The sequence below is a fragment of the Dysidea avara genome, chromosome 15 (genome assembly GCF_963678975.1).
Source record: "Dysidea avara chromosome 15, odDysAvar1.4, whole genome shotgun sequence".
NCBI classification, from domain to species: Eukaryota; Metazoa; Porifera; class Demospongiae; order Dictyoceratida; family Dysideidae; genus Dysidea; species Dysidea avara.
Window position 1 is genome coordinate 5,745,513 of NC_089286.1, and position 144,179 is coordinate 5,889,691.

Here is a 144,179-nt window from a genome sequence, read left to right on the forward strand (position 1 = left end):
AATGCTGTATGTTTGCACAGTGTAGCTGATCTGAAATGTAACTAATCCCCTGGTTAGCAATGCAGTTGTGGTCAAGTGCTATATAGTTAAAATTTGCATGTAAGTACTATAGTTGCATGTACATGCTATAGGAATGAAATTCTTAAAAGGACACCATGCATGTAAACACTTGCCTATATCCATGCATATAGAAGTTGTAACGTGTATATTGTACACTATAGTTAGGGACCTGCATGCAAGAAGGCTAAAACCTGAGTAGCAGGGAGTCAGAAACATGTTACTAAAACTGATGAGAGGAAAAAATCCCAGACCAGGTGGTGGCTTGACCCACAGTCAGCTTGTAGTGTTGCTATAGGAAGCTGTATGGGATCCAGAATTTCATCTGCATCCAACCAGTACTTAGCAATATAGCTACTTGTGAAGTGTGCATATACTGAAGGAGTCAGTGGCAAAAAGGGACAAGTGCCATTTGAAATTTAGGTGACCACATGGTGGGTGTTAAACAGAAGTTTGGGACATAATTGAATTATTGTAATATTTGGTAAAAAATTATTTGAGACTACCATGAATTTTTAAATTTTGGTATTTAATTATTCATATGGCTAAAATAAGCCATTCCAATTTTTTAAAATTGAAAAATCTGAAGTGGCACATGTGACATGTCCCCCTTTTTCACTAACCCCTATAAGCTACACATGACAAGTAAACATACATATAATAACCCTGACAAGATAAAATCTAAAATTAATATCAATCAGGTTCCTTTTCTTTCTGTGTGATGTCAATACCAGTACCCTTAATTTTAGTCTTTGGTAGACTAACAGTTAACCCTAAGGACCTTGCTACTGACTGGTAAGTATTGTTAGCTACTTCTGCTGTCTCTTGAGTGCTGACAAGGGGAACCACATCATCAGCAAAATGGCTTTCAACTATATTGTCACTACTGGCTCCTCTGGTGTTTCTCCTAAACAATTGTTTGTCCGCACACTTGGATACCAACTTCTTCTATTTCCTACACTCTCTCCAGTCACCTTTCCACTGTATACAAGTTAGGTGCCATTGCACATCCCTGATGTAACCGGCCAGCAATTGCTTACATTAATCTCTTCCAACAGAGTCTGATTCTTACTTCCATGTCATCATGAAATGATCTAATGATATCCACTAGTACTTCTGGTGCACTTAACGTCCCCAAAACTACCCTTAAACCTTCTCGAGGCACTGAGTTGTAAGCCTTAAGTCTACAAAAATCAAAAAGTGCTTTGTATGATGTTCAATTGCTTTCTCCACAAGTTGCTTAACAGTGAATGTCATGTCAGTATATCCTCTTCCTCTTCTAAAACCACACTAGGATTCTGGTAACTATTCATCTGCTAATCTCCGTAACCTACTAACCCTTGCCACCACTTTTCCCACCACCTCTAACAAACCAACACCACGCCAATTATCACAGCTTGTTAGGTTATCCTTCTTGGGTATCGGAATGAGAAATGCATCAACCCACTTCTTTGGTACTTTCCTCTCATCCCAGGAACAATCCATTAACTCCTTCAACATCATTATAAAGTCCATATTATTGGTACCAACCTTCACCATTTCAGGGAGGATGTTATAGTTCCCAGGTGCCTTGCCATTTCTCACTAACTTCAGTGCAACAATCACTTCTTCTGTATTTGGTAGTTGGCCCTGCTCTTCCATAACTGGTCTCTGCCTGATAACCTCTAACTCACTCACATCACTGACTCCTCACGTTCAACACACCAGTAAAATTTCTTCTCCAACGCTCCTCTTGTTCCTTCATTGTTACGCATGGATTGCCACTTTCATCACAAACTGAAAACACTGAATCTACATGGAACACGTCCTCTCTGCATATCCCTTAGTCTAGCTTAACTTCTTGCTAGGTAAGATCATCTCTAATAGCATGCACTATAGCCAGCCACTTAACACGTGCATCATTTCTATCTTTCAATATGGCTAGATTGTAAAACATCTGCAGATTCCAAAAAAACAGTCAGGCTGCTTGCCTTTACAAGACCCTAATACCTCATCAACACTGAGACTCCACAAGAGTATGCAGGAAGCAATGCTAGTCATTTATCCTCCACTGAACCATCCACTGGCCATCTGTCACCTGCCTTGTCCATAACACATGTATGTCAAGTAACTCTTTGCATTGATCTCCAGCCTCTTCACAATTTATCAGTAACTTTGACACATCATGTCTAATTATATTGCTTGCTTCTTCAGCCAGGTTTTGGAATTTTCTATCCCAAAGTTGCATACAGAAAATGATGGTCAGTATTGCACTCTGCACCTCTCTTCACACTTACATCTAAACATCTAAACACATACTTTGACCCTTTTACTCCATAATAATGATAATCTATACCATAGGCGGTGGAGATGGGGAAGCCATGGTCCCCCCCCCCCCACTTTTATGGAACACTGTTTGCAAGAAAAGATCAAGATACTCTAATAGAACAGTCAGGATATGGATACTCTAATAGAGCAGTCACAATACTCAGAGAAGCAGTGTAGCTTTTTTTTTTTTGGTCTTCAACTTACAGCTGGCCTGACCCCTTCACTCTTTGGCCTGCTCTACTGCCCCTGATCTATACAGTGCCATTGTTTTGACTTGGGATCATCATGTTGCCAAGTTGTTTTATGAATTTTCTTTTTAATAAACCATGTACTGCAAATGGTCACTTCATTTAGTGCTAAAAATGATAAGAATTTTCTTCCTGCATCATTCACTTCACCATAACCCTCTCACACTACTCCACTGGTCAACATTCTGTTTTCTACACCCAACATATGCATTAAACCCTATGTAGCTAATGTCTTTGTATCTAATGTCTTTGAGCAGGCTGTAGGACCAGGTGTCCTACAGACCTTCAGCACTTGTGCTGTAAAGCTTTAAAAAAAAATAAAATAAAAAAAGTCCCCCAGCAAAAAATGTAAGTATCATTAGTTGGAAATTAAACCCATTCAGGATGATGACCTTGTCATAAAACTTTGTCTTCTTTCTGCTTGCAGCTCTTGTCTTGTAGGAGCATGACAAGAGATAACATGTAGTCTTGCATCACCAAAATTCAATGTAACAGATATAGGTTTAGCGGAGCTCCAAGCCTTCCACTGACTACCCACGCATCCAAAGCCCAATCAAGAAGTACAATAGCTACTCCTTCTCCTCTATAAAAAATTATCTTCATCAGAAGATCTCACTCTTCTAGATGCTAACAACCTAACACCACAGCATTCAGTTCCAACGTGGCACTGAAACTTCATTACCAAACCATTTAGTCCCTTGTAAACCCACCACTTTTGTCTTATCACTTTATCTGCTTAACTATCCTCCCCTCCTTCCATCTTGTCTACAGTCAACTGAACCTTCAGTGTCTACCATGGAACGAATGTTCTAACTCCTTAATTTCCAGAATCTTAACCGGTTCCTTTTTGCTGTATGTGCACTATATATGATGTAGCAAACTACTCTGAGCGGTGTGCAAATCCTCTGCAGGAGTACATGCATTGCATGAGATTGAGTGAAGCCATCTATTGACATCCTGTACTCAACAACAAATGATCCCACACTTGTATTTAAACGGAATTCCACATACTAGTAGTGAAACACTGCTCAGCTGGGGGTCACCGTGGGAAGGCACCAATTCACGTAGCCTGCAAAAAGACTGACCCTCCCCCCCCCCCCCCCCCCTCCCACACACACACACACACATGCACACAGACAAGTGTTCAATGGGTGTTCTATTAGATGAGATCAGCATTTCCCTTCTTGCTCTTTCCATCTTCATTGCCCATCATGCTTAGGGTGCTAATCTGTAGCTTATGCTTTGTAGCTAACATAATTTGTTTTGGAGGAGATGGAGGGAGCGGGAGAGGCCTTGAATATGACAGGCCCACCACATGCATTCATAGATGCTACTCGAACCTTCCCAAGATACAGGCACTTCGATACTAGTTACGTCATTCCAATTATCATAATTGTAAATCAGGTTTGGCTATTTCGTGCACGCGTTCAGGATTTTCGATAGTGGCACACAATTTAGGAAATTCCGATGTGGCTTGCCCCAACTCCAGTGTGGCGTGGGTATGTCAGTTAGTTTCAAGCAGAGCGATAATGATGAGAAAGCTGAAGTAGAGGCGCCTGTGGACAATGACAGTACGTGAAGGGTACATATTAGATCGTATATAGTGTAAACGCGTACTCATATTTAAACAATAAAAATGCTAGTTCTGATGCAGAATTGCTCTATTTATGTTCAAGTCACCAATGAAGATTGCAGCTTGTCTTAATCCAGGTGGGGAAGGTCAACCTTCCATTAAGACATCGCTAGGAATGAAGTAAGCAGACACCTGCCAATTAGCTCCTTTTCGTTTGACAATTATTATAAATACCATGGCATATTTTAAATGTTTTATCTCGGGCTAGATGGAATGCCCTTCCCACCACTCCCAGTACTGGCTGTCAAGTGCTGAACAGCTGGATAACACCAGCGACTGTAAGAACAAAGCCATTTGAGGGCATCGGTGTTAAACCTGCCCTCAGAGTAGGCTAGATCGATACTGGATGACGTACAGAAGAATGAAATATTGCCAGTTAATTGCAAGGTAGTTTGGGTCCCAGTCTGTGTGGTGCCTTAATTAAAGTACTTGCCTAGATTGTCTGGGGATCAAGTTGCACATGGTCTGAAATTTTTGAATTCAACTGTTTCGGTATGATTTTCAGAGGCTATTGGGCCTTCTTTCAGGTCCCCATAGAGAGTGCTACAGAGTAGAGAGTTCTAGTATAAGGAAAATTAGGAATTTTCAATTTGAAGGGATCATATAAACAATAAGTAGTGAAACAAGGGAGGTTGCCTGCACCTGCAGATATACTAGTGGACATTTAATCTCTATTTCAGTTTTATAGCTTGTCAGCCTTTTCTGAGAAGTAGGGATTAAACGTCCACTAGTATAGCTACAGATGTATATAGATAGCCTCCCATTTTTGTTTCCGTGATCCACACTCAAATAGACAATTCTTCTTGTATACCTTCTTTTCCTAACATGAATTTACAGATGATTTCTGTGAGTCTGTGTTGAAACCATTAAGCACTACCCACAAATCAACACCTATGTAATAGTGGAGAAGGAATGGGACATAAAGGAGGATGAAGGTAAGTCCATGATGCATGCATTGTAGCTGCTGTGGCAGGCAAAATGGGCCTAAACGACATTAAAGAGTGCAAGCCTGTAGCATTGAGTGACTTGAGGCATCAGTTAGTCAGTTAGTAGAAGATTCAGGTACAGAAATTCCAAAGGAGCTTCTTGGATTACTCTGGAGGCACGTTTGGGTTTGATTATACCTAACCAATACTGCCAAGCTGTCATGAAGGAAAAGAGGAGCTGAGGTTTAGGGTGATATTTTTTGGTAGGAAAGCCCAGACCTTCATGATGCCTATCACTAATACAGTGAAACTTGATGCCTTTATAATGTTCACTGTACCGATGTGACTTTCTTTATGTATCGCTGTTACTTTGATAATCCAACAATCTTATTCCTTGCTAATGTGACTTTGGTACCAATAATCATCAGATTATAGCATTTCTCTGTAGGAAGAAATCTTTGCTGACAGTTTCACTTCCAGGAGTACAGTACAAAGTGCGAGAGATTTTGTTTGCCAAAACCCTTGCTAGTTGTTTGTATAATATGTAATTGTTACGAAGTAGGTATCCTTAGTTGTGTCAATATGTTTACTGCCTGTGTTGTGTTCATCACAGAGTCCTCACTGGGGGTTTTCACAGTGGAGGATGTGGTTGAAGGAGTCGGGTTTGGTTGGTTCCAGTTTGCCATCACCATGTTTGCTGGAGCTACCTGGGTAAGGAGATCATGTGATAGTCATAAGTTTTTATATGCTGTGAGGACTCAGACCATCAGCATGAATTAAGACAGTTAATTATGGGAGAAAGGAGACATATCTTTCATCCTCTTTGGTTTGAGTCCTTCTCAGTATTGTCTGTTAGCTCAGCTGTCGAGTATTATATTGTGTGTATCACTCAGTATATATGGTGGGTGTTACTGTGTATCACTCAGTATATATGGTGGGTGTTACTGTGTGTACACGTACAGGTGGTTGAAGCCTGTGAGGTGATGATATTAGCCATTTTGTCATCAGCCGTCAAGTGTGAGTGGGACCTGGAGGACTTTGAAGAGGCAATGATTACCATGGTAACTGTGCAGTGTATTTGTTCCCCCTTCATATTGCAGTGTTGCATATATGTTTACTGTGTACACACAAACTTTACTGCTGTAAATTTGAATATTTGCTTTTCCTAATTATGTGGTCTGGTTTGTAGTATACATCGCAGATTGTGCATTAGATTTTTTTTGGAAATAGCCAATCAGACATGAGCATTTCATTCAAATCTCCTTCTCTTTGTCCCACATTTAATACATGGCTCTTTGTTGACTCACTTGTATAGTGACAGTCCAGTTTATAAGTATAGGAAAAATTTGGAAGTTTAGGAATCAAAGAAGAAAATAAAGTAGTGAAACAGGGGAATAGCAGCTAAAAGGCAGTGAAACAAGGGAGGTTGCCTATGCCTGCAGATATACTAGTGGACATTTAATCCCTAATTCAGCTATAACCATGACTGAATTTGGTATTAAATGTCCACTAGTATATCTGCAGGTATAGGCAATCTTCCTTGTTTCACTGCCTTTTAGCTATTCCCTTATTTCACTACTTTTTTTCTTTGATCCCTAATCCAACCTAAAACTCCTAATTTCCTTCTACTTGTTGTTTACTTTTTTAATTATGACAAATGAACCAGTGCATATCTTATTAAAGGAGAGAATGACACCACAGGAATACCATAAAAATAATTTTGCGTCAGAACTTGCATCCCAACAATCAATTTCGGAAAGGGAGGTGGCCACTGTGCTTTGTTTTCAGCTATGCTTTGCCCTTTACTCAGCGTTACAATTGAAGAACAATACAAGAAGCGTCTCTGCAGTCAATCCAGTTGCTATGAAAAATACGGGCGATAAGCATAATAGCCAACACAACCACAGGGAAGCCACAGCATGTCAGCTTATCTGATGTGTTTGATCTCACGTGTAGACTATGTAAAATGGTAGGAAACTTAGCTAGTGCTTCTTGTACGGTGGATGCTCTGGAAAGCTATTTTTGTGAAAATTTGGTATACTATCCTTTGAAATTGGTGAGCTATAAACACTCTGAATATTTAAAACTGACCTCAATACCGACAAATAGCCAATGCAATCACATTATGAGAGAAATTGTTTGTCTACCTTGATCTGTGTAGACATTACTGTGAAAATTTGTTACTTAATCTAATAAGACCACCTCGTTACAGTGACCATGTCAAGTGGGTCCTAAGGTGTAGTTCATGACTTCATTAACAAGACCACCTCAGCCTCATCCTGGCAAAGTGACACTGATTGTTGATTATATTTTACACTTGCTGTCTGTTTGTTGTAGGTAGTGTTCGTTGGTGTTCTACTTGGTGCTCCAGTATGGGGTGTGCTAGCAGACACATTTGGCAGAAAATGGGTAAGATCCTGATGTGTAGTACATGTACATATCATGTCATGAGAGTACAGCTAAAGTTGCCTTGATGTCAGTGTTATTGCACCACCAAACAGTGCACACTATGTTGTGATTAGAGGTGTACCGATAGGGAAATTTTGAACCGATCCGATATATACCGATATACTGAGTCTGAACACCGATACCGATCCGATATACCGATATAATAAAGTGTAGGTATCCATTTAGATTGGAGGAAACTAGGGAACTTTTAACATTTTATTTTCTTGCCATAAGTAAGCAGTTCAAAGTGCTAACAATCACTGACAATGCTTAATGTGGTGGTGTGGCCTCAATTAACAGTGAGGCACCCACAAAATATTTTAATGCATGCTCCCACCAAGAAGAGTCTACATTACTCTGTATTTCAATGGCATGTAAAGATGGCTGGTTGTTTCAAGCTGTTTATTCATCCCATGGTTGCTTTCTTATAGCTCTCCACTATGATCATTTGTTGTATGGGTGGTAAGTATTGTAACAACGAATGTTTGCCACACACGTATTTCTATGGCTTCTCATAGCGTAGTGCTTCTTTTCAAGTATATAGAAAACTACTACCGTATAGCGGAAAATATTGGCGGGAGAAATTTTTGGCGAATTGATCATTGGCAGAAATTGGCGAATAATATTTTGGCGAATGTATGACATTACTTTGCCTACGCAATTTTAATCTGACTGCGTAGGCGACGACGCTTACTACAGTTCAATGCCTCTCATTCGAATCGACGCGCTCTTATGCAAATAGCTAGCTCGAGAGCTAGCTGTAATTAAAACAGCATGCACTAGCTCGCTAAGTCACTGGGACGCGCGTGGCAAGCGAGGCGAGGGCACTGAGCTGAATCGCTTGAGCTGAATTGCCCATCTGCCTGAGCTATTAGTAGTCTAAAACCATACTGTATTCAATGGGATAGGAAGACTAACCACTCACCGCGCTGTAACAATATTCACCCACTAATGAACAGCGTCTACTACACTTTCAGTGTTTAGTAAAATGGCGAGTAAAATTTTGGCGAATCAATGCATGCTTGCCAAATTCGCCAAAATTTTCTCCCGCCAAAATTTTCCGCTATACGGTATTTCCCCAGCCATGTTAGCTGTATAACAGAGGGTATAATGTGGCAATACCATGGCAAAGACTTATCAGTTTTATATTGGTATATCGTATTGGTTTTGGTGGCTATATCGGGACCAATCTATATTGACAAAAATCTCCATATCAGCCACCAATACAATATGTATTGGTATATCGGTACACCCCTAGTTGTGATGTTATACTCTGACATTACAGGCGTACACGTTATGAGTACTGTGTTTTTGGTCCTTTTGTCCCACAAAATATAGCCTAATATGACTGAATTATTTAGTATTGAAACTTTATCTTCTTACTTTGTTGAATGGTGTAACCAAGAATTCATGTATGAACTTTTGGTGTGACATTTGTTGGAATTATAGTATTTGAGCCAAACTGTTTAACAATAAACCAGACATTATATAAAGCTGTTGTAATGCTGGAGACATCACTATGATGTCAAGCTACAAATGTTAATACTACTCTATAAATCATGTGATGGTCATGTGAGCACTAATTCATTGGAATATATACTGAATGTGTGCCAGTAGTCTCGTCCCCAGCCGCCCATGCATTTGATCATGTGAAGGTTGTCTGGTGATAATAGTTCAACTTCTTGGCCCAGGAAGTGTGCATTAATAAAGTATATACCTGAAAAACTAGCTTAGTAGTTGTCTAAAAGTCTTCTTCGCCGTTGATTATTGTTCTAAGTGGAATGCTAAGAAGGTTTTTGTACGTCAAGTTTTAATCAGCATTTATTAGATACTGCAGCGATTTTTTAAAGTAACACTCCTTTAGGCAGATGAAAAGTTTATTCGTTTGAATGTAAGCATGAATGACATTTGTAGCAATATTTCACCAGGGCCAAGAAAGTGGACCAAAGTCACCGGACGACCTTCGTGTGATCGGGCACGTGGGTGGCTGGGGACGAGACTAGTGTGGCAGTAGTTGAGGTAGTATAGTTATTTCAACACTGTAGTTAGCTATAGATAGACTCTGTTAATGGTGGGCACAAGACTAGGTAGCTATGTGATTGCTGGTGAATCACAGAAGCCTAATGTTTCATTCTGAACACATGCTACAATTATTTTGTAGATATTCTAATAATTTAGTGCACCTGGGACTTGTAATAGTAGATTCAACAATTGTTGCTGTGTCTCCAGTGCTACTAGAGTTAGAGTGTTATAGTCAATTTGAAGCTCAACTAATGAGTGCAGTCCGCTAAATATATCAGGCCTAGTTTTGTTGACTTTTTGTGTTCCTTCTCTGTAGGTGATGATGGCTGTTAACATTTACATATTTGCATTTGGATTATTGAGTGCATTTTCTCCAAATTATGGCTCCCTGTTGTTCTTACGAGGGATGGTTGGATTCGGTGTGGGAGGAGCTTTTGTAGGGTGAGCATGTCATGGTTGTTATGGTGACTTGAGTTTGGTTACAGGCCAACCTGCTGTGCTGAATTCCTACCATCACGTACCCGAGCAGCTGTAATGGTGCTGTTAGAGGTTTGTGTGTGTGTGTGTGTGTGTGTGTGTGTGTGTGTGTGTGTGTGTGTGTGTGTGTGTGTGTGTGTGTGTGTGTGTGTGTGTGTGTGTGTGTGTGTGTGTGTGTGTGTGTGTGTGTGTGTGTGTGTGTGTGTGTGTGTGCGCGTGTGTGTGTGTGTGTGTGTGCGCATGCGTGTATGTGCATGTGTGAGACAGCGTAGCCAAGTGACTAGAACATTAGCCCAGTAATTGAAAGGTTTCAGGTTTGATTTCCAGTTATGCCAATTTGATGTTGTTGTTCCTTGAGCAAAAAACTTTACTCACATTGCTCTAGTCTACCCAGCTGTTTAAATGGGGACCTGTTGGCCGGGTGCCAACTGGGGAAGCAGCCCACCCATCAATGTGTACCTGGTGTTTACTGGGAAAGCAAATGCCCAACTGATATTATCTCGCTTAGCGGTGTTGAGGTTGTTGTGAAACGGTTCCTCGACCTCTCTCTGTGAATCCTCCTACGGGTTACTAGTCCTACCCCAGGAGGATTTGCCTGCATAAGACTTAAGTGCACAGGTATCCCAGTGCTGGTTCGTTGTGTGGCAGTAGTTGTGTTTTGCACAGCTGCTGTAGGCTTGTAGGCTTTGCTTTGTGGGTGTGTGTGTGTGTGTGTGTGTGCGCATGTGTGAGTGTGTGGTCAGGCGACAATTTTTTTTTTGGGAGGGGGGTAGTGCTGAGGGGCAAGTGTGTGAGGGTATTCTATGACAGACAGACAGACTATTCCTTTGCAAGGTTATTGTTTAGTGTGATTGTTAACTGGTTAGTGAAGGTGTAGCCAAGTTGATTTTGTTGGTAACACAACTGGAGAATATATGTTATGTGTACATAATTGTAAAACTTCTTACAATGGAATAACTAAGAGTCATGCTTTCGAAATATGTACACATTGTGTGCAGTTTGTATAATTATACATGTATAAAGTGAGCTATAAAACTTCTGGCCCTCAGTGCTTTTAAAGTGGTGTGAGTTTCCAGCCAGTTTTTAGTATGGATGTTGTCATGACAATCTAAGGGGGGCAACAGAAGAGCTCCATCACTCTGTAGTACCTGAGTAGTGCACAGTTGGCCATTGTTGGGTACTTAGGCATGACCACGTCCACAGCAGCCAATATTTTGTTTTTATGAGTGCAGTGTGTTAGTAGTGTATGTCTGTAGTGTGTTTGACTGTTGTATTGTTGTATACAATTGTGCGGTATTCACATACTTTTAATACAGTTCTTCTGGGCATGTGGTTCCATGTTGGAGGCGGTACTAGCTCTGGTGATCATGACTAACGTGGACAATGATACTAACTGGAGATGGTTGCTAGGAGCATCAGCTGTTCCTGTTGGACTACTGAGCTTCATGTTTCCTGTAAGGATGACATCATATTCTATATGTATAGTAACACATTCATTAGATCAATAACTAGAGTAAAAAAACATCCTTAGTCGGGATACAATGACTTTGTGCGTTTAGTCCAAAATAGTTTGGCTCAACAATATTTACTGCTGACACAGAAAGCTTGCACTTATGAAATCTTACCAATATAACTCTTAAGGTACACATAACTCTGTGTACAAATTTATCGTATAAAGGTTACATACGCTGTGCATGTTCCAACAATCTTGGAACAAATGTTTTGTAGTGTATGCCAATATATAAGTACGTAGGTTAACAAACATTGATCTGAAGAATGAAATGACCTTGAAGGTGACATGTAAGTGATATAGAGGAAGGTCAAGAAATGTACATGGAGTGTATAGGATGATGCTAGGAATGCAATGAGTGAGATGAATCTCGCAAATCATTCTCTGACATTGTGTACATACGACTACGGATACTGGGGCATTATCTACAGTTAGTATTAATGATCTGACACCCTGAGAAATCTTCCACAATCCATTGAAAAAAGGGAATTCTCAGTTATCCAAGCACCTTTGTTTCTGTATTTAACCAAAAGTGTTTGGATAAGCGTATGAATTTGTTCAGGTAACTGAAGCCCATCGATTTATACACAAAGCTCTGCTCTAATAAAACATACATAGATTGCATACTAACGGTGAAACATTCTAATTGAACAATCAGTCAGTTTTGCTGTTTGGTTAACCATGGTGTTCAGGATCCATTGTTTCAAACTTTTAATGTTATTGATGTTCCAGCTTCATTGTGTCATCCTGTTCTTCCTGTTCTAGTTAATGTTGGAGTCCCCTCGGTACCTGTTGCAGAAGGGAGATGTTGTGAAGGCCACTAGAGTTCTTGCTCGTGTATCAGCGTGGGGCAAGCGAGAGTTACCCCCAGGAAGGCTTGTCACTCAGGATGAGAAGGAAAACATCTTGAAACGGGCAAAAGATAATCCAGCTATCAACACCAGTTACATAGTATCAGATGAGATCATTTGTTCAGAAGATAGTACCACTAAACCACAATCTTATGGCACAATTAGTAGTGAAAGTGGAACTGCTGAAGCTACATCAGAAACATCAGAACAATCTCCATTACTACATTCCAGAACAAAGGTGTATAACTCAAGTTCACTGTGATATTAAGATTTGCTTACTGCATCTGCTTGTTGCAGGAAAGAAAAGGAATATGTGAAAGAATTAGAGTATACTTCCAATGGGTTTCTCTACTATTCAGAGATGGGTGGTGGAAGACTACACTGTTGCTATGGTTCATGTGGTGAGTGTTGTGCACTCAGGTGATTAAGTAGTAGGATAATTTAAACATTTATTGCATAGTGCAAGAGACCACAAGTCACGTATGATTTCAAGTTGTATAGTTCCCACATTTTTAACGTTGTGTGCCATCAAGTACACAAATCCATATATGGGTGCTGGCCACCATCTTCTGAACTTCTTTGGGAGAAATAAATTGTGGGAAAGCATGGCATCTCGTAATGAACACAATGTAGGATGTAAAATAGGTTTGGATATTAGCATGACGTTGGGTGCTCTGCTACAGTACTTGTGTAATAAACCAAGTTCTATTGTCAACAGTAGAATTTATAGATCATTGTTATAATTGGTACCTTTTATGGCCAGTTATATTATCTCGGCTTGAGCTAACTTAATAAACATCAGAAACTGCTCCGTATTTAATTAAAGTGTTACTGCGCAACTTTGAGATGCTTATAACAAGCGGAGAGTAGAGATTGTTGAAATATCACTTCATAGCAGGAACTGATCAAGTGTCATGCAGTAGTTGTATCACTAGTCAGTATTTAGTCATGTAGTGCAAAACAGTTGGGAGTGACTGATGATCCCTCGTTAGTTTGGTTGTGTGCTCACATTTGGTTTTGTGTGCTTACATCTGTTTGTATTTGTGTTTAGTACAAGTACATAAAGTGAGAAGTGCTGTTATGTGAGTTTGTGATATCATTTATAACTGTATTGATGATTGTGGCTTATACACTAGTGTTGTTGAAGGTCACAATTTCACTAGCTTGTCAGCCACAGACAGTAAACTGGTGTTGCCGAGGTGTTCGGAGTGAGACCATCCTGCAATCTTGCGATCACATCCAGACATGTATTAGTTGTATATGCAGACAATACACTGTAAATTATACTGTGAGAGGTCCACTGATAATGCTGTGAAACCTGCTGTCTTATTTGTTCATTTTTGGGCCAACTCTAAACTAGTCTACATAATAATCCTCAATTGTGTCATATCTACCAGTATGTATGCAAAGCAACCACCACCTGCTTACTGTAAGGTCAACATTATATAGTGACCTTATTAAGCATTAGATAGGTCTCAAATAACTTTGGAGTTACCAGTGACCTAGGCACATTACATGTACTTTGTACATAAATGGGGATTTTCTAGTTTGACTGGTATTATACGGTACAGTGACTGAAATAGATAGAATTCACTTTTACGCTGGGTGGTTTACCACTTTAGGGCCACAGCAGAGATTTTATACTACGGAGCTATCCTATTAACTACTGAACTGTTTGAGAATGATGAACATTGTGGTGAGTATTAGACTGTATAGTTTTTGATTGTGGGTTTGGTGTAGGACTAACGGAGGATGATAATGACACATCATGTGATCGACTAACTGAGTCTGATTATGTTGACATTATATGGACCACTACAGCTGAGGTGCCAGGTAGGAGCTCCAATAACATGTCCTTCTTGGAGTACGCTACAAATTTATAAATTTAGAACATGGACACTTAGAATGTTAAGCTCTATGGAGATGCATAGAATTATATTTTCCTTAACATATGTATGTACAGTGGAACCTGTCTAAGTGGGTCAAAATTTTTTAGCCTTAATATACAAGTAGTTGCATTACAGTGGAACCTGTCAATGTGGACACTTGAAAATGAGTACAGGACACCTAAGACAGGGTCCATTGTATAATTGAGTCTTACAAGATTCATAATATGTTTTACAGGTCTACTACTAATAATGTTACTACTGTATCTGATGGGTAGGAAATATGCCATGGCATTGGAGTTGGTCTTTTGTGCTTGTTTCTTTGCTCTACTCTTCGTTTGTGCAGGAAAGTGAGTTATATGAGATGCAAATGGGTGTACAATAGCTGATAAAGTGTTTACTTACAGGACTGTTCTGACATTGTTCCTGTTTGCCATCAGAGCATTTGCCACTGGCTACTTTCAGGCTGTCTACTTGTATACCCCTGAGGTGTGGGTAGAGTGGTGTACTGTGTGTTCTAATCAACTTGTCGTGCGCCCCGTTCTGGTTTCATTCCATTCTGGCTTTTAGCACAACCTGTGTTTTAATGTATCATCAGTTAGTGACTTAATTGCTGTTTACTTTCCTAATAATACAAATGTGATACAGCTAGTGATTGTTCTAGTAGAGTGTATATTGTACATGTTGACTGCATTCTTATTGACCTTCTAGTACAGTGGAACCTGTGTTACGGTCACCTGGATTAAGCAGTCAACCTTTGCATAATGGCCGTCCCAAGTATTTTCCCATACAAATGTATGCATTGTGGTCTGCATGAAGTGGTCACCTGTCTAACGTATATAACAGCCAACCAAGAATTCGCCCATGAATCACTGTATACATAACTTCATCCTTCGTATAGCAGTCGCTACCTTTTATGGTGGCTTGTTAAGCCAATTGTTTGGCACCAGGCACTGTTTCATGTAATGCACAATTATCACACTTCCTGCCTTTCAATGAATGCTGTACAATCTATCAGGCTTCATTGCTTAAACGTATCCAATGGATCTTATTCGCAATGATGTCACGGCCATAAAATGGTGGCAATAGTTGTGGGACTTTAGTAAAATTTGTATGGACATCTATGGGAAGAACGATCATATCTCAGCTAAGGTGATATCGAGCTCTAACCCTCAGGTATGGCTATAAGACATTACAATAAATATGCAGAAACAATTTTCAGGTGGTTTTCAAACTAACGCTAGACTGTTGTTCATTCTGTTACCTTATAACCATACCTGCAGGTTAGAGTTCAATATCTTCTATCTTGGCTGAGATATCATCGTTCAAATATTTTCCTCCCATAGTTGTCCATACAAATTTTATGAAAGTCCCACAACTATTGTGGCCATTTTTATGCGTTTTATGTCATTGCGGATAAGGTCCACAGTTATAGCCAAAATTCATAACAAGCTCACCTTGCCTTTTCTGTACTAAAAATTACAGTTGACGCGAGCCTCTTAATAATAATTACTCATTTATAATGGTCATAGTCACTAAAATGCTGTTGACCACCTTATGCAGGTTTTCTCTAACAGCCACCCGTATATAAAGGCCAGATGTATTTGGTCCCAAGGTGACCATTATAGACAGGTTCCATTGTAGTATGGCCAGAGACCAAATCCAAATGGTCTTCTATATAAGCACCTTATAGACATTTCTTTTCTCATCTCCATATCAATAGGTTTATCCTACAATGATGAGAGGTTTTGGTATGTCATTGTGTTCATCAGTCAGTCGTATTGGTGCCATGATTGCTCCTTTCATACCTCAAGTGAGACACCATAATATGGTATGTGACATCTCACCTGATCCTTTTTATCCTGCAGACAATTCTTCCAGCTGATGAAAATGTTGCAATTGGTATCTATGTGTGTCTGTCAGTGGTTACCATGGTAGCTGCTGTTCTGTTACCAATAGAAACTAAAGGACGAGCAATGAGAGTGAGTTACTGTATTAACTGAATACAGTTCAGTAGACTAATATCACAAGATGAAAGAGGACATAACAATGTTTTTGTGTAAACTTTTCAGGATATGATAGGACGATGTGGTTTAGTTCATTATATTGGTATATAGCTAGTTAAACTTTGGTAATGTTTCATGTGATAACCAGCAGCTGTCATAATTCTTATTATACATGTTCATATGTACTTCCATGTAGGATACTGGGATGAGATGAACTGTACCCTCATGTGTTCAGATGGCAATTCAGCTTCGGTGGCAAGCAATAACCCTCAGTTTATTTTTGAATACATTGCTATAGTTGTGTGGTCACATACATTGACAGGTAGCTACTCCATGCTAAATGCAGAATATTTTTGTGACTTCTTGTAATGTATAGTGACAAGCAACAAGGGGGTGTCACGTAGGTACACACTGTAGGTAAATCTGCGACCGCGGTCAAGGTCTTGACCGGCCGAAATTTCGCTTTGACCTGGGACTAAGAGCCTTTTTCGACCTTTGACCGGTGACTTAGCGACGATATTTCAGCACTTTTCGATTGTGGGATGAAAGCTTTTACCCTTTTCAAAGTACTTGCTTAAGACAGGAATGATTCCGTAACACGGAATTAGTGCACAATAGTATACAGAGATGTTGCAAAACCACTAGCTACGCGGTGATTGTGGTGATTGTTTGCAGTGATTGTGGTGAAAACAGTGATTGATTGTAGTGAATGCTGTCACTGGGGTGATTGTAGTGAAGGTGGTGATTGCAGTGGATACGGTGATTGTAGTGACTGAGGTGATTGCAATCAGCGGCGGAGGAAGTAGTTGATATGAGGGGGGGCTGAGCTGACCCAGACTTATTTCTATAGTTTGGTAAGGTGAGACCAAAAAAAAAAAAAAAAAGGTCACAACCAACTGACAAGAGCTTTCCACCTCACCAGCTACCATTTCTAGCTGATAAACTACATAAAAATCCTTACATAGCTCACTACACACTGACTACTTTATTAGAGTGACTGCTCTATTAGAGTATCTCGATCTTTATCACGGTTTTCAGCCCCACTCCAAGAAAGATAATTTCGGTGTGATATCATTCTGAGGGGGGGCTAAGCCCCCCCTCAGCAGACCGAGGGGGGGTTTTAGCCCCGTAGCCCCCCCTTTCCGCCGCCTATGATTGCAATCACTATAATTATACAATCACTGCCTTCACTACAATCACCCCAGTGACAGCATTCACTACAATCGATCACTGTATTCACTACAATCACCGCAATCGCTATAATCACTACAATTGCCACAATCACTGTATTCACCACAATCACTGTATTCACCACAATCACTGTATTCACTACAATCACTAATCACCTCATTCACTGCGTAGCTAGTGGTTTCGCAACATCTCCGTATACTATTGTGCACTAATTCCGTGTTACGGAATCGTTCCTGTCTTTGGCCTTGACCGTTGAATTGGCACGATTTTGGTGGCTTTGACTTAGACTTTGGTCGCAGATCTACGTACAGTGGGTGCCTGTGTGTCACCCCCTTGAAGCAACTATTTCAGATGAGTGTCAGCATAGATAATAGACACCCTAATAGTCTATTATTAGGGTAATAGTCTAATAGACCACTGTGCATGCAGCCATATAATACGGTTCTACGTACAATATGCAGCTTCGCCCATTTCCTGGTATTTTCGAAAATGGCTGCCAAAGATACAAGTGGCAAGTTGAAAGAAGCTACTCTGAAAGGAGTTGTACCACTCGACAAGGAGTTGGGACGTGGCGCATACGGTAGAGTTTTTACAGTAAAGTATCGCGGACTGGTTTGCGCCGCCAAAGAGATTCACCCACTTCTTCTCAATGGGATCAGTGGATCAGACCTCCAGGCGGTGAAGGATAGTTTCATCGGAGAATGCCTTCGCTGTAATGATATTCGCCATCCGAACATTGTCCAGTTTATGGGCGTGTACTACCCTTCTGAGGAGCCCGACAGTCTCCCTGTGATGGTGATGGAATTGATGGATACCAGCCTCGCCTCTTTCGTGCAAAATAACCAGACAAATATCGCCACGAAAGAAAAATTTTCTATTTTGTATGACGTCTCACTTGGTCTAACTTACCTCCATGCCAGTGACCCACCTATTATCCATCGTGACCTCTCTTCGAATAACGTCATGCTAACAAGCAAGCTGGTAGCGAAGATCGGAGACCTGGGTGTGGCCAAGGCTATAAGAGCTGAGAGTAAGCAGACACGAAGCAAACTAACTACAGCTCCCGGAACTCTTCATTTTATGCCACCGGAATCATTGGATGATGTCGAACCTATTTATGGTACTCCTGTTGATGTGTTCTCTTTTGGTGGGATAGCCCTCCATGTATTCAGTGAGGAATGGCCTGCTCCACTTGGTCACAAGAAACGAGACCCTAACACAAGAAAGATGGTGTCATTAACAGAAGGTGAAAGACGACAGCCATATCTGGATAAGATGACAGGAAGTGCTGCATCACTTAAGGAGCTGGTGGAGAGGTGTTTGGATGATGATCCTGATGAGCGTCCTGCAATACAAGAGGTGTCTGAACTGATCGAGCCACTAATGGTAAGAAATTATGTGAACCATAATTGTGGGGCACATGGTAGAAATTGTTTGCGAAAATCCTAATAGAACATACATCAAAAATTGTAACCATAGTGTGAAAACAACTCTCTGGTTGTATTAGTGAGCATCAAATGAAAGGAAACAGCATAATATAGTAACCTGATTTCAGAAAACCTACCTTTTGGGCACCAAACAGAGGAGATCCGACGTGTTTACGTGAGCCATGAGGTACAGTGAACTTATTTGGGAAGGTATTGCTAAAATATACGGGCCAATCTGAAACATTTCTTACACTAAATCCAACAGTGTAATCAACTTGCACGGTCCATAGGAGACTTATTGAAGTGATTGAGAGCTCACTATATGAAATAGAGGACAAAAATCCATCGTAAAGACTTTTAAATGTCTCCTGGGAACCTTACAATCTACAACACTGGTTTAGACATTGTTTTCCAGCAATTCAAGGAATGTAAGCTATGCAATTACAGTGGAACATCAGTTATTCGGACTCCACTTATCCGGATTCTTGGTTAACCGAACTACGGAAATGACTGCTCTATTAGAGTAGTGACTGTTCTATTAGGGTAGTTGAAATACTGATATTTAAAAAAAAATCTTTATGCTATTTCAAGGTTATTTATAAGATTCAGACTTATGGACCACCCCTGGTCCCAAGGGGTTCGGATAACTAAGGTTCCACTGTAACATATTTTTGATAGTGCTTACTTCGTGTCAGCCTTCCTCTGGGCACCAAATAAGTTTCAAAGTAACACCAATATGAAATGGCTACAAGATAAACGGTATTTCATAGGGACACAAAATGGTGGAGTGTTGCCATGGCAATCTCCAGGCCACCCCTGAGAGCTCTAGATGGGCCACAATTGCACAAAACAGTGAAACACACACACACACACAGAGGTTTCGTACCTTTGCCATACACTCCAAGCCAATAACATAGTCTGAAGTCACGACTTGCCCCAGTGTCTTCTCAGTGCCTCTAGAGCAATGTGTGGGCTTTGACATGCATGAAGTCTGTCTACAGAAAGCAGACTAAGGCTATATTAGTGTGAAAATTTTTAGACAGAGATGAATGTACAATGTGCTCAAAAGTTAGGTTTTCCAATATCAGGTCACATTGACACAACTAAAATTTGTTGTTTTGTCTAAATTTTGTGGCTGAAATCTGGCTTTAGTGCACAATGCTTCATTAGTAGATATGCCAATCATTGTATTGTAACTTTGTAGTCCCTAATTAAGTTGTACAAATAAAATTCACCCCAAGTATTCATCTCTTTATTAGCTATCACTGTGTGTGTGGGTGTATAAGTTTCTGATTCATAAAATATGGGCAGCTTTTTGTGTGTGGGTCAAATAGAGTCTGCATGTGTGTGGACCTTTCCTGTCTAAACCAGTATGTCAGATGAGGGTGATACCAATCTTCAATCCCTGCAGATGCAGTTGCAGACAAGCAAAATACTTCACAGTGATTGACGCAGCAGCAAAGGGGTACCACCGATGTCCACTCAGTTGTATACAACCTTATTACTTTGTTTGGGAGGGTTAAGTACTTATGAGCCTCATATGTGTCATTCATAGCAGAACACAACCTTTGCATAGCAGGTGCATGTGAAGGCTAATCAGCTTTCCACAGAGTGGTGGATGATTTAGCAATGCATGATAAACACTGCAGGGTGGTGACGTGCGATATGTGATATATATATATATATATATATAATATATATCGATATATCATGATAAAAAATTTTCTATATCGTGATATGATATAGAATCATTATATCGTGATATAAGCCTAGGTATAGATTTTAGCTATAATTAGAGAAAAATGTACCCTAGATGTCATTGTACACTCTACTTTTTTATGATAAAAGAGCTTGCAATGGTGTATGCTAGTTATGTACCATATTGTATTGTACTTCTAGTACATCAGTGCCACAAGTGTCATCAGTGTAAGTACACAAGCTGAGTGATGAGTTTGTATATCGTGATATATATTGTATCGTGATATATATTGTATCGTGATATGTTGCATGCAATAATCGTGATAGGAAAGTGTCCTATATCACACACCACTACTGCAGGGACAGTCATGTTGCACGTGTTAAACAGTTTCTGCAACATTGTAAAGACTGCCTGATATCACTCAACCACACAGTCTGCCAGACAGCAGTCAGCTTTGCAGGCTTCAACTTGTCACATGATGGCTACCATGTTGACTCATCCATCACTGATGCCACCTTTCTTTCCAGCCACTCAGACCTTCACTCGTGTTGTTAATCAACTTTCATCCTGCACAGACATGATTGCTACACTGTTAGTACCTCTGCACCCTCTCTGTGTGCATGAACAAGCATTCACTAAGGCGAAAGAGCATCTTACAGAGATCCCTACATTGGCAAGGCTAACAAGGTGCCACTAGACATGTCATCTTACAATTACATCAAATAGGGACAGAACAATGGTCCATGGTGCAAGCAGGAATTTTCTCACACCAGCAGAGTCCAGGCATGCTGTTGTAGACCTAGACCTATTAGCTGTTGCATGGGCAATCATGACGTGTAACATGTTTCTGTGTGGTTTGCAGAATTTCCAAGTCATCACAGATCATAGCCCTTTGGTGCCTACTCGTAACAACCACCGCCTGGATGAAATCGATAAACCAAGATTGCAATGCCTATACTGACCCAACTAATGGCTTATAGTTTTATAGCAGTTTGGTGCACGGGCAGTACTAATGAAGCACCAGACGCACCATCATGCTAAGAGCCGACACAAGATGATGCAATCGCGGAATGTGAGGAGGACCATATTCCATTTCTGAGATGAGGGTCTGGCATTCAAGCAGCACAAAGTGTAAGACTCCAAAACTTATGATAACAGGCAAGCCAGGATGAAGAGTACCAGCAATTGAAAAGTCTTGTGATGAAAGGGGTTCCAAACCACAGAGGATATATATATATATATATATATATATATACTTGCCAGAGACTTGTAAATGTTATTGGCAGGCATGGCATCAGCTGACAATTGATGATAACCTTATTGTATGAGGTTTTCGCCCTACTACATAATTCCATCCCAGATGCGTTGGGAAACCTCAACTAGCTGCACGAGTCATACCAAGGTGCTGTATGCACCAAGCAACGTGCGCACCTCACAGTTTACTGGCCGTGCCAGGCCTGGACAATGACATTGACAACGTTGTATCACAATGTCAGGCTCATAATGACAGGCTCATAATGACAACACACACCAAAGAGCCACTGATTACAAAGCCACATCCATCCCATCCTATCAAAGAATTGGTAGTTGACTTTTGTTATCATGGAGACCAATGTTACCTTGTTATCATGGACTGCAACACAGATTGGCAAACTGCAGCTCCCATGGGCAAATCTGCTAACACCACTGACTTGATCACTGTATTAAAAGAATTGTTTGCATGCACCGCAGTTCCAGACATATTTTGGTCAGTTGGAGGACCACAATTTTCTTCCAATCAGCTTCAACAGTTTGCCACACAGTGAAAGTTCCATCACCATACATCATCTCCATGTTACCTACAAAGTAATGGGAAGCAGAAGCCATGGTGAAGTTCACGAAGAAAATTATCCGTGCCACATGGAATGGTAGATATTTAGATGGTGACAAGCTGTGCAGAGTCTGTTACAATATCGCAATATGCCTTCAGCACCAGATGGACTGTCACCCACATAGAAATTGTTTGAATGCCAAATCCAGAACACCCTTCTTGCCCACACCACTCCTAATACATGATCAGGCCAGAAAATTTGCAACAACAGACCACAAGGTATTACAACAGAACTGCTCATCCTCTACCGGACATACAACTATGATCTAAAGCAGCTCTACAGAATCCTAGAACAAATTTATGGGACACATATGCAATTGGACCATATCACCAGTCAAGACATCGTCAGGGAATGTCCTTATCAAAAATTCGACGCAGAATACCTTTATCATCACTACCCAGTCCTCATCAGTGGACTCGTCCACAATGTTCAAGCAGAATCAGGAGGAAACTTATTGAAGACCTTACCTGGCAGGGCCACTATTAAGCTTTTCCATACATGCCTCATGAAAAATTAATTGCATGATGTCGCAAGGGCATTTTGTCTCTACCACAGTCCACCACCCAAAGATGTCCTAATCTTAAAAGCTTGGTGGGGATGTATAAGAAATAGTTTACAGTGGATATAATAGCAGTAGTATAGTGATGCACCAATATTACCTCTTGCTGATACCAATACTAGTATCGGTATTGGCCTTATTTTGACGGTATCAGTTACAGCTATCAATGCCCGATACCAACCGATACTTTAAATGACATCATTTAATTACTTTTCAAGATGGTGGTGTACACAGCGCATTGAATGGGAGCTGATATCAAGTGATGAATTCTTTGAAAACAGCCAGTTATCATTATTAGTACAGTGGAAACAGCAGTAAGCCATGAAATAAGATTCATTAAAGCCATAGACTTTTGCTAGCTTTGCCACAAAAGTAAGCTGGTTTATTAACTATTATTAGTGAGAAATTCCTGTAAGGCAAAGTATCAGTATTGGATCGGTATCAACCATTTCCAGCCTCAAATGTATCAGTATTGGATTGGTAGTGAAAAAGTGGTATCGGTGCATCACTAGTAGTATGTAGTTAGCAGCAGGCATTATAATCACATGTAACAGACTTTGTATAGTGGTATATATTTATATTATTGTAAGGTAATCAACACGCACTTGTAAGTTTACACACGTGTCATGCTTTGGTGGCCAGTTGTTGTATGAAGAACCATTGAGTTGTTAGTAAACACGTCTGATAAGTACACTGTCATGGGGTTTGTCACAGCATAGATAATGTATGTCATATGGATTGGAAATGCCCGTATTATTTACATAGTGACATCATGGGACATCCTCATTTTGCTGTGCGTAAACTTTATGGCCTCAACAGGTGGAAGATTTCACTGTTCTTGTAACCAGCAAATTAGTGTTTGTTGTTTACAGCTGGGTTAGTTACCACCTAGGAGGCTGGACTGGGTAGGGACGCTGGAGAGTAGTAAACAATAGCGTAAGAAAATTCAGATTCAAAGGTGAAATATGGTGTTTCAAAACAGTTGTGCAAATTTCCTGAAAAAACAGAAAGTGCAGTGTTGTTTCCTTGCTGCTGTTTACACCACTTGTAGCAGGTAGAGTGTAGTTGGCTAGCTAGATATTCATTGCTTTGCTGTATATTTCCACTGTTTCGACTAAACTTCAAAAAACAGGTACTACTTTGTGCAATTGTTTAGCTCAAGCTGAGCAGTACTGTAGCATAAAATCTTTTTCAATGTATCACACATTTCTTTGGTTGTGTAAATGCGGTGATGAGAAGTTGGCTAATAGTACTACTGCTGAAATAATAGCTGGTGCGTACCTACCATTGTCACCTGTCACAAACAACATTTCTCCCAATGTCCACAGACACGCTGTGGTCTTGTTCAATACACAACGTAACACAATAAACAATGTAAAAGGAATATCCATGCCTTCAAACTGACCTTCAAACAAGCCAGAGAAAGCCAAACAGCCACTCTGTACATTTCCTAATGTATTGGTGCACTGTAACTAGGATAGCAAAATAATTTAACGGGCGTTTCCAATCCATTAGGAACGCATACATTATCTATGGTCACAGTGGCGTACAGGATAAGCTGTCAGGAGAACTATCTACCACAGCCACAGAGAGAAAACCATTAAGTATGAAGTGATGAAAGTACATAAATTACAGAAAGTGTGATAGTCCTCAGTCACATGCGACCACGTGTATGGTCCTACGGAAGAACCTGCGTGGGCATGGCAAGGGTGTGAATATAAAAGTAAAATAAAAAGAAGCTATATAAATTAACTAATACTAGTCACATCCAGCCACTCTTTATTATTCCTAGCCAAAAATATCCTCACAGAGGCTAGAATACTTTGGTAGGCAGCATCATCTAAACATTTCCTTACAGTAGATTTGGGGATAGTTATGGTAGGGTTGGAAAATTTGATGAAGTTCAAGTAGTTTTCAATGGAGGCTGGTTGGTAATGGCCAAGTGCTGAAATTTCAATAGTTTCATAATAACTGGAGATACTTAATCTGTCAAATTCTGCCAATAATTGTAAATATTCAACTTTCGATTGCTTTCTATTCCGTGCTGATTCCAGATGATGGGCAGAGTCTAGTGGACAGGTCAATTCCAACATAGCAACAGAATGGACTTGCGAATTGTACACAACAATATCAGGACGATATGGAGTTATCAGAATCGAAGTTGGAATGGTAGCTTGAGGAGCTTCACAGGCTCGGTGGTTATTCAAGTCAGCAAACACTTGAATAGATGGACAGTCAGCAAAAGCATTAGTAAGCATAATGGCTAGAGCAGAAAGCACCTGGTTATGACGATAGGTGTAGCGCTGCTGATTTAATGCAACAGGGCAACCATTCAAGATATGAGCTGTTGTGGGTCGGGAGGAATCGCATAATAAACACTTTGAATCACATTGTACTGACCACCTCCGCAGATTTATAGCAGTGGGGAGTGTATCAGAAGCGGCTCGTAAGAGAAATGATAGTTGGCCAGGATGAAACCCAGCCAGTAGCCTATTCCAAGTCTTGCAGGAGCTTTCCAATTCAGCAGAGCAACCAAACTTGGATTGGAGAGTGAGTGTCTGCAAGTGATTTTCACATTGAGATTTATTGTACTGTGTAAGCTGAGTTTTAGCTTTAAATACAAGGAACGAGCAGATGGTAAAACAGATAGCTGCTTCCGTGCATTGGCCAAGATGGAGTATTCATTGTCGTTAATCTGCAATGTAACATTTCCAAGGTGTAACTGTAGGCCTAACTCCTGGAGCCAAGGATCAGAAGTAACACTGACACAGGACAGTAGACTGAGCTTTGCCTCCCTGAATACATGAGTGATACTGGGACAACAAACTCCTGGATAGTATAGTATAACTCTAGAAGCACTACGGGGTAACCTAAGCCATTTCTTGAGGAAACGAGTGGCAATGGACTCTAACCTTGAAATAATCCAGCTAGAAACTGCATCTACACGCAAATGGAATCGCAGTAAAGAGATGATATAGTTCCTGTAAATCCAGAGTTTATATTCACCACGTATAGGAAGTAAGTCAGTTTCAGTTAGCAAATCAGTCAAACGATTAATCATTCTCTTACCTGCAGCCTTCTTGGTTGCACTTAGGGATACATCAATAAGCTTTTCCCAAAAATTTGGTTTGCCCCTCAGTGATTGATCATGTTGATCCCTTGGACAAAGGTATCCCTTGAAGTAAGAGTTTGGAGCCATCAAACAGAAATGAGATACATTTTGAGGGCTTGAAACATAGATCAATATCCGCAGTTCTAATATCCAATGAATGCAGAACAGATTTGTGAACATCATATCACTTGAGAGCAAGGTAACATCATCGGCATATCCCTTGAGAGAATGTTCCATTGAATTGACAAATTTTAGAGAAGGTTTCCAATTAGATTTAGTAGAGACAGGATCTCTATCAATGGGCACAAACTTCTTAGCCCTCTTAGAACAGGGTTTCCATTCAACTTCATGAAGAGAAACAACTTCTGAAATAAGGAATTTGTCTTGGCTGTCATAAACAATCTTGCAAGACTTGTCCAAAAAATATTCATCCACACGTGCCCTGTACCACCCAGGAGGTTCATCACCATATTCAGTCCACTTCACATATATGTAGGAGTCTAGAGGAGGGAGTGTCTCTGATCCCTCGATTGGAAGTTTAAAACAGTAGCCATATGGATGGTTTAATGATTCAGCTAGTTTGAGTAAAGGGTTACCATTTTTCTAACTGTACAAGTGGATCTCTGTGGTACTGTGGAGTAATGGTACCAGTTAAGATGAATTAAATTTTTTAGATTTTTTAAAATTTATATATTTAACCTCCGAGATATCGGCTACAGCCGTTCTTCCTTGCCCGGAGGGACACATTACAATACATAGATAATACACACAAAACTAAACAAAGCAAGGTATAACCAATACAAAGACAACCAAGGTAAGCAACTTACAACACACACACAAAAAAAATGCATATAGTTACACAATCATGTTAATGTTATCAAAGGAGTGAGTCACAGTGTCGCTTAAGGACATCTACGTACTCATAAAATGGAGAATTAATACAGTCAGTTACAGATGATGGTAATGCATTCCACCATTGAATAGTTTTATAACGAAAAAAACGTTGAGTAAAGCATAAGCGGAACATAGGTATATGTTCGCAAAATATACTGGTGTCCTTGTACTATAAGTAGTTCCAATTAGTGGTTCAAGTGGAATACATTAACTTGGTGGTACATTAAATACAGTGATTTAAACTGAATAAAATAAGCCAGTGGCAACCATTGCAATCTATGATAAAATTCAGACACATGATCATATTTCCTTAGGTCATAACACAACCTTTCTGCACGGTTCTGCATCCTCTGAAGTCTTTGCAGTAGAGTGCTTCCCAGTGATGGTCCCCAAACTGTTACACAGCAAGACAAATGAGACAATACCAGGGATTCCAATAACATCTTCATCAAGCTATTGTCAATAACATGTCAATGAAACCTAAGCAAACATATATAGTACGACATTTTACGGCACACGTTAGCAACGTGATGGGTCCAAGACATAGTAGAGTCAAAAATAAGTCCTAAATACTTCTGTTTCTCAGTAATTTGTAGAACAACACCACCAACAGATATAGGAGGATGTGTAAACTTTGTGGAACGATTGGAGGCTTTAAACCACATAACGGAAGATTTTTTAAAGTTAATTTCCATTTTACTCTAAAATCCATGCTGTATTAATGAGAGTTGAGAGCACATAGTATTTTGTACAGCAGCTGGGGTGGCACCAGTACAAATAATAGTTGTATCATCTGCATACTGTAAAAGTAGACCACTGACCAACTGTACTGGAAGGAAATTCATTTAAATTAAAAACAACAATGGTCCCAGGGAACTCCCCTGGGGCATGCCACCCTTCATAAGTCTTCACGATGAAAATGTAGCAGATGACTTAATTCTGTGATAACGTTTAGACAGATAATCTTTAAACCATTCCACTGCTGTACTGTGAACACCAAGTTCAGAAATTCTTTGTAGTTGCAGGCAGTGATCAAGTGACCTTCCTCAAGTCAATAAATGCAGCACAAACTACACTGCCTTTATCCAATGACGTAGCAATATGATTGACTGCCAATAACAAAATATCTTCAGTAGGCTTACCACAATGATAAGCACCCTGGTGTGGGTGCAACAAATTGTTCTGTTCAAGGTACTGGCCGAGTTGTGTAGAGACAATTTTCTCCAAAACTTAAGCGACCACAGGGACAACAGCAATAAGATGATAATTAGAGGGGTCATCAGGGGCACACAGGCGTAATGTGAGATCTCTTCCAAGCTGATGGCACAACTTTTTGCTGTAATGAATAATTGAGCAAACTAGTCAATGGTTCAGCAATCTTATTAGCAACTTCCTTTAAAAATCTAGAAGATAAATCATCCAGGCCAGTGGATTTTCTCACATCAAGAGATGGCAGGTGGGCAAAAACAGTAGAATTATCGATCTGGTTAAACATAAATTGATCACTAATATTCTCACTTGAAGAAGCCTCAGCAGGAAGATGCTGAGCACTAATTGCCACTGACTGAAAAAAGTCATTAATAACATCTAACAATATACTCTGTGGAAGCCCTGTCATATGAGATTTGTCATGACCAATAACACTATTCACACACTTCCACATATAAGCTGTAAGCTTTGGATTATCCCTAGCCCGAGACATAGCAGCCTAAGATAAGTGGTTTTAGCCTCACGTATTACAGAAGTGTTTTCCAGTTGATTCTAGTATTTTGTGTTTCCTTGCAGCGATGACCACTCTGTCCGGGGATCAGGCAGAGTGTGAACAATAGCGATCGCCTGAAATGCAGCAAAATTGTCCGCTCCTGTTCCCAGAAACCTTCAGTGGTGATGGATGATTTGATCACTGGGTGAATCATTTTGAAACTGTTTCTGTAATTAAAGGGACACTACGACCGCCGGCGTGCACATTGTATATAAACATACATGCGTAATGCATTCATGACATAATTATTTCCTGTAAGATGGTGACGAGGATGGAGATGTCACAATTGTGGTGTTCCGGCGGCGGCGGTGAATGGGGCCAAGGTATGGTATCAGGCGAGAGTAGCGCCGAAACTGATAGTGACCAGGAACAGGTATTTTTTGATTTATCTAACTATCGCTCATTGGTTCCACACTACAGAGCTGCAGCTGTAAGTCCACGTGCCAATGCACTGCACGATGCCCTTGCAAAGGGAAAGGAGTGTTTTGTACTGCTAGCTGCTCCTGTAAATTTAAAGCCGGTAAATGTAAGAATAAAGTAAGCCATAATAAAACAAAGTGGATATAGTACCGGCACCAGTTACGAACGTGAACGGCTATTTACCAGCACAAGTCCATCATTTACTGGACTATCAAACAAACCAGTTGTGTCTAGGTGAGCTAGAGTTGGTACGCGTCCAATATTCCCCGAGCATTCGACTTTAGGGCACGCGTCTAGTAGGTAGGTTTCCCCGAACATTCGACTTTAGGGCACGCGTCTAGTAGGTTGCCCCGAGCATCCAACTTTAGGGGACGCGAAAAGTAGTTCCTTAGCATTAGGGGTAGGTTAGGGTTCAGCTTTGGTTTCTTCTTCACTCTTGTTATATATAGAAGTCACTTCAGTCGGATGTTTATAAGGTAGAAACTAAAGGAGGAAAGTAGCTGCAGCACCGGTGGTATAATCGTTACGAATATTGCTTATGAGTACAGATGCCCGGGTTCAAGCCCTCGCTTAGACATCTTCTTTTTTTCCTTCGCTTTCTTAGGTTTTTTGTCTAAGTTTTTTTAAAATGCACGTGACTGCTGGCACTATATAATTTGCCATAATAAAATCAATAGCGGCATAAGTTACATAGCTATATCTACCCTTCAATAAGGCCACTGCTGAAAGTTCTGCAGTGGGACCGTCTGCTGCCCACATTGCTGCGATGAGCAAGTTAGAAACGCACAGGAGGGGAGTGCAGGTAAAGTTTTGGCTTCCTATAGAATTACCAATAATATAATATTTCATAATAGGACCTTGTACAATCACTCACTAGTGATGAAAAAGATGCCTTACTTATTGCTCTACTTAGGGAGAGGGGCAGTGTAGAGTTGGCTCAGTCACTACTGCATAGAGAGGAACAACGAGGGAGTAGCCCTGGTGATCCAGCACCACAGATACAGAATAACCCTTCCTGGTGCAAGCGTGGTTACTGCAGAGAGACGCCAACTGAGCAGGAGCATGTGTGCTGCAAGTGTAGGCCTTGCTTTACACAACAAGATGGCTTTTATGATATTGCATTGAATAGGTAAGTTTGATTTACCAACACTTCCTTATCAGCATATTATTTTACAGGCATGTGCTGGTTGTTGGCATCCTTGGACATTGTGACTTCTATGGTGATCAGAGGGATTTCTCAGAAAAGGCATACAGGAAAGCTGCATATTGGCAGGTCATCATGTATTGCCATGGTTACCTTGGCCAAGGAAACAGGAAGGTAGCACCAGCCTGTGCTGTTTGGAAGATCAGGGATCACTACCTTGCCCCAGATGGGGATTTTTAGAATGATAAGGCCAATATATACCTATTTGAAAAGTGTTGCCCATATCCATCACACAATCGATAATTGTTGCTTGGATCTAAACATTTGTCTTGATAAATCGTTTTATCATATCTATAAAAAGGATTCTATTTTACCAACCAACCAACCAACCCATTTTCAAAAGCAACAACTTTTCAAAAAGGCATAATGGTCTTTCACACAACGTAATTTTATTTAAATTTAGGTTTCTTATTCTGCACAATTGTGTATGTGTCGGGTGGGTCTGTATTTGCAATGGTGCGTTGTATGCATAAAGGGTGGTTGGTTTTTGCTCCACAGCAGGAATTCTTCATCCGAAAATCTGACGTTTAGGTTATCCAATCATCAATTATCTGTTGCAGTAATCGTGGCATGTATTCATACTGCTTCTTTTCAAGTACACGGACAACATCCCAGTTCTTTGTTTGTTGGCGAAATCGACGATGGTATTGGTACAAGCAGTCTTCATTCTGCTTTGGTAGGTGATTCAGGTGTGAATTATGGTCCGGGACTGCCAAAAAATTCTTGATTTGTATGCTTCATCCCTGAAGAATAAAAGTACTTTATTTATAAGATACTAATCACATACTGAAAAGCACAGCGCTTTGGAGAATAAGCAAGCAGTGTATTGTGGAAACTTTCCAGCATTCCTGTGTGTCTAAAGTGAATATACAATAAAAATATAATCACACTGCTAATCACTAAACACCTGAAATTGTCATAATATTTCAGGGACTTCATCCAATGTTGGTCAATGATAATTGATTGAATCAACCTGAAGTCAGCATTAGTTGACTTGAAATTCTCCAACTCTGCTCCTTGCTGATTTGTGCGTGGCTCTGTCAATGCACTGTGGTCGCACTCACCCTGATACCACTCATGTACGTCTTGTACATGATGCAGTACACCTCGCCCCTTGTGTCCTAAATGGAACATCCATTTATACACTATGGTAATTACCTTTAGTATTACCATCACAGGCACTGCAGCAATGCCAAAAATGATTAACTACATTAGGACTCCACAGGGCAATTTTGGACATCCCCTTCATTTTGCCAGCCTAATACAGTATTCAGTATACCGTGGCAAGTTTCATCGTACAATCAACACAGTCTATAATATAGGTACTGTACAATTTCAAAATTTGACACAACAGAAACCTAAACAAGTGTGATACATGCAAGACGAATATTACCTTCAGTAACACTCGTTTCGGTAATTTTGCCTTGTGCCAGATATCACCCCATGGAGTGGTGCACATTCGGATAATCAGTAGCTGCAATGCAAACATACAAGTAGCTATACGTGACTGAATTTTGGAAAATCAATAATTTGACACCTAAAATAACTAATGATCAAATAACATACTTTATATACATGATTATAAGCCATTCTCAATAACTTGAATTATGAGAAACTAGCCCTGCTATTATGAACAACCCACTAACATGAAAATTCTTAATTATTTCACATGCACCTATATGGTTGATTTTCCAAAATTCAGAGAGCGGAAATTATTTCTTCAAAACGTAAATAACCAATTGTACCATTTGTAGTTACAATAAATCTACAATATGCATGTGCAGCATTCTTACAAAACTACAAATAAGGCAAAAAATTACCCATCAGCGTAGTGACTGAAGTTGAAGAATCAGTCGTTACTTCAGCAACACTTAATTTACCCTCCAAGTACTTTAGGGTCCATGAGTGAGTATGTACAATATTTTGCACATTTGCCAGGTGAATCACAGCGACCATCTCCTGAGAGTACCACTCTCTTATCATGAAGTTCCTGGATGATGCAATTCTAAATACATGCAACAAAGAATGCATCTAAATTCACAGATAGGATGAACATCAATGCTATACCTGTGACTGTTCATAAAAATGCTTGATGGTGGGACAGAAACACAGTCGCTGGTACAAAAAGTAGGTTGTAGGTGATATAAAGCTAAGGTTGAAAATTCTGTACAGCTGCTGAATTTTATAGTAATTATTGCCACTAAGCAGAATTGAAGCAGCAAACACAAGATGGTTCTGGAACATTTCAGAGTTTCCAGCATTGCAAATGGTTGCTGAAGATGTCCATGAGAATGTGTGACCCATCTCACAGAGACACTTTACAGTTAAAGTACATCCAACTACCTGATGTGAGATTGAGCTACAGTACAACTGCGAGAACAAAATCTACATTTGTCTCCAACTAACTCCAGTAGCTTGGAAAGTGAGCAAACAACTTTCACCTCCTCACGACTCTCAACTGTAATGACAAGTATGTATCTTACATTTTATCTGGCACTAAATGGATATACCAAAAGATTCAGGTAATTCTGCAGCATCCTCTTGCAGATTGCATTCCTCATTCACAATATTGCTGGGAAAATCATCTCTATCCTCAGCCTCTTCATCATTACTAAGCAGCTAAGCTATTCACAGTAAGCAAGCGACCCAACACACCTTGATTCCAGCTCTAATTCTCTTTTCGCCTCAGTAAACGGTGACTGTGTCACATAAAGTTCGCTGCAGTTGCTAAACAATTGATCACCTAGTTCCTTGCTTTCTAATTGTTCAGCTAGCACAGCTGTGTGGTTATAGCTTGTGTTTAATTCAGTAGCTGACAATTTGCAACACTTGACAGTATACTATGAAGGTTGCAAATATACTTATACATACGTTTCTTCACCATCACTGCAACTTGGCTCAACTCCAACAGAGTTCCTACAATATGGGAATATGCACATGTATCTGCTGTTTACAATGGCTGCATACACACATTGATATGGGTCAAGCATGAGTTTACCTTATCATGTCTTCCACTGGCAAACGACGCCGTGCACCAATTCCAACTGGTGTAGAAGAAAGGGGTAAACCAACGCTTTCCAGGTTGGAACTTGCTATTGTGGCAGGGAAATCAAGAGAGGTTGAAGGAGAGCTAGGGATAATGCACGATACACGTGCCCAATATGCAAGACACGCTAGGGATATTTAAACAACTTACGGAATATGAACTCCAGGTGAGCGAAAAGGCGAGTGAGCAGAATGGCTGACTGAAGAATCATTAGGCGCGTCGTCAACAGTGCTGTTATGGAGATTCAGCAGATACTTCGCAAATTCGCTATCACTAGTAAAATGCAGTCTTGCTCTTGCGGTTCGCCAGTGGCAAAATACTTCCTTGGCCAAGTAAATCCTGGTGTTGGCACTTCCCCATCCTTCAAGATACTTTCTTGGTCTTCCGGTACGGTTGCGCAGCTGCGCCATTGCTAGAATAAAACGGTGTGAACACGTGAATATACGTATATTTTATGATTTCACAGGTTGTAAAACTTTTTAAAGGTTTCATGCGCACGCCGGTGGTCGTAGTGTCCCTTTAATTGATGGAGTGACATGGACAAATTGCTGTGGATGCACGTGTGTATGAAAGGGAAAGCTCACGTGGCCTACGAGTGTCTCGCTCACGAGACTTGACAACATTACCAAGCAGTGAGAGAAGCCCTGCGGGAACGTTTTGAGCCTTGTTGTAAAGCTGAGTTGTATAGGATTGACTTTCATAATTGTGAGAAAAGGGTGGAAGAAAGATATCTATTTTGCACGATGTGTCCCTCGGATTGAGCTACTTCCACAAGCGTAAACCACCAGTAATCCACCGTGATTTATCACCCAACAACGTCATAGATATTATACTGACAACGTGATGTTAACAGATAGGCTTGTAGCTAAGATCGGAGACTTGGGTGTGGCTAAAGTGATCAGTGCAGACAGTAGACAAACAAAAAGTATTATTATTATTATTATTATTGTTGTTATTATTATTATTAATGGACAAAAATTGCTTGGCAGTACAAGACTGTCAAGCTAGGCCGTAGGCCTTTGAGAGTGCCCATATCTTGTTGTTCTCCATAAATCATCAAGATTCTTCTTAAACAATGCCACGGTTGGTGCAGAAATAACATCTGCTGGAAGAGAATTCCACAAATTAACTAGCTACTCTGTTGGTGAAAAAATTATGCCTCACTAGCAGCCGAGATCGAAATTTAAATAGTTTACGGTGGTGACCTCTGGTGGTATCCGTATTACTCAAAGTGAAAAATGAGGTAGGGTTAATGTCATTGTAAGTAAGCTGACTACTGCTCCAGGAACTGTTGATTTTATGCCCACTGAGACAATGGAAGCAAATCCAGTCTATGGCACTGCTGTCGATGTATTCTCTTTTGGTGGGATAGTACTCCATGTGTTCAGTGAAGAATGGCCGACTCCAGTAGGTCCAAAGTGACGAGACCCAGTAACCAAGAAGCTTGTAGCTCTTAGTGAAACAGAGAGACGTCAGCAATACCTGGATAAAGTTACGGAAGGTGTGAATGTGCTGAAGCAACTGGTTGAGAGGTGTCTGGATGATGACTCAGATGAACGACCTGCAATGAACGAAATTTCAGAAATGATTGAACCACTAAAGGTACATAAACTTTTTAGAAATTTGGAAAGTATCATGAACCACGATAGTGGGTTCATAATAGGGATCGCAGTGGATTTTTTGAAAATCCTAATAGAGCAGTCACCTAAAACCAGCCTTAGAAAGCAGACTCGAGCATAAAACAACACTCAGAAGGCTTATTATCAAACACTGAACTCAGACAAATGGTGATATAGCAGTAAAAATGGTCTAGACGAAATTTAGAAACATTCAAAAATTGTGAATTTTACGCAAATTGTTCATATTATTTTGTTTCACTCGTGTACAGCCCAAGGCTTCCATTTCTTCACGATAAAAACTACACAGCCTTACTCACTGAGTCCTTCCGCGTGTCCATGACCCATTAATTAACCTGTACTCCACAGATCGCTAACCGGCCTCCACCTCGATAATTTATTTTATTTTATTTTGAAGATATAAAGAAAATAAGATTAGAACATACAAATAAAAAATTAAATCAAAAACTGAGTCTCTGATTGCACCAAGGCCACAGGAGCACTTTTGATGTAATGACCTTGTGAAGATCGCGCTCCTCTAATGCACTGGATTGCTGAACGCAGCAAACAAAATGACAATCTACATCTAATCCATCCCTAGTACTGTGGCATAAGGGTCATTCCATTTGTCAGACAATAAACTCGCCCGTCGCTTTTAAAATACACTGGCTTCATGGCCCATTCCCCCAGAAGCAGAGAACACTAGAGGGGTAAAAGAATTGTGTTCCACTTCACGGATTCGCAACTCATAAGCTCTCTTCTTTGTTATTTCGTGTTTCCTGTAACATGATTGAAGGGTGGTTCCACTGTTGGATGGTGCAAGTGGGTTAAAAACTCTGACGTCCGTATAACATTTTTCATAATGACCACCCCAAAATCCATTCATGGCAATGTCCAAGCGTGCGCCATCCTGAGCGTTGGCAGTCTAAGTTCTTCGCCATTGCCTGCTGTTCTGTATACGGAAGAAGCCGTACAAGAACAAACTTACAGGATCTTGTGTTCTCAGGGATGCGTATTGTTCAACTAGCCTTTATAACGTTAATCGATGGCAGATTGAAGTTGTGCAGCACTCTTTTACCTTACAGGATCGCCATGGTGAGCTGCCTGTCTTTGCTACGAGAAGCCTTTCTAGCGCGCATGCAAGGCATCCAGTTTATTCTTCTTCCTAGCCATCACAGTGAGTGCTTTCTTTGTCCATTATAGGTGGAAGATAAATGGTAGCGCTGATATCATGGCTGCTTTTCACATGCAAAAAAGGTTGGGTGGGGTGTTTATTACAACCCTACCATTTAAAAATATTTTGTGGTCTTTTATTATTATTATTTTTTTATTTATTAATGCTTTACAGCACAAGTGCTGAAGGTCTGTAGGACACCTGGTCCTACAGCCTGCTCAAAGACTTTAGCTACTTAAGGTGTGTTTGAAAAGTTGGAGAAAGGAGAAAAAATCCATGACTGGACCTAGGTAGCCTCGAACCTGCAGCCATCCGATTTACGCTCGAACGCTTATAGGAGTCTACCAGGTGGTCAGGATGTTTTCTCCGTGTTATTTTCATTTAATTATATCCATAGGAATTCCAGAGAGTAACTCATTATCTCTAAGTACCCCAAGTAGAACCAAATGGACACTAGTTTATTTATTAATGCTTTACAGCACAAGTGCTGAAGGTCTGTAGGACACCTGGTCCTACAGCCTGCTCAAAGACTTTAGCTACTTAAGGTGTGTTTGAAAAGTTGGTCTAACCACATATCATCAACAACCCTCCCATATGGTATTCATGTCATAGAGTGTGAAGCCTGACAGTCTTATATGGGAGGATTATGTGTTACTGTGCTTATGTCACTGTAACTAGCTACTGTGTACTTATTCTAGCACATTCTCCGATCAGCTAGTGACATTGACAGTTGCAAACATTTAGCTATGACTACATGCTAACCAGATTTTGCTGACCATACCTATGGTGTTCCACTTTACTGTTGCTAGCAGGCTATACCTAGGCTTTCCAGGGCTAGAGCCCAGTCTAAGTCCTGGCAATTGGAACTCAATATGCCAGTTTAAAATACTCCTGCATGCATGGGTAATGACTGCCAAATCCCTGGTAATCATGTAAGACTGGCTACGCCACTGGCCACTAGTAGTGACATTATGATTTGTACATGTAGACACTGGTATAGGAAGACTTTTCGGCCAAGCCTAGCCATCTCCTATTTAGCTTGATTAATACCAACTCACAAGGTTGCTGCTGTATTCAGCCCTGTTCATACGTGCATTTATACAAAGGTGTTGTAAAGTGTCATCGCTACAATAATAGCCCTACAGCTACAATGTAGCTATCTCTTCACTACCTATACTGCTAGACAACTCTACACCTATAATGCACGTGCTTGATGTATGCATCGTTATATCACGTGAAAATTTATCTTCTCTTTTGAAAAAAAATTGGACTCTACAGGAATTATAACACTAACAGTTACCATTCTTATAGTTTATATCATAGAGTTTCATTCTTGTCCTTCTGTTAGAATAAACACCCAAGACATCTTGTCAAGTTCTTCTTCAAGTCTCCTGTGCTGTCATCAACACTGTCTCCTGTATGATAGGTGCACAATCAGTAATTCTTCTGACAGGTAGGTAGCTCATATAGCAGTGTGTTTTCAGCAATGGCACCAAGTGTGACGATGATGGCTCAAACACTGAGTATAGACTAGGAATTAATGTATCCTGCCTTATATTTTGTGTGTGTACAAATCAGGATGAAAATACAGTCTTTATCATAGATTACAAAATTAATATTGCATTAACATATCTAATGAGTTAGCCTTTTAAACTAAGGAATCTCTGTTAGCTTACTACACTAATGTGTCAATTAACTTATAATCCGTAAATGGATTTGGAATAAAGTTCACAAACTAGACATATTAAAAATTTCGCTGGGATGGTAATGTAAACCACAAATCCCTATTTTCACTCTCTATAAATACAAAATTAATAATGCGTTAAGATATCTAGTTATTGAGTTAACCTTCTAAACTGAGGAATCTCTGTTAGCTTACTACACTAATGTGCCAATTAACTTATAATCCATAAATGGATTTGGAAAAAAGTACACAAACTAGACATATTAAAAATTAAAAGTTTTAAATAAGAAATAGGGATCGCTGAAAAAAAGCCACGAAAAAAGAAGGGATCGCTGGGGTGGTAATGTAAACCACAAATCCCTATTTTGACTCTTTATAAATAGAGGGTCAAATAGGGATTTGTGGTTTACATTACCACCCCAGCGATCCCTTCTTGTTTCGCGGCTTTTTTCAGCGATCCCTATTTCTTATTTTTAATATGTCTAGTACTTAAATGGTATGGGCATTTGGGTAACTTTAAATTAGAAGGGCACAGAAGCACCCCCCATGTATAGGAATTACTTTCTAATAGTACAGTCAATAACTCTAATAGTACAGTATTGTGTTGGAATTTGATCAGTTACTTACTACTCAGAAATACCACCTGGAGCCACCATTGAACTAACACCTTTGTAGCAATATAATTCCTGCATGAATGTACTCAAGGTACAATAATGAACATTTCATTTCATTATATTAAGCATGGTGATTTGGTTTCTTCACAGCAGAGTGATTACCTGTTGGCATGTTACCATTGTTATGCTGTGTAGCATACCTCATCAGTGGATGTCAAGCCATGTGTGAATACTGTTGCTCTATCTCCTGGTGCCCCTAATTCCAGACCACGTAAAGAGTGTGTTCCTCCTATTCAAGACCAAGAACAACCAAACGTTAGTTACCGTAAATCATACAAGTATAGTAATTTAAAAAGTAGTTAAAAACAACTTGATTTATAGCAGATGTATGTATGTTATGATATTAGTAACTGTAGCATTGTAGCGCTGGATAATCAGTACCTTATATAGTCTCTATTAGCTATAGCATGTCGTGTGTTTGCTCTGCAGTAAATGCGACCTGCAAAATTAATACACTTTTAAAATGTCAATGTCATGCTCACATGCATGGCCAGAATTTTACAAAGGCAGCAGTGCTGAGTTGCAGATTGTGAGAGTCTAGGAACAAAGCCTTCAGCCATTGGGAGACAATGTCTTGCCTACATAAATATTCTTTCCCTGATGAGAATGAAAAATCCTGAAATTCAATTCTCCACTACAAGAAAAGATTACAGTAATGCTTTATACTTGACTGCTCCTGACCATTAATCTTTCAAAAAAACTTTAAGAGGGTTCATGTCCCCTCTGTGTATCTTCTTGGAGAGATGAATGTTAGTTAAAGTGTTGTGCTGTACTGCAAGTTGCTGCTCACCACACACTAAATGGTTGGTACCTGCTAGAAATCCAAATTTCAAAGAAAATTCCCTTCCTATATATATACTCCCGCATGGTTTCATGAAAACAAATTGCCATGTATTTTTTAGAACTGTAATGATGTGACCGGGAATGCCAGCTAAAATTCATGTATTAAAACATTGACAGGGAATAAACGACCAAGAAAATACTTTTTTATGTGTGTTTGTGTTTTACAGTATTATAACAAATACCTCCTTAGCATGTAATAATAGCCACTAGATTTTCATACAAAAATTGTGTTTACCCATGCACAGGCTTCTCAGCTAGAGGTACACAAATTAGCCAATCAAGTTAAAGGAGCACATGTTACAAAGAATACTCAATCGGCACCACAACAGGTAAACTATGGTGTATACATGTAGTACATAACTATACACGATTTATAAATGGATATAATAAAATAAGGCAGACGAGGCTAGTTGAATGAGTGTGTAGTAAGAATAGAGCAGCACAAGTATATAATTATATAAAGTCAATTGAGTAGCATGTAAGTCAGCAACTATGCATTTTAACTTCTCCGGTAAAAAGTCCTGCATTACACATACCAGGAGCCAGGAGTTTTTCCTTCCAGATTTAGTATAGTAAGTCCCATATTTTCTTCATGAATGACCTGTGATAAGTATCACATACTATATACTAGACAGATGCAAACAGCATCGTGGGGCGAGCCTGAACATATTTAATGGGAGTATGCATAGCAGCAATAGTGGTCATATACAAATCTGATAACACAACGTAAAGCATAAGCAAGCAAACAAAATTATTATGTAGATAAATCAATGTTATTGTTGTGTGACTGATTCATTATTTTACATACTAATTCTGCCTTCTCTGCTGCAAGATTGTGTCTCTTTGCCGAGCATATCTTGTTCTGGAGTATTCTCTGTTTCTCCTTCGTCTTTCTTCAGCTTCTTCTGGTGTTTCTCGGTCCCTTCTCAATCTGTACAGCTGTCTCCTTCTTCTAAGCCGTTCTTCTGCATTCATTTAGCCAACCTTAGGTGGTTTTCATATTCACGCGCTGATACACGTGTTTCATACGCTGTAATCTATGTCGTATATTTCTCCATGACATGGTCGATGAGACGAACATATATGGAAGTGCTGTAATCTACTGCGTATATTTCTCCGTGACATGGTCGATGAGACGAACATATATGGAAGTGCTGTAATCTACGTCGTATATTTCTCCGTGACATGGCCGATGAGACGAACATATATGGAAGTGCTGTAATCTACATCGTATATTTCTCCGTGGCATGGTCGATGAGACGAACATATATGGAAGTGCTGTGATTTACGCCGTTTATTTCACGGTAAGTCCGTTTATTTCAGGGTCTCTTTCCGATTTCTTCTGTAGTTTTTTGGGCATGGTCGCTGAGACGAAAGTTACGTGGGCGACTCGCTAGTGTGGGGCTCGCTCAGGCTCGCCCCAATAAGATTAGCTGTGAAGTCATATGAATACCATAAAACAACAAATTTGGTTATAAAGAAAATTGGTGAATCATCACCAAACTGCCAATTTTAAAAGTTAATTGTCAATATCATTTTCATGCCTTGTATATTTAAGCACAAGAAGAATTGTACAGCATGCATGCTTCATCCTTCTGTCAGCTTATAACATGTACAATCTTGTGTGCAACAGTGCAGTGCCAACTTATCAGAGCCTTTCACCAAATTAAAATCTCACCAACTGCAAATTGTTGTAGCAAATTGCCAAATAGTGCTTTCACCAATTTCTGTTGTTATACGGTATATAATTTGTGAAAGAAATTGATTCATGCAAAATGTTTAGCTACATAAAATGTCAAATTTTGTACTGCATAAAATTTTGAGGCACAAGATTTCACTACTTTCATTGCTTTTATTGAAGCCAATTTGACAAATAAGGGTCTGTATTTAAATTTTAATACACAAAATCCTCAAATGTTTGCATTTTGAGATGTCTTTCAGTTGAGTTAGTTACTATAATTATGATATCTAACCAAAATTTTCCATAGGATGCACCTTCTCTGGTGGAGGCTTTGCAATCCCAACAATATCATCTAAAGTGGACAAAATGTGCGAACCTTCCAACCCCAATATTCGAAGCCTTCATAGCAGTGGATGGTAGCCATGTCTATGTGACTGGTACTTACTCACTTCAGGCCAATCAATGTCAGGTGTTTCATTATGACCTTACCACTGACCAATGGGATAGATTGCCTAATCCTGATCATCGCCGTGGAGTCCTCTGTATGGTAGGAGAGTATCTGGCAATCTTTGGTGGACGAGATGCCATCACTGAGAAAATACATAACAAGGTCTCCACCTACAACAAAGACGGTAACTGTTGGATTAGCTATTACCCAAATATGATGAAGAATCGTCATAAGCCTGGAGTAGTGACTTATGGAGATCAGTTGATTGCCATTGGAGGAAAGAGAGATGAGGCCACTATTGATGACAGTATTGAGGTGATGAACTTTAGACAAAATACATCTTGGGTAGAAGTCTCTGCTTGTCTACCCATTCCAATGTGGGCCATCAAACCAACAATTGCAGGAGAACACCTACTCATAGTGGGATATGGTCATGCTGATGGGCATGGCAGTGGATCACACCAAATACCAGTAGCTGCCATTACTTCAATGTCATCATCAGATCAAGTAGCCAGTCAGTGGGAGAAGCTGCCATCATGTTTACATTACTACACTACTACCGTGCCATACTCCAACCCTCCCCTGATCATTGGTGGTGATGTTAAAGGTGTTCCCACATCAGATATCAGTCTGTATGACACTTCAAAGAAGTCATGGATACTAGTTGACTCCCTTACCAGTGCTAGATCTAATGTTGGGGTAGCAACTATCAACAGTAACACTATAATTGTTATTGGAGGATATACTAAAGGAGGAAGTATTGTATCAGCCTTATCATCTTCTATGTCTACAGTGGAGATAGGACATATTGTACATAACTAACCATTAATGATACACTAATTTACACAGTATTATATTTATTGACAGATAATTGTTGGAATGACCCATAAAATGTCTCCTCATTGCATTATTTATCACATGATCCTGAAGTCATCTTTGCTATAAGTGCATACATATAAATGGGATTTATAGTTATGCTAGATCAAGTATATAGTGAGCCATGTTTATCTGTGAAGGTATGCACACTCAAGAGCATGAAGCATAGCTTATATCTGGCTATATAGTTACCAAGTCATGCACTACATAGGATAAAGCAATATTAACAATGCAGTGATGCTTCCCAAGTAATAGTTATATGGGCACAATGTGGATTTATAACCCAAAGGCCTAAATCTGTAGCGCATGAGCAAAACAAGGGCACCATTAAGGGCCCTGAGAGTTTACAAATTCCATATACTCCACATTGGACCTGTATAACTCTGTTTTACATTACACTCAGATTAGTTACCTCATCCATGGCTGTTTCTGCTATTTAGCATCAGCAAATCAGCTGGTTTTTTCATGATATTACTAGTGCCATGGCAACCATGCAATAGGTATGTGATGTGACACAAGTAAGTGTACTCATTGTTAATAATGCGTACTCATTGGATAAATCTAGATTTTCAGCATATGTTGTTATATTGTGCCTGAAGGTGTGTAGTATATTAGAAAACAAGGTGGAGTATATGAGATTTATTACCTACCCAAAACAGCCTAAATAGAATCTAAGTGATAACATGGTATGACAATATCACTTAATAAATTTAATGTTATAGCATGGGCTCTGGAGAAAGCGTAATGTCCATTGTATGACTTGAGTCACCACACAAATAGGTGAATATTCATCAATAAGTTGGAGTGTAATTGCACAATACCGAACAAACAAATTATGCTAACAGTGATAATTTCAATTACTCTGTAGCTATATCAATGTAAGAATTAAGGTACCCAATAAAGTGGTAGTTAATATACCGTATACAATTCCTTGTTGCAACCAAAAGCATTCCTCTATACTACTAATGAAAAATATCTCCCACACACATGCATCCACGACCCAATCCTGTTAACTTGTTGAAAAACGATAATAAGAAGCAATAGCTATAAACCTGAAGTTTTATTCACATCTCAGGTCAATATATAGCTTTGTAGTGACTGACATGACATCATATTGATTTCTGTATGTATGTATATGCTACGTATCACGTGTTCTGTACTTATAAATATATCTATGTTCGCCTTCGAATTTGTATATTTAGTTTGCTTATAGTGTTGTATGGTGTGTTGGTGTTGGTTGTTATATGTAGAGTATTTTATCAACACTGATTATCTATTCATTCTTGCTGTTGTTGCTACTACATTCTAAAATTGGTAACCATTACGTTCACAAATGGGATAAGGCATATTCAGTGTCAAAGTTGGTAAATTGGGTGTGTGTGGAACACCTCTTTTCACTAATATTACATATGAGGAACGATTGCACATGTATGGGTTTGATAATAGGCAGGTGAATGAAACATTGCTCCATGGTGTTTACAGTACCATCATGGCACTTGTTGGAATCAAATTTCCCTTCAAATTAATGATCTTGGTAAATTATACCTCCAGGTTTATGCTGATTCTTCATCATGTGATTTTCCACCATGCAAAGATTGTGAGATACACAATTGCAGTATGATGACCAGCTTCAGATTCTGGCATTATAGCTTCCATTGGCCATCTATGAGATTATAATGGAACATTTTGATTCCTATCAGGCACGTACAATGTCATATTATGCTTCACATGTATGGATGGTCACATGTTCAGTACGTAATAACAACACTAATGCATAATTTTCACAGTTTTGTAGGATTTTGCATTAGCTTTTAGCAATAACAATTTGAAAGTAAACATGTTCATAACTATTGATGAATGCTCTATTACAATGTGATGCAGATAGATGAGTGTTGTTGTATTAGAGGGCATTATCTGTTTGTGCCTCTATGCTGGCCAAGTCAAACCAAATCTCACAAGCTTTCAAAATATTCTTCCCATTACACAGTGAGTGGCACATGAAGCTAGCCTATGTACAACCAATCTACTTACTTTGACTGTTGGAGGTGTGGTGCAAAAATTACGGATATGATTTTCATTTTATTCTTATGTTACGTATACAAAACCATCAATGCACTACTGCAAATCAGCACCTTTTGCTGTCAGTGAAAAGAAATTTACACAAAGGAGGTCCTTGATGCATACATCGTAGCATGCTAAAGTTTTATTAGGTTAAGTAAACCCAAAGGCTGTGGCACAAGTTGCTGTCAGACCTTCAGTGTTCAGGTTCTAGGTCTAGTTTTCTATAGTTAGTGTCTGTATATCAGTCTTGTAGTCATTGTAAATTGTAAAGCACTATATCTAATAATAAAAAGAACCTAACTGTTGGGCTAAAGCGACATCTAATAGCAAAAATCAAGCCTTAGCCATTATTAATTGCATCAGGCAGGCAGCTAGTTATAGTCATGATCAGTGAGTAGAAAATTCCAGTAAATTAAAAATAACAATAAGTTGTAGCAACTTATATAGGAAGCATTTTGGGTTGAACCAAGAGTCCATAATAGAGAATTCTCTTGGTTGCATGCACTAAACTAAAAGGCACCTTTTGTGTTAATACTTTCCAAGCTGCCATGAAGGTACTGTGAGGTTGATTTCTAGTCAACATTTTTTTCATGGAAATGTGCACACCTTCATGATCCCTACTATGGTTGGGAGGAGGGGCCAGGCAATAAGCTGCAAGCTGGACATGGGGAGTCTGGAAGCATGCAAAACTAATAAATACACTTTAAGATCAATGTTTTGGCACTTGAATCATGTCATCAAATATAGCAGTGTCTTGCAGTTACACAGAACATTGCTATAATATGGTACTTATCATGATCGCTGTTCTGAAGTGTTGCCATGCAAGCAAACAGGCTGACGGATTGTCGGTTGATTTAGAAGGTGAATCGTAGAGTAATCCGAAACATGGTGGTAAGAAGGCAAATTGAGTACATAAAAAATGACTTGAGATGTCTAGCCAAATTATTGGGGAAGGGGAGAGCTCCTACACCTATATGTGATAGCATAACTGGAATGTTACTAACATCAGATTGGCCATCACTTGAAGCTCACAGAAAGAAGTCATGCTACGGTTTAAGTTTTAGAACAAGTTAATACACGTTCCTACTCAGTTTTTACCATTTGTTCCCCTAACTAGTAGCAGGGCTAATATTATGAAGCTGATGCAATTGTATGCTAAAACAAACTGTTACAGTTACTCTTTTTTTTACCAAGGACAATTTCCGACTGAATAATGTGGATGTGGACAGCTGCAGTTTAGATTTGGTCACTTTTAAGGATTGTCCGAGTTTAACTGCATGATTTAAATACTACATGATTTAAATACTTAATTACTAGACACTTATTTTTGTACATTAGCGTTTTCCCCTCAATTTCACTGGGCTTTGCTGATTACCAAATAAATAAACAAATGTGTTATCTACTGTATACTAGGCATACAAATTTAAGCACTCGCATACTGAGTTTTATTGTAGCTATGTAGCTAGAGTCTACATGTACTATTCAAATAAACATCACGGTGGGTTATGCGCCTATCAATGTCAAGCCCCACTCCCCCCTCCTGGGCATAGGTGGGGATTTGTGCTGATCTTTTGCTGGAATTCAGGTGGGGATTTGTAATTGTACATGATTTTTCATGAAAGTTTAAATAACAAGTTGTGTTTGAACTTATTGGCAAATTGTGGTGATTGCACAAGCAATTGTAAACTTGCGTCCACTACATGGATGCTACACAAAGTCTCCACGTTCCCCCAGGGTGGTGGGTGCATCTAACGTGGGCCGTGGAGCATTGCCGGTCAATAAAACATTTTGTCTAAGGGGTGAGTCTTTTGTACTATCTATTGTGCAAAACCCCACCTATGCCCGGGAGGGGTGGGGTGGGGCTTTTCATTGAGGTGCATTACTTGGCTGTCCGAAATTATTAGGATTGGCTCCAAATAAACGATTTTTTTTGTCGCGAAAATTACCTCTGATAACGTATATAGCTAGTGCTGGGCCCGCGTTAATAACGGTTAGCGACAAGGGTCCGGCTGGGACCCCACGGGACTAAGTCATTTATAAAGCGAGCTATAAAGCATCAGATCAGTGCAAGCTCGGTTACAAGCCAGTTGCTCAGTTAAGTGAAAATGGCTACGTTGAAAAATGTTACTCTTCCGGGAAGAGTGGTGCCGATTGAAGGAAAAGACTTGGGACGTGGTGCGTATGGTCGAACGTTCACGCTGAAACGTATCGTAACGATACCGAAATACGCCCAGGTTGAAGTTGCTAAAGAAATTCACCTACATCTTCTTGATGGGATCAGTGCAGTAGAATTTGAAGCGGTGAAAGAGAGTTTCATCCGAGAATGTTTTCGTTGTTATGAACATTGCCATCCAAATATCGTCGAGTTCAAGGGTGTATGCAATCTACCAGAAAAATCTAACAGTCTCCCACTCATGGTGATGGAAGTGATGGACACTAGTCTTGCTACCTTTGTGCAGAATAACCAGTCAAAAATTGCCATGAAAGATAAATTCTCTATTTTGTATGATGTTTCACTTGGCTTAACTTATCTCCATGCCAGTGATCCACCTATTATTCACTGTGGCCTTTCCTCAAACAACGTCTTACTTACAGACAAGCTGGTAGCAAAGATTGGTGACCTTGGTGTAGCAAAGGCATTGCGAGTCGACAATATACAGACAAGAAATAAATTGACCACTACTCCAGAAACACTATATTTTATGCCTCCCAAATTTTTGGATGATGTTGAGTCCATTTATGACACTCCCATAGACGTGTTCTCTTTTGCTGGAATAGCTCTGCATGTGTTCAGTGAAGAATGGCCAGCTCCACTTGCTCAGAATGAACAAGACCCCTTGCTAACTGAAGCTGAAAAGCGACAATCATACCTGGATAAGATGACTGGAGAGGCTGTAGTACTGAAAGAGTTGGTAGAGAGGTGCTTGAATAATGATCCAGAGAAACGCCCTCAAATCAAAGAAGTAGCTGAGACAATTGAGCCAATAATGGTTAGTTGTTAATTGGATGCCATGATGCCTATATTGTTACTCAAGGAATCATACATTGGCTAGGTTTGTTTGTATGTTCTATCTCTTATCTAGTTTAATACATCAGAGAGTGCATATGACTTAGCTGCAGTACTAGTAAGTAATAGCTACTTTAAGATATTTAGCTACTAAGCAAGTTGCTGTAGGAACTTTCACTCCCATTGCTCCAGCCCAGTTGTAAAACCAGGATACAGATGCCTTTTTATTTATCTCACCTGTATAAAATTTGTGCAGCATTTGTAAGAAATCTGCAGATGCTTAATTATGGTATGAAGTGTTTTCATAATTATAAGGAGAGCTAATTGGCATCATTTCCACAATCACCATGCTTACCCTTGCTACATGTCTTATGGATTTCCTTCAGACTATGGCAAAGATGATATTATAATATAGAATAGCAAGTCTGTACTTCCAATGGGATACCAACAAAACAATGCTTTTATTACAGGAGAATAGTCCCAAGATGACAAAGTCATTTACTGGACCTGAAGACCTGAATAATATGGTTGGAGGAGTTAAAATACTGAACAAGATGATAGAAAACTGTATAAATATTGATCAAGAGAAGCAGTCTCTTACACAAGAAGTGGCTGAGACAGTTGAACCAGTGATGGTGAGTAAATTACTTGTTACCATTATACATCATTACCATTTTACCGGTATTTGTATTTTTTTGTCCCAAACTGTTAGCTATAAGCAAAAATTAAGGAGTTTTCTGAAAGCAATGAAATATTCTATTACCTATAGCATTTTTGAAAAGTGCATTTTGGGTTACATCTCTAGTGATATCATGTGGAATTACCAAGCACTCTTACTATTTGACTGATTAGCTACTTGAGTTCTAAGTTTCACAAAGAGCTTTACTGTTACAACAATTTTAGCTGGTGTGTAATAATAACAATTCGTCCATATTCATGAAATATAACGTCATGGTATTAAATTTCTTTATATGTGACCGGATCTGCGAAAACCCGACATAATGGCGCAAGCCTAAATTTTCAGTATAAGCCATTGATTTGCAATCGGTAAAATATTTGCGTAATCGAAAAAAAAATTTGTAAAATTTTTTAACGCTTTGTTCTTTGTGAAGGAAGGGTCCTATGATAAAAACCTGGATATCATCTTTTTCGCCTACTCAAGAGGAGTTCAAATATCTTTGTTTTGTTGCAGTAGACTAAATGATACGTAAGTTATGGGTGTTTGTTTACGTCACGTCAAAACTATCGTACGCGATTGATTTTTCTTCACTGATTTCGTCTCTGTATGCAGTGTAGAAGCAAAAAAGTACCCAGTAATGGACTCCCCTATTCATGGCGAATACAATGGTGCAAGTTGCAACTCTGTACTGCATTGTATTTGTAAGTTACAGCCGTTTTTGTAAGCACATGTAATTTATTTTCCCAATACTTGCTGTACAAATTGATCTTTCTGTTGTTGCTGCTTTGTAGGGCTGTAACTCCAAAAGTTGTTGCCATATGAAGCTGAAACTTGGCCAGAGCATACACGTGGCTAAGTAAATTATAAATATTCAATAATAATGAATTTTAAAAATGCGCCATTATGTCGGGTTTTCGCAAATCCGGTCACATATATATATATGGCTCTTTTCTGTTATCTATGACTCCAAATGAAATCTTTAAACTAGAAACCTTGCAACCACTTATCAAATTAACACTCTATGTATCACTATTACATACTGTACTGCTAGATTGTAGCTAGCCATGCCTCAGTCTAAGAGTGCATAGAACCTGCTTTAGAAAATCAGAAGACTATCTATATATTCTGTTACATTTGGGACAACAGTCACTTGTTAAATATCCTTAGCACCTTAACTTCCTCAGGTGTAGGTGTTGGAGATAATTAATAAAATCTGGTGGCTTCTATTGGCTAGCAACTAATTGTGTACATTGTGACATCATTTACATGAAGCCATGTTGTTAATTTGTAGTGACTAGACTAATCCTGTACTTGTCTGAATTAATGAAAGTCTGAATCAATAATCATGACCAGCACTGCAGCTTATAAATTAATATGTGCATCCATTTTATGGAAAAAATTCTGTAAATTTTTAAACACTTTGTTCTTGACATAGCTAGCTACTCAAATAGCAAAAAACCTAGGTATCGTTTTATTTGTCTACTCATAAGGAAATCAAAAGTCTTTGTTTCCTTGCACTTCACCAGAGCACGCATTCATACACTTGGATATATATATACAGATCTGGTTACAAATGTCTAAGTTGCTAACCATAACATTTGGGTATTATATCCTGAATTTCTGTCCATTGGAGCAAAGCAGTGACTATAGACATTTCCACTATAAGCCTTAGGATTCTTTATGCATAACAGTTGTACAAAACAGATTCATCGCTTTGACATTAAATAAAACATTATATAAAAATCTCACTGTAGCTTTTTGGAGATGGACTTTCCAATGCTTGTGATGGTCTATAGCTATAGGCATAGAGCCAACTACTCTTTGAAAATATATAGCCTAATGAAGCTTATAATGCTCAAAAGTATTTTTCAAAGTCAAGACTGTGCTTGAGTGTAAACTGTTGAGTGTTTTTTAGTATTCATTGACTGTTCTGTAGAGAAGTGTCTGTTCTATTAGAGTATCTCAGTCTCTCTCTTTTTTTCTTTATTGAAAATTAGCCAAAATACAATAAATGAAAACACTACACATTACAATTGTAACGTGTATAATGTGTTCATTATTTGCTGTCTTCTTGGCATGCACATTTTAACTAAAACTCCTGAAAATTGCCTACATAATGCTTTATACTTCTGCTAGCCAATTATGCTAAAAATTGTGCCAGCATAATTGGTACAAGCCAATCTATGGCACATAATTGAAGATATCAGCTGAACAGTGAGACTATTTTACATGCTCGAGCTCTGTATATGCAACATTCAATTTCAAAGTTTTGATGGGCTGTGCACATTTATAAAGAGTTGTTTAGCTTGTAGCATCTGAACTGTTTTCTATCAGGGAAGCAAAAATCCACTTTTGTCATTTGCTTTGAATTCAGGATTAGTATTTCTGTGCTTTCTTGATTTAAATGCTATCATACAGTACAGTAGTACTATATGGATCATGAAGGTTTGGACTTCCCCATGTAAAAGGGTGACCAGAAACCAGCCTTCTTATGGCAGGATGTTAGAAAAATACTTATTAAAATTGGAAAATGTGGAATTTTACAAACTAATAGGGATCATTTTTAAAAGTGCTTAAACAAAGGGAGCATCGGTCGAAGTGCAAATTTAATTCCTACTTTAGCCCATATAACCAGAGTAGGAATCAGATTTGCACTTCAGATAATGATTCCCCCTTGTTTAAGCACTTTAATCTCTATCATTAAGTACGGTAGTACTTAATGGTAGGGATCGTCAAGGTTCACGATTTCCCGCCAAAAAATTATGCACCAAAAGCAGACTTGCAAAACCATCTCGACGATTCAGCAGCATTGTATTACAAAAGTGAAGCACGATTTCGCCTTCAAAATGGCACAAAATGCATCCTATGAGTTTCCACGAATTTTAAAAAAAATTCTATCTGATCGAATTTTCTAGTGACTGACTCCCTAACTGATGCCTTCAGCCAGGCCTAGCGGGAAGATGGCAACAGCTACAGTCCTACTTCTTGCATGAAAACGGCTCGCTTTGCCTATAGATTAAACCTTTCCTACACCGATAGAAATACAATCCTTGCGCTAGGGTCTTACCTTTCATCGTTCTTTAATGTCGCCATCGTCCTGGATTCACTACAGGTAGTGTTAATAACTCCACAAATGGCTTCAATGTACGGCGCCGTCCGTCTCAATAAGAGTGCTCGCTAAATAGAGTAATCATAATCTTCGCGGTAAAATATTCGAATACAAGTGGTTGAAAGTTCGAAGTTGATTTAGAGCAGGAAGAGCGAGCTGTTCACAATCGGGAAGCTTTGTACGTGTAAGTGAATATATTTAGCGACTTATATCTTTTGTTTCTGGCAAAGTTAACCGGAAAAATTAATATTGCTTGCGTTTGTAAACTGCTTGCGTTTGTAAACGCATTTCTTTGCTGTAAACAACGTATCTACCTCAAATATTTGAGCGATATTAGAAATAATTTGTAGCAAAATAGCGTTAGCTAAGGGTATTGTGGTTATTATTGCTTTGTGTGTTTTCTTTGAGGCAATATTGGGTGCGGCAATGCCTTCGAAGGAAGCGCGCGGAAGAGTAGAAAGAAGGAGAATAACAGGGCATACTATGAAGCTCATAGAGAGTCTATACTCTCAGAGAGAAAGGACAAGTACAGCAGTGAATGCCGATCACAGCGTCATGCTAATGAGTACTACAAAAATGTAACAGCATCGCGTGAGAAATCAGCTGAAGCCACCAAAACATCATTTAACAAAGATTTGGCAAAGTCTCGCATTGAGTCAGCGGAAAGGCAAAGGGAATACTACCATCAAGACTTGGAAAAGTCTCGCACTGAAGTTGCAAAAAAGAAAAGGGAACATTACCATCAAGACTTGGAAAAGTCTCATGTGGATTCTGCAGAGAGCACTAAAGAACATTACCGCAAGGATGTTGCCAAATCCCGTGCTGCTACTAGATCCTCAACCAGCAAGTACTACTTTTCTAATATTGAGAAACTGTGCAAAGAATCTAAACACAGGTAATGTTGTTTCACTTAATTCCTTAATTAATTTTATTTTCTCGTCACTTTTATGTATTCTTTCTGTTGCTATAGGTACTTGCTTAAGCCGCCAACTGAATCTCAAATGCATTCGTGTGTGGATAGCATGATCGAGGGTCTCTTGCAGCAGAAGGAAACATGCTCTGCAATTGTCAATAGGTTTACAGAACTGTTTTACTCCATTGTAGATGAAATGTCACTTACCACCAGGAAAAAGACTGCTTGTAGAATAGTATCCAGAAAGCTCATGCATGAAGCACTGTCAACTAGGAAAACCAGTGTTGGGGTACTTTTAAGAAGTCTGAGGAAAATTTCAGGTATCCAACTAGTCAGTGAAGATGATTTGGAAATACAATTACACTCTTCAGCTTCTGAGCCATACTACTATGAGACTGCCTACAAGTTCTCAGCTCCTGAAGAGGTTACAATTGTTGACCATGATAACATGATAACAGATGTCTTGTGACCAGGTCAAAGTCCCCTGATCCACAGGAGTGTCCTTTGTACAGCACTGTGATTCTGGTTGATGAGAGAGGGCGTTGTGTGTTAGCTGAAGAAGTTGGCACAGGTAGAACCAGTGATGACCGCCCTAAAAGCTGGAGGTGCAGTGAACTCTGTAAACAACTGACTGATGAAGAGATGGATGAAATCCTACAAATCAAGTTGGCATTTGAAAGGCCCTTAGAAGAAGCAAACCATGGACATTGAAGAAATAGTAACTTTAGTGTCCTGTGTAATAGAAACTGCATGCACATAAAAGATAAGATTCATGCAATGTTTGTAAAAAGTACACAAACAAGTGGAACAAAAAATTAGGAATTTTCAATATGAGTAGGGATCAAAGTAACAAAAAGTACTGAAACAAGAGAGATTATCTACCACCTGAAGTCATGCTAGTACACACGTAATCCCTACTTCAGTGCCATTATATCTTAAATCTTGGCAACTGAAGTAGCGATTACGTGTGTACTAGCATGACTTCAGGTGGTAGATAATCTCTCTTGTTTCAGTACTTTTGTTACTTTGATCCCTACTCATATTGAAAATTCCTAATTTTTTGTTCCACTTGTAATATAACAGCTTGTAAAATTCTTCATTATTCCTTACACAACGTATTTATATATTTATAAACTGTTACAAAAATATTTCGTCAAAGCTATTATTCAACGAAAATTAACATACAAAAAATTTTTGACGATGTAATATTAGAGAAGTTGAATGAATTTGATTAACTGCTTTCTGGCCACCTGGATCAAAGCTTAGCTGTTGACATTTCAAGAGTATATACGTCTTTGTCGCAGTACTTTAATAAAACAGGAATGGCCTCCCTCATCCCAGGGGAGAGCTGTCCTCATTTCGCTGCCAACAATAGCATTAGCAATGATGCCATGCATGCCATGATAGACAGCTACTGCAGGACACATTAAATGAAGTACATAGGAGGCGGAAAGGTGCTAGACTTAAGGGTCCCCAAAATTTATGTTGGTAGTAGTAAGTGTGTGAAGCACACCCAGCATGCGAATTCTAGGGGGGTCTGGGGGCATGCTCCCCCAGGAAAATTTTGAAAATTAGGTATCGGGAGATTTAATTTGGGGGCATTTTTGGTGGATTTAGCTGTCAATAAAATACTATCTATTTTAATACATACTTGGCTGTTGACTGCTCTATTGGGGTGAACTGCTCTATTAGAGTATCTTGATTGACCAGTTTCTGGAAACCTTGCAGGAGTTCACGTGATGACCATTGTGCACTGCAGGTTTAAGTTGGGGGTGCTCAGCACCCCCAGTAAAATAGTTGGGGGTGTTCCAGCACCCCCAGCGCCCCCTCCTCTGCCGCCTATGAAGTATATGTGCAAATATGCAAATTGCATGGAATGAGCTTCTAGCTACAGCAATTCCACTCTAGTCCATTGCTTGAATTTGTGACAGACAACTCTGAATCTGGGGCAAGATCTTAGGTGCAGCCTCCATGGAACGGAGATGCCACACTTACGTTTCACTACTGCTTGTCATTCTGCTTCTCCTATATACAAAAAGGACAGTACAATTTTAACAAATTAATAAAGCTACATAGTTAATTGTAAAATATTTTTGTCACTTGAGGACACAGGTGAAAAATTTTTAACATGAAAATTTAACCCGTGAAAATTTCTCACAGCTTATATTTATTAAAATGCAGTATATTATATTTGGTGTCATATAATTATTAAGACACTTCTGTAAAAAGATTATTATTGTCATGTACCGTGATTCACTTTAAATTTTCATGATAATGCATGTATGGCTGCTCTATTAGAGTATCTCGATCTTTCACAGCACTATAGTAGCTGCAGTGGTAAATAAGATTTAGCCACACTCTTAACTACAGCATTAGCTAAAGGTATTAAAAAGGTAGTTAATGCATGGAAACTGTCTATGTTTAGCTAGTTGTGCAAAGAAATGTGTGTAAGAAATTTTTTTCTGTACTTTTGCATACGAAAATTATTTTAGCTAAAAGTGAATTAAAATAATTATTTCTATGACAAGTTTTAAAGCCACATTTTGGTAAACAATTTATTAATAATGTGTGCTGATTATTGACTGATATGATGTATTGATATGCACTATACCCTTTGCGTTTACTTCAGAGTGACGGAAAAGGAAAGGTACATGGAACAGAGCAACCAAATATGTCCATGAAGAATCAAGATTTCAAGACACTAGCAAGCAGCAGTGATGAGCTGAACTCTGAACTGACATTTGATGACACAAAAGGAAATGAGAAATCATTTGCAACTAATGGAAATATCCCACTTACAGAATTTGAAATTCAGGGCTTTCCAATGTGGGTATTAAAACACAAAGACATTAAATTTCAGGTGGTATACAAAAACTACCCAAGCCAAAGAAGTGTAGGCTGTCAAATCACAGTACAGGCACAACCAAGAACAGGAGGTGTCATTACAGTACCAGTAAAAGACAACCAAGATGGCAGCTACACAGCATCTTTTGTAGCCAATCAAACTGGAGAGGTAAAGTTGTCGATAACTATTAATGACCAACATGTTAAAGGAAGCCCCTGTAGTGTTCAGGTACGGCAATACTTTGCATTATCAAAGCCTAGAAATATATATACCAATGATCTGAAACATCCATGGGGAATTGCATGCGGAAATGACGGTGTGTGGGCAGTAGCAGATCGCTTCTGTGGATGCGTATATATCCTTGATGGCCAAGATCAACTGATCACTAAAGTGGAGCCTACAACTGATGAGTGGGATAGGCCTAATGGCTTGGCATTTGATGCTAACAATGACTTGTACATAACTGATAATGGTAATCACAGAATAAGCAAGATCAATACCAATGGTGAATGCTTACTACAGTTTGGCAGATGTGGTCGTGGTAAAGGGGAGTTATCCTATCCAAGATCTATAACAGTACATGATGATAAAGTGTACATTACTGAGCAGGCTAACAACCGTGTGTCAGTGTTCAAGTGTGATGGTCAATTCAGCCAATTCATTGGCAATGAGGTTGGTCAGATGTTCAATCCTCATGGAATAGCAGTCACCAGCAACAATCAAGTACTTGTTGCTTGCTGGGGTCGTAACTGCATTTCCATCTTTACTCTTGATGGTAACTATGTGGGTGAGATTGGTGGTATGCAAGTGAGGGCTCCTTATGGTATTGCTGTAAATGTTCATGGTTACATTTTCATATCTGATGGAGCCAATCGTGTACTAATCTTCAATGTAGATGGTATGCTGGTACACTGCTTTGGGTCCTTAGGCTCTAATCCTGGTCAGTTTCGACATCCTCGTGGTATAACTTGTAGTCCTGACGGCACCATTTATGTTAGTGACAGTGACAACAAAAGGGTACAGATTTTATCTGATTATTAATCATCAGACATTCTTTTGTACTTTAGTATAGCGAAGAACTATAATTGTTTACTGGATTATAAATTGTGTCATAACTGTGTAACACTGTATGCAGCTGTTAGAATTATTACTGCAGCCTTCAGAGTTAAGATATATATGAGACTTATAGGAGTCAGGGAGCACAATGATGGGGTAAAGAAATAAGAATTATTACAATTTCTAAGTTGCAATTGAGGTATACTCTAATCATAGGCGGCGGAAAGGGGGGGGGGGGGGGCTAGGGGGCTAAAGCCCCCCTCGGTCTGCTGAGGGGGAATGATATCACACCGAAATTATCTTTCATGGAGTGGGGGTGAAAACCGTGATAAAGATCGAGATACTCTAATAGAGCAGTCACTCTAATAAAGTAGTCAGTGTGTAGCGAGCTATGTAAGGATTTTTATGTAGTTTATCAGCTAGAAATGGTAGCTGGTGAGGTGGAAAGTTCTTGTCAGTTGGTTGTGTCCTTTTTTTTTTTTTTTTTTTTTTTTTTTGGTCTCACCTTACCAAACTATAGAAATAAGTCTGGGTCAGCCCAGCCCCCCCTCATATCAACTACTTCCTCCGCCGCTGACTCTAATAGAGAAATCACCTACTCTAATACAACAGTCACATAATTCTTTACTCTGTGGTTATACCATTGGCATTTTGCCAACTAAAAACCTGCTTATCAACATTTTTGCTGCTTCAAACTCTTGCTAAACGTTATGACTGTAAAATTCAAGAATAAGTAAGAATTTGAGAATAATGTATACATTTATATAAGTGCTCTTATACTAAGTATGCACACACACATATTGTTTACATACACAAAACTTATTAAGCTTTCTTTTTATACAAAAGAGATTGCTTGATTTGGAGCCCTGTCACCATTTCTGGTAAAATTGTTTTTCAAAGCCTGCATGTGGATTGTCTCTCCTGAATCTATCAAGATACATATATCTGATCTAGAGAATTAGTGAGGCTCAGTACAACTTTGAGAATATTAAACACTGTTGCTCAAATTCATGTATAATTTAAAAGTTTGCTCAATAATATTATACCTAATATAAGCTTCCATGCATGTTCTGTTATAGAACAATTGTATCAAGAAATCATATTATTTGTATCTTCCTAAATATTATAAAATCTTCATTGCATGTTTGGGTCATGAACAAATCAGGGATGTAGGAAGCATGGGTGCTTTGGCACCCATAAATATTTCCAGTGGCGTAACTAATGGGTGTCAGCACACTGTACTATATATTACTGAAAAGATTGAGATATTCTAATAGAGCAGTCAATAACTCTAATAAAGCAGTCACAGTATTCATTCAGAGTAGTGTAGTCAACTACGTAGTTATATTGATTTTGATTATCAGCTATAGAATATGCAGCCATTGCTATCAGTGTCTACTGCGTATATGATGACAACATAATCAGTCTGTGTCTATTTCTATGCCACCACAGGACAAAGCAATCATTTTACACACCCTTTGTAGACTGTAGCCATGTTCTACCAATACAACAAGTCAGCAACTATCAAGCCTGGACTACTGAATGTGATTGGCCATGTGACCACATAAACAGTTGAGCTTTCTTAACTCTAATGTAGAGACATCCTATACCATTTGATTATGTTAAACTAACCCAGTGTGTGGGAGGATCAAAGTGCCATGCTGGGAGACAACTAACTTATCATTGTAGTGACAGTGTTGTCAGTTACATTAGTGATCACCCAAGTCAAGATAATGGCAACTACGACATTACCCTCGGACTGGGACATGCATAAGTACTTATACAATTAACACAGTGAAGATCTTCCATACTAACACAACCATAGTACCTTTCACAGTGTGTGTATACATGGCCAGTTGTTGCACACCTGAGTACAAATTATGAGATCACCGCCGAGCTATAGTTACACACAAAATTACTATGTACAATAGAGCTATATACTGTTTATCAGATTAGAATTTCATACATAATATGATAAAAAGATCATAAAAGAATTATACAGACAACTATATCCATTGCTATCCTGTTACATCTAACAAGTCACTATCATCTTCACAGTTCATTCTTTCATCTGTAATGAACACACTTAATGAAGCTACTCAGTGGTGACATAGTTGTTATTGTGAACTGCACACGTGTACATATACAATAAACTGTTTGGAAGGAAGGATTGAAGGAGGGAGGAGTATTCTAATTTTGCACACCTGAATTCCAAGGTGAAAATTTAATTTTGCAGTTGAACACAAAACCAAGAAACCAGTGAAGTGATACCGCCATGAGACTTATCCAATACAACACTGGCCTTCCTCTAAGTCTCTTGGCAAAGGGTAATACTTGGACAAATATTAAAGTATTAAGTAAAATATTGCTATCAGTGCTTTAGTCTTGTGTAAAACACATCACCAAATTTCGACAATATACCATAAGGCCACAAAAACTTTGTCAGTTTCTTATCCCCGCCTGTGTCACAATTTTCCTTACCACATCTGTAAATTTTGTACCATCAGTGGCTGATTGTAACTACTAAGCTACATGTTACATCAGTAACTAGGCTATAAACATTGCATTCTGTGTTATGTGAGCTACTAATAAAAATTTTGAATCTGACTGCCCATACTGCTATTTCTAGTATCGGTCGATGAGAAACTAATAATTTAGTTTGAGGCCTAAATTATGATTTGTGTGGGCTTCCAGTATATGTCTGAGAGCTGGCAATAAAAAAAAAAATTAAACAGCTAATACTGATACACAAGACCTACTGTTACAGAAGACCCTTGATTATTTATTTGAATAGGAGCACATAACCAGTGTGACGAGTGTGTTGTGCCTTGAGGCATTTGTTCTCCTCTGAGCTGAGTTATATACAAATGCTCTACCTACAAACACTACAGTGGACCATCAGTTATCCAAACCCCAAAGATAAAAGTGTTCAGATGAGTGAATTGTTTGGATAACTGAAGCCCATACATTTATACAAATACAACTAAAAACTAGGAATTTTAAACTAGAGTAGGGACTATCTGAAACATGCTGGATTGGAGTAGTGTGTAATGTCTAATTACTGTACAACAATACAAAGCAAATATCCCTACTGTGCTGTGAAGATTTTGTTATTGAAATGTACAGTAGGCGTAGGGATATTTGCTTCTTATTGTTTTACAGTAATTGGACAACACACACTACTCCAATCCAGCTTGTTTCAGTACTTTTCATTGGAGTGCTACATTGTCCCTACTCTAGTTTAATAACTTGTACTTGTTTGTGAGCCTTTTTTTGCAAATCCATTAGGGGTGTACCAATATACCGATACATATCGTATTGATGGCTGATATGAAGATTTTTGCCAATATCGGTTGGTGCAGATATAGTTACCAAAACTGATATAAAACTGAATGGTCTTTGCCATGTTTGAGCTATGTTATACTCTCTATTATACAGCAAACAAGAGAAACAACAGTTTTTCTAATTGAAACAAAGCACTACCCTACGAGAAGCCATAAAATGTGTAAGCAGTAACGTTCGTTGTTACAATACTACAACAAGCAATCATAGTAGTGAGCTATAAAAAGTAGCCATGGGATGAATTTGAACTAGAAAACAACCAGCTGTCTTTACATGAAGTAGCGCAGACCATCTTAGGCCAGGCAAAGTAGATTCCTTGTTTCTCATCAGCCACCTGCTTCTACCAAAACACTGCCATCTCAACTTTTATTATTACATTCTAGTATGACATGCCCCCTATTTCACACGTGATCTTAACACATGTGCTGCACTTCATGTTAATTATGGCGTTTGTTTGTCTCACCACTACCGTGGATGGGCAGCTTATAATACTACACCAGGATTAACTTTTTCTAGTCTATATGAAAAGCTACAGGCTGGATCTTTGGAGCAGTTTGCTGTAAAACTTCAACGGAGTCGTTTAGCTCACACACATGTGGGACCAGTGAAAGACAACCTATGTGCCGTGGACAATAAATTACCCATAGATGAAGTATGTCAGCAGTTTGGTTCATTCTGTAGACTCAGTGGAGAGAAAGAGGAGTTACCCCCAACCCTCAATCTGAAGCATGGTCACCTGCACTGCGGCATAACACTTTCCATGATGGAAGTCAACTAGGTACTGAAAGATCAAGTGAGTTACCACACCAAGGAACAAAAAGGATACAATGTTTAATGACATTTTGACTATGTTCAATCAAAAGAAGTGGAAGTAGAGTGATGGTGGTTCTACACATGGTAAGAAACTCATTGCTGATTTGCGTGATGTAATATGGTACATCAATGGATACCACTACTCAACACTTGAACAGTCATGTTCTATCCCCAAGCCATTTGACAAATTTGTGGGATACAACACCCCCTGAGAAAAGCAAGCATCGAAAATATGATATTATAGTTACGTGAGCCTTACAAAACATGTCCAAACATTGAGACAAAGTCAAATCAGTAGTTGGATGCAATAAGCACAGTGGAGAGAGCTGAGAGATAGCGTGTTCCGATTGACAACAATGTTGGATGACTATTGTGCATACTTGTGTGACAAATGTAAAAGCATGAAGTTAATACATGCTTCTAATGTTGTTCCTGACTCAGACTCTGGAGCTATTAATGTGCTTCCCATCATTGCTTCAGTGAGCTGCTGAATAGCTCCACTCAACAACGTCATTAAAGAGAAACCATGTTATGAGAGAACTGGTGTTAATGATTTCTGCACAATAGATGCAAAGAAGAAATACCAGTATGTACAATACCAGTATGTACAAGACTTAAAGAAGGGTCTTACTGTTCCCTGCATACTCTACACAGCAAGCTTAGGGTCTAATCTAGGAAACCAATTGTTCTTGTGGAAGATTCCACATGGCGTAACACTGGAGGCTGTGACACCTGAAAATGTTTGCATTAAACAACTGAAGAGTGTGAAATTGATGCACGGGTTGAAGAGGCTCTACAAATCAAAGATCCTGGCATTCTATTCATTCTGAGACACTTAAACCAAACAAACAAGACAAGTATGCGGTGTTTTGTGAACAATGTAAGGTATATTTGAATGAGTGCACTGGTGTACATGAGCACAGACATGATGCAGTAACCTACATAGCACAGGCAACCTCAGTTCGTGATTTGATTGAGCAAGTAGCAAAGAAGTGTCCAGAGGGTACACCTATTCTATCTGAGCAGTGCATGACCCACCTGCAATTCTTGCCTAAGATATCCACTAACAAAACAGCATTACAGTGTACAAAACAGTTTCCTGTCAAAATGATCCAGGACAGCTCCTCACAATTTTTGGAAGAATCCAGTGGAGAGGATGATGTCCATCCTCAACCTAGGCTTTCAGAGTATTGGCCTTATGAGGTCTGAAATGATTGAAGCTACATTGAAGAATTGTAACTTCCCAGAAAAGCAGGCATGCCATTCAAAGACAAAATTGTGAAGAGTCTTGAATCAACAAAATGCCTTCTCAGTGATGTGATTTCTCGACTTCAGCTAAAAAGAAAAAACTTCAAGGTGTTTAAAAGTAACTCTAGTGATGATATTGACAACTTCTGGGAGGTTCTACAGTTAGTTGACCCTCTGCTTATAAGAAAAGACACTAGAAAGAAAGACATTGAGGGCAAGCAAGGTTTAAAAGCCTCTTATGACCACTGTTGCCATTCAAGACACTATTTTTTTTTCAATTAAGAAGTGTGGGGAAGATCATTGTAAAATATGTAAACCTCCTCAGATTCCTAAGGAACAGTTCCAGAAGCTAAAACACTTTCCTGACCCAATGAATAGAGAAGAAAGTCACTACATTTCATTTGCGGAAACATCAGAAAAGACAGACCGTCTCTCACACAACAACCAAGAAGAAAATCTTTGCCTTTTACACCAAGTGTCCAGCACGTAAAGAACATTTCTGCAATGTGAGGAATGTGATCTCTGGCGATTGCTGTATTCAACTGTTAGCCCAAGACAAGCCAGAGTTTCAGTCACTGATTGATGATTTGTGGTGCTACACTGCAGGAACTTGATCTTCCAGATAAGTTTTCATGTATTCACGTAAGAGAGCACAATTGCTTAGACCCTGTTGAAAAACTCTACTACTCAGCTGGCTATGATCCAATCTGTATATATTATGCTGCTGAGGATCTTGAGCAATATGAGTTTTATCCAGAGTTCGGCTTGTGACAAACCACTGGTTAAGAAAAGATCATAATTTCAGTTTCCGTTTCTATTTTTATACTTATGTAGTGTACACTGTGTAAAAATAGTTAAATGGCTTGTATATCATGACATGATTCTAGTGGCATATGGTATAAAAACAAATTAAAAAAAATATTATTAACATGATGTCATTATGAATAATGACCACCTGTCCACATCAAAATTGAGGAAGTGGCTGATGAGAAACAAGGAATTTACCGTATAGCTGGAAACTTTCAAGGAATGAAACCTTTGCGAATTTCATGAGTGATGATAGCTTCGTGAAAATGTAATCATGAAATGTTTCAGTTTATACACATAGCTATTACCCGCTTTCTAGACTTTCGTGAATTAAAAAAAAACGTGAAAATTGTATTTTGTACAGTTTCGCGAAAGTTTCATCCCTTGAAAATTTCCCACTATAAGGTACTTTGCCTGACCTTAGTGGGAGCATGAATTAAAATATTTGTGGGTGCATTACTGTCTTGGTTGTTAATTGAGGCCACGCCACCACAGGAAACCAATGACTGTTAGCAATTTGAACTACTTTCTTAACTAGATAGGGCATAAATAGAAAAAAAGTAAAAAATGTTAGAGTTCCCTAATTTAGGTTCTTCGGCTACAATTTAGGTATATCATGTCAGTATTGGTGTTTAGATTCAGTATATCGGATTGTATCAGATTGGTTTAATTAATTATAATTATCTCTTCAAAGACTGAATTAATTTCAAGTATGGAGGAACGTTTAACTTTGTGTTATAAGGAAAGCAGTGGTCTCCTGTGAAATGAAGACGGATCATTAACTTAATGGTAATTTTTATACACTACAATAATATCATAACAGTTTTGTTCTACACAAAACAGTACTTGTGATATGAAGCGATGAATGGGCAATGTCACCCCCACTGAATGCCCACTTCTTTATTGCATATTCATGAGGTAATCATGTGATCTTTTGTATACAAATCGAATTACCATCACGTGCTGAGTCTAATGGCGTTTAGTTTAATGTGCTAGGATGAAGCACCATTGAGATATGGCCGATCAAAGCAGCAGGTGTAGAGTAATGGCAGATGATAACGAAAGAGCTACTTCTTGGCAGCCTAGCAGTGGAAACTCTCTTCAAACAAAGCGATAGTTGGTGTAATTTTGTCAGGAATTTCATGGTGAGTATCATGGTGTTAGCGAATTCTTTCTACTGTGTACAGATAAGTAGTTATAATGAATTATACCAGCTTATGTACTTGCACCAATATATTGGGCTTTGGTCCTCAAAGGGATAAATTATATAATTAAATTTTTCTATCATAAAACTCATGACCACTAATACCCTCACATACAGTATCACAATTTAGTTTTAATCATATTCATGAGTGAGGTATGCAGCAGCAATCATGAAATTAACAATACAGTGATATTCACAGAAGCATAAGGGCTATCCACCTACATTCCAGCTGCACCTACTATTGATACAGACAAGAGTCTGGCGGCTATGGCAGACTAATTCACTAACATGTACACGTAGGGTTGCAGCGTCCTAGTTGACAGTAGTCTACTTCATAAATATACTTAGCGCATATTATTCCATAAACAGTCCATTTCATGGTGGTAGGCGGGCATCTCGTCTACAACAGAGAACAGCTCACCGGATGAACTTCGAGAACACGTGTATTCCAATATGTTGGTGTAATAACATCATGTGCACCGGGAGATAGATGGCCGCTATGGTAAGTTAAGGGAGGATAAAAGTAAGACAATAGCACATATTGTGTGAGAGCTCTGTTGAAATACTCTAATAGAACAGTCATTTCTAATCTCAGATAAATGAGTAGTGTTGCACCGATATGCATATTTTCACATTTACCGATACCGATTTTTCACTCATCCCTGTAGCTGATATGCCAATATTTACTGATATTCTTCAATTCTATAGGTCAGGGGAGAAGGAACAAAAATCATCTAAAGTTCATGTCATCATTTGCAATAATTTAATTACTTACGTGGGTGGACAATTCTATAACGTTTTCTACCAGTGTGCCACTAACCCCTTTCATGGAAATGAAAGCCAAGTAGTTATAAAACACCTAGTCAGCTTCTCAAATGGAGTTTTGGTGGGATTCCAGACCCTTTGCAAATAGTGATTGGTTAATTGCGTGGGCGTCCAATACATATATATACAGCCTATTACAGCCACACTATTCACAGATAAACAAGCCAAAGTGGTTATAAACAGGTACAGCAAATAAATGTTTACCTCTTACCTTTGCATTCACTGCTTTCTTTTAATACTGTCACGTGTTTATTACTGTCGTTAATGATTGATTGTGGGTTTAGGTTATCAGCAAATAATTTCCTCTTTGTAGCCGATACCGTTACTTGCATATCGACTGTTACTGATTATTCAACCGGTTATCAGTGCAACACTATAAATGAGGGTATGGACAGATGGCTGTCAAGATAGCTGAGGGTCTACTGTACTAATAAAACAATCCAACAATATGAATAAATAAATTAGTACCAGTACTTGTCAATATGATACACTGATACAAGTGTGGGACCATGTTTAGTTATATTTCAAAAGGCTCAGTTTCACATATCATTGGTGGTGTATGGCCAGTTCTCTTTCTCAAACAGCTACAAATACAGTCATGTAGTATTTCTATACAAGAGCAAATTCATACAGCGTGGAAACACTTTCTAAACTTAAAGTGCTATGTACCGGTACAGTATTCCACACAGTAAATACAGCAATGTTGTATTTACACTACAGTAGCTTCACCAAGACAGACAAAGAGGACCAAAGAGAGCTTAATTATTAATCATTAATCAGGTAAGAACAAAAGAGTTTCATAAGTGATCATCAAAATACTCTAATAGAGCAGTCAAACTCTAATGTACAGTCATGGCAATTCCATGGTAACTTATTTGGCAATAGCTAATGGTACACTACAATACAGAACAGCTCAAACATACCAACAATTTCAGTTACATAGTGAGACCATATTAATAGAGCCACCTTTGGGACCAAAAGCATAGTTTCAATAGAGACAGCTTTACTAATGAGGTTATGAAGCACACTTTCGCTCTGTTTGAAACCAACTTGACATGGTCACTGTAATGAGGTGGTTGTCAATCATGGTTCCACCTGTTATAAAATATGAATCCCCCCCAGAAAACTGATTATTCCTGTCCTTTTATTTACACACGTACAGTTGCTTAACACCATGTCCCAATTTGCACAGTTTACTTTTGCACAGCTAGGTAAATGGGAACAAGTCAAGTTCCTCTCACAAAGAAACAACAAACAGATACAAATGGGTATCAAACACACACTACACCACACACATGCACACACGCACGCTCACATGCACGTGCATCCAACGCCCACCCACATACATATGTACGTCATACACTACACACTCACCATAATGAAATAATGACCTAATCTTTCTGACTGCACCGTAAACATCAGCAAAGCCATACAATGCTTTACTGGTGGGTATTTTATCATCCCAACTAACACCTCTATCTTGACCATTGACATAATAGTGTAGTTTACCATCCTCATGTATCGAACAGCCAACAGTGTCACCAACTTTCAGTTCTTCAACATTAAACTCAACTTTACGTTCTCTACCTTCATGATGGACAGTAGATGCTGATAATATCCAATAGTTACAACTCTTGTATAGGTCTAGTGCCCCCAGAGGTACTTTGATGTCATCAGGACATTCCAAAGTCATGCCGATTCTCTAATTACAAAAAAAAAGTTAACACTTACTACCATATATAGAAGCAATATTACTGCAATATCACACCATAGAATATAGTGGAGTCATAGTAAAAAGGATAAACAAATGTGGATGTCTTGGATGTTTGTCTATGGCATCATTTTTATTACTGTGCACACAATTACACACCTTGAAACTAAGACACCTCACTTTGACACTCAGGACACTTTTACATGCTCCTGATTGTCATACAGGCACAATGTGGAGTCTATGGATTTAGGTATGACACTGTAGTGCACGGACTCCACATTGTGCCTGTATAACTGCTTTAGACTATATTTTACATTACACTCAAATTAGTTACCACTTCATGGCTGTTTCTGCTGTAGCATCCGTAAAAGTGGACGGATCTTTCATGATGATACAAGCACTATGGCAACCATCTCATGCTCACATGACACAACTTAGTGCTACATTACACCACCACATGCTATGAACACATACTCATTGGATAAACTGCTGAAGGCGTGGAAAACAAGGTGGAGTATATGTAATAGTTGTAACATGGGCAAAAGGGCTTTGGCTGATATGTATGCCTGACTGCCCGAGGGCCACAGGACCAAGGGCATACATATCAGGCAAAGTCTAAATGCCCCTTGTTACAGCTAATAGCCTGTACAGAGCGATCAAACCAATACTAGTGCAGCCACTGGATATATTATATATGCAAACCTAAAATTTTCGATTATGGCTCAGCAGCTAGTATGTTCTGGTTACGTTCGGCTATGATGAACGGACATATCCTAAGGATAAAATGGAGAAATTCGGTTATGCGAGTTTAATGTTGTAATCAGTGCCATTGAATCATTTATGGAAAAATTACTGAGTTCACTAAAGGCCTACATAGGTAAGCTTGCTTGTAGAGTGGTTACTCCGTGCAAAGTGGTAGCTTCGTGATGGGGACATGTCTGTATTCAAATACGTGCTGAAACAATTGGTGACTAAGCTATGGCACTAGTTCTCACCTTAGCCCAACATTTTTCAACTCGTAGGATGGCAAGGATAATAAAACGCTCTCCGTCTAAGTGGTTTTCATGGTGAAATCCAAGTTGTGCATCCTAATCACATGAGTATTAATCGATCCCCACAATCGATTTCGGCCTCAACATCTATATAATCACTGCCCAGTTGTAGCCCGGCTACATTTCATAATTAGCCAAGCTAGCTGGGCTACATACGAAATGTAGCCTGGGCGGCTCCTTTGATCTGAGGTGTGAAAGTGGTAATTACATGAGATTTATAAACCCACCCAAAACAGACAGGACATCGAAATCAGGACACCTTACTAATGAGGACACCATGATAATCAGGACACCTTTCCATGATCCCATTTGTATTATTGTACACACATTTACACCTCTGAAATCAGGAGACCTTAATAATCAAGACACTTGTACATGGTCCCCTAAAATTAGGATACCTCGCTAATAAGGACACTATCACATTCTGTAGCCGTTACTCTAATCCATATACGTACGTACAGGAGATACAAACAATCACTATTAATAAGGCAGTAATAAAAGTACCATGAACGACATAGTATATAGACAGCAATGGAATTTACCAAATACGATCATCATAATAACAAGTACTCTCTGTACATTACATGAATAATACGTGTAATACTCCAGCAAAATTGCACAATTAAAACATGGCTTTATGTGGTATGTATTAAAAAAAATCACATATACTCAAAGGTTAAGCCAAATGGCCTATTGATGTCAGCCAAAAGCACCAAAAGTCTGGTGAGTGTGTCTGGGATATTTTGGGCATTTACCACAATACCTAGATTGACAATGTCACATAAACATACCACGATACAGTCCGATAAACTTGGTTGATAAATATTCACCCAGCACAATTAATTATGAGTATGCCCTTAACCGATCCTTCATGGTTTGGCATAAATTCAATAAAGAATACAGGCAGTCACAGCTTTAGGCCACTCCAGATAAATTCTCTGTTTCCCGTCCTGGACTCAAGCGTATTTGCATACGGGTGGGCGGTTCATTTCCATTATTCATTATAAGATTGGCAGCTTTTCAAGCCATTATTTGCCTTGCCCAACCATAAATAGCTACATAAAAGCATGCTTAAGCTTGTTCCTTCCTTTTGAGATTGCAAAAATAGCACAAACGTGAAGTTTGTGCAGACTTGATAGCACTGCTGACACGTGAGCTGACATGGTTTCAAATGAGCCTGTCAGTATGCAACAATAACCGGAAAATAATGGAATACGGAATAATGGAATATAATAGAGCTGACAGTAACTAGATGCGGGCAGTGGACGGGAAACAGAGAATTTATTTGGAGTGGCCTTATAGGTATGACAGGAATTTTGACAAGGGAAAATTTGACAAATCTACAGATGTGAGCATGTATACCGTAATTGTAAATTTTGGATAGAGGCATAAGCCTGTACATCCAATTATACACACTCGTCATACACAAAAATGTACTTATAACTGATTCGCCAAATTCTTCAACTTCTTTTGTCAAAATTTCTTATAAGGTATTGGAGTCTCCCAATATTTATTGACCACTTATACAACTGTTCTGCAATGCCATATCTTCATACTATAAGTTAGAATTTTTATTTACTAGTTAATTGTTCAGAGGGAAGCACCCTTGTACAGGCTACGCCTTTTGGTGCCACCCTGTCATTTTGACAAATTAGATAAATAATAATAATAATAAGTTCCATTATTCTTAAATTACAAATTTTCAGATGCTTGAATTACCAATAAATATAGAGCCAATATTAGAAGTGACAAACACAATACCTAACTACACTTGTTAGGAAACACTAAAGTAAGGTGGAATACATTGACATGTATGTTTTACTCTAATAATTTCACGCTTACCAACGAACCGGCCCAACCGCCCCCTATGTCCTCAATTTTCACTTCAAACAGTCCACCAATATTGATGGGGTACTCGGTGAACACCACCGCCTTGTTGTAACTGTCCTTGCGATGCGCTACCCTCCCCTCGTCCAGTAAATGAATATTGGCGCCGTGGCTCTTATGAAATGCGCCCACTTGCTTGCCGTCTAGGGCCATCAAAAATATTTACCATAACTTGCTCTCACTACAACTGGTTACACATGGAAACTTTTGTTTGAATAAAAACTCAAAACCACGATTGAAAGTACTATGAAACAAATGTAACTCACGTGTACCGTGTAATTATACACCTTTTGTTCAATAGTTGATGAGACCAGGGTACTTTAAATTTGTTCTTTCAATATTATCTAATGGCTATCTGTCAAAACTATTTCTGTCTAGCTAGAAATTTACTGTAGACAAAGCAAGCCAATGGTTTATGTTCTTGATCACATTTAAGCATGAACAACTATAACATGTTTCCCAGACTCACAAACACAATATAGCTTGTTGCCTTACCAAAATAAAATGCAATATAAACATACATACAATTCAATGTATAATGGGAAAGTAATTATAAATACTCTGGAAAAATTGTTATTATTTATATTATTTACATAATTCACTGGTGGTCGGTTAATTTATGTGGCCTCATAGACTTCCGTTTCCGGTTGTCATGACTCATCACCAGACAGCTAGCCAGCCGGCACTGTTGTTGATAGGAGAGCTGGGAGATACTGACAGTGGTATAGGGAGGAATGTCTGATACTGGCAGCCAGGCCTCGTCAATCCTATGCACAACATGAGAACATATTAACACAATGGAACATTTACAGAACTACTGAAAGCATATAGCTACTAGCACTGAGTGACACAGCAAGTATTATAGTTTCTTATCCGTCAAATTCAAAAAAAAAAATAAAAAAAAATTCAAGTATGCCAGTGGGTGTCATTTTGTAAATACTTGATAAGACCTCACATGACTTAGAATGCAACTACCTAGTTTTGTTTGTTCTAAACAATTTACTGCCTTTAAAATTTATTTGATAGCTTCACTGTTCACTCAGCAACCATCATACATTCATAAATATGGTAAGAACAACAGCAACACAGGAATCTAATATCAACTTTATGCATACTTCAGTTTATGGATCCCCTCATGATGAAATACCAATTATGTACATACAGGTGGAATCCATTCAATCCTATCCCCTTTGAGGTGTACAGGAGTAATAGTGTCCCCTCAATTTTCAAAGGCTAAAATAAAAGCACTGCAACCTATTGTAATACCTCTACTCATTAGCCAACTTACTTTAGTAAATTGTACTGTAGGCCATGCAATAGTGGAATACTATGTGAATCAGCATTGTGACTGAAGTGATTGAGACACTCTAATAGAGCAGTCACCTAACCACTCTAATAGAACATTCAGTGGAAACATAAGTTGAGTTCTGCTATGTAATTTATCTACATTAAATCTATGCACAATCTATTTCAAAGGTCTTCATTTATTGATGTATGTATCTACGTAGTATCTTAATGAATCCATCTTGTATTAGTTGTGCGTTCTGTATTTGATGCCATAAAAATAAAATAATAAAACCATGTACCACTAAATGTGCTCAGATCCAATCTCAAATTTCCTGTGTGGGCATGACCACCCCCAGACCCTCTAACACTGGCATGTCCCACGTGCTAGCATACTACAGTACGGTTAGTGATCAATCTAATTGACAGCCACCCCTAAATACTTTCGGGGTAGTGTACTCCACTCCTGAAAATGATACAGATACTAATTACACCTTCACAATGGCTTCTCACATAGAGCACTATAAACAAGTCAACATTTTAACAAGAAACATCGTTAAAATATTTCTTGCAAATGTCAACCTTATAGTGAAGGTGGGCACCAATAGTCCCATCTGAACGTCATCTGTTAGGTGAGACATGAACATTTGTTTCGACAGATAGTATCAGGTACCCATATAAACAGTTGAGACTCACACAGACACACACCACACATGTATGCACTCATGCATGCACCACACACACACACACGCACACTTACAGAGGTGGTTTCCATCTCACCAACACTTGACTTTGTCCTTTGCATAACCTTCTTCCTTGAATCTACAAGACACATTACATGTAATGACTGCTCTATTAGAGTGTTAAACTACTTGACATGTTTTTACAAAGTCAAAAAAATTATGTCGCTTTAAATACAAGCGCGATTACATGAAGGGTGAACAACACCCTCACGCAGTAGTTTATTCACCAAATTACTGCTAAACTACTTCACAACGAATCGTAAGACAAACCCAATTGGCGTACAGTATATGGAACTGTATTTAAATACTATTTAGCACATAAACTTAATTAGTTTCTCATCACATTATAGCAATGAAGGTGAGTTAATCGTGTATTTTGTACAGTAGCTCACATGACTCAGAATGCAACTTTCTTGGTCCACCCTAGCTTGTTACAAACTTAAAAGGGTAGTTGATTTCTGCTGTCAAAATTTACTGGTGCAGTAAGGAAAAAAACAGCAACATTGGTGGGGATAAGTGGTGCTACGCAAATTACTGAGCAAGGAACACAAGTTATACCAATAATTTTAATGGGATTACTACACAGCGTCACGTAAATAAGTATTCATTGTATTTCATGAATTACATGCATAAAAGTGAGTAAGTATACCAAAGCATGCATATATTTCATGAATTGCATACACATTTAATAAGCAAGATTACTGAATACAGAACCACACTGTACGTGGCATTTCATGAAATACACATAACAAACATGAATTACAAGTAAGGTCACTAAATACAGTACCATACCATAGCATGGATGTATTTCATGAACTACAATAACAAGCCTATTTCATGAACTACAAGTAAGGTCACTAAATACAGTACCATACCATAGCATGGATATATTTCATGAACTACAATAACAAGCCTATTTCATGATCTACAAGTAAGGTCACTAAATACAGTACCATACCATAGCATGGATATATTTCATGAACTACAATAACAAGCCTATTTCATGAACTACAAGTAAGGTCACTAAATACAGTACCATACCATAGCATGGATATATTTCATGAACTACAATAACAAGCCTATTTCATGAACTACAAGTAAGGTCACTAAATACAGTACCATACCATAGCATGGATATATTTCATGAACTACAATAACAAGCCTATTTCATGAACTACAAGTATAACCACAAATATAGTACCATACTGTGGCATGTAAGGTGATATGGTTACAGCTGGATCCCCTGCGTCCATAGTAACAATCATTAGAGGACAAATGAGCAGAGGCACTTTTGAATATTGTCAACGAATCCAGGCCAAAGTCATCATCGTCCACAGAAAAGAAGGTACCCTCATCTGTTAGGTAAGTCATACAAAAGATAATGATATGCATGCCCTAAATAGTCTTTTCAGAAAAAAAAAATCGGTCAATTATTTTAATATTTATTATTAATGGCTTCCTCATTTAAAATACACAAGTAGAAAAGGGATTTTGGTAAAACAAATCCTAAAATTGGTTGGAAAAGGCCAAATCCTGACTATTATTCATGTGATATACAGTAAAGTGAAAGTTTTGGGTAAATTGTGATAATTAATATTTGCAAGTATTCCTGTGTCTGTTGAGTTTTATATTGAACAATGTTAAAAATTGAACTTGAGTAATGAAACCTTTCAGTTTGTAACAAATGAAGCCATTAAATAACATTTAAATTTTTTGGTAAAATGATCCGCCACCTGCTCAATAGTTAGCAGCAGTGCAGCCTTTTTGCCGGATTGAATTGTATACAGAAAAGCAGGAAACACTGAGAATAAATAAGAATGTTATAGCTACAGTAGTTCATTACTGAACACAGTATCATTACCAACAGACATACAACAATTTTCTTGAAATTTCTTCTGTACATCTGAAAATTAGTATTTCACTCCACCCATGCATTATAAGATGTACTGGCTGCAACTTGCACACCTGGACAATAAAGACACCTTACTAATAAGGGGACAAGACACTTCCCTGATAACAATAATACAATCTCCATAAAACCAATGCTTAAGCACTCGATGTGCCCTTTGCAATTGTATAACACTTGTTTACTAGTTAGACTAACAACTAATGTTTCTATTGACACCCACATCAGTTCAATAGCTGTAATGTTGTTCTAGGAATTTGAAGTTTAAAGAGCTGGCACTGATATCACAGTACTAGCAGTACATCATGTTTTCATAACAACATTGAGTTTGTCATTCTGACAATGTTTACTTGTTTCAGGGAACACTCAATACCCTCCCAGCTGTAGCAACATGCACAGCTCCTTTGCTAACAATACTACCACAAGTCTACCACCCAGCTGAACTAACATGGCAGCCCCAGCCAACATGGCAGCAGCAGTAATACCCCATATACACCTCCACATTCCAACAGCTGGACAGTGTACTAGTAACTAAACCCAACACCTTTATTGTGGTTCAAATGAAGCCAGTTATTGTAGAAAGAAAATATTCTCAGAAACACCAAACAAAATATAATATTATGCTTGTATCACTACTTATATGGTCTTCATGCATTGTTTGGGAAAATACCACTTTTGGAAAATACCACTTTTGGTGGTGAAGAGGTACACAAGTACACAGGCTTACTTGCAAACAGCAGGCTTGTTAAGGGATCAATTGCAGTAGCGGCTGCAGCAATCTTTGGTTTAATCTTTGGTCTTTTGCTTTCACAAGACAATTTCAGTTTTTTACTGTTGGTTGTATGATGTAGCGAAGGTCCCTTCTTTGTCTTAAAATGAGTCTCCACGTGTTTAGACAATGCTTCAGTTGTAAAGAAGGAGGATAGGCATCCATTAATGATACATTTGTGGGGTTTTTCCCTAGTGTGTACCCTCACATGACGCTGTAGCCAATCACGTGAATAACAAGGCCTGTTATACATACGGCAATCCTCCCAGAGACAATATACGACCTCCTGCGATAACATAGGCCCCACGTGTTCCATGTTCACATGTTCTGCTAGTTCCTCAAACGACGAAAAGCCGACACAACCACACGAACGCCACCTGCACCGATCAAAGTCATCGTCCGATGTTTTCTTTGGACTTTGTTTCAGCTTGGGAGCGAGCTTGGGAGGCATCTCCAGTCGTCTGACCAATGTGAGACCCACAATCGAAATGTTACAGGCAGGTCTACGGGAATTTACGGAGTTGAACTCTGAGAGCTTGTGTTTTACAATCATGTTAGATACGTGGAGGGCGTAAATAATGATCAAACTGAACTATAGGTGTATGAAATGAATTCTGAAAGAGTAGGATGGAAGAGACGTGATATTTCACGAGTAAAACAACGTGATAATGACGTCACAAAGATATCTGGGGTTGTTGGGGGAAAGAGTCATTATGGTAGTGGTGATCCCCAAATACCGTTAAAGGTCGTTCTGGAACACCGTATATTTGTAGGGAACATCAGCTATAAGGTAAGCTGTACATGTAACACATTTACGTGCATGAATCACAGATTCCATTTAGCTATATAGGGTGGTAACTCTGTATCCTTTAACCTGAAGTTGAAGGTGCTGTCCGGTATAATTGCATTGGGGTTTTCTTATTTCAGGGGTTGCATTGACAAGTGTTGTGATTATTGTAAGCGATTCGTCTGGTTCCTTATTGTCGACTTCACCCGTCACAACCCTTGCCGTCGTTATCACCACTTGACACGAGGTGAACTCACGTGCGACCAACTTATTCTTATTATAGCACTACAATTACATCACACTCCCCCCAAGTTGACCCATGGTCAACTTAGAAGGTACATAAGTGGTCCTAATTACAACATAACATATGTTACATGTACATATATGTTAACATAATACCAGGTTAACTAGAGTCAGTCATCCACTTCAGTACTTGTTGTCTGGCTCTCTGAGCTGCTACTTTGACAGGTTTTTTACATCTGTCTTGGGATACTGATGTGTCTGTATTCTCTTGATGAGCCATCTTAATAGGCATCTGATCCTCTGAACACATCTGCGGAGCAATCTCAACCGGATAAAGGCATGTAACAGGTCTTCTCAGTGTCGACAGTCGACCATTAGTGTTGACCTTCAGTACTACACCCCTTATCTGATCATCAGAACTCTTCAGTACTTCACTGACTCTGCCTAGTCTCCATTGTGTACGTGGACGATCCTCATCATGTATCACAACCACTTCGCCAGGTATAGGTGATCGTAGTACACCAACCTCATCAGTGGTAGAGTATCGTTCTCTAAGCTGAAGAAGATATTCTTCACGCCATCTACTCCAAAACTGATTCAGTGCTTTGGTAAGGTTCTGTGCTCTATCCCTGAGATCTTGAAAGGTTATGTCAAAGTCCTCATCAACTCGGTTTACATCTGTACCATCTGGTAGACACAGTAATCGACGACCACTCAACAAATGACTAGGTGTCAATGGCTCTTCAAGATCCTCACTAGATACATAAGATATCAGCCTTGAATTAAGAATGGCCTCGACTTGAACTAGCACAGTTGTCAACTCATCAAGTGATAGTTGCGACTTGCCAATGGTCTTTCTTAGACATCATTTCATCAATTGGACCATTCTTTCAAAAAAGCCGCCTTGCCATGGTGCTTTCTCTAAATTAAATCTCCACTGGACTTTTAAGCCTGCCATATACTGCTGCACCTCTGGGTCACTTAACATCTTATCAAGGGTTAGTGCAGCAGAAACAAAGGTTTTGGCATTGTCCGAAATAACTTGAAGCGGAATCCCCCTTCTAGCTGTGAATCGCTTGAAAGACCTCAGAAATGTCTGTGTGGTCATATCAGGGACTAACTCAAGGTGCACAGCACGGGTGACACAACATGTATACAGAGCAATCCACACCTTGCTGCTCTCTGATCTATCTTCCACCCTAATGTAGAGAGGTCCAGCGAAGTCAACTCCACAATATGCAAATGGAGGTGCTTCCTTCACGCGGAATTCTGGCAACGGCGGAGGAGGTGTTGCTCTGTAGTGCTGGCCTTCTAACTTACGACATACGACACATTGATAGATGATCTTACGAATGAACTGCCTTCCCTTGACAAGCCAGTACTTAGACCGGATTTCTGTTAAAGTATCTTTGACACCGCTGTGCAAGGTTCGCTCATGTGCATGTTGCACAATCAAGGTAGTCAATGGATGGTGTTTGAGGAGCAAAATCGGATACTTTTGTCCATACAGTATGTTAGCCTTCTTCAGTCTGCCACCACATCTCCAAATATTGTGTTTGTCAACAAATAAGTCCAATTGGTGTTTCCATAGTTCAAAATTGGTTTCACTGGTCAGTTGGTTTTGGGAATCTGTAATCCAATCCAGTTCTGCTCTTTCTAGGTCTGAAGCAGTGATCGTCCAGTCAACCAAGGAAACATCACCAACCATCTTGAACCTTGCTGCAAACTTCCGCACAAGTGCAGTCACCCTTAACAGCTTCTGTAATTTGCTGTAGTGTGCACAGTTAATCAGTTTCCCGATACCAGGATTCTCTGTTGCTATCAATAAAGTATGACTGCTGGGGTTGTTCACCTTCATTTCTGAGATGCAGTCTTCTGGCATGGATCCCTCATCAGAACAGTCAGCAGGTAAAAACTTTGGTAGCCAATCTGGGCCATGTCTCCACATCAGGCTCTTCTCCAAGTCCTTGGTCGAAACACCACGGGAAGGCAAGTCGGCTGGGTTGTCTTTCCCGGCACAATGTACCCAGTGTTGTACTGGCACTAACTGTCTGATTACTGTGACTCTGTTATGAACAAACTGCTTCCACTGTTTGCCTTCACCTTGTATCCAAAAGAGAGCTACCTTGGAGTCTGTAGAGCATGGGCCTATCTTCACATCAATCACTGTATTAAGTGCTTCAAACACATGACACATAAGTTTGGCAAGTAGGAGACAAGATAGCAACTCCAATCGGGGAATGGTCTGTTGGCTGAGTGGCGCTATGCGCGTCTTGGATGCTACAAAATAAGCAGACTGTGAGCCAACGCAGAGGTACACAACTGCGGCGTAAGCAGCAGCGGAGGCATCACAAAAACCATACAGGATGCTTGGTGACTGTTTGTCTATAAATTGAAAATAACATCTAGGAAGTGTGATAACAGTACCTTGAAATCTGGAGCGCAAGCCTTTCCATTTAGTCAACATTTCTCTAGGTAATTGCTCATCCCAATCCAGCTTAACCTTGCACAGCTCCTGAAAGAACATCCTGTATGGAGAAGTGTCAAAGACTGAAGGTTCGATGGATTGTATACCCAATGACTCCAATTCCCAGAAGTTCTTAAGCAACTGGTCCATGGACTGTACATCAGAGGTTTGAGCAAGGAGCGAGTGAGAAGGGTTCGGGTTATGCAAGTTAGCATCACTACAGACTGGACCAGATAGCACCCATCCTAAATGAGTATCAATGGCGGTTGGACCACTCTGCCCACGGATCACTTGTCCTGTTACCAGCTGCCAATAGTGGTCGGAGCCAATCAAGGCATCTACTTGCAGGTCATCGCCAACTCTAGAAAAGTTTGCTAAATTAAGGTCTCTGAGATGTCTGTACTTCTCCTTGGTATATGCAACCGGTTGACAAGATAGTGGCTCGCAGATAAGCGGAACCGTAGACAACATCAATTTAACAGTGGTACCATTCTTAAGAGGTATACCAACTCTCACCATCTCCACTGTCTGCATTGTTGTGGTATCTGAGCCAAACGTTTTGATCTGAACCTGTTCAACACGATCTGGTAACAGCCCCTGTGCATCCCTCACTCTCTGTGTTATGTAGGACCGCTGACTCCCCCCATCCAACATCAGTCTAATGGTCATTCCACGCTTAGGTTCATCTAATTTGTGTACATATGTCTTGGCAGTTTGCAACAAAACTGGGACTTCTGTGTTGACGCAATACAACTGGGTGGTAGTTGGTATGTCCTGCTGCCCTGGTGGCAGTGGCTGTGGAGCTTGTAAATTGAATGTTGGTGGCTGCAGTGTTGGTAAACTGGATTGCGGTAACTGTGGTGTTATTGTTGCATTGTGTTCTGCAGCAGTATGGTTCTGGGAGTCTGAGCGTGGTTGTCCTCTAGAGACTGTACGACTGTTCTTACAAATACTGGAGTGATGCCAGCCACTGCAATGCGCACACTTGGCGGAGGATCTACAATCCTTGCTGAGGTGATGTCTTCTTAGACAGACAAAACAACGCCCTGTTCGCTTTAGAATACCTTTCCTCTGGATGATGTCTGTTATAACAGTGCAAGACGATGAAGAGTGTCCCTGTCTACAATAACAACACTTGGGTTGGCCATCACCTGCAATAGAGGCTGCTGTAGTGGACATCACAGACCCTTGTGAACCTCCAATAGAAGAAAAGGCTCTCTCCTGAGCACTGATTTCATTCTCTACTATAGTCATTAATTGGTCTACAGTCCATTCAGCATCTCCAATTTCTCTGCTGACAATTAACCTAAGGTCTTCAGGCAACTTGTTCATAAATAAGGATGACAACAAATGTCCATATGAAGACAAAGGAACACTGAGTGATTTGAGGCTTCGTACCTGAAATTCTACTTGATCATAAAAGCGGCGAAGTGCCTTAGTGTTGGTTGCAGATGGAACTGATGCTAGTTCTACTAATGTGTCCATATGTTGAGCAATAATCAACTGTTTATTACCAAATCGCTTCTTAAGAATGTCAATTGCCTCGGTGTAATTAGAAGTAGAGAGTTGTAAGCCCGCTACCGCTCTCATTGCAGAACCTTCAAGCAATGAGTTTAGGTACGTGAATTTATCTACTGCAGACAATGATGAGTTAAGATGTATGGATGACTCAAATGTGCTCCAGAATGCTTCCCACTTAGTGAGGTTGCCGTTAAAGGTCTTTGGCACTAGCTTGGGTAACTTGACTCTGCTACCAGCATCTGTAGCTGGTGTCACTCTATGTTCTGGCCTTGGTTCTGACGCAGCACCCGTGCCGGTTGTGGTAGTTGTTGGCGAACTGCCGTGTGTGGGAGGTGTATTTCGATGTGTTGAAATAAGCTGCTCTACGTGACATATTGACTGTTGCAATCTTTCAGAGAACACGTCTGCTTGTTCTATCTCTTCCGCTATCGCATCATCCTCGATTGATGCCAACACTTTGTCATTAAGGGTGCGAAGTTTAACTAATTTTTCATTCAATGAAAGTTTCCACTGGTGCAGCTTCTCGAGTGCCGGTCCTCCAGTGACGGCACTTGCTTCTTCCAGCTGATTCATCAGTCTTGAGGCTGACGCATGATGTCCAGCTCTCACTTTCTTGATTTGTGCAAGGGTTTCCATCGTCGCTAACAATTGAAAAATGTTGCAACTCTTAGTCAAAGTATCGACGGGTGTCAATTACAATAAATTCTAATTGGTGTCCACCAAACTGAATCGGATTGCCTAAAGAAAAACAGCAGAGAAATACACAATAATTGACGCAATGCACTAGCCTGGTCGGGTACCATTTATAACCCGGTACCAAGGTGTCTGCGTTTGTGGTTAAAGATTTCTGCTACTGACTGTCTTGCCGTTGTACACCAGTGCGTGTCCAGCTCGAAGGACCATGTAAGCGATTCGTCTGGTTCCTTATTGTCGACTTCACCCGTCACAACCCTTGCCGTCGTTATCACCACTTGACACGAGGTGAACTCACGTGCGACCAATTTATTCTTATTATAGCACTACAATTACATCACAATTATCAAAGTGTCCCACATTCAGGGATCCTTCCTTTCCACCATAACAAGCTTCCATGATGTGTTCAATGTCACTACAGGTCACCAAAGCAGATCTAATGAAGTTCTTTTCCAAATATGGTGATGTTGTTAATGTTCACATAGTAAAGGATCATGCAAAGGGATGGTCTAAGGGGTACGTCTCTAGTCCTGTGTGTTGCCAACCACCATTTTGTCTCCATTTAGGTATGGATTTGTGACATTTAGTGATGCTGATGCTACCAAGAAAGCCTTAGAGGCTCCTGAAGATGAATTGTACTTGGACCACAGGTATAGAGTCTGATATATACATGTGACACAGATTGTAAATGTGGGCTAGTGTCACCCTATCCAGTCATCCATAGAGTAAAAAATTCAACTAGGAGGTTCCTTTACTTTGGAGATTTTCAAGTTGGTTGGCTTAGACATGGGACCTTACTACAGTAGTCTAGTCTCAAACACATTTGCATTAACTGACAGTTTCTTTTTCCTTTCATAGGGCGTTGAGAATATCCAAGGCAGAAGAAAGCAGAAAAGGTGCTCTGTGTGTGTGTGTGTGTGTGTGTGTGTGTGTGTGTGTGTGTGTGTGTGTGTGTGTGTGTGTGTGTGTGTGTGTGTGTGTGTGTGTGTGTGTGTGTGTGTGTGTGTGTGTGTGTGTGTGTGTGTGTGTGTGTGTGTGTGTGTGTGTGTAGTGTAGTGTACTACATCAGTGAACATTACACTTGTCATACACATGTATTTACAGTACATGTATGAATGTACAGTGTACACATATGTTGTGTATTGTGTGTAACAACGTAGCTGGGTTCGGAGCTCTCATGGCTGTAGACAGGGACCACCGACAAGTACAAAAACAGAAGAACCAACACACAGTCAACTGTCACAAGGCGGAGAATGCCAACCATGATAATAGCTCACCAGAAGTCAAACCTAAACAGTCATCCAAGTCACCGAAGACAACTAGACACAAGGTGCTTAATTCGCTTATTGTAACTGCTACGTATGTATCACTTCTGTTGTATATGTGTGTAGTATTCAAAGAAGTCTAGTAAATGGTAAGGTGACTGTTATCCTTATCTGTGATCATTACATCATCACACTGTAGTTGTCTCCTGTCACTACTCAATAATGATGTTCTGATGGAGATCTTCTCTTATCTGCCTGTGAAGGATCGCATCATATCGGAGAGAGGTATGTATGCGTTGACGGATGCATCATGTAGTTACACTAGTGCTTGAAGTCTTTGTGATTTTAACATAAATTAAGACTGTGCATGTCTCATTTCGGTAGAATTAGTTTTGGACTTTTGGTCCCGTGGGTGAGGATTTACTGTACAAAATTAAGTGCTACTTGGAACTACACATTACAAGGATATGGAAATGTATTTTTAAAGTATGAATTGTGGAAATATAAAGTAGTGAAGCAAGAGAAGTCACCTACACCTGCATCTATGCTAGTGGGCTTTTAATCTGTACTTTAGTCATATAAAAGTAAATACTCTAACAATATGGCTACTGGGTAGTGCTGAGCTGTTTTGATAGTTCATAGATGATACAATATTGTTACTTGATATTGTGGTATAACTATATTATCAGTATGCCTTGGTTAGATACCATTTTAGATCTCTACCACTAGATTCAGACACTAAAGTACAGTTTTAAAACATGTTTACTCAAGACAGAGTTGTATTGGCGAGCTGATTACAATATATTACTGTATACCAGTCAATATGTTTTCAGACATACAATTTTTTCATACAAAAAAGAGACTTTTTAAATCCATGGTATTGCAGTGTTATGAAATTAGACAGTATCAAAAACAGATACCGCATTTAACTAAATAATCGATATATTGCTCAACACTGCTAAAAGGACTAGATTTTAAACATTACCTTTTCAGGGATGCATAAGGGGTCCAACACAGCATTTGCATACTAAACGTTTTGTAGATGCATGAATACATAGTAACTGTGTATAGTAACATTACCCATACACATGCTGTTGTCTTCCACTGCTAGTTTGTAAACACTGGAGAGATACACTACAGAAGTTGTGGCTGTCCACCAAACACCTGTCATTTGATAACTCATTCTCCATATTCAAGAGCAGACAAGGTTAGTGTCTCTAGCTATTATGGCCTAATATTTCCTGCCAATACTAAATCCCACAATCAGTTCTGATGACCTTGAGTATTTAAGGACAGATGTTTGAAGGTTGTACAAGTGTATCAAGTACATTCTGAAGAGTGGACTAGTGCAGTAAATAAATTTTTTGGCAAGTTTTCTCTAATGGACAGAATAGTGGAAACTTGTTAATGCAAAAGTGTAATGAATTTTGTGTGTAAAACAATCCACAGAGGTAACTTGTTCATACAGCAACTCAGGAAGTTTTTTAAGTTATAGTTATAACCTCCAAGGGACATTGTTGTTATCTGAGGAAGAACTGAGGTTGAATGTATGTAATGGCAATGATATTATGCAAGGGATATAATTTATAACCCAGTGCAAAGGAATTTACGGATATTAAAGTTGGTTCCTGTTAGTGTGCACAAGATTTCATTTAGACGGTGTAGAAGTTTAACTTGTAGCCACTAGGGAGACACTATATACAGCTAGTGATGGACGAGTTTATGAAGCAGCAGTGTCTGGGCATTGTTTGTCATGGGGTTGGTGGAGTGGTGTCACATGGCATGCAAGGGCTGAAATGGTTGGCGAATGGTGAGGATTACTTCCAAGATAGAATGATGGAGTCAGAGGTTACCGGAAGTTGTTTCTTGACCATACCTTGCTGGTACTGACAACTGGACAAAAATCGACACAATCTGTCCTTTGACTTTTGGTCTAAACCACTACAATAGTGTGTTATTGTGTAAAATATTAACCATAAGATTTAGCAGTTGTAATGCTGTACTAATGTGTTTTACATTTCCGTATGGACTGTTTACTCCATTGGTAAACAGTACCACTTGTGGTTGTTATGATGTGAGCAACTAGTCTGAATGGGTTTGCTACAGGGCAATAAGTTATTTATTACTGGGTAATAACCAGCTGCCCCGTCTAACTGTGTGGTAGTTAACATCCAGTGTAACGCTTTAGTACTCCCACACACTGGGATTTAAAATTAGTATGTACGGGTATTACTCAAAAATATCTATGTTTTAAAATTAAGTTCCTCATGTCAAGACTTCAGTCATTACCATTAAACGAAGTCTCACACTGTTGCCATAGTTAAGATATCATTATACTATAGGATTAACAGACAAAGTGTTAGAGTCAGTGGTTGCTAAGGGCAGTGGTGAGCTGGTGTCCATGGACCTGTCTGCTGTACCTCACTTGTTGACTGAACATGCCCTCAGTGTAATTGGTGAGTTTATGTGTCACCATAGCAACATGTACTGTGCCACAAAACTATATTAGTAGTGTCTATGTAAGTGTAAATGACATGTAGGCTTTTTAAGTTGACACATGAAATGACATATAATTATGAATTCTCAAGTTAGCTGATTTACAAAGGCTAATTTGTATTTCACAGTGACCATATTAAAACTGGTTTCAAATGTGTGTCTGTAATTATTTATACACCATGCATATAGAGTATCTGTTTATTCATGATATTCACTCACTGCTTCGAATAGCACATGATATATGCAGTCAACTACTAGCTGACATCAATACTTACATATTTTAGTGAGAAGATTAGCTCAGGATACAATTGACATTGTTTCACAGGTGTCTACTGTCCTAAGGTTACTACACTCGACCTGTCTGGTGTGGCTGTGACGATGAAGTCAATGCAAGTGTTAACTGACCGGTGTATACAGCTTAAGGTAAGAGTGTAGTGTGTATATGTTAAACTAGCCTGTCAAATTGATCATTCACCTGCAAACTTCATGTGTTTTTGGCAAGTAAAACAATTCATATATTTTCTGTATATAAATACTACATCAGTTATGATCTCATCACTGTAGTGGCTGAGGCTTCAGAAGTGTCATCAGGTCACTGAGAAATGGTGAGGTGTGTATAGTGTAGTATAGTCCTCCCCAGACCACAAGGGTCTGGTGACACACAATACAAACTTGTAGCAGTAAGGTATACAACCGATCATTTGCCAATCAGATTCAAGAACGTTTCTGGTGTCAGTTGCACATTAATCGTGTCCATGGCAGCACCAGGAGCTTATAAGCACCAAGACATATTCAGTGCTTATAAGCTCATGGCAGCACTCACAGCGGGAGGCCTTCACAAAGATGTGGACAAAATGGCACATGAACTTGGCTACAAGAAATTGAAAGCAGAACAGGAAGCAATAATAGCTTTTGTACATGGAAGGAAGAACCAGTGTTCCACCTATGTGGCGAGTTTAGTATCTATCTCGGTAACTATGGCTATTGTGTGATGTGATATAAATGTTGTAAGATTTCACATTGCAGCTACAAGTTTGTATTGCGTGTCACCTGATCCTTGTGGTTTGGGGAGTCATAGCGATGTTAAGTACTACTGTATAGCTAGGAGCAAGTAACTATTTTCATGGATTGTACTAAATCCACAAAATATGGTCCATCCTACAATATAGCTGGCTCAAAACTTTGTGCATCCTTGAAAATTATTGCAGTAAGCCAAACCATGAATGGTCCCTTAAGGAATTTGTAGCTCTAGTATCATATCTATTGTGTGCATACATACAGTATAATACAGTATTGTGTATGGTGTAGTCATCTGTATGTTGTACTTTGTAATGTGTTAAGAGTCATATCAATATGATAACAGCATGTCACTACCTGTGTACGTATTGACTGTATGAATGAGTTTATAATGCTTATTGATGGACGTTACTCATCCACAGCTTATGGTGGATACTGAGGAAATGTGCTCACTTGGAACACCTTGATGTAGCAGGCAACAGGAGTGTTACTGGACAGGTAAAACATACACTACTAGTACAGGGTGGTTAATACACTGGTAGTACAGGGTGGTTAATACACTGGTAGTACAGGGTGGTTAATACACTGGTAGTACAGGGTGGTTAATACACTGGTAGTACAGGGTGGTTAATACACTAGTAGTACAGGGTGGTTAATACACTGGTAGTACAGGGTGGTTAATACACTAGTAGTACAGGGTGGTTAATACACTGGTAGTACAGGGTGGTTAATACACTAGTAGTACAGGGTGGTTAATACACTAGTAGTACAGGGTGGTTAATACACTAGTAGTACAGGGTGGTTAATACACTGGTAGTACAGGGTGGTTAATACACTAGTAGTACAGGGTGGTTAATACACTAGTAGTACAGGGTGGTTAATACACTAGTAGTACAGGGTGGTTAATACACTAGTAGTACAGGGTGGTTAATACACTGGTAGTACAGGGTGGTTAATACACTAGTAGTACAGGGTGGTTAATACACTAGTAGTACAGGGTGGTTAATACACTGGTAGTACAGGGTGGTTAATACACTACTAGTACAGGGTGGTTAATACACTAGTAGTACAGGGTGGTTAATACACTACTAGTACAGGGTGGTTAATACACTAGTAGTACAGGGTGGTTAATACACTAGTAGTACAGGGTGGTTAATACACTGGTAGTACAGGGTGGTTAATACACTAGTAGTACAGGGTGGTTAATACACTACTAGTACAGGGTGGTTAATACACTACTAGTACAGGGTGGTTAATACACTAGTAGTACAGGGTGGTTAATACACTAGTAGTACAGGGTGGTTAATACACTGGTAGTACAGGGTGGTTAATACACTAGTAGTACAGGGTGGTTAATACACTGGTAGTACAGGGTGGTTAATACACTACTAGTACAGGGTGGTTAATACACTGGTAGTACAGGGTGGTTAATACACTGGTAGTACAGGGTGGTTAATACACTGGTAGTACAGGGTGGTTAATACACTACTAGTACAGGGTGGTTAATACACTGGTAGTACAGGGTGGTTAATACACTACTAGTACAGGGTGGTTAATACACTACTAGTACAGGGTGGTTAATACACTGGTAGTACAGGGTGGTTAATACACTAGTAGTACAGGGTGGTTAATACACTAGTAGTACAGGGTGGTTAATACACTACTAGTACAGGGTGGTTAATACACTACTAGTACAGGGTGGTTAATACACTAGTAGTACAGGGTGGTTAATACACTAGTAGTACAGGGTGGTTAATACACTAGTAGTACAGGGTGGTTAATACACTACTAGTACAGGGTGGTTAATACACTAGTAGTACAGGGTGGTTAATACACTAGTAGTACAGGGTGGTTAATACACTAGTAGTACAGGGTGGTTAATACACTACTAGTACAGGGTGGTTAATACACTAGTAGTACAGGGTGGTTAATACACTAGTAGTACAGGGTGGTTAATACACTAGTAGTACAGGGTGGTTAATACACTAGTAGTACAGGGTGGTTAATACACTACTAGTACAGGGTGGTTAATACACTAGTAGTACAGGGTGGTTAATACACTAGTAGTACAGGGTGGTTAATACACTACTAGTACAGGGTGGTTAATACACTGGTAGTACAGGGTGGTTAATACACTACTAGTACAGGGTGGTTAATACACTGGTAGTACAGGGTGGTTAATACACTAGTAGTACAGGGTGGTTAATACACTAGTAGTACAGGGTGGTTAATACACTAGTAGTACAGGGTGGTCAATACACTAGTAGTACAGGGTGGTTAATACACTAGTAGTACAGGGTGGTCAATACACTACTAGTACAGGGTGGTTAATACACTAGTAGTACAGGGTGGTTAATACACTGGTAGTACAGGGTGGTTAATACACTGGTAGTACAGGGTGGTTAATACACTAGTAGTACAGGGTGGTTAATACACTAGTAGTACAGGGTGGTTAATACACTAGTAGTACAGGGTGGTTAATACACTGGTAGTACAGGGTGGTTAATACACTAGTAGTACAGGGTGGTTAATACACTAGTAGTACAGGGTGGTTAATACACTGGTAGTACAGGGTGGTTAATACACTGGTAGTACAGGGTGGTTAATACACTAGTAGTACAGGGTGGTTAATACACTAGTAGTACAGGGTGGTTAATACACTGGTAGTACAGGGTGGTTAATACACTGGTAGTACAGGGTGGTTAATACACTGGTAGTATAGGGTGGTTAATACACTAGTAGTATAGGGTGGTTAATACACTAGTAGTACAGGGTGGTTAATACACTACTAGTACAGGGTGGTTAATACACTGTTATGTATGGACTGTCACTGTATGTAGTTGTAGATCTAGTATGTTTTAAGTATTACACAATGACCAGTTTGCTACATACTAGCAGTCTAAACTGTATTTTGTCCTCCCAAGTAAAACTTGTACATGTTAGTGTTTCATATCCTGAACAGTATCCTGAACAGTATCCTAAATAGTAATGTGTGGATATCATCAAATGTGCGTTTCCACAAGCTAAATTTCTGTTGTGTTTAGCATATTCATTTTAATAGTGCCATGCATTGTACTTGTACATATTTAAGTAATTACAATGAATTTCTGCTTGAATAGATGTTTTATTAAAAGTGGACATTTATAGTTTATAGTGTAGACAATACATGTGCACATTTTAGTAGTATATACCTGATACTTTTGTACTTGTGTTGCTAGTGTTTTGTCATTGCTCCCAAGACGATAAAATCAGTTATACTCAGTGAATGTCGGCAGGTATGTATATAGTGTACCACACTGTGAAAGTAGTTTAGCCCCACCCACTTCCTGCAGCTTGCAGCAGCTGGTATTAGCAAGCTAGCTCACCACTGTCCTAATCTAGAACTACTGGACATCACCAAGTGTTGTAATATTAATGACCAGGCCATCCAAGATGTGTTACAGGTGAGACACGTTAATCATTTGAAATGTGTCCACGTGTTTTGTGAGTTTTGATTATACACATGTCTTTGTAGTGTGTGGCAGTACAGTGGATCCTCGGTTATCTGAATACCAGTCCTGACTGTTCAATTAGAATATTTCATTGCTAATGTGTGTTCTATCAATGAAGCTCTGTATATAAACCTTTTGGCTAACTCTATGTACAAAGGTGTTTGGATAACTCAGGATCCATTGTAAATTACATATTATTGCTGGGTGATGTGGCTGATATACGGCATATCATGGCATGATTTTTATGTTGTGATATGATAGCTAGAAATTATATCGTGATAGAACGCATATGACCTGTGGTGTGAGCTGGTAAGATAGCATCTTCAGTTTCACCAGGTCCTCTCCCTCACCATACTATTACCCCTACCACCCTACAACACATTGGGTTGTGCCGCCACCAAACGTGGGCTACCAATCATCAAATTTTTAAACCAACAAAATTACAACCAAAACACCTAAGTCAATAAACTACAACTACCGGTTGAGTGGGGGGCTTAGCTCCAAATCATAATAACCGTAAATAATAAATTTGTGGCTGTCCAGCCCCCAGACAACCACCGGGAAAAACCTAGTAGACTTTTCTTTTTTTTTTCTTTTTTTTTTTTTTGCCTACTAGGAAAAACCAAAACAAATAGAGCTCCACTCATGTGTATGCAAAACCAAAACAAACAAGAAAAAGTCAACTATTCCTCTGCCATCCAGCCCTCAGCTACCTATAGTCAAGGAAAATCAAATATCCATAACATCACAGGGAGGGTGGGAGGGGTAACCCACTAGTGTGAACACGTGGCGTAGAATGAACTTTTCACGCTACAACAGCCTTTTAAAAACCCTTGTCACGTGAGATGCTCACGTGACCACCAATAGTATTCATGCGGGAGCTTATTTTCTGTCTAATTCATTACATTCAACCGACAGAAAATACACCTCCCTCACCATACTATTACCCCTACCACCCTACAACACATTGGGTTGTGCCGCCACCAAACGTGGGCTACCAATCATCACTCTAGGGTTACAAAGAAAGCTTGTACAAGAATACATTATAAACCCAGCTGTTTGGTGACAGACAATCTGTGCTCTACTGAGTCATCCACATAGCCATCCTTGGCATTTTCGGACTTCCAACATCCGTGACGCTTAAACAGCCTATCTGGCACACCTGCATTAGCTGCCTTAGTAGCTCCCCCAGAACGCAGACTGTGCAAACCAAAATCGGTCGGATTATATCCCAGCATACCGACCTTTCTTTTGAATTGCTCCCACATGCATGTGTAGCTAATACTGCCTGCCTCACGAAGGCATTCACCATTCTTGGTCCTACGTATCGGCCGGAAAAGGAATCTCTGCACCTGCAGTGAAGTATCAGTTCTCTGTAAATAATTTTCCAAGTATGACACAGGACAGGTCTCCTTTCCACTTCTTGCAATGATCACTTCATCCCCTCTCCTGAGCTGGTCCGTTTTACTATGGGGAATCTTGATCACCATAGCATCCTGCCTGAGTGATATATGGCTAGTCTGGACATTGATCAATTCACTAAATCTCAGGAACCCTGCAAATGCAATAAGACATGCAGTAGTTAAACGCATATCTGACAGGGAGCCACTCCGCTGTGCATCTGCTACCATTTGCTCCAGCATCTCGACCTTTACTGGGGTTTTCTTGCAGACTGGCTTAGCTAGCATTCTCTGTAAACCTTGTAACGTTGCCTTTACCAACGGGGAACCTACTGGGGATACCAAACCTGCCGTTGAGTGTATCCAAGATAAAGCATTACAAGCCTCTTCTGCTGCTGATTTGGATTGTAAAGTATCACCTATATACTGGAGGTACAATGCAACATGAGCTTCTTTAGCTGGCACAACTGGCAACTGATGCTGCTTCGCCCAGGACTTCCACCTCCTGAATGCTCCCAAGTACTTTTTGACTGTGGAGCCAGCTCGACCATGTAGGACAGTATCCGGAATCCTCTTTGCCAGCTCCTGCAGAGCAGGGTCCTGCAACTCTTTCAAATCCAGCCAGGCTCCATGGGAGAATACCTCTGAAAAAATATATAAGCAGACATTCGTGACCACATACAATTAGTATACCCTCGTAAAAATTCTCAATTTATATAACCAGCAATACGTTACAATTATCGGCCTTCAAGGATTAACTGTTTCCCTGAACAACAGCACTCCAGGCTGTGGCAACACTAACTCACCTCACCAAGCTGGGGCCCTACCCTGGTAGAATCCCGACCGCACTCCAGGCTATGACCATACTCAGGTCATGGATCACCAGCACTCCAGGCTGTGACCATACTCCGGTCATATAACACCAGCACTCCGGGCTGTGACCATACTCGGGTCATATAACACCAGCACTCCAGGCTGTGACCATACTCAGGTCGTATAACACCAGCACTCCAGGCTGAGACCATACTCGGTCATATAACCCGGCACTCCAGGCTGAGACCATACTCAGGTCATATAACACCAGCACTCCAGGCTGTGACCATACTCAGGTCATATAACACCAGCACTCCAGGCTGTGAACACCCACACTCCGGGCTGTGACCCTACTCAGGTCATAGAACACCAGCACTCCGGCTGCAATCGTACTCGGTCCTAGAACACCAGCGCTCCAGGCTGTAACCATACTCCAGTCATAGAACAGCAGAACTCTGGCTGTGACCATACTCCGGTCGTGAACACCAGCACTCCAGGCTACTAACTGTTGTAAACAAGAAACCATCCTAACAGCTACCATTTGAGACGCAAGGCTATCACTGGGGTGTTAGGGACCCCTTTAAACAAATTGCAACCCGAGCGACCTTCTACAAACAGGCCTTCAACTTTGGGTAGTTCCCTAACTTCTTTCACAAACTGGGCTGGATTGGTCCCGTTGGGAAAAATTAGCGGCCAAAAAGGGGCTGAAACCCACTTAGGAATAACCAACGTTCCTTTAGCCTTTGTAATGCTAGCATGCTTTAACAGCCGCGGGACCAGAAACGGTGGGGGGCACCACCAATTAATATCCTGGCCCCAGTCACACGTGAAAGCGTCAATGGCCTCAGTACCCGGGCAATAATAACGCGAGTTGAAACGTGACACTTGATTGTTACACCAATCAGCAAACCTATCAATAGTGTGAGGCCCCCAAAGCCTGTCTAGTTCCTTGAATACCAATGGGTTTAGCGACCAATCATCGTAGTCAATAATTCTACTAATGTAGTCTGCTACTTCATTCTCCCGCCTAGGTATCCACTCTGGCTCTAATCGAATTCTGGCCACCACTGAGGATTCAAAAATAGCCAATGCCTCCTGCTGGAGGGCTGCTTTTTTGCTACCACATTGAACTATCCTAACCACATTTTGATTGTCTGTAAACCACCTTATCCTTTCATTTTGCAGCTTGGGACCAAATGATTCCAAAACCAAACGCACCGCTCTAAGCTCCCGCCAAGTAGAGCTTTGCTGGGCCTCCTCCTTAGTCCATTGACCACTGGCAATAAGGCCTCCATGCTCTACTGTATAACCCCCAAACCCAGTGTCACTTGCATCTGAGAAAACCACCCTCACTGCTGATGGCTTGGGCCATAGATTTTGTCCATTAAATTCCCTTATTTTCCCAATCCAAAATTCCACTTCACTTTTCGCCTCCTCAGGAAGCTGTAATAGGGCACACCATGATCGCCTAGTGTTCAGTGCGCCATATAGGCTGCGTGTCATGAGGCGTGTAACTGGGCCTAGAGCCATCGACATGGATATTAATTTGCCAATAGCACTAGCCAACATTCTAGCAGGGACAGTTGGCCTTTTCACCAACGACTGCAACAAGTCACAAGTGTTTTCTAATTTTGATTCTGGCACTACTATTTTACCCTTCTCCAAATCAATTTCAAAACCAAGCCAAATTAATCGTTTAACAGGTACCCATTGTGACTTAGCCTCATTAGCTACAAAGCCAGCTTCACCCAGATCATTGCGTATCTGTACACTCACCCTTTTTGCCTGGTCCTCACCCTTTACTGCCACTATACCGTCATCTAAGTACAGGACAACCTTCAAACCTTGGCCCCTCCAGTATGCAATAAGTGGTCTCAAAAGTTTGGTAAAAGCATAGCATGCTGAAGCTAAACCAAAAGGTAAAACTGTAAATACAAAATACTTGGGGACACCTTTCAAGTCCCAAGCAAACCCTAGAAAAGATTGGTGCTCTTCAATTATATCCAAGTGGTGATAGCCTGATTTCAGATCGAATTTCATCAAGAAATCCCCCTTCTCAAACATCAAAGTGGCAATTCTTAGGTCTTCATATTTAAAATGGTCTTTACGTAAGAACTGGTTCAAGTGCCTAAGATTTACTACCAACCTATGCTTACCACTGTGGCTAGCTACGACTGATAGGGGACTACAAATTGTTGGCCTTGTTCCCACCTCTCTCACACACCTGTTGTTTACTAGCTCCTGCACACTGTCCGTGACAAAATCCTTGTAGTCCACGGTAGACTTGTGGTTACCCTGCTCAAACGGGGTAGGCATAAACTGGAGGGGTAACCTATAGCCATTTTGAATCCAATCAATTACTGTAGCTGGGGCCATAAGAACCTTGGACCAAAACAGGATATTTTGCTTAAGCCTCCCTTGTACGTCCACTATTTGTGGGCCTCTGGCCCCCATATTTTCCCATTCCCAGGATCTAGCCAGATCCCACTCATTCTCAAAGCTGGCAGAGCCTAACCCAAAACTGTCTAGGGGTTCAGGAGGGACATGCTCACTGTCCAGAGCTTCTTGCCCACCACATGCCCCAGCAGGCCCAGTTGTAGTAAGTTCAAGGCCACCAACACTTGGAATTAGGTTTTCACTACTTTGTGAAGGTGTCTTATCAACACCTTCTTTGTACTCAGTTAGTTTGCAATTTTGCTGAGCTGTCCCATCAACACCCTTTTTCAGTCCTATGTTATGAGCCACCCCTTGACTCTGGGAGTCCTTTACTCCACTATGACATTGACCCACAGAATCAACACTACATGTTGTAACACTTATGTCGCCAACGGCACCAACACATGATTGACCAAAAGGATACGGTTGCTGATTCCTGGGACAACTCCTTGCTAAGTGGCCCATCTGCGAGCAACTGTAGCAGGGCCCAATTGGTCTTGTCACGGTCCTTGGTCCTGGTGGCATCCTGGCAGCACCCTCATTGGACCTCGGTGCCTCCTCTCTCCTGGGCTTCTTTCTGCTGGCCGGCCCACCAGACGCTGCACGTTTACGCTTGGCGTCCCTCTCTTTCCGAGCACGGTACAGCCGCTTCTCGTCGTCCGAATTATCCGCAAGCTCATCGGCCTCATATTCGGCGACTACTCCCCAATCCGAACGATCAGCAATTCTGATGTGTTTTTGACGAACACGGATCTCCTCATCACCTTGCTCCAGTTCGGCTTTTGCTTGCTCCAGAGCTCGCTGGGAAGGCTCGTCGGTTGCTGTTATCTTCTCCAGCTGCTTTTTGGCAGCTTGCACGTGGTCGTCTATCTTGTCATTAAAGACGAACTGGGCTTCACAACCCTTTTTCTTAAACGTGTGCGTCTTGCGAGTGAGTTTCTCCATGACGCTTTGGGAACATGCCGCTTGGGATGCGACCATCTCCTGACGGAATTCGCTGAACTTGGTGGCAAACTGCTCCCCGATGGTCGTCGAGACTGCACTAGCAATCTGCCGTACTTGTTCTTCTTCCATCGACATCTGTTGAAAAGAACTGTCTAAAAAACCAAAAAGGTAACCCACTAGTGTGAACACGTGGCGTAGAATGAACTTTTCACGCTACAACAGCCTTTTAAAAACCCTTGTCACGTGAGATGCTCACGTGACCACCAATAGTATTCATGCGGGAGCTTATTTTCTGTCTAATTCATTACATTCAACCGACAGAAAATACACATGCTACTTGTCATGATCCATGTCTTGCCTGCATCAGCAGTATGGTCAGTGGTCATACTGTTGGGAATTCTGGTAATAATCTTCCCAATCGTTTGGAAAGGCACTAGCTTACAGTACCTCACTAGCTAACTACCAAGATCTGTGTACAGCAGTTAAGAAATGCAATAGGCCAGTGTTGGAGAAGAATACTAGTTCAAAGAGCCACTATTATTAATAGAAAGATGATGCCTTGAAAACTAAGTAGACTATAGCTTGTATGCATATCATATATCATTTATAAAAAATCATGTATAATACACATATCATATGATGCCATTAGCTATACAGTGTATATTTGTGTCTGTGTGACTGACCATATTTCTGTGTGATGTGTACAGTACTTGACAAATCACTTGAAAGAAGAAACTAAGCATGCATGTTAATTAAAATATCAGTGACATATTCATATTATGAATAATTTTTGTTGTGACATGAAACGTCTATATCAGCCAGCACTATGTATGTTGTTGTGCTGTACATGCAACTGTGCACAGATGTTGTTCACTTTTCTGTCAACTTTGTATAGCATTGTTTGAAGCTAAAGGAACTACATTTCCCAGTACAGAGCACTGCAGGTATTCATGTGTGTACCGTGTGTTAGTGTAATGTGAGGTGTAAAGTTGACTGTATAGTTGTATGAATGTATAGTATTTAGTATGAATGTGTTTATATACACTTCATGTTTCATACTTGCAGTAAGCAAAACTGTCTGCATCCATTTGAGAGTATATTCCTTTCACAGTTATTTCTGAGTAAAATTTTTTAAAGCTTTTACAGTGTATATATGGGACAGCAAAATTCCCATAACAATGATATACGAAGATTATTATTATGTTGTCATGAAGTAAACCACAAGTTTACAATATCAGAGATCAGGTTCTCTTTGTTTACCTTCAGTGAAGTCTACTGGTTTTGCTGCCAACTCACTGAAGAATCTGGTGAGCTATTGACCACACCCACCAGGTCATGTGATCCACCACTCTTACAGACAATCCTGGTCACTAATGGTCACTTGATGTTTAATGATGAAGCATTAGTCAATATTACAAAGAACTGTCCCCTACTGAAGTGAGTAAAGAGATGTTGTACATGTGTATCATACATAAGTTGTCGGTGTTTACAAGCCCTGTCAGAATATATACTTCTTGACACCTCAGCCATGGCTGTGGTGCGAAAAGGTTATGAAACTAAGCCAAATACAGAGAGATGGTAAATCATAATAACTGTGAGCATTGCTTTATAGTTTGCGTGTGCTTGTGATATGATAGTACAAAACAAGTACAGTGTCTCTGGAGATTATAAAAAAGTCATTCTACATAAATCCAAATCATGCAATTGCAATCATGAAATCATCACATTGTTTGGAAAATCATCACATGAAATCAACTCTTTATTATCTGAACTGACAGGCTTTGACCTTCTTGTGGGTCAATATAGTTTAATAAATACTTTAGTATCAATAAATTATACTGTGCTATGGTTACTCCTTTCCAGGGAGTTGCAGTGTGCAACGTGTTATAATATCAGCGATGTGGGAGTGGCCAGCCTGACCAGTTGCATCCAACTATCCTACCTTGATATCAGCTACTGTAATAATGTGAGGCTTGTGTATGTGTGTATTGTATTGTCATAGGTAGGTAGTGACATAGTGTATATTATCAATGGTGTTGTACTTGTTAGATGTATCTGTACTTTGTGCAATATTACAAATAGATACTTGTGTATGTATTGTACACTGGTATGTACTAACTCCCTGTGCAATCACAGATGTGCATATGTATGTCCTAGTTATCTTTTTTGTGAAATTGTACTAGTTTTGTACATATAGTGCGGGACACCATAAACGTCCATATTAACGTTTATCCATAAATTCTCCACACTTAAAACTTATGCTGGATTACATCTTATAAGAAAAATATTTTTAGAAACACAAGAAAGTATCACAGTGCTTATAGAAAATTAATGTAATTACAGCAATAAAGGGAATTTTGAAGAAATACAAATATCATAGTGGTGTGCGAAATTCTACAAATCTGTTGTAGGCATCATAACTTTTTGATAGAACAAGATATTTAAAATCTGTTCAATACATTTTGTAGAGAAATTCTTTGGCTATATTGGTCCAAAGCTTTGTGAAAATTGTCTGAATGAGGTTATGGAATGTCTGTTTTACTAATGTCATCTGAAATTTACAAAAATCGAAATAAGTGTTAGAAGAAATAATTTATCAAAAAACTACTCAATGCATTTTAACAACAATGGTACTGCATACCTTTTTAAAAATTTATAGGTTAATGTATTAAGGCATCTCTGAGAAATGTCTGTTTTTTCTATTCAATAAAATTGATGTGAAAACATACATTCAACCATACCTTTATAGTGTAACATTCAAAATCTAGGCATGTGTGAAGACAGAGTATCATGGAGTACGTAGTAAAAATTTCATCTAATTATCTGGAAGTATTTGTGAGTTATGATTTTTATAAAAATGACTATCGTCATGGACGTTTATGATGTCCCGCACTATATTAATTTTGTGGAATAACTGTACAGTTTTAGAACAGAAACATGTCTTGCACTACATACAATATCATCAGAAATCTTAATCCAGCTGATACGTACTGTAATATTCAGTGCATATCATCTTGGTAGCTATTACATACATGTATAGCTTGTTCTGAGATAACAATTCTACTCGATAGTAACACTTTGTGTCAACACAGGTCACTGATAAAGGATTGATGCAAGTTATCGCTATCTGTCAGTTACAGCATCTGATAACTAGAGCATGTCAGGGTATTACTGATGTAGGTATGAATGTGTGCCTATCTGTGTGTGTACTAGTATCCTTGTGTAAGATATGTAAATAAGAATTGGTTATAAGGGCTAATCAAAACACAGTATGACTGGGCATTGAAATCTATTTTGCATTTGCAATGGGAAAGTCATTAACAGCCTATATACAAAAAATTATCTTAGCTCAAATGTTGAATATTGTTATATCTGGCAGTGATGTCCTGTTGTGTTTCTCCCACCCACAGGTGTGTGTTACTTAGCGTCACATTTGGCATCACTGGTGAGGCTGGATTTGTCTGGGTGTATGAGCATCACTACAAAGAGTCTGGAGGCATTGCAAGAGAGTTTACTGTATGGTGGACAGAATAAAACTCACTTTAACCTTCTAGTTGGGGGTGCGTTTATACAATACCCTTCTCTATCCTCTCTCAGGGAAGTGTCAGGTGGCAAAAGACACAGGGATGAGTCCAGGGGCCTTAACTTGTGTATTTCAGAGGTGAAAAATTTGTAGTGGTTTTGGTGGCTAATTTATTTGAGTGGTGATCGGTACACTGTAGACACATCCCTGCTTTCTCTCTTATGGGCCCACACTACACTATGCACATAGGTACACATACAACCTGCATTGATACTATACATATTCACAATCCAGTATCTCAGTGTATCTGCTGCAACTCTACTAGGGACACTGATTGGTGTGAAGCCAGCTTGTCAGTTTGCTGCAGCCACTGGAGCATCTGTGTGTCACCATGACATGTCCATCCCATCATTGGCTGCTGACTATGATCCCTTCCTTGACATGCGTGAGTTCATGTGCTCTGTGTACATGGGTACTTTCAAGTCCAAAATTCTTGCAAATGTTCAAGATACCCTAATAGAACAGTCAACCACTTTAATATAACAGTCACTTATACATACAGCAATAAATACCATATTTGACCTGCTAATAGTTACAACTCGTATAATAGCCATCCCAGGATAGTAACTGCTTCACAACCTAGAATTATTGTCATAAGAGCCGCCCTCGGATAAGAGCTGTGGCTTGTATATACTGATGCATTTGATTGTGATTACATACACTTTGAAAATTTATGATTACAATTGCTTAAAATTCTACAATTACTGTACACCTGATGTACACTTAGTTGTTATTCATCCTGTTGACTAAATAGAATAGTTAATTTAATTATTCATATAACAGATTTGAAATCTGCGGTATGTATGTGTATACATGACTATGTGGTAATGATGCTGAGGGTTCTCCTTGAGCGAATTCACATGTACCGGAAACTATGTGTACATGTGGTAAGTATGTGTACAGTGGATGGATGGATGAAATGGAGATGCTGGTGTACCTGCATGCATACTTGAAATTTCACTGAACTGTGTTACCAAAATAATCCTTTGTATGACCAAGGTCGGACAATTTGATAATTTGGTCAATTGGTCCCAATGTGTCTGTATTACATGAGCATCATGGTAATCATTATCGCTGCTTGTTGCAAGTATCTTGATTGAAAGTCTTGGGGCCCATTATGTATCATATGTTTGCGCTACTTAAATCAAGCTAACTAATTAGAATACATTGCTGTAAATCAGTGTTTATAGGCTGTAATTCACACTGGATATAAAATAGTTATATCTCAGCATACTTGCATGGGTTAGCTATCCCTTGTCTCGGCTTTGCTTTGGACTTGCATAATTATATTGGGATATTACATACATACATGTAGCTCCACTGACTGAAGAGAGCTGGGAAGCGAGGCACAAACAATTCATCAATGGGGATGAAGCCGTACAGATAGCAGCTGGTGATGAGTACTACGACTACTACCTACCAGATGCTGAGACCATCGTAGCAGAAGAAGCACTAGACTTGTTGACTGCTGAAGATCCTGCGATGCTTAGTGATGACTTCTCTAATCCTGATGATTTCTTTGATGAAGATGGATATGATGATTTTTCAGAAGATGATGATGTATAATTTTTATTGCTGATTCAGCAGTGTGTTATGATGTGTAGTATAACACTGTAAACTGTTCAATAGTGTAGCAGCAACACAGCCCAATCTTCACTTTGCAGTAATTCATCATTGTACTGTTTTAAATAATAAATATCAATCAAAAGATTTCTTTCATTTAGTTTTTATCTATCTTCAGTGAGCTTGTGAAATCTCTCAAGGCACCCATACGACATCTTAAGAGATGTCATTCAGGGTTTAACTATGAAGTTGATAAAAAATAAATTAAATACCTCTAGAATTTTTTTTCTACCTTGAGAGATTTTTTTATACATTGAGAGATTTTTTATACCTTGAGAGATTTTTTTATACCTTGAGAGATTTTCAATGACTATATATAGTACACAGTGTTGCTGTAGTGTTGAGTTTGGCTGTAGTGAACAGTGTCCTCAAACATGGCAAGGTGTATGAGACCTGAAGTAGGAGAAGATGAAGTCTTTGTGGTCATCCCTGGTGGTTATGATGTGTTGTCTGATGATGATATTGAAATGGTGAGTGTTTTAAACAACTGTATATACAACCAGTTATTGAAGCATCACTTTCTTCTCACAGTATTTGAGCAGTGAAGATGAAGCAGTCAACAATATGTTAACAGAAAGAAGACATTTTTCTAACTGCAAGACAGGAAAGATGGTGACATTCAACACAGAGGTCACGGTTGAAGTGTACAATTCACCATATTGTGATCCATCATTTATGGTAAGCTTAGTACATGATATGTTAAATATACTACTTGTCTATTGTAGATGCAGCCCACATCCTCCTCTATTGTGCAGCAAGAGAGTGAAAGTATATTTAATGCCATGGAGCAGGTATGTGTATATAACTATATTGTTATGGTATATGTGTTAACGTGTGTCTTACAGGAAATTATTACTGCCTTTAATGAGAACTTTCACATATGCTGTAGTGAAGATGATAGTACAGTTCAAAGTGAAGAAGAAATATTAAAATGGTTTAACACAATGTTAAGTGGATGTGGACAGTTTAAATGGGAAAAAGAGGAGGAGAAATGGCTCCTTATTAAAGACAAACTAAACATTGCTTCAGCTTCTTACATGTGCGACAATTCAATTGTATAACTGATTACTTATACTTTGTATTGCTTGTGTGTATGTATATGTTTATAGAAATAATTATGTTGTCAACCACATCATTCATTCTTGAAATGCATGCATTATAGCTGTGTTGTTGGTGATATGTAACATGTGGTGTAGACTACATTGTCTAAAAATTCTGTGGGAATTCTGCATAGACTAGCAAGATAACAGATTAGCTATGGAATATCAGTTAACATTTCGAAACCAGTTGTGTGTACTTATTATGTTGCAGTGCTCAAAAGTCTGCCTATTATGCTGAAACTTATGCTGAAAAATCTATAATTTATTCCCTCCCCATTTGACTGGACACTAACCTTGTGACTTGTGAGGAACTGTTTAAAAGTAAAGAGTTAGGCTTCATGTTGCTATAATCCCTAATTGGAGGTGTGTTTATATAATTCTCTCACACTCTCATGGGCCCACACTACACCTACCTACTAGACACTACACTATTCACGTGTCTACACATACAACCTGCATTGATACTATGTATCCACAATCTAGTATCTCAGTGTATCTGTTGCTACTCTACTAGGGACACTGATTGGTGTGAAGCCAGCTTGTCAGTTTGCTGCAGCCACTGGAGCATCAGTTTGTCACCGTGACATGTCCATTCCATCACTGGCTGCTGACTATGATCCCTTGACATGCGTGAGTTCATGTGCTCTGTACACAGGGGTGCTTTCAAGTCCAAAATTCTTGCACAAGCTCAAGATACCCTAATAGAACAGTCAACCACTAACAGTCACCTATACATACAGTGATAAATACCGTATTTGACTAGTTAATAGCCGTGGCTTGTATAATAGCTGTCCCTGGACGGTAGTTGCTCTACAGCCTACAATTATTATCATAAGAGCTGTCCTTGGATAAGAGCTACGGCTTGTATCATGAATATACTAATGCAGAGATGCAAGTGTTGACTTGATCGAGTGTTGATAACACACGTTTTGAAGCAGAAACTGGGCGAAAAAGTTGATTCAAGCCAGGAATTAGCATTTTTGAGAGAAGTTAGATTATCAATTTTGTCAAAGACATAGATACACAGAAGGCATTGCCTGCAAAAGTGCTCCCCACACAAACATGCAAATACACATAGTTACATCTATACACAATACATTAACAATTACAACAACATGCAGACAAAAACAGAACAGATTAAAATACAGAGTTTACATAAAAAGATAACAATGAAGTGCAGTCCGGAATGCAATCGGATTTGACAGTTGGAGGATGCGAAGGGGAATTGTGTTATAATGAATGATAACATTGAAGGATGATTAAACAAGGTCGGTCACTCATGAATCCATGCATGTTTTATGTTGCGGGCTGCTTCCACACCAGCCCATAGTAGTCACCCTTGTGTAGTAGCTGCAAGATTTACCTTGCTGAAAGTGATATATAGTAGCTGCGGCAATTAACTGGTCATACCAGACACTATAAAATTCAGTCCTATATGTGTATGTACATGTGGGTCATGTAGACATATTTCAATCAATCAAACAGAATAATGTACACCAGATATGGGAGGATAGTAATTGATTACAATTACCTTGCTTTCTATGATGACTGCATTTAATTAATGTATTTATGATTACATTCCTGAAGTAATCTGATCAATCATGAATACACTGTGTGGATGTGTTTGTGTAATACAAACTATGTGAGCACTTTATCAAGTTCACAATCTTTAAATAGGTGTGTCTCTCCAAGCAAAAAAAAATGATAGTTACAGCTTTTGATATCATGACAAACAAATGTGATAAACCTTTAATGCAGACTTAATATGTATATGGTTACGACTACCACGTGCCTGGTGTACACTATACCCTGTTGACTAAATAGAATAGCCAATTCAATCATTTGTATACAGGGGCGGATCCAGACTTATAGAAAGGGGGTCAAAAATGAACTGAGGTACTACATTGTCTCTGGTTTGATAAGGTGAGACCAAAAAAAAAAAAAAAAAAGTCACAGCCAGCTGACAATAGCTACCCACCTCACCAACCACGCATTTATAAAAATCCTTAAATAGCTCACTACACACTGTTCTAGTACTGTCACTGCTTTATTAGAGTGACTGCTCTATTAGAGTATCTCGATCTTGGTATACTAAAAATTTTTGGAGACCCCTGTTTGTATATACAATAGAAATTTGAAGTCTACAATATGTACATATGTGTGTACATGGCTATGTGGTAATGATGCTGAGGGTTCTCCTTGAGCAAATTCACATCAGTGTATCAGAAACTGTGTGCATAGTTATTACATGTTGTAATTATGTGTACAGTAGGTGGATACATGAAATGGAGATGCTGGTATACCAGCATGCATACTAATTTATCTGCACCAATATAATCCTTTGTATGACCAAGGTTGGACAATTTGATAATTTGGTCTACTGGTCCCAATGTGTCTGTATTACATGAGTATCATGGTAGTCATTATCACTGTTTGTTGCAAGCATCTTGATTGAGAGACATGCATATTTGCATTAGCTAATTAATTAGAATACATTGCTATAATCACGGTTTATAGGCTGTAATTCACACTGGATATAAAATAGTTATATCCCAGCATAATTGCTTGCATGGGCGATATCTTAGTTATCACCCTTGTCTTGGCTTTGCTTTGGAATTGGGTATGGGATATTACATATGTGCATATATATAGCTCCACTGACTGAAGAGAGCTGGGAAGCGAGGCACAAACAAATCATCAATGGAGATGAAGCCGTACAGATAGCATCTGGTGATGAGTACTACAACTACCCACCAGATGCTGAGACCATCATAACAGAAGAAGCACTAGACTTGTTGACTGCTGAAGATCCTGCGGTGCTTAGTGATGACTTCTCTAATCCTGATGATTTCTTTGATGAAGATGAATATGATGATTTTTCAGAAGATGATGATGATGATGTATATATAGTTTTTATTACAGCAGTGTATTGTGATACTGTAAACTGTTCAGTAGTGTAGCCCAATCTTCTTTTTGCAGTAATTCATGATCATCATTGTACTGTTTTAAATAGTAAAATATCAATCGAAAGATTTCTTTTGTTTAGTTTTCATTTATCTTTAGTGAGCTTGTGAAATCTCTCAAAGCATCCATATATGTCTTAAGGGATGCCAGAGTAATAAAGACAACTTCAAAACCTTGAGAGATTTTTTCTGCCTAACTGCAAAGTTGATCAAGAATTTTTTTTCTACCTTGAGTGATTTTTATATAATTATTTTGAGACCTTGAGAGATTTTTTTTATACCTTGAGAGATTTTCAATGACTATATATAGTACACAGTGTTGCTGTAGTGTTGAGTTTGGCTGAAGTGTTGAGTTTGGCTGTAGTATTGAGTTTGGTTGTAGTGTTGAGTCTGGCTGTAATATTGAGTTTGGCTGTGAGAACAGTGTCCTCAAACATGGCAAGGTGTATGAGACCTGAAGTAGGAGAAGATGAAGTCTTTGTGGTCATCCCTGGTGGTTATGATGTGTTGTCTGATGATGATATTGAAGTGGTGAGTGCTTTAAAAGACTGTGTATACAACCAGTTATTGAAGCATCACTTTCTTTTCACAGTATTTGAGCAGTGAAGATGAAGTAGTCAACAACATGTTACAAACAGACAACAGACATTTTTCTAATCGTAAGAGTAAGACAGGAAAGATGGTAACATTCAATGCAGAAGTTATGGTTGAAGAGTACAACTCACCATATTGTGATCCATTATTTATGGTAAGCTGTTTAGTAGTGGTATGTTAAATGTGTTACATGTCTATTACAGATGCAGCCCACATTCTCTACTGTACAACAAGAACATGTATCTATATTCAATGCTATGGAGCAGGTGTGTGTGTATAACATTCTGTATGTATTATTAAATGTCTGTACAGGAAATTATCACTGCCTTTAATGAGAACTTTCATGTATGCTCTAATAAAGATGACAGTACAGTTCAGAGTGAAGAAGAGATATTGAAATGGTTTAACACCATGTTAAGTGGGTGTGGACAGTTAAGATGGGAAAGAGATGAAGAGAAATGGCTGCTTGTAAAGGAGAAACTAAACATTGCTTCTGCTTGTTATGTGTACAACAGTTAACTTTGTACTACATATTATTCAATTGTATAACTGATCACATATCATTGCTGTATTGTATGTACTTTGTATTACTTGTGTATATGTTAGAGATAATTAAGTTGTCAGTGCATTTGTGATATGTAACATGTGGTATAATATAAGAGCAAAGGATATGGTTGATAGGTGTTGAATATGGTGAAGCCTCTTGTAAAGAACAGATTGAGGTTTTAATTTAATGTTCTACTAGTTAGATACTCTCCTTACTCTGTATAATATTGTATACTGCTTATAGTACTACTATTGCAGCCCTCATATCTTAGACATGTTAAGTGTAATGAATTATGATGAAGTATATATAAGCCTGCGCCAGAATAATTTGGGACATAATAGGTAGCCAAAGCGATGAGTATAATGCCATCATAATAGGCACAGTTTTTATACATTGATTATCAGAGAAGCTGAAACTGCCTATTTTTTATGATGCAGAATGGGATGGTGTGCAAACACAGTAAAAATCAGATTTACAGCTACGTTGTGAAGTAAAGATCAGTTAACTAGAACATTCAGAGATGCATTAGAATATTCTAATAAAGCAGTCAAGACACATATCTTATATGAGCATATTTGAAACATAATGGGACACAACTGGGCAAAACTTGAGCATAACAGGGGAAAATTTGAGCATTGCTCAAAAGCATAATAGGCTCAGGCCTAGTAGAGTAAAGAAGATGTTGGTCCAGTATGAAATATAACAATGGTGTTATGTATGTTGAGTGGCATACAGCCAGGGCCGGGGTGGGAGGAGTAATGGCATACAGCTGGTATAAAGGACATCATCAGGTCAACCAGTTGTGTGTCATTACCAAGGACATAAGGTTGTGATTAAAAAAGGAAAAAGAATGTATTGCAAACACATGGGAATGCAAATTTAAGGCAACATGGTGCAGCAGTGAAAAGACTGCTGCTGTTGAATAGCATCAAAAGTTGTCAGCCATCCATTAATATATGATTTAGCATCAGAAAATCAGGAAAAAATTGGTGTTGTCATCTGGCAATTTCATTACTTTATAATATTGCATTTCTAGTACATTTGTATCAGAAATGCAATATTATAAAATACTGAATTTTCTACTGAATGATTGAGTAAGTAAATAACTGATTGACTGATTCCTACAGACAAGCATAACTTGATAATGGGGCTTGACCCTTCAGTGCCACCATAGATGGCTTCCCTTCGTAACAGAAATCATCTGTATTTTTCATAGTGGCTATTTTGATAGTTGAAGATTTACTCTTATATGAAATAAAACCATTTCATAATCACTGGAGTTCTGTAGTTACGTGTGTATATTTAATCTTCAACAATCTCAGATTTGTTATATGGTTAGTTTCTTAATTAAATATAAGACATATTAATTTTGTGACTGCTTTGTTAGAGTAATTTCTGTTAGCTGTATCACAAACCTAGTTACCAGTGATGATGTCTTGCTTGAGTTCTGCATGCATGTGTGTATAGAAATGTTCGTGTATATACCACTAAACAGTCCTTTGTGGCATATAGCTACAGTTTGTATATTTCATTAAACATGTGAGGGAAGGAATTTACATGGTCAAGCCTTCGTGCAACATTTGCTAGCACGGTAAGCCTACACCATGACTATTTATCCAGTAAATGCTACATGTACAATTCCATTTAGGTTTAGCAAATTTCAGTGCCTCAAATAAAATTAGTCACTCCTACCCTTCAAAACAAACAGCAGAAACCACAAACAAATTACCAGCTGACACTACATAATACAGTTATTAAAAGACCACAACATAACTATGTGAGTTGAAAATACATTCCACATTATAATTTGTTTTATATCCCTTTTTCTTCATTTCTCAAAAAAGACCAGTCTCCAAACACTGCCTGGCATATTCCACCTCTCGCCATAACATAGTAGCCACCCTATACAAAGACAATCAAAAGTAAGTCAAATACACTTAAATAATATTTTACATACCTGCATAATGCCAATCACCCTCACTGCACATATCCCAGCAAGCTTTATCCCTCTCTGTTCTTTGTCTTTAAACTCTGAAAAAAAGAATATGTGTAGCTGATGAAAGACATTGAAGTCAGAAATGCATTGTGGCTGACTAAAATTTATTCTTTTCTATATGTGACTAGTAAACTACATAAACGTGTCAGTCATATACACTTCCACGCAGACGAACAGTTTTATTGCTGAGTATAAATCATTCATTTTACACACAACAACAACCATAACACATTTACAGACTACAATATCATCAGTTATTTGTTTGAATACAAAATACAATAACCTCTTCCTCCCTTTTCCAACTAAGCAATGTCTGACCCTGAACCAGGATTGGAAGAGTAGATGGAAGGGCTTGACGACAATGTCACCATTGTTTCCCCTGAGACCCCTAATACATTTGGAAGAAGTCTCATTAGACATTTATGGATTGCTAAGATGCTGGCTCTTCTGCTAATAATAATACAATAGAGTATTTGCATTCTGTAACTTGTATTATATACATAAATAGTTAGTTAAATGTGTAATATGTGCATGGCCATAAGATGATGACATAAAAGTTATTTAGCAGAATGTGCACAGTGTTATACATATATACCAGACTATAATCTTAATTTGATAAGGATTTAGGGAGACATGTGCACAGTGATAGAACACTAGGTGCCAAAAGCTAAATCAAATGCAATAGTTGAACTCATGTAGTTACTTTGTAGTTGAACTCTTTAGTTAAACTCATGTAGTTAAATTACTTCATTACTTAGTACTTAGAAATTAATCCAGTGGATCAAGTACTGTAATAGTATAGTGGTACATACCTCAGTTATAAGAGCCCCTGGTGACCACCTGGTGTTCAGACAAGCATGTCTGAAAAAGTTCATTACATAGAAACAATGTGTGAAATGGATGTATAAAGTTGCAACTAAAATGATAGAAATTAACATTCAAATACTAAAGGTAGAGCAATTAGTTAAGTGTTCTGTTAACTGATAATTCTATAATCTAGTTAGCCAATGAAGAAATGTGTTGCCAACCATAAAAATAACATTTTCGTGAGATTGATCATGACTTGTTTTTTTCTTTTTAAGTAGCTAGCTCGACTCATCTTTAATGACTATCAGTTACCCATTATATGTAATGGTTGTAATGCTGTGGGGAGATATCAGGTAATGCACGACTTACAGTGTTGCAACTAATATGTTACACTTCAAAGTAGCTTTTTAAGCTTTTGAAGGTGCCTTTTAAAGTAGTTCTAACCCTTTCAAGTTACTTTTACAGTGGTTGTAAGCTGCTAAATTCACCGTTTGAGTTAAATGCCTTTGATGTGGTTAAGGTGCCTTTAATGTGGACTGGCATTTGTCCAGGATCCTCTGTGGTGGTTGAATATATCATTGTGGTTACTACATCAAAGCTTCACATTAGTTCTTACTAGAACACTAGCACTTACTATGTAAGGTTTTCAAAATGTATAAGAAACCTTATCACCATGAGACAGTTTTGATTGTGGGATTCGGTTGGTCTCAATTGAGAGCCACAGGAGGGCTCAATTGTAGGCCACAGGAGATCACTGAAGCCCACAATGTAAAGTGGATGTTGCTCATATAGGTTCATATACATTTTACTACAGTATTCAATAGTAAGAAGCATTAAAGCTGTACAGTTTGTGGAATGCAGTAATGAGTTGTCAGTACACTTTGCAGTGTGACATCTAGATGTTGCACTGCTAAGTGTGCCACATCACATTTGTAGCATAAAGAATTCCTTTGATCTGAGGTGTGAAAGTGTTACATACATGTTTGTACACTCGTTAATACTTATTATTGTACTGAACAGCCGACCACCATACCAGTACTGGAGATGGACCAATACTGTAACATTCACTTCTTATATAGGTTGCTTGGAGTCAAGTTGTTCATTTTATAATAGTTTGGGATTGTCAAGTGCCCATATACATCCTTGTCCTTCACATAACACTGTATAAGTCATGAAAGTTTGAAAGTAGGCAAATTTTATCTTCCCACATGTGCCCTGTTTTCGCAGGCCTGGTCACATATATAGCCACACTACTAGCATAAGATGAAGCCATTACACACAAAGACAGATGATCAAGAACAGACTGGTATATGAAGAAATTAGTGACAGATGTAGGTGGATTTCTGAGCTTTCAACAGAAACCCCCTTTTGCATTTAGCTTAATGGCAGTCTAACTTGCTTCATTAATGCTGTATTCATAGCAAAATATGCCACTGTATTTCAGTAGTGTACAAGCAATTGCATTGAACCAGTATCCATTATAGAACCCTCAGCAACACTTTACCTTTCACCTCCCACTGTACTGCATTAAAAAAGATCAAGATACTCTAATAGAACAATCAAAGCTATTGCTTAGATGTTTCCCTACAGATTTACTGTGACTGTTTACTAAAATTAACCTAAAATCCAACATCAGAGTTTCTATAAATTCTCAAATATTCTTGGGTATGCACATGGATGCCTTATTCTATAACTATGTATACAGCTGCACTACCAACATATCATTTTTCAGAACCACCCTATTCAAAATTCTGAATCTGCCACTGTTTACACAGCGTGTTTGCTAACTGTTCTAGTTTGGAATTTCCCCCACTGTGTGACATATACCTGAGCCACCTTAGCTACACCAATATACAGATGGTTTTTACAGGGAATATCTGCAAAGAGGCCATGATCAGCAGTCCTAGCTGCTGCGTCATGGTAACATTGTACATTACAACATGTATGACAACAAGGGGATAGTTGGATTACCTTACACCAGTATAATGTGAGGAATGAAGCCATCTATTATTTGCATGTTGTAATGGAGCCCAAAGTCTTTGGAAACCATACCAACTTTGCTTTCCACTTTATACCATATATAGTAGGATGCTTTAGCCACATACAGCTAGCATCACAACATAGAAAACTGCAGCTGGTTGGGACACAATGTTTAAGTTCACAGCTATTTAACAAAGGATGATATAGTGTTACACAGAATACTTTCTACTGAGCAATGAAAAGAATTCAATGTGGTCATTGAAAGGCTAGTAGCATGTACAACTAAAATTCTACTATTTTTGTCTAAACTTCAAATTCCCTGTCAAATAAAAAGTAATACAGAACTGGTGATGGCTACTAAGCAGTGTAGTAAGTATCATCTTTCTACCCTGGTGAGTCTTGTGAGGACATCTATAATAAGAATCTTGAATCTCATGAGTGGTTAGGATATTACTGGATTACTAATGGTCCCACAATAGGTGTACTGTGGAATTCATGATATTCTCCATCCACGGATATGCACCTACATGCAAGGTGCTATTTAATGATATAATGATAAACTTAATACTAACCAAAAAGCACCTAGTTAGCTCTTAAACCTTACCATTTGTGTCACAGGCTTAAGATTGAGTGTAATAACCCTGACATGTGAACTGATCTAACAAAACCAGCCTTTCTAGATTTCTAAGTTTGATAACTCATAACTTTTTCTGCCATATATGCATTTGTGTGAAACTTTAACACAACAACCAGGGGCGTACCTAGGGGGGTTTCAGGAAACCCCTTTGAATTTTACACACTACTTGAAACATTAAAAAAATTGAAACTTTAAATTTCCAGAATCTGGAATCTATCATGGAACAGAACATATTTTTATTTGTCTTTGTTAAATAACATGATAGCAACACTTATAGCATTGTTTTTTGAATTATGATTTTGGTGAAAAGATCGAGATACTCTAATAGAGCAGTCAGGTAATACAAACTACTCTAATATAACAGTCACTTAGCTGTAGTGGAAACCCCATTTCAAAATTCCTGCGTACACCCCTGACAACACTATGCTATGCAGCAGCGGTAGCTGACAAAGTAGTTTCAAGTTGCACCTTATTAACAAGACAAGTTATGAGCTGTCAAGTCATGATAATTGGAATGGCTATAAAACTGTTTTGTCAAATTATTACATTCCTGCTTGTCATATAACTACTCAATGATAGGACTGCTACTTCATAGCATTTGTAAAACTGGTCAGACCTAGGTCAGACATGCTATACCTTGGTACCTTCTTAACATGGTCAAATTTGTTTGATCTAAAATGTAAAATAATACACTAAGGTTTTCTTGCAAACTTTACCCTGTGATGTACCTCACTTAAAAGTAATCACTGAGATTCACAGTTTACAAACCTTAGTCCAATGATGTTAAACTGTGTACATCAATTATTCATTCTTTTGGGAAGCATATATACCACCAAAAACATGTCATAAAAGGATCAAAGGATGTTCTTGTTATACAGTTGCTATTACATTTCTCTGCTACAATGGCTTCTAGGGAAACATGATACACAGTCACAATAACTATTATTCTTAATGATTAACTATTGTACAACTCAAATCAAATGACGTTAACAATGTGTAAGTTTGCCATATAGCTAGCACTGTTAGCAGTGCTCATGATCAGAAATGCATTAACAGTATGCGATAGTTATACTGTGACCTCAAGGGATTTGCCTGATACTAAGCCCGAGGGCTGTGAGCACATGTATCAGGTGAATCCCGAGTGGCCATGGTATAAGTATAGTTTAATATATATATAGCTATCCACTCAGGTATGCCCACCTAATCGGTGAAACCTACTATTTACTTCATTTCTTTTATGCAGTTACCTACATATCATTGGTGGGTTAAAAGCATGGTGGGATCTAAGGTAAGTGGTATCTATAATCAAGAGTGATTTACTCTTGCTACAACTATATATTAGATCTCCAAGTACTTTTGATATAGCTACTACATACCTCCATTTCTCATTAATGTATTTCGGATATTACTTTCATGAAACTTTGTTATCTCTTATGCTATGTTATAGTGTCACTTCATGGGCACCATACAACAGAAGAAAGCCCTTGAATTTCTCTATCCTATGCCAACTGTACAAGTATGATATGTTACCATATAGTGACAGTTATTCACCACCAATTATAATGGTGCTCCATGCATTAACCTATTAGAAAATTTAACTACCTTGGTGTGAAAATCCTGAATTTATAAGTTGTTTACCTCAACCAAATTTGCTAAATTTCGTATCATGCTAAGTAGTGAAGGATGCTTAACACATGTTTTTATGGGCATTCTGAACATGTACATTCCATAATACAAGGTTCCTTTCTTCATGACTACACAAATAACTTACAAATCAATTGAATTGCCTTTCATTGAGAAATCTGATGAGCAAACCTCATGTATGTTAATCAAATTCAGTATGGTGCTTTGTTTGGAGACGTGCGTGCAGCAAGGTAGATGGTGTAATTGAATTTGAAGCAAAACCTATATGGAAATCCAGAATATTTGATCATGGTGTGGTAAATACCCTTCACAAAGACCCTGTGATACTGCATCTTGAGGACAAGGAAACCACCATTGATTCTACAACTGTACAACAGCAAACTCAGTACAACCACAAGAAGTCCTATAAGAATTATTACTACCTACATGTATTGATGGTTACATTGCATGTGTGAAAACATGTGTTTATAAAGTCTGTGCTTCATCACTACCCCTCTTCTAAGCAGACGTCTTGTCTGAAACATAATGTACATGTAGTGGTACATAGTCATTAAACCTGGAGGGAACATCGTGGGTACCTACTTGTTGAAAACACTGCTGGTTCCACCGGTCTGATGTGTGTAGTCTTACATTCGGTGTTGTAACAATTCCATTGTCAATGTAATCATGATCATCATCCACAATCTGCAAATCATGTCCTACAGGTAAACTTGCCCTGTAGCTAGTAAAATTATAGCAAGTGCGATTTTATTGTTTAGAAATGCAACTACCGAAAATTGGTCAGTGAATTGGACAACTGTCAATTGCCCCAGGGGTGGGGATGAGAAGCAATGTCAAATCCCCACCCGGGGTGTGGGGCATGAAATTGACATGTGATGCCTCTCGGGTCCATGTGTCGTTCGTCGGAGGTGTGAAACCGTCCTTGAAGTGTGCCGTATCACTCGACGGTTGGTACAGTAGGCTATTATCACTTAATATGATTCAGCAATGATCATTAAACAATTGTTAAACAACATTTGATCAATTACAATCACGCACACATTAGCAGCCTACAATATTTGGTCCATGAGTTCACACCTTCAGTCACGTGTCCATTCTCGCATGATCTTTGCCTTTACATCCTCCCTCCCCTTGAGAAGAGGAGCCCTCTACAGTCATACAGTATCGGGCAGGCTTCTTCACTACTCTGCCAGCACGTGTCTTAGTTGCTTGGTTCTGACTGGTATCATCCTGATTACTAGTCACTTCATCCACTTGGGAATTCTCTGGAGGTGGTCTTCTAACTTGACGACGACGTCGAGGTTTGTAGTGTCCCTTCCAGGGCTGAATATCACCAGAAAAAGAACCATTGCACAAGGAAAGACGCTGCAATGATACAACCAGTGGTTCTGAATTCGGATCATTCATCATCTGAATTGTTGCATTAGTGGTTGTAACATCTTGAACACGGTAGGGTCCCTTAAATCCTCTGTCTAATTTAAATCTTGGCTCCACTTTCAGCATAACCAAGTCTCCAGCACAAATTTTGCTATCTTGAGCCCTCTTATCATATTGTTTCTTTTGTGTCTTTTGAGCATTCTGGATATTCCTCTTTGCTAACATCCTAGCGTTCTTCAACTCTTTAAACAGTTGTCTGGCATACTCTGATTCAACTGTAGGACAATTACTGGCTGGTGCATAAAAATTCAGTGCTGTTGGAATTCTGGCATCACGGCCATACATCAAGAAAAATGGTGACTGTGGAGTTGATGCTTGGGGAGCAGTTCTGTATGCTAACAATGCTGGGCCTAAACACTCATCCCAGTCCTTTCCTCCTTTTGACACAACTTTGCTCAACATTCCTTTAAGAGTTCTATTAAATCGTTCAACCAATCCATCTGATTGAGGATGGCCACCTGATGTTGGGAACTGTCCAAGACCCATAATAGAGGCAGTGTCTTGCAGGATGTCAGATAGAAATTCTGCAGCTCTATCGTGAATTATTTTACGGGGCACTCCATGTCTCCATATCACTTCTGCCAGGCAATGTGCTACTGTGGTAGCGGTTCTATCTGGTACAGCGAATACTTCTGGCCATTTTGTCAGATAATCCTGGAATACCAGAGTGTAACGATTACCTTTACTGCTGATGTCCATCTCTTTTAAGTCCATTCCAATACATTCGAATGGTTCCCCAACAGGTATACTCTTCAGTGGTGGGTTATGTCTTTTCCCCTGACCCTGTACTGATGCACATGTAACACAATTACTACACTTCTTATACACATCACCTTTCATACCAGGCCAAAAATAATATTGGCTCACATTCTCATACATTTTCTTAGATGAAAACTGTCCAGCAAATGGTGCATCATGGCTTTCTGATAGTACTGTGTCTCTCAGTTGTGTTGGGACCACAATTCTTCTTCTGGATGGCATCATAGCATCTTCGTGATACAGAATTCCATCGACCACATAATACCCTCTGTTACCTTGACCCATTACTTTCTTAGCAGCAGTGTCATCATTAGGTACTATCTTCTTTTCTACATAATCCAACAGTTGTTTTACATCTACATCACTACTTTGCTGCTCTTGAATTCTCTTCATCAAAGGGTCTTGCTCTGAACTCACTACTACTGTATGTACTTCTGGCTCTCCAACAGGAGCTCTGGATAGAGCATCTGCTACTACATTTGCTCTACCTGGCTTATACTCTAATTTCACTGTTGGGAGAAATCTTGCCAGTCGCAAGTACCAACGTGCTAAAAGACCTTTAGTCTGACTTTTTAAGTACGGTAAGTATGACTTCACTAACGCTTGGTGGTCGGTATACACAGTCACCTGATTTCCCAGAACATACACTTCAAAGTGCTCTAGTGCAAAAACTAGACCTGCTACCTCTAACTCTGTAGCAGCAAACTTCTGTTCTGCTAATGAAGTAGGTCTACTGGCAAATGCAACAGGGGCTGTCTTTCCATCACTAGTCTCTTGTTTTAGGACTGCACCAAAACCAGCAGTACTGGCATCCACCCACAAGAAAAAAGGTTTTGTCAAATCTGGTGGCTGTAACACTGGTGCTTTAGAAAGACGACTCTTGATCTCCTGAAATGCTTCCTGGCATTCTTCTGACCACTTAAACTCTACAGTCTTTCCTGTTGCCTTGTCTGTTCTGGTTAACTCAGTCAATGGCCTTGCCAACATTCCTAAGTCTTGAATATGACTTCGATAGAAATTAACTAGTCCTAAGAAACTCTTGATTCCTTGAGCAGATTTAGGCTGAGGGAACTTTTGTACTGCCTTAACTTTAGCATTGTTAGGCTTAACTCCACCTGGGGTTAACGTGTGTCCAAGATACTCAATCTCAGTTCTTGCAAAGTGACACTTCTCAGGCCTCAACCTTAAACCTACCTCTGTTAGTTTAGTTATCACTGCTGACACATGTGTAAAATGTTCTTCAATTGACTTAGATGCTATGAGTATGTCATCAAGATATGTAAACACAAACGGCCATTTCCTCTTATCAAACAACTTGTCTATTAACCGTTGAAATGTTGCCAGAGCATTTGTCAGCCCGAACGGCATTCTTCTGTACTGATACAATCCTTGGTGACACACAAAAGCTATCTTCTGCTTGTCTTCATTTCTAACTTTGACCTGATGGTAGCCCTTCATTAAATCTAATGCAGAGAACACTTTAGGCTTACAACTACCCACTCGATCAATCAACTCATCGATTCGAGGGATCGGATACTTATCTGGAACAGTATCTCTGTTCAGTGCTCTGTAATCAACACATATACGTAAGCCACCTCCTTTCTTACGTACAAGCACCAATGCTGATGCATATGGGCTGTTAGACTCTTCAATACATCCAGACCTCTGTAAGGTCTCTAACTCCTTCTCCAGCTCTTCTCTTAACACATATGGTATTCTCCTTGGACAAGTAGATACTGGTGGTGCACCCTTGGTATCAATAACATGCTCTACAATGCTGGTCTCTCCTAGATCCTCGTCAGTCAGTGCAAATGCTTTGTCAATTTCCCTTCATGACAGCTTGGCAGCATTGGTTAGACACAGCCAAGCCCCAAAATGTCAGCTCCAAATTCTTCCAACAAGTTTCTACAGCATTTAAAATTTTTCTATTTTATGCTGACTGACTGACTGACTGACTGACTGACTGACTGACTGACTGACTGACTGACTGACTGACTGACTGACTGACTGACTGACTGATGTACTGACTGACGTACTGACTGACTGACATACTGACTGATGCTCCCTGCCGAGCATAACTTGACATACAGGCTTGGTTTTGACAACATACAATATATACATGCATCATGGACTTGCCTTTGTCCTCCTTTGTGTTCCAGTTCTCTTCACTGACAATGCAAGGTGTCAATTCATGCTATATTATATCGTGATACGGCTTCCCCGTGGCTGTATTTTCCATAAGCAATATGATCAAGAGTATCCTCCCCATTATATACTCTTGATATGATTGATTGTTGAGACACTTCTCATGTTGTTCTTTGTTTGCAATGTTGTATAATGGGCAAGGCATACTGCAGATGAAAATGAAGTGTCATGGCTACCTCCCTTTTAGCTACATAACTGATAGTTGGGGCATGCGTCCAGACATATGGCTTGTCAGGTGCTTGTCCTCCTTTAGATGCAACATACGTGCGGGTCCACCAGTCATAATTATGTTACAAAAACAGTAAACAAATAAGTAGAAAGTTGGATTAAGGATCAAAAAAGTAAAGAAACAAGGAAATAGCTAAACAGTAGTGAAACAAGAGAGGTTGCATGCCTATATACTGCAGATTAAATGTCCACTAGTATATCTGCAGTATATAGGCAACCTCTTTTGTTTCACTACTGTTTAGCTATTCAATTGTTTCTTTACTTTTTTGATCCTTAATCCAACTTTATGCTTAAAGCAGTTACTTGTGAGCCAGTCATTAAAAATGTCTTGGCTAGATGTGCCAAATGTCCTTTGTTTATTTTTGGATAAGAATTAATTTGTTGACAATGGCAATCTTTGGATTATTTGAATATGTCTGATATACAATCTGGAAAGCAAATTTTCATTGGATTTACAGTGGATACTAATTTTCAAGATTGTGTATATATCAATTTTAACTTGTTGGTGCAAGTCTGTCTGGTGCAAAAAAATTGCTCTTGGTGATCAGCGTGAATTCATTCTTGCCAATTGTTATTTTAAAACTATTAAGCAAATTCCAATTACTGTCTTTGAAAATGAAAATTCTTTCAAAATTTATCTAGTAATAATTATGCTAAACATGCATAAACACATTACTCCAGAATATTCATTAACTTTTTTCACTGTAAATTATTCCTGAATAATTGCAGCATATAATGGGCGTTCTTCTATTCCCTTTGCAAAAACTTTCAATTATTCATGGTTAACTGTCACTTCTAATGAACAGAGGTGTAAAAATGTCACCAGAGAATTTGTTGAGCCCATTTATCAAACTTTTATGTCAAAATTAAACTTGATGTATTAGAAATTTGTTATTTTAGCTGTCACTTTGAAATTTAAAAATGCTGACCTTGCAGGAATCTGAGCAAATGTAAACATTGATTTTCAGATTCCTCATGCTCTAAGCTTTCCAAAAATGTATAGGTTTGCTAATCCCCATAAACTTTGAACGAAAGTGTATCTTTTGACATAGTGAACCTGACTATATGGTGAATTGTACTCTTCAACCATAACCTCTGTGTTGAATACAAAATTGTATTTTTCTGTTGAATGCTTTACTCAAATATTGTGAGAAGGAAGCAGTTGGATTGCTGTTACAACACTGACCATTTCAAAATCTTCATCAGAAAGCAGATCATGGCCACCAGGAATGACCAAAACACTTTATTTCTTTATTTCCTGCTATGTACCTCAGCTCAGGTCTCATACACCTGGCCATGTTTGAAGACACCATTCACACCAATACTAGCTACAGCAATACTGTATAGGATTATAAATCTCTCAAGGTAAAAAAATACTAATAAGGTAGAAAAACTCTTAATAATGGAAGTTGCCTTATCACTCTGACTATATTGATTGGTGGATCCATATGGTTAACTAAAGCTGCTCTTCCTTGCAAGATGCTTTATGGTTGCTGTGAGAGAGTTCAGAAGTAGATCGATGAATCATTGATTTATGTAATGATGAATTACTGCAAAGTAATGATTGGGCTGAGCTACTATACTACAGTACAATAATCAATATAGTGCACACATCAAAATACACTGTTGAATTAGTGACATCATATACACACATCATCTTCTGAATATCATCATAATCGTCTGCAGGTTCAAATTTCAGAAGGGTTTCTGGAACCCCAAGAAATCCTCCCTCCCCCCTCCTCACTTGTATATGTATACACACTTACCCTCAGGTCTGTTGTGTAGCATTCAAGGTTGTAGCACAAATAAGCTGTTAGAATTTTTTTGCCTTTGTTTTACCCAAACAATGCAACAGCAATTCTTAATGAATTAATTGATGTGCTTGAATTACTGCATGTTAACAATTGTAACCATACAACATTTCATATTTGTCCACTGTGTAGAACCATACCCTGGCAGGGGCGGATCCAGAGTTTTGAAAGAGGGGGGCACCTTTCTGAAAAACAGTTGAAGACCAAAAACACTTGCTGAAAACCAGTTGAAGACCAAAAAAAAAAAAAAAAAAAAAAGGTCACAACAATAATAGCTAGTTATCCTTACCTACTATATCACGTCTGTTATGTAAAATAAAATCCTATTTGTAGCTTCATAGGTAAGCTACACTGCCTCATGAACATTGTGACTGCTTTATTAGAGTAATTGACTGCTCTATTAGAGTATATCGATCTTGTATGCAATTTCTTGAAGGGGGGGGGGGGGGGCATTTGCCCCAAATGCCCCATCCTGGATCCGCCACTGCCTGGGGTGGTGTACATATATACGTAGCTGGTTAGGAACCCAGCCCAAGATTCTTCATCATGATGATATTTAGAAACTGAGGTCAGCCGAGGTTTCTAAAATTATGAAGAATCAAGAGTGTGTTTCCTAACTGAGTTAGAGCATGAGTCAGTGTTTAATTTTAACCACATTATATATTTGAAACCCATAATTAAAAACAAGTTTTCATAACTATAGATTTTAAGTACATTTGCTAAAATATTACACAGCGAATGTGCTTAAAGTCTGAATAAATTACTCATCAGGTTGCTCAAATTTTCCCCTATTATGCTCAAGTTATGCCCAGTTGTGTCCCATTATGTTCCAAATATGCTCATATAAGATATGTGTCTTGACTGCTTTATTAGAATATTCTAATGCATCTCTGAATGTTCTAGTTTTCTTCACAATGTAGTTGTAAATCTGATCTAATCCAAAACAGCTAAGCTGTAAAAAAAGTGTGCGGCCCTCAGAAAGGCTATGGTGAAAAAAGATGTGAAATCCAAGGTGGCGGCCAAGAAATGGCTGTGATGGTAGGTTAATGGTAAAAATTTTAATAATGACAATTCAGGTAAATTTTGTGAAGTGGCACAAAAATTCACCTGAATTGTCGTTATTAAAATTTTTACCATTAACCTACCATCACAGCCATTTCTTGGCCGCCACCTTAGATTTCACATCTTTTTTCACCATAGCCTTTCTGAGGGCCGCACACTTTTTTTACAGCTTAGCTGTTTTGGATTAGATTTCATTTCTTTTTGTATTTGTATACCCCAAAACTGGCCTATGGCCAGCTTTGGGACTTTTTTAACCTATGTTTTTTTTCTTTACTACAGGAAGAAGAAAAGATGAAGTAGATGTACTTTAAATATTTTATCAGTAAATGTACAAATTATATGTATAATACATAGGTGACCGGATTTGCGAAAGGGGTCTTCCACACACATCCAATTTGCCAACTTTGACAATTGATAACTTCAGATTGGAAAGAGCTATTGCCTTGAAATTTGGGCAGTGGTGAGCACCACTATAGCTAAATAAATGGTGAAATTGTCAGGTTAATATGTTACTTGAATACTGAGTTATGGTCTCCAACGCTTACAGAATTGGATGTGTGTGGAAGACCCCTTTTCGCAAATCCGGTCACATATATTGATTACAGAAATCTCCATGGTGGTTTCTTTGTAACTGAACACTCTACAAGGTGACTTCTTCTAATTGCTCTCTCTACAGGGTGAATTGTTTGTAGCTGAACGATCTACAAGGTAACTTCTTCTAGCTGATCTCTCTACAGGGTGATGTGTTTGTAGCTGAATTCTGTACAGGTGATTTGTTTGCAGCTGAGATCTTTACAGAATGGTTTATTTGTAGCTGAACTCTCTAAACGGTAACTTCTTCTAACTGATCTTTCTACAGGGCAATTTGTTTCTAGCAGAATTTTCTACAGGGTGATTTCTTTGCAGCTGAACTCTCTACATGGTGGTTTCTTTGTAGCTGAACTCTCTACAAGGTAATTTCTTCTAGCTGATCTCTCTACAGGGAGATTTGTTTGTAGCTGAACTATCTACAAGGTAACTTCTTATAGCTGATCTCTCTACAGGGTGATTTGTTCATAGCTGAATTCTGTACAGGTGATTTGTTTGCAGCTGAGCTCTTTACAAAATGGTTTCTTTGTAGCTGAACTCTCTCCAATGATCTTTCTACAGGGTGATTTGTTTGTAGCTGAACTATCTACAAGGTAATTTCTTCTAGCTGATCTCTCTACAGGGTGATTTGTTTGTAGCTGAATTCTGTACAGGTGATTTATTTGCAGCTGAGCTCTTTAAAGAATGGTTGCTTTGTAGCTGAACTCTCTACAGGATGATTTGTTTGTAGCTGAAATCCCTACAAGGTAACTTCTTCTAGCTGATCTTTCTACAAGGCGATTTGTTTGTAGCTGAGTTCTCTACAGGGTGTTTGTTTGCAGCTGAATTCTCTACATGGTGGTTTCTTTATAGCTGGACTCTCTACAAGGTGACTTCTTCTAGCTGATCTCTGTACAGGGTGATTTGTTTGTAGCTGAACTCTCTACAGGTGATTTGTTTGTAGCTGAACTCTCTACAAGGTGATACTTCTAGGTGATCTCTCTACAGGATTCCTTGTTTCTAACTGAACTCTCAACAGGGTGATCTGTTCATAGCTGAAATTTCTATTGGGTGATTTGTTTGCAGCTGAACTCTCTAAATGGTGGTTTCTTTGTAGCTGAACTCTCTACAAGGTAATTTCTTCTAGCTGAACTCTCTACAGGGTGACTTGTTTCTAGCTGATCTCTCTGCAGGGTGATCTGTTCATAGCTGAACTTTCTACAGGGTGATTTATTTGCAGCTGAACTCTCTACAAGGTGAATTCTTCTAGCTGAACTCTCTACAGAGTGATTTATTTTTTGCAGCTGAACTCTCTACATGGTGGTTTCTTTGTAACTGAACTCTCTACAGGGTGATTTGTTTGTAGCTGAACTCTCTACAGGGTGATCTGTTCGTAGCTGAACTCCCTATAAGGTAACTTCTTCTAGCTAATCTTTCTACAGGGCGATTTGTTTGTAGTTGAGTTCTCTACAGGGTGATTTGTTTGCAGCTGAACTCTCTACATGGTAGTTTCTTTGTAGCTGAACTCTCTACAATGTGACTTCTTCTAGCTGAACTCTCTACAAGGTGACTTGTTTCTAGCTGAACTCTCTACAGATGATTTGTTTGCAGCTGAACTCTCTACATGGTGCTTTCTTTGTAACTGAACTCTCTGCAAGGTGACTTCTTCTAGCTGATCTCTCTACAGGGAGATTTGTTTGTAGCTTAACTCTCTACAGGTGATTTGTTTGCAGCTGAACTCTCTACATGATGGTTTCTTTGTAGCTGAACTCTCTACAAGGTGATTTCTTCTATAGCTGATCTTTCTACAGGGTGATTTGTTTGTAGCTGAACTCTCTACATGATGGTTTCTTTGTAGCTGAACTCTCTACAAGGTAACTTCTTCTAGCTGATCTCTTTACAGGACAATTTGTTAGTAGCTGAACTCTCACATGATTGTTTCTTTGAAGCTGAACCCTCTACAAGGTGATTTCTTCTAGCTGATCTTTCTACAGGGTGATTTGTTTGTAGCAGAACTCTCTACAAGGAAACTTCTTCTAGCTGATCTCTCTACAGGGAGATTTGTTTGTAGCTGAACTCTCTACACGTGATTTGTTTGCGGCTGAATTCTCTACATGATGGTTTCTTTGTAGCTGAACTCTCTACAAGGTAACTTCTTCTAGCTGATCTCTTTACAGGGTGAATTGTTTGTAGCTGAACGATCTACAACTGAAGGTAACTTCTTCTAACTGATCTCTCTACAGGATGATTTGTTTGTAGCTGAACTATCTACAAGGTAACTTCTTCTAGCTGATCTCTCTACAGGGTGATTTGTTTGTACCTGAATTCTGTATAGGTGATTTGTTTGCAGCTGAGCTCTTTACAAAATGGTTTCTTTGTAGCTGAACTCTCTACAAGGTAACTTCTTCTAGCTGATGTATCTACAGGGTCACTAGTTTGTAGCTGAATTCTCTACATGGTGGTTTCTTTGTAACTGAACTATCTACAAGGTGACATCTTCTAGCTGATCTTTCAACAGGGTGATTTGTTTGTAACTAAACTCTCTACAAGAAAACTTCTTCTAACTGATGTCTGAACAGGGTGAATTGTTTGTAGCTGAACTCTCTACAGGGTGATTTGTTTGTAGCTGATCTCTATGCAGGTTACTTATTTATAACTGATCTCTTGAATTCTGTTCAGGGTGACTGCTCTATTAGGATGACTGCTCTATTAGAGTATCTCGATTTCGCACTTGCTACACCAAGTTGGATTTCGTGTTATAACTCCGTGGCTTTAAGTCTGATTCTTCTACACCATTGAAGAGCCTTTCTAAGATGATAACTCCATCTGTACAGCGATTTTTAAAGCATTAACCCATGCAAGCGGTTTACCTGGTAGGCGTGGCAAGCAGTCGTTTTTTTATTAGCTAATCTCGATTGCGTAATTGTTACACACTGTTGGTTTTTTCGTTGTATCTTCCTGGTTTTTAGCTCGATTTCTCTCAAACCACAAAAGGTTTGAGGTTCAATAGTTAGCCTATTCACCCACCGATTTTCAGCTTCTTCCCATACGCAGTTTACCCTGTAGGCGTGACAACATATTGGTGTTATGTTTCGTGAATAATCGCTCATAACTCTTTGCCTGTTTATCGTATTCCAGCCAAAGTTGGTACAGAGATGCGCCTTTATACACCCCTTCTGTGTGCCAAATTTCAAGGCGATCGGATAAGGCGTTCGCGTTTTATAACAGTTTTTGTAAGTGTGCGAAAAGAGGAAGAAAAATAAGAAGAAAAAAAAACGAAGAAACTAAGCCAATTTTTGAAGTCGCATATCTCGGGAACGCTTGAAGCGATTTCGCTCAAATTTGGAATGTGGAGTGCTGAAGGTGGAGGAAGTGTCCACAGCAAAATTCGTCTTGTTTCATCAAGGCAGCACAGAGCTACGGAGGTGCGAAAATTGCGTTTTCTTTCTTCCTGTCAATATACTCACGGGGTTGCGCGCCGGCTTCTTGGACCGCACGACACACTACCGTGTGTCTTGATTTTTACTTTGTTTGCACACCATCCCATTCTGCATCATGCAAAATAGGCAGAGTTTCAGCTTCTCTGGTAATCAATGCACAAAAACTGTGCCCATTATGCTCATCACTTTGGTTACCTATTATGCCCCAAATTATGCTGGCGCAGGCTTATATACTTCATCACAATTCATTACACTGAACATGTCTAAGATATGAGGGCTGCAATAGTAGTACTATAAACAGTGTACATTATTATACAGAATAAGGAGAGTATCTAACTAGAGGCCCGAGGGCAGAGGGCATACATATCAGGCAAAGCCCTCATGCCCGTGTTACAACTATTGCATGTAGTACAAAGTTAACTGTTGTACACATAACAAGCAGAATCAATGTTTAGTTTCTCCTTTACAAGCAGCCATTTCTCTTCATCTCTTTCCCATCTTAACTGTCCACATCCACTTAACATGGCATTAAATCATTTCAATAAATCTTCTTCACTCTGAACTGTACTATCATCTTCATTAGAGCACACATGAAAGTTCTCTTTAAAGGCAGTGATAATTTCCTTTACAGACATACAATAATACATACACAACGTTATACACACACACACCTGCTCCATAGCATTGAATATAGATACATTTTCTTGTTGTACAGTAGAGAATGTGGGCTGCATCTGTAATAGACATGTAACACATTTAACATACCACTACTAAATAGCTTACCATAAATAACGGATCACAATATGGTGAGTTGTACTCTTCAACCATAACTTCTGTATCAAATGTTACTATATCTTTCCTGTCTTACTCTTATGATTAGAAAACCATCTGTGGTCTGTTTGTAACATGTTGTTGACTACTTCATCTTCACTGCTCAAATACTGTGAGAAGAAAGTGATACTTCAATAACTGATTGTATACACAGTCTTTTAAAACACTCATCACTTCAATATCATCATCAGACAACACATCATAACCACCAGGAATGACCACAAAGACTTCATCTTCTCCTACTTCAGGTCTCATACACCTTGCCATGTTTGAGGACACTGTTCACCACAGCCAAACTCAACACTACAGCCAAACTCAACACTTCAGCCAAACTCAACACTACAGCAACACTGTGTACTATATATAGTCATTGAAAATCTCTCAAGGTATAAAAAAAATCTCTCAAGGTCTCAAAATAATTATATAAAAATCACTCAAGGTAGAAAAAAAACTCTTCATCAACTTTGCAGTTAGGCAGAAAAAACTCTCAAGGTCTTGAAGCTGTCTTTATCACTTTGGCATCCCTTAAGACGTTGTATGGATGCTTGAGAGATTTCACAAGCTCACTAAAGATAAATGAAAACTAAACAAAAGAAATCTTTTGATTGATATTTTACTATTTAAAACAGTACAATATGATGATCATGAATTACTGCAAAGAGAAGATTGGGCTACACTACTGAACAGTTTACAGTATCATAATACACTGCTGTAATAAAAACTATATATACACATCATCATCCATCATCATAATCTTCTGACAAATCATCATATTCATCTTCATCAAAGAAATCATCAGGATTAGAGAAGACATCACTAAGCATCGCAGGATCTTCAGCAGTCAACAAGTCTAGTCAGCATCTGGTAGGTAGTAGTCGTAGTAATCATCATCAGCTGCTATCTGTATGGCTTCATCTCCATTGATGATTTGTTTGTGCCTCGCTTCCCAGCTCTCTTCAGTCAGTGGAGCTGTATGTACATATGTAATACCCAAATATAATTACCCAATTCTAAAACAAAGCCGAGACAAGGGTGATAACTAAGATATCGCCCATGCAAGCAATTATGTAGAACTATTTTATATCCAGTGTGAATTACAGCCTATAAACCATGATTATAGGCAATGTATTCTAATTAATTAGCTAATGCAAATATGCATGTCTCTCAATCAAGATGCTTGCAACAAACAGTGATAATGACTACCATGATGCTCATGTAATGCAGACACATTGGGACCAGTAGATCAAATTATCAAATTGTCCAACCTTGGTCATACAAAGGATTATTTTGGTGCAGATAAATTAGTATGCATGCTGGTATACCAGCATCTCCATTTCATGTATCCACCTACTGTACACATAATTACAACATGTAATAACTATGCACACAGTTTCTGATACACTGATGTGAATTTGCTCAAGGAGAACCCTCAGCATCATTACCACATAGCCATGTACACACATACGTACATATTGTAGACTTTAAAATTCTGTTATGCAAATGATTGAATTGGCTATTCTATTTAGTCAACGGGGTGTATAACAACTAAGTGTACGCCAGGCATGTGGCAGTCATAATCATATACATATTATAGTATGCATATTATAGTACAGATACTGTTGTTATACCCGCTATTGCGCGCGTTTTATTATTCAAAACACGCACATGCTCAAACCGCGCATGGCCGGTTGTTGCAAAGACAATGCAATTTTCTGTACAGTATCTGTAATTAGTATCGCACCAAACGTGACGCATGCGCATGAAGTACTTATTCTTAGTAAAGCACACTATGAACGTTGAGGCGGTGGCCATGACTGCGATCATCTAGCGGGTTAACAATCCAACAGCATATCAGGGAGATAATCTTAAGAACTGTGAGGAGTGCTACGTATGTAAGCTGATGGAACACGGAGGTGTACAGCATGTGAACGTCACGTTGCTGTAGATCACGTGATAGCTTTAAGTAGTGTGGATCACGTGATTATAGTGTTGGTGAGGATAATCCTGTAATTAGTGAATTTTAAGTGGTTGGCGTAACATCTTCCCTTTATGTGTAGTGCATATAGTGACTCCATAATGCTTTTTACGCCAATGACTTTAGCGTAAAACCTTGTCATTAAGTACTTAAAGAGAAGATTGGCGTAAAATCTTCCCTTTAGGTATAAAGAAGTGATTGGCGTAAAATCTTCTCATTAAGCATAAAGACAATTTTTCACATTATACGCTTATGTATGTATGACCATTGAGACAAAATCGTAGACACTTGAATCCTTTACCTGAAACTCCAGTCAGTGACACTTCGGCCGAAATAGAACAATCCTCCAGTGGAGACTCTAACAGATCTCAGTCTGATACAACAGTTACTAGAAGTGGTAGAGTTTCAAAACCTCCCTCTAGGCTTCTGGAAGATTCCCACTGGAACTAACTGACCTTCCCCATAAGGGAGATGTAGTAGTAGTGCATGGCGATTATGTAATAGGTCACGTGTATATACTGATGTGTGCTCATGTGTGTATATGGTTTTTAATCCAATTGATTCTAATGATACACTGGGGTCACTGTATCAGGTGATAGCGGTGCTTGGAACTTAAGTGCCTCATAATTACCACACCCACTCTATATATATACGTAGAATCACACACTCACATGCACGGATTCTGTTTTGAGTATAGCACCGGTAGCACGGCACGAATTTGCTTCCTGATGACCAACTGATAGCTAGTATGCATGGCACGGCCGCCTCTTCAAAGGCGCGCGCCTGATGTCCTGTACTGTGAATTTAAAAAAATATATATATATAAATCAATAATAACAGAAAAGGTCTTCACGCTCAAGCAGTGGGCAGAGAGGCAAACTGCCCAATCCTGTGTCTGCCGTGATGATGGAATTGTTGCCATTACAGAAGCAGCATTGCCACGTTTCGGAACATCAAGCAACCTTCTGTGCCAGTGAAAATTGGCTTCATGTCAGTAAGGCTTCCACATTCGTATTAACCACATATATACCCACCATTCAGGCCATTCATCTAGTAGTCTCACTTATTATTTTCTTTTGTGTGCCTAGATGGGGGGACATTCAGCTAGCTTTTTAGCCAGGGTCCGCAACATAAAACAATATACATAGCTAGCTATGTTACCCCTTAGTTGTTTTTTTTTGTGCATATAGAACCACTACTACAACATACACATGTGAGCTAAAGCAATAATTATGCTAAATATATATACAGTCAAGTTGGAAGGGAGATGCTGGGCATAGTGGGGAAGGATGAATACGGGGTGAAGGGGGAAAAGTGGGAACTGGTAGGTACTAGTGGATTGAATGAAGAGATGAATGGATGGTAATCATTGGAATAGTGTGTAGCATTAAAGTCAGAAGTCAGTTCGTAAACAGATAGATCTGGTGCAGAAAGTGCTAAAGGTCTACTACTAACTGTTGGCAGATGATAAAGGGGCAATTGTAACGGGTAGTGAGCTTGATAACTAGCTAGAGTGCCTCAAGTCATGTGGTTGCCCATCACACAGAGTTTCAGAAGCAATCCCATCAGCAACAACTAAAGGAGAGTTCACAGTATCTTTTCAAACACACCTTAAGTAGCTAATGTCTTAGTATCTAATGTCTTTGAGCAGGCTGTAGGACCAGGTGTCCTACAGACCTTCAGCACTTGTGCTGTAAAGCTTTAATAAATAAATAAATAAATAAAAGTATCTGGGGGTGCTGAAGTTACCAAATGTGAAATCTTCTGCAATGGCCTCCTCAAGCAACTCAAAATCAGTTGGCCCAATGTAGTGAAAAAAAAACAGTTACCCTTAGTTAATTTGATTAACATTCATGCATCGCCTGCATGCTAATACACCCGCATAGAAGTAATTTTGATTGGTATACTCTAATAGAGCAGTCAATTTTACTCTAACAGAACAATCAGCTAGCTATACTCTACAGTCTTTTCATTGGAGGGACAACAGAGATAAGAATTATGCTGCCTCATATTTGTTATAGCTAATAGTAAAAAGTCATCCATGCAATTTTATAGGTTAGCTATTTTTCATTTTAGTGCCTACATGGGTAGCCCTTGAGTCAGCATATTATATGACAACAGCTGTTACATTTGTTCTGTAGAAGTCTAACAAAAATGAGTCACTCAAGAATACACTATATGGTAACTGTAACTATATAATGTTAGATAGATAATTATCTAGATAGATATTTTAACTCCACACAATCAGCTAAAGCTGTTCTTCCTTGCAGGAGACATTACAATACATACATACAATACAACTACAAAAAATAACAAACCCTATATACAGTTATAAACAAGACAATACATACACAAAATAATTACAAAAACTATCATAAAATGGCATCTGTTAATGGTAATGTGGAGGGAAGCTGGTACACTCACTGTTCCACCAAGGGGATGTAAAGAACTGCTACAAGAAAGTAAAATTGTATTGGCGGATATGGAGACACAAAAAATGGCTTAACTCTTGTACAATAATGACTTTGGGTGCTACCAAAGTGAATGGGTGGCTCCAAGGGAATACATCTAGTAGCTATGATGGTACTGGTTGAAAATTACACAAACAGAATGAAATTGAATGAGATATTGAAATGGCAGCCACTGCAAATGCTGGTAATACTATGATAAATGATCATCATCTTGGGGATTAAAATTCATTATCAGATGAAAAGCACTATTCAGGAGATGCAGCAGACGTTGTGATAACTGTTGAGTCGGAGAGGGATCCCACACAGGTAGAGCATAATAAAGATGAGGGAATCAATTAAAAGTCTGAGTGCTCAGAGTTTGCTTGTGTGAATTTAAATTGAGTTGAATTGAAATGAAATTGAATTGCTTGTGTTAAAATCTGTCGGTGTTCAAAGCGTGCATGGGGTGGTGGCTGAGAATCATGAAACTAGATCACCAACATGTAATATGAAGTAGAAACAACAGACCTTGTGACTAACTTGCAATTGTGAGTCTGAGGCTGTACAGGTGAATCATCAAGTCCAGAAAGATTTAGCTATACCAGTTTGTGTCAATTTCTGCCAATTAACTGCACAGTTTATAGAAATATGTTCATGCAATGACTTTCATTTTGAATTTCTGTTGAAGAGCACAGAACATAAAGCCCTTTTACCTATACTTTGCTGTGGCTCTCTTTTGAATTGCTCACTGTATTTTGTGGTCAAAGATATTGACAAAGGACTGTTTGCTGGTACATGAACATTTCTATGCACACATACATGCAGAACTCAAGCATGACATCCATCATTGATAGCCAGGTTCATGATACAGTTAACAGCAATGGTGAATTTACTCTAACAAAGCAGTCACAAATATGTCTTATGTTTAATAAAGAAACTACCATAATTTTGAAACAGAATTTTTACAATAAAACAAATCTGAGATTTGTTGAATCTGTTGAGGTTAAATACACAGTGTATTCTAGAACTTCAGTGATTAAAAACTGAGATGATTTTGTTTCATATAGCAATCATTATACATAAGTTAATGCATACAGTCACAGCTGACAGTGGTATAGTTAGACAGGACAGCACATGGTAGCCATTGCTACTTATATCTTGACCGGCATGCATGGTGGTATATAGTACACCAGACCAAACTGTCGTCTAGCTAATCTCATGCACTGCTTAGCAACATATCCTAATATAATTCACATATGTAATCTTCTATGTACAATCAACCCAACTCAGTTTAGATTTGTACAGCAGTGATTTACAGCCCTGGAGCCCAACAATAATGTCAAGTATGTGTCTGTAGACATTGAGATCCAGGTGAGTTTCACAATCCTCTCCAAAGATGTATATACTAAGTTGAGTGACTGAATGTAGAGTGTGAAATACTACATAGTATCTAATGAGTGGATAGCTACATACTACTTATACCATGGCCATGCACTTGGGATTCACCTGATATATGTGCTCGCAGCCCTCGGGCTTGGTACCAGGCAAATCCCTCGTGGTCATACTACAACCATTGTGTACTACCTCCTCCAATTAATGCATTTTTGATCATGAGCACTGTTAGCAGTGCTACGTAGCTATATGGCATCATTTGATTTGAGTTATACAATAGCTAATCATTAAGAGTAATAGTTATTGTGACTGTGTATCATGTTTCCCTAGAAGCCATTGTAGCAGGGAAATGTAATAGCAACTGTATAACAATAGCATTCTTTGATCCTTTTATGACATGTTTTTGGTGGTATATATGCTTCCCAAAAGAATGAATAATTGATGTACACAGTTTAATATCATTGGACTAAGGTTTGTAAACTGTGGACCTCAGTGATTACTTATAAATGGGGTACATCACGGAGTGAAGTTTGCAAGAAAACCTTAGTGTATTATTTTACATTTTAGATCAAACAAATTTCAGTTAATATTTATACAGTACAACATTACCTAGTAACCACGCACCTCTTAATAAAGTCACTAGACCATGTTAAGAAGGTACCAAGGTATAGCATGTCTGACCTAGGTCTGACCAGTTTTACAAATGCTATGAAGTAGCAGTCCTATCATTGAGTAGTTATATGACAAACAGAAATGTAATAATTTGGCAAAACCAGTTTTATAGCCACATGACTTGACAGCTCATAACTTGTCTTGTTAATAAGGTGCAACTTGAAACTACTTGGTCAGCTACAGCTGCTGCATAACACAGTGTTGTTGTGTTAAAGTTTCACACAAATGCATATATGGTAGAAAAAAGTTATTATTTAGTTTTGTGGCTTGCAGCCAAAAGGAATTCTGCAGACAGTGCAGTATAAATCTGACCTACTGATCTATTCATGCAATACATACCAGTATATGACTTGTGACCAGAAATCGTAAATATGTTTGAAACTTATCGTTTTTTGTCTACCAACTGACCCATTTTGTTGTAAAAAATCCGAGCAACAACTTTTCAAATAGGTATGGCCTTAGCTACACGCATGTACCAAGCATGTTTCAAAATCATCACTATTAAAGGCTTTGTAGAGCAGCCATAGCTACATGCAATGTCCAGCAACTAATATAAAATATATCAAATGTACAACTATATAGTGTCTCCTAAAATACCAGTAGGGTAAAATAAAGATATAGAGACCAAAGCCAGCATAGCTAGTAAGTAATGTTATCTAATCCAAAACAACCAAACTGTGAAAAAGGGTGCAGCCTTCCAAAAATAAAAGATATGATATCAGATGGTGGCCAAGAAATGACTGCTTTAATATTATAGCTATATCATCACTTAATTTATCACTGCAGCCATTTCTTGGCTGCCAGCTTTGATATCACATCTTTTTCACATCAGCTATAACTTAAGGCTGCATGCACCCTTTTTCGTTTTGGACTTGATTCTTACAATACACTGCTCAGTAGCCATCACCAGTTCCTTATAGTGAGGATCACTGTTATTACGAAGATCACTCATCTACACTATGTGCACATATAGCACATATATAGCACACATATATAGCACATAGCTACACTATGTGCTATGGTAGCACCTATATGTGCTGGATTTCAAAAAATGGTACCTTTAAGGGCTACCATAATAGCACTTCAGTTTATATTACTGCCTGCCACTCACACGGATTCTGCATGAGAATGGTGATAGCAATGGTAGGCTTCCTTAACAATTTGAAACAGTAACCACATGCTAGTAGGGCTTCCTGCCTTCTGTGCTAACCCAAGTGCTAACCACATTCATGATACCTATGAATTGAACTCAATTAGTGAGCAACAGATTGTCATTGCTAACAGCAACAGTTGGTGCAGGATTGGAGTACCAAATTTCTCTTTTTTATGTTTTAAAACAATTTTTTTTATTAGCAGGTAGCAAAAATGTCCTTAGCTATTATATTTATACATATTCAGATATCCATGTTTGTAATAACATATATGGATACATTCTGAATGCATGAATATTATTGAATATATAGTTCAAGCTGATCAATCAAGGTAGAGCCTCTGGTGAAAAATCCATGTTCGTGACATATCCTAGCTTCTATGTAATCTGTAGTGGTCCCACTTAACTCTTGATAGAACCATGGTTGGGTAGGATTGTCACAGCAGTTGCTAGTGATGCAACCAGATCCATCCCACAATGGGTCATTGAAGTAATACTCATCTGTAGCCCATGTATTGTTAGTTCCTGACTCACAATAATAGTCAGTTCCTACAAAAGAAGGAGGAGAATTTGCAGAACCTGCACATGGACAGTTAAATTGAGTCGCTTGATTATCAAATAGTCCATTAGCAAATGTCCAGATGTGTTGACGTAGGTTACCATGAGTGATTGATAAACCATCAATATAGAAGCCATCTATCGTTTGACCCTGGTTAGATCTATAAAAAGCAGCTGACCATCCTTTCTGGTATCCTCTTGCTCTACCACACACTCTCTGATAACTTGTACCATTAGTGGAGAAGTTTGTAGAGGAACAAGTAAGGGTAGAATCGCTGACTACACGACAGAAGCTAACACCAGATTGAATGCTTTTGCGCCATCCGCTGGGGCAATCACCTCCTGTGCTGATATCAATGTTAACTATTCTTCTCCATCCTCCTACCACACCAGCACATGTAGGGATGCAATACACCCATTGTGTGTCATTAATACGATAGTATCCTGACTTGTCACCAGTTTCAGGATTATTGTTGTAGATGTCCTCACAAGATGATCCAGTATAAGTCATTCCGCAATATACTTTTCTAGGACCATCTAGTATCCAATAAAATCCTGACCTGTCACGACTTTCAGGGTTCATGTTAAAGATGTCCTCACAAGACTCACCAGGATAGAAAGGTGATTTAAACAGATACTTACTACACTGCTCAGTAGCCATCCCCAGTTCCTTAGTGAGGATCACTGTAATACAATAGATCATTGTCGCAGACAACATCTTTCAGCCAGTAGCTATACGTAGCTACAGTTGAAATTACTGCCGAGACGGCGGAGACTTCGTACAGTAGCTACAGCCGGGTTCGTAGTCTTCCAGTCGGGAAGCCCGGCGGAGCTTATATATAGTGCACTTGTTGTAAAGGCAAAGATCACGCGAGAATGGACACGTACCTGAGGTGTGAACTCATGGACCAAATATTGTTGTAGGCTGCTAGAGTAAAGTATCAATTATCGGACAATATGATGTTCGGACAGCTGCCACTCACTTCCTGGAAATCCTGCAGCTTAGGTTATTGTACCGAAAGGTAGGCTACAATAAGCAATAATTATCCTCCAACAATCAGCTTTGTGTGATTAAAAGCTTAAGAATTACAGCCAATAGTATGCTTAGTCCGATAAAATCTATGCTCGGATAAAACTATCAGTTGTCGGACTTTGATTTTCACTACCAGTAAATAATGTCCAATTTATTTCAAATTTGTATGCAATATACCTGTACTCATTAGCTATTAATGGCCAAAAAATGATTTCGCTATCTTTAGCATAGAGGGAGTACGAGCCTCCCAATTTTTAGCGGTATTGTCGGACGCCCTCCGCTTTAATTTAGCCATGCCCACCAACAGAGTTTGTATGCTTTTGCAATAAATGCACCAGTGCTAAACCACAGAAGAAGGTAAATAAATATCTCTCAAGAGTAGAGGTGTGCTTTAAAGTTGATATTCAGGATATTTCCATTGGAACGCAGTATTTTTAGCTCCTAAATGAAGGAGATGCGCGCAAGGTGGAAAAATGAAGTTATGCAAAACCACCTTCTGACCACCTACATATGCTAGTCTTGGTGTCCTATCACAAATACTGTTACGGAAATTGAAAGGCTTTTCTTTCTCTACCTTATATGGGTGAAACAAAAAGGACGAAAATGTTGCTTTGTGCATCCATAGAAGGTAGAAAATGGAACATCTTTTCATTTCTAGGTGGTATTCGCGATTGAGGCACCAAGACTAACAAATGTGGTTGGTCAGAAAGTTGTGCCTCGTAATTTCATTTTTCCACCTAGCGTGCATCTCCTTCATTTAGGAGCCAAAAATACTGCGTTCCAATAGAAATATCCTGAATATCAACTTTAAAACACACCTCTACTCTTGAAAGATATTTATTTACCTTCTTCTGTGGTTTAGCACTGGTGCATTTGTTGCAAAAAGTATGAACTCTGTTGGTGGGCATGGCTAAATTAAAGCGGAGGGCGTCCGACAATACCGCTAAAAATTGGGAGGCTCGTACTTCCTCTATGCTAAAGAAAGCGAAATCATTTTTTGGCCATTAATAGCTAATGAGTACAGGTATATTGCATACAAATTTGAAATAAATTGGACATTGTTTACTGGTAGTAAAAATCAAAGTCCGACAACTGATAGTTTTATCCGAGCATAGATTTTATCGGACTAAGCATACTATTGGCTGTAACTCTTAAGCTTTTAATCATGCAAAGCTGATTATTGGAGGATAATTATTGCTTGGTGTAGCCTACCTTTTGGTACAATAACCAAAGCTGCAGGATTCCCAGGAAGTGAATGGCAGCTGTCCGAACATCATATTGTCCGATAATTGATACTTTACTCTAATGTGTGCGTGATTGTAAGGCCCCTATTTGGTGATTATTAGTTTCTCATCCACCGCCCGCATCCTTCTTAAGCTACCGCATGGTAAGCCATTATTTACTCTGTGCCGGCATGCTCAGAAGAACACGTTATACCAAACTGATACAATTTTTTGTTGATGAACGCTACAATGCGCTAGCTATATATCGCCAGGAGAACTGTTGTTTTCCTTAGAAAATTGCTGCAGTACCATGGAGTTGCAATCGTGTTCTATCGACTTCATCAAAGCAGACTTTCAGTTGACTGTCGAAAAACAGTTGGCGATCACGAAAAGTAGAATCAGCTGGTGAAGGAAATGTTTGTAGTAAGAAAGAAAGACAATTTGGACAAGGTCTGTACATCAGTGTGTTAATATTATAAATAATGGCATACTGTAATGGTAATACCCTCCCGCCCGCATCATAATAATTAGAAAGGCTGGATGAGAAACTAATAATCACCAAATAGGGGTGGGGACTATTCTACGGAACGGAACGGAACGGAATGATGGACTAAACCACGGAACGGAACGCTTTCTCAAATTGAAGCTTGCAACTTACCATTGCTGAAACTTCCCTTATAAGTTAGCAGTGGCATCTCTAATGGGTGATTAAACACAAGACAAAAAGAATTAACGGATCGATTGTGGGTTTTTGTTGGTTGTCATTAGTAACGAAGTATTATTGTGGGATGAGCTGTATCAGTGATGTTCATCCATACGGAAGGGAACTGTATGTGAGCTGTTTTTCTTATTTAGACTTTAGAAAACAGTCTGGGCCGGTCTTTCAAGTCATAAGTCAGTGTATAAATAAAGCAAGCAGGTAGATACTGGTAACAGGAAAGAGCCAGCTGAATGAAAACTTGAAGAATTTTGTGCAGTGTGTGAGGAGCAAATATTTTGGCAGACCGCAAGGAGGGTATATTCTACAAACATCACTGAAGTGTATGCATGGAGTTATTTATATATTAACAGCTGGTGCAGTGGACTAATGCCGTATTCAATAGTGAGCTGATTTTATCTGTTACACAATTCAAGGATGTGTCTGACTGCTAGCCTTGAATCAGGCTAAATGCCAAAGCTCCAAGATCAGCCAAATCTCTATTATAAGCCGCATGTGAAACCATGCCCGTAGCCACCAGGCAAACGTGATTTGGACCAGGATGTGTGTGTAATTTCAATGTATCTAGTCAGACCTGAAATGGAACACACATTAATTACATACCACCTAAGAATCCTAGGATTTCTTAAGTGTAACATTTCACATGCTTCACTTCAAACAAAACAGGTTAAATTTGTTCGTCTATTTTCAAGTGATTCCCAGTCCAGCTGGTCCATGAAATTGCAATGGGATCACATGTATTTGTTGCAGTGCGGGCTGTCCTGTGTTGGATCTACTCTAGAGTTGAAATTTCAAGGTAGACTCACTGCCAGTGTACTGACACTAGTACTGTTGTAGCATGTTTAAGTGGAGGACAAATGAAATAGTAATGCTAGATTATTTATGTATACAAATTTTTCATAATGAAATTGATATCCCATTTTGATTTGTACTTCCACTTTGCAACATATTCAAGAACAAGAAGCTACCACACTTAATCTCCAACCACTGTCATTAATTAACCAAGATCTCACTAGTCTGTAATTCACCTTACTGTAGTGATTTTATTAATTCATCTGTATGTTTTCTTCATTTTCCTTTGAAGTTGTACCAAGAGTTCATAATAAGGTGGAGAGTGTCTAACTTGAATGCATTCACCAAACACCCTGCTTAAAGTAACACCTCGGCCTTATTCCAGAACAAAGGCTTTACCTTCTTCAGCAACACTAATCAACAGTTTTCTACCCCCCAGTAAAGGTGTTGATTTGATGAAAGGTGAACTTTACGCAGGGTGTTTGTACAGGCCATACTGAGAGTTAGACACTCTCCCCCATACAAATCAGTATTACGAACTCTTGGTTGTACAGTATAGGTAAACAAAGATAAGTTTCTCTCCCATCTTATTCTAGGATTTCTATTGACAAGGAAAATTCAATTATTTGTATACAGGCTCAAAATTGAGAAAATATAAAGAAAGTGAATTAATATTATAGTCAGTTTGCTTTTGGATATTTAATGTCTCCAACCACAACAAAAATTTGATGAATCCATGCATCTCATCACTGGTCGTCTGAACATTCTGAAAGTGATACCTCACTCAATCAACCATATATTCTGTTTATTAGACTGAATAAAGTCATGATTACCTAAACAATCACTTAATTAATGTTTTATAATTATCCTATTCCATTTTCCTGGAGGTTCCCAGGGGCGGATCCAGAGTTTCGAAAGAGGGGGGGGCACCTTTCTGAAAAACAGTTGAAGACCAAAAAAAACTTGCTGAAAACCAGTTGAAGACCAAAAAAAAAAAAAAAAAAAAAAAAAAAAAGGTCACAACAATAATAGCTAGTTATCCTTACCTACTATATCACGTCTGTTATGTAAAATAAAATCCTATTTTGTAGCTTCATAGGTAAGCTACACTGCCTCATGAACATTGTGACTGCTTTATTAGAGTAATTGACTGCTCTATTAGAGTATATCGATCTTGTATGCAATTTCTTGAAGGGGGGGGGGGGGGGGAGGGGGGGGGGGGGGGGGGGGGGGGGTGGGGGGGGGGGGGCATTTGCCCCAAATGCCCCATCCTGGATCCGCCACTGGTTCCACTGATAATATAAAATGCAATTTCAGCAATGATAGCAGCTAGCCAAGCTGCAAGTTGATTCAGAAAGCATTCCATTCTGTAAAATAGACCCCATCCAGAATTCAACTCAGTACTCAGGCTGAGATATCTGACAATAGTCCACTACTCTGTTAATGAATCATTGATGTTCACACAATATAGCCTCCTTGAGGTATCTGAATGTTTGCTCCTCAAAATTCCTTTAGATTCTGCTTAGACTGAGTTGATTCAGCTTGTCACCATACTTGTTTTCCTTTGTAGTATAGCTATACACATACTGATTTATGCCGATTAGAAAGGCTGGGCCTCAGACTGTACATTCTAAAGTCAAGTAAGTAAAAATAACTCACATACTAGTAAAAACAAGTCATGCATTAAGTTCCCTACTTGATATATCCGAAGATGAACACACTGAGTCAGCTATTCCCAGAATTATTACTTCGTTACTAATGACAACCAACAAGAACCCACAATCGATCCTTAAATTCGTTTTATCTTTCTTGGGGTACGTTTGATTACCTGCTGGAAGTGCCACTGATAACTTGTACAGCAATGGTAAGCTGCAAGCTTCAATCTGAGAAAGCATTCCGTTCCGCAGTTTAGTCCATCATTCCGTTCCGTTCCGTTCCGTTCCGTTCCGTAGAATAGACCCCACCCCAAATAGGGGCCTAATTGATCAAATGTTGTTTAACAATTGTTTATGATCATTGCTGAATCATATTAAGTGATAATAGCCTACTGTACCAACCGTCGAGTGATACGGCACACTTCAAGGTTCACACCTCCGCATATCAGACAATTCAATGTATTTTAATGTCATTCAGCTACAGTATGAAAATGTACTGTTTGTTCAATTAGAATTTTAAAAATAAAACTGATTCTACAAAAACCTGTTAATTTTAGCAACTTTTATATGCTCAGCTGTATAGCACGTATATCATATAGGGGGTGGGTGGGTGTGAGGGTGCGGAGGGGAGGGGTGGTGGGCCGCCCACGCGCAAGAAGTGGTTGACAGTGAAAAAACAGTCTATAAGTATCATACAACTGTTTAAATATATACGTTCTTTGATATAGTATATGCATTAGTTTGCCAGTGATAGTTATAAACGGCGAAAAGAATGTAATGAATTGCCCGCCCACGCCCAATTTGCGCCTTCGTTAAAATGGCCTTGCTCAAAGACGATTAAATGTCTATGACATAGTTTTCTGTATAAATACTTTGGTTTGTTTATCATGCTGTAATATTGTGCTGCTGTGTTATGCTATAATAATATTAATGCTTATATTATTTAATGATGTTTGTTTCTATTACTTTAGTGCACGGTGGGAGGTGGAAGCGTCCATGATGATGATTGGGCAATGTGCAAATAAGGTGAGCGTATGCTTTGTAAAAAGAAGCCCACGTAGCTGTGCAGGGCTCATCTTCTGTACAGATCAGCTTCTGTATAGTCTTTCATTATTTTATTTTTCCCGAGGGGTAGCCAACGCCCACACAAAACGCAGAAATGGGGTTGCCAATGCCCAAGCAAAGCACCCAACTGGCGTATACGAGATTCCCAATCTTTATGTATTTTTAAAAGCATTTAGTGATATTGCTAACTAGTAACTACCTGTACAGTTGTTGATCTACATCTTGTTCTAGTTATTCATGATCGATCATTGTCTACTTTGTTAAACTCACTTTCTCCTTTATTTTTACATGATTTAGGATTTAGGATTTGGTTTCTAATATATTTGTGTATTTCTGATTGGATTTCTCACATAGCATACAAGATTCCCAAGGCATTGGCTGCCCCTCGCTTTTTACCAATAGCCAGTTCATCTCTAGTTGACAAAGATTGATATTACAAACTAAATTAAATTCTTGATCACAGATACACATTTCCCTTGTTGCTATATGTGGCACACCACAAAATTAACCAATGTAAACAACCATTACCAAACCTTGTAGTGTTTTATTTTTATGTGAATATGTAGTGAAGTGTGTGTGTGTGTACGTGTGTGTGTGTGTGTGTGTGTGTGTGTGTGTGTGTGTGTGTGTGTGTGTGTGTGTGTGAGTGTGAGTGTGAGTGTGAGTGTGAGTGTGAGTGTGAGTGTGAGTGTGAGTGTGAGTGTGAGTGTGAGTGTGAGTGTGAGTGTGAGTGTGAGTGTGAGTGTGAGTGTGAGTGTGAGTGTGTGTGTGTAGTGTGTGCGTGATAAAGATTTTTTTAAATTCACCAATTTAAATGTGACTGTTTTTTCCACAGGTTTATACGTTGGAGAACTGCAAACAAATAACTTGAAATTTTTATAATGACCATTTTTCAAAATATTTATTTGATTACGTGTACAAAATACAAAGATGTATCACGTGATCAAAAAAAAGTTATTAGCATGATGTACAAGGACTACTGACCATTGAAAAGTTGATGAATTAAACATTCAAGAACGGAATACTTCTCCATTGCAACTCGCCCACGCAATATAGCGCGCGCGTCATTAATAATCAGTGCTCAGCCAGGGTATGCGACTATTGGATTGAGATGGTGATTTTTATAAAATTATTTGTACCGTGTAAAACGTTCGTCACGAACGGTATAGCTAGCTGAAGTATTCAAGAAAGGATAGATCTAGCCTGGGATAACCTGGAATCGTTAAAAAGTTCGCGCCTGGATTGTTGGGGTGAGCAAATATTTTCATTGCCAATGGTTCTATGTGTAATGTTAAATCCCCTACTTTGTACCATGAAGAAGGCCGTATTAAGCTGTTACATTTTACGTGAAAGTAGATGTCATGCTGGCCATTCCTGCTAGAACCTGGAAAGGGATTAAAAGTTATCTGACGCTCCATAACAGAGCCTTGAAAACCTGCTTCCAGTGTAGACGCGTGTATCTTGCCAATAAAAATTTTTTTATTAAAAGTCGCTTAATTGTTGGATATGGACGAACGACACGTGGACCCGAGAGGCATCACAATGTGGAGGTCCCCTACCGAGATTAGGACTAGGATGACGGCCAGTGGCAGCAGTTGTTCAGCTTGAGGTGAGGAAGTCAAGAATGATGATAAAGCACTTTTGTGGGAAATGTGGGAGCATCAGTATTGCGTCCGAGAAGAAGACAGACTCACCGAGGATCTATACCGCAGTATTACTATATGTAGTAGTAAGAGTATATTGTATGTGTGCAGAGTCTGTAGAAATAAGGGCTCTTTGGGGAAAAGGCTGTTCAAATTAGAGTTAGAGTGCGCGCGCGCTAATGAGCAGCAGCTGGCCAGCGAACGCTTGCTCGAGGAACGGCAACGTATTATAGATGGTTTGTTAGAGGACAAACAAAGGTTAACCCGAGAGCGGGAAGCTGTAATGCGTAGAGGCGAGACGTCGCCAGTGCAGCAGCAATCAGAAGTTCACGTGAGTGAGAGGGTGTCGGTTACGCAGAGTAAAGAACCGAACGCCACATTACAGTTAACGTCGGGCATAAGGTCTGACGAGCACTCCAGCGAGTCTGAAACAGAAGACAGTAATACCAGCCAAAACCTGAGAACACCTTCGAGATATCCACGACGATTAGTTCAACTGTTGGGATTTAAGGAAATTCGCTCAAGAGTGGGCAAGTTTAGTAGCAGAAAAGGTGATGAAGATTTTGGTCTATGGCTAGCTGACTTCGAAGAGACAACTGATGACTTCACTTGGAGTAGTGATACACGTGCCAAGTGGTTCTCATGGTTTGTAGAAGGTCCAGCAAAGGCCACCTGGCAGCGTACACTATCAGCAGAGGAACGTGGGTCCTGCAGGGTATCAATTAAGAAGATCTTCCAAGGACAGTATGGCACACACATGGATCCACGGACCGCTTATTTAAGATGCCATGAATTACAGTATGAAGAACTGGGATCAGTGCAAGCACTGCTAGAAGGAATGAGGGAGTACCAACGATTAGCACCTGATAAGTTGTCAGATACTAATCTTGAATCCATATTGTGGAATAAAGTTCCAGTCACGTTACAGAAGGAAGTTGGTGAAATGAAAGAATGGTCCCTCCAAGAGTTGTTCCAGAGATTGCTTAAGGCAGAGGCTCGAGTACAAGAGAGAGAGAGACAACAGCAGTCAGTCGGTACCGGACAGCCAGAGAATAACTTGAATGAAGATATGAAAAAAATTACAGTGGACACTAGAAAGAAACTACCTACACAGACCAGAAGTGCATCATATAAACCTTCAGAATTTACACAAGCTAAGAGTAGGACATACAGAGACAAGCCCACTGGGGAGATGCAAGCGAAGAGCATGAAACGTTTTAACTGCAATGAGAAAGGTCATTTTGCAAGCTCTTGCCCCAAGGCTAAGAAAAGTTCGTTTAGAGTGAGTATGGAAGGAAATCAAGAGACAACATCAGAAATTCAGACGTCTGATAATCAGACATTAACAGAAGAGATCACCTTATGGACTCGAGTTCTAACATTCAATCAGTCTGATGAGCAGCATCAACCTAGAACACATACAGTTGGTCCAATTTATAAAGTGAATATGACTGTGGGAGGTATTCCTACAAGAGCTTTTCTTGATCATGGGTCACAAATCACTATAATTCGACGTCAACTCTTGCCCAAGATTCGAGACAAACGAGGATGGTCAGATCAGCAGTGCATAGCTAAGACAAATTGCAAGGAGATGGGTGCTCAACCTGTTGGAGCAATGGGAAAGGAATTAGGAACCTGTGGAATAGTTGTTCTCCAGATGGAAATAGATGAGACAGGTCAGAACTTAGAAATCCCTTGCTATGTACTAGACTCGGTCAAGCCACTGTGGCAAGGTGAGTTGAAAGATTGTGCTGTGCTGCTAGAAACAAATGCTCTCACTGATTTTGGATTTGAAGTTGTTTATCCAAATGGAACCCCAATTCATCCAGTTTACAAGGACCAGGCAAATACTTCTAATGAGAAAAGTAGTTTGAAGATAGTTTTGAAGAAGAGTATTCACTTGAAACCAGGCTGTACCAAGTTGGTTCCAGCCACTGTTGATGGAGAAATTGTTACCCCTCCTCAAGTGAATTGTTGTGGAATTATTAGTCGGAATGCTGCAGTTCTAGCAGCAAATAACTGTGATTTTCCAGAGGAACTATGGAATGGACAGAAGGATTTGATGATTTCTTTAACTAACTGGGGTAATATGCCTGTCCTGGTGAAGAAACAGAGTCAAGTTGGTGAGATTGAGCGTACTGAATTTGTAGCAAAGGATGATCCTCATTGGAAAGTTGAGTTTGAAGCTAATGCTAGAGTCTGCCACATCAGTAGTGAAGACAAAAGTGAACAACTTAGAGAACAGTTGAAGATTGGAGATGCAGTCAGTGATGTACAGAAGATGAAATTGGTGGAACTACTGTTGCGACATGGTGCTGGTTTTAGGGTGATATTTTGAACTGGAAAAGCTCAATTCTGTATGATCCCTAATATACAGTATATACTGTATGATGCATTGAAAATGACAACAGTGACACTGCTGATGATTGTTATGTATATGTACGTACGTGCATAGACATGATGTCTTCATATGTAGCTATACCCTATTTCTCAATGTTAATAATTCACTTATTCACTTTGTTTCATGCAATAACTATCTACCAAAAAATTACTTTTAGGTTTCTTATTGCTTTAGAGGCCATTAAGTAATGGATTCTATATGGGTGTGAGAACATAGAAATGGTGTTTGTATATGAAGACGTTTGCACCATATAGACTGCTATTTTCAAACTTCTGATTGACTACCATGCAGGTATCTGTATACAGTAAATGTAAGCATTGATTTTCACTGATCTCCATGCATTCCCCATGCTCAGAGCTTTATGTAGACCCATAAATTTTGTACAAAGTTATCTTTGACATAGTCATATGACTATGTCAATGCATACCACCAACTGACAAAAGTGCCAGTCAGGGTGAAATCATAGTTGCCAATTGTGAATTAACAAAATTAACTTTTAGGGAGAATATTTTATGTAAATTCCAATCATTCTTTCAAACCTAGAATTAGCTAATCTCCTGAAATTTATGCCGAACATAAGCACACTAGCTAGGACTTTCACAAAAGTGACTGCTACATTGGAAATATGGAGTTAAAAGTTGACTGCTTTATCAGAGTAAGTGACTGCTCTATTAGAGTAACTCAATCTTTTCTGCTGTTTTTAGGCTTGAACTGTTTCTGTGGATACCGAACTAATACTTTACACCAGTTATACGTATATCTCATCCAATTAATCTGGAATATTCCTCAATTCTTTTCGCTAAAATTTATTCCTGAGTTATTGCAGCATAATGGACGCTCTTCTATTCCATTTGTTAAAACTTTTAATATTTCATGATTAGCTATGTCACCTCTAGTGAATAGAGATGTAAAAATGTCACCAGAGAAATTGTTGAGTTCATTACTTTTATGCCAAATTAAAATTGATATATCAGAAACTTCTTACTTTATAGGCTGCCATTTTGAAATTCAAAAATGCTGACCTTGCAGGAATCTGTGCAAATGTTAACAATGATTTTCAGATTCTCCATGCTCTAAGCTTTCTGAAAATATATAGGTTTGCTAATCCCCATAAAATTTGAACTAAAGTACATAGTGGACCTGACTAATATGGTGATCCGTTATTTATTTAGTTTTTTATTATTAAGGTTTTACAGCACAAGTGCTGAAGGTCTGACACCTGGTCCTACAACCTGTTTAAAGATGTTGTATGTAATAAGAGTTGGAGAAAGGAGAAATATCCATGACTGGACCTAGGTAGCTTTAATCCTGCAGCCATCCGATTTACACTAGAATGCTTACAGGAGTCTGCCAGATGGTCAGGATGTTTTATCCTTTGTGGTAAGCTTAGTTGGTATGTTAAATATATCACATAGCTATTACAGCTACAACCCACATCTTCTATTGTGTGGCAACAAAGTGCAACAATATTCAATGCCATGGAGCAAGTATGTGTGTGTGTGTGTGTGTGTGTGTGTGTGTGTGTGTGTGTGTGTGCACAGATAATTATGTCTCTGTGCAGGAAATTATCACTGTCTTTAGAGCTAGAGCTTTCATATATTATGCTCTAATAAAGATGATTGTATCAATTTTAAGTAGGTATCCCCATAAAATGACATGTGCCGCCTAAATGCTGGCTTTAAAAAAAATTATCCTAGAAACATCTCATGCAGTGAAAACCGTCTTTACGAAATAGTATTAGTCCATTTCCTCGGCGCCCTGTTTTGCCTTTTGTCTTCAGTCATGCTGGTTGTCATCTTCTTCGTGTGAAAAAACCATATCTATGTGTTAGTTTCCATATTAGCACTTTCTTTGAGCAGCATATTACATAAAATTTACTTGCACTTAGTCATGTAACTTCATGATAGATTCAAGGCCACACCCATTAATGATCTTGGTTGATTAAAAATAATCAAGTGGAGACCACACCTGTAATAAACAATGAGAAAGCAAACCATCATTAAGATGCTCAAAAATATATTACGTAGATGGACATTTTGTAACATAACAGCCATTAGTGGCTTATCCCCCATGTGCTAGTGTGGGAGGAGGATGGAGGAGAATTGCCAACATCGAGTTTAAAGTTGGCAAATGTTCATCATTGTTAATGTCAGTCAATAATGATGTGATGTGACATCACATAATGTTCTCAACCTGCATGTTTGGCTGCCACTACTTTTAATGGCTGCACTCTCTTTTACAGATAAGCATG

The 144,179-nt window shown here is 39.0% G+C and overlaps 10 protein-coding genes and 1 long non-coding RNA gene across 24 annotated transcripts in view; 7 read left to right on the forward strand and 4 right to left on the reverse strand.

The window, feature by feature from the left end:
• The first annotated feature begins 4,028 nt into the window (after positions 1-4,028).
• LOC136245360 (synaptic vesicle 2-related protein-like) lies at positions 4,029-16,740 on the forward strand. Of its 2 annotated transcripts, XM_066036841.1 has the most exons (16): positions 4,029-4,183; positions 5,785-5,882; positions 6,134-6,232; positions 7,509-7,580; positions 9,958-10,082; positions 10,127-10,190; positions 11,435-11,572; positions 12,394-12,717; positions 12,777-12,880; positions 14,102-14,175; positions 14,220-14,312; positions 14,604-14,715; positions 14,773-14,854; positions 16,089-16,178; positions 16,234-16,347; positions 16,568-16,740. In XM_066036841.1, the coding sequence occupies exons 1-16, from the start codon at positions 4,114-4,116 to the stop codon at positions 16,583-16,585; spliced, it is 1,677 nt and encodes a 558-aa protein (XP_065892913.1). In that variant the 5' UTR covers positions 4,029-4,113; the 3' UTR covers positions 16,586-16,740. The 2 variants fall into 2 exon arrangements, 1 of the variants encoding a protein (XP_065892913.1); XR_010695809.1 differs by lacking the exon at positions 16,568-16,740 and having other exon boundaries at positions 14,760-14,854; positions 16,234-16,283.
• Positions 16,741-17,780: 1,040 nt separating this feature from the next.
• LOC136245698 (dual specificity protein kinase shkB-like) lies at positions 17,781-42,595 on the forward strand. 3 transcript variants are annotated; one of them, XM_066037184.1, is made up of 4 exons: positions 17,782-18,948; positions 38,840-38,959; positions 39,793-39,876; positions 41,536-42,595. In XM_066037184.1, the coding sequence occupies exons 1-4, from the start codon at positions 17,986-17,988 to the stop codon at positions 42,496-42,498; spliced, it is 2,130 nt and encodes a 709-aa protein (XP_065893256.1). In that variant the 5' UTR covers positions 17,782-17,985; the 3' UTR covers positions 42,499-42,595. The 3 variants fall into 3 exon arrangements, with proteins under 3 accessions (XP_065893258.1, XP_065893256.1, XP_065893257.1); XM_066037185.1 differs by lacking the exon at positions 39,793-39,876; XM_066037186.1 differs by lacking the exons at positions 38,840-38,959; positions 39,793-39,876 and having other exon boundaries at positions 17,781-18,948.
• LOC136245941 (uncharacterized) lies at positions 29,154-31,389 on the forward strand. Of its 2 annotated transcripts, XM_066037390.1 has the most exons (5): positions 29,154-29,259; positions 29,307-29,423; positions 30,022-30,108; positions 30,161-30,435; positions 30,483-31,389. In XM_066037390.1, exons 1-5 carry the CDS (start codon positions 29,158-29,160, stop codon positions 30,688-30,690), a joined length of 789 nt encoding a protein of 262 aa, XP_065893462.1. In that variant the 5' UTR covers positions 29,154-29,157; the 3' UTR covers positions 30,691-31,389. The 2 variants fall into 2 exon arrangements, with proteins under 2 accessions (XP_065893462.1, XP_065893463.1); XM_066037391.1 differs by lacking the exon at positions 29,307-29,423 and having other exon boundaries at positions 29,165-29,259.
• Positions 30,688-33,978, reverse strand: LOC136245943 (uncharacterized). Of its 7 annotated transcripts, none has more exons than XM_066037395.1 (11): positions 33,707-33,978; positions 33,509-33,640; positions 33,382-33,426; positions 33,166-33,289; positions 33,021-33,121; positions 32,578-32,968; positions 32,331-32,515; positions 31,904-31,984; positions 31,418-31,768; positions 31,298-31,366; positions 30,688-31,253 (listed from the first exon to the last, which is right to left on the reverse strand). In XM_066037395.1, the coding sequence occupies exons 1-4, from the start codon at positions 33,964-33,966 to the stop codon at positions 33,277-33,279; spliced, it is 450 nt and encodes a 149-aa protein (XP_065893467.1). In that variant the 5' UTR covers positions 33,967-33,978; the 3' UTR covers positions 30,688-31,253; positions 31,298-31,366; positions 31,418-31,768; positions 31,904-31,984; positions 32,331-32,515; positions 32,578-32,968; positions 33,021-33,121; positions 33,166-33,276. The 7 variants fall into 7 exon arrangements, with proteins under 7 accessions (XP_065893467.1, XP_065893468.1, XP_065893466.1 ...); XM_066037396.1 differs by having other exon boundaries at positions 31,418-31,631; positions 33,166-33,322; XM_066037394.1 differs by having other exon boundaries at positions 30,690-31,253; positions 31,418-31,631.
• A 3,936-nt stretch (positions 42,596-46,531) lies between the features above and the next one.
• Positions 46,532-56,393, forward strand: LOC136246088 (tripartite motif-containing protein 2-like). Its single transcript, XM_066037537.1, has 3 exons — positions 46,532-47,603; positions 48,091-48,255; positions 54,951-56,393. Exons 1-3 carry the CDS (start codon positions 46,719-46,721, stop codon positions 56,205-56,207), a joined length of 2,307 nt encoding a protein of 768 aa, XP_065893609.1. The 5' UTR covers positions 46,532-46,718; the 3' UTR covers positions 56,208-56,393.
• A 1,767-nt stretch (positions 56,394-58,160) lies between these two features.
• LOC136246092 (neuralized-like protein 4) lies at positions 58,161-69,374 on the reverse strand. The gene is made up of 3 exons (XM_066037541.1): positions 69,067-69,374; positions 65,836-66,163; positions 58,161-58,293 (listed from the first exon to the last, which is right to left on the reverse strand). Exons 1-3 carry the CDS (start codon positions 69,262-69,264, stop codon positions 58,241-58,243), a joined length of 579 nt encoding a protein of 192 aa, XP_065893613.1. The 5' UTR covers positions 69,265-69,374; the 3' UTR covers positions 58,161-58,240.
• A 202-nt stretch (positions 69,375-69,576) lies between these two features.
• LOC136246091 (zinc finger protein AEBP2-like) lies at positions 69,577-74,316 on the reverse strand. Its single transcript, XM_066037540.1, has 4 exons — positions 73,772-74,316; positions 72,345-72,493; positions 71,156-71,217; positions 69,577-69,878 (listed from the first exon to the last, which is right to left on the reverse strand). Exons 1-4 carry the CDS (start codon positions 74,262-74,264, stop codon positions 69,710-69,712), a joined length of 873 nt encoding a protein of 290 aa, XP_065893612.1. The 5' UTR covers positions 74,265-74,316; the 3' UTR covers positions 69,577-69,709.
• Positions 74,288-98,536, forward strand: LOC136246089 (putative RNA-binding protein EEED8.10). Of its 2 annotated transcripts, XM_066037538.1 has the most exons (22): positions 74,288-74,603; positions 79,946-80,040; positions 80,091-80,174; positions 80,383-80,420; positions 80,685-80,854; positions 80,916-80,938; positions 80,989-81,074; positions 81,901-81,996; positions 83,132-83,245; positions 83,611-83,708; positions 83,850-83,890; positions 84,725-84,800; positions 87,521-87,577; positions 87,635-87,745; positions 94,283-94,331; positions 94,654-94,694; positions 94,745-94,824; positions 95,251-95,353; positions 96,480-96,567; positions 96,798-96,947; positions 97,236-97,355; positions 98,286-98,536. In XM_066037538.1, the coding sequence occupies exons 1-22, from the start codon at positions 74,421-74,423 to the stop codon at positions 98,534-98,536; spliced, it is 2,154 nt and encodes a 717-aa protein (XP_065893610.1). In that variant the 5' UTR covers positions 74,288-74,420. The 2 variants fall into 2 exon arrangements, with proteins under 2 accessions (XP_065893610.1, XP_065893611.1); XM_066037539.1 differs by lacking the exons at positions 97,236-97,355; positions 98,286-98,536 and having other exon boundaries at positions 96,480-96,563; positions 96,798-96,946.
• Positions 98,537-98,621: 85 nt separating this feature from the next.
• Positions 98,622-99,728, forward strand: LOC136246093 (uncharacterized). 3 transcript variants are annotated; one of them, XM_066037544.1, is made up of 5 exons: positions 98,622-98,754; positions 98,881-99,063; positions 99,125-99,271; positions 99,319-99,384; positions 99,439-99,728. In XM_066037544.1, exons 2-5 carry the CDS (start codon positions 98,968-98,970, stop codon positions 99,652-99,654), a joined length of 525 nt encoding a protein of 174 aa, XP_065893616.1. In that variant the 5' UTR covers positions 98,622-98,754; positions 98,881-98,967; the 3' UTR covers positions 99,655-99,728. The 3 variants fall into 3 exon arrangements, with proteins under 3 accessions (XP_065893616.1, XP_065893615.1, XP_065893617.1); XM_066037543.1 differs by lacking the exon at positions 98,622-98,754 and having other exon boundaries at positions 98,767-99,063; XM_066037545.1 differs by lacking the exon at positions 98,622-98,754 and having other exon boundaries at positions 98,767-99,063; positions 99,483-99,620.
• A 31,326-nt stretch (positions 99,729-131,054) lies between these two features.
• On the reverse strand, positions 131,055-132,257 carry LOC136245733 (uncharacterized). The gene has a single exon (XM_066037217.1). The coding sequence runs from the start codon at positions 132,114-132,116 to the stop codon at positions 131,139-131,141; it is 978 nt and encodes a 325-aa protein (XP_065893289.1). The 5' UTR covers positions 132,117-132,257; the 3' UTR covers positions 131,055-131,138.
• A 10,952-nt stretch (positions 132,258-143,209) lies between these two features.
• The window catches only part of LOC136246027 (uncharacterized), a 4,274-nt gene continuing 3,304 nt past the window's right edge, over positions 143,210-144,179 (forward strand). Inside the window, exons 1-2 of the long non-coding RNA XR_010696214.1 lie at positions 143,210-143,308; positions 143,353-143,415. This is a non-coding gene — a long non-coding RNA (uncharacterized lncRNA). The remainder of the gene's footprint in view (positions 143,309-143,352; positions 143,416-144,179) is intronic.

What these genes read in the sequence shown, in the direction of transcription:
- LOC136245941 (XM_066037390.1), top strand. Translation starts at nt 29,158, where the DNA reads ATGGAGATGTCACAATTGTGGTGTTCCGGCGGCGGCGGTGAATGGGGC. An exon ending in CCGGTAAATGTAAGAATAAA is followed by an intron (nt 29,424 to 30,021) that starts GTAAGCCATAAT and finishes CCCTTCAATAAG; the next exon opens with GCCACTGCTGAAAGTTCTGC. An exon ending in TATGATATTGCATTGAATAG is followed by an intron (nt 30,436 to 30,482) that starts GTAAGTTTGATT and finishes ATTATTTTACAG; the next exon opens with GCATGTGCTGGTTGTTGGCA.
- LOC136245733 (XM_066037217.1), bottom strand. Translation starts at nt 132,116, where the DNA reads ATGTTGTCTGCGACAATGATCTATTGTATTACAGTGATCCTCACTAAG.
- LOC136245698 (XM_066037184.1), top strand. Translation starts at nt 17,986, where the DNA reads ATGCAGCCATATAATACGGTTCTACGTACAATATGCAGCTTCGCCCAT. An exon ending in AACTGATCGAGCCACTAATG is followed by an intron (nt 18,949 to 38,839) that starts GTAAGAAATTAT and finishes TATGCTGTGTAG; the next exon opens with CATACCTCATCAGTGGATGT. An exon ending in AAGACCAAGAACAACCAAAC is followed by an intron (nt 38,960 to 39,792) that starts GTTAGTTACCGT and finishes ACCCATGCACAG; the next exon opens with GCTTCTCAGCTAGAGGTACA.
- LOC136246092 (XM_066037541.1), bottom strand. Translation starts at nt 69,264, where the DNA reads ATGGCCCTAGACGGCAAGCAAGTGGGCGCATTTCATAAGAGCCACGGC. An exon ending in GCGGTTGGGCCGGTTCGTTG is followed by an intron (nt 66,164 to 69,066) that starts GTAAGCGTGAAA and finishes TTTTGTAATTAG; the next exon opens with AGAATCGGCATGACTTTGGA. An exon ending in TAGGTCATTATTTCATTATG is followed by an intron (nt 58,294 to 65,835) that starts GTGAGTGTGTAG and finishes TGTTCATTACAG; the next exon opens with ATGAAAGAATGAACTGTGAA.
- LOC136245360 (XM_066036841.1), top strand. Translation starts at nt 4,114, where the DNA reads ATGTCAGTTAGTTTCAAGCAGAGCGATAATGATGAGAAAGCTGAAGTA. An exon ending in TGAGAATGATGAACATTGTG is followed by an intron (nt 14,176 to 14,219) that starts GTGAGTATTAGA and finishes GGTTTGGTGTAG; the next exon opens with GACTAACGGAGGATGATAAT. An exon ending in TCTACTTGTATACCCCTGAG is followed by an intron (nt 14,855 to 16,088) that starts GTGTGGGTAGAG and finishes CCATATCAATAG; the next exon opens with GTTTATCCTACAATGATGAG.
- LOC136246089 (XM_066037538.1), top strand. Translation starts at nt 74,421, where the DNA reads ATGAATTCTGAAAGAGTAGGATGGAAGAGACGTGATATTTCACGAGTA. An exon ending in GGCAGAAGAAAGCAGAAAAG is followed by an intron (nt 80,421 to 80,684) that starts GTGCTCTGTGTG and finishes GTAACAACGTAG; the next exon opens with CTGGGTTCGGAGCTCTCATG. An exon ending in TCGCATCATATCGGAGAGAG is followed by an intron (nt 81,075 to 81,900) that starts GTATGTATGCGT and finishes TTCCACTGCTAG; the next exon opens with TTTGTAAACACTGGAGAGAT.
- LOC136246091 (XM_066037540.1), bottom strand. Translation starts at nt 74,264, where the DNA reads ATGCCTCCCAAGCTCGCTCCCAAGCTGAAACAAAGTCCAAAGAAAACA. An exon ending in AACAAGCCTGCTGTTTGCAA is followed by an intron (nt 72,494 to 73,771) that starts GTAAGCCTGTGT and finishes CTTACCTAACAG; the next exon opens with ATGAGGGTACCTTCTTTTCT. An exon ending in GTGAGATGGAAACCACCTCT is followed by an intron (nt 69,879 to 71,155) that starts GTAAGTGTGCGT and finishes TGTTGTGCATAG; the next exon opens with GATTGACGAGGCCTGGCTGC.
- LOC136246088 (XM_066037537.1), top strand. Translation starts at nt 46,719, where the DNA reads ATGGCTACGTTGAAAAATGTTACTCTTCCGGGAAGAGTGGTGCCGATT. An exon ending in AGACAATTGAGCCAATAATG is followed by an intron (nt 47,604 to 48,090) that starts GTTAGTTGTTAA and finishes CTTTTATTACAG; the next exon opens with GAGAATAGTCCCAAGATGAC. An exon ending in AGACAGTTGAACCAGTGATG is followed by an intron (nt 48,256 to 54,950) that starts GTGAGTAAATTA and finishes CGTTTACTTCAG; the next exon opens with AGTGACGGAAAAGGAAAGGT.
- LOC136245943 (XM_066037393.1), bottom strand. Translation starts at nt 31,969, where the DNA reads ATGTGCACCACTCCATGGGGTGATATCTGGCACAAGGCAAAATTACCG. An exon ending in CGAAACGAGTGTTACTGAAG is followed by an intron (nt 31,769 to 31,903) that starts GTAATATTCGTC and finishes ATACTGTATTAG; the next exon opens with GCTGGCAAAATGAAGGGGAT. An exon ending in TTGCTGCAGTGCCTGTGATG is followed by an intron (nt 31,632 to 31,680) that starts GTAATACTAAAG and finishes TGTTCCATTTAG; the next exon opens with GACACAAGGGGCGAGGTGTA.
- LOC136246093 (XM_066037544.1), top strand. Translation starts at nt 98,968, where the DNA reads ATGGCAAGGTGTATGAGACCTGAAGTAGGAGAAGATGAAGTCTTTGTG. An exon ending in CTGATGATGATATTGAAATG is followed by an intron (nt 99,064 to 99,124) that starts GTGAGTGTTTTA and finishes TTCTTCTCACAG; the next exon opens with TATTTGAGCAGTGAAGATGA. An exon ending in ATTGTGATCCATCATTTATG is followed by an intron (nt 99,272 to 99,318) that starts GTAAGCTTAGTA and finishes TGTCTATTGTAG; the next exon opens with ATGCAGCCCACATCCTCCTC.